Source organism: Arvicola amphibius, chromosome 3, assembly GCF_903992535.2.
Source record: "Arvicola amphibius chromosome 3, mArvAmp1.2, whole genome shotgun sequence".
NCBI lineage: Eukaryota > Metazoa > Chordata > Mammalia > Rodentia > Cricetidae > Arvicola > Arvicola amphibius.
In genome coordinates this window covers 104,469,370-104,613,033 of record NC_052049.1, presented here as the reverse complement: position 1 = coordinate 104,613,033, position 143,664 = coordinate 104,469,370, and the positions used below count along the sequence as shown (strand labels likewise).

The window sequence follows — 143,664 nt, the reverse complement described above, 5'->3', positions numbered from 1 at the left end:
TTGAATACTTCTGGTAAGGAACTAGTTGTTACTAGATTTTCATTGCCCGACGTATTTATGGACTATATCCTTTATGGAGTCTGTCCATTAGTCAACGGTGAGTCCTGAAGCATAAAAACAGAAGTTCCTGTTCTCATGGAGCTTACAGTTCACAAGGGCAAGATGAGAAGGTAGGGGCAGGAGTTGAGGAAACATCCTAATGGGGCCACATACACCAACAGGAAGAAGCCGGTGCTGAATGGCGATGCTGGAAGAAGCTGAGCTTAGTGGAGTGGGGGTCTGGGGTATAAAGGCTGTAGGGAGGTGGGATCTGGAACAGGATATGGAGGGGGAATAGCAAGAGAAGCTATTGGGAGTTGAAGGTCATGCGCCAGCTCTCGTCTGTGGCGAGATAAAGCGAAAGCAGAGCACAATGTAGCAAGGTAGAAAGGGGGGAGGTGGGAAAACAGAAGGGACTGTCCACCAGCCCTGGAACTTGCCGGTGTCATTCTAATCAAGAATCCATCTCTTCATTTCCAGAGTGAGCAGGTCCAGGTCTACCTTGCAAGGCTGTTGTGGGGGTTATGTGAGGAAAGATTGACATAGCTAGATCTGTCCAGAACTGCTGGCTCTCCAATTATCTTGGGTACAAAGTTGGGGTCTTCTAAGAATGAGGAATGAGACAGGATGAGGGGGAGAAGGAAAAGTCTGGGTGAGAAACCAGAGCTCTGTCTTGCTACAAGTGAGGAAGCAGTCAGAGCTTTCAGTTTTGAGCAGAGAGTGAAGTTTACTCAGATCCATCAGGAAGATTGACAAGACAGCAAAGGAAGATCAGGACCATGGGATGCCAATATTTACTCACGAGATCACAGTAGTTAATTCTAGGGCTTAAAACCAGTGTTGGGACAATCATGATGTCGCCAACATGCAAAGGATATGTCCACTTGAGATGAAAGTCCTTGGGAGAGTGGTTAGCCCTAGAAACATGGGTGTGAGAGTCATGTGCTCACATGAGTCAGGATGTGTGTGTAAATGTAGGTGAAAGTGTGAGTGTGTGCACATGTACTTGTGTGTAGACATGTCTATATGTGTCTCCTTGTACACAGCTCTCAGCACCAAGGAGTGCACTGAGGACTCAGGTGTGTCCCTTGGTCGACACAGTGGTCTGAGGATAGGACACACACAGTGGGAAAGAGGCTTGTAAGGAAGCTTAGGGAGTGGGGTCACGTGGAAGAAGGAAGCAGATCCTAGCATCAACTGTGGCGATGAGCTCAGTGAAGTTAGAGACAAAGTCACTTCACTGAATTTGCCAAGAAGGTGACCTTCAAAGAACTGTCTGAACCTGAGTCGCCATGAATTGCCCCCTTCCTGAAGGTTGTCCCAACCCCTTCTTTGTCTTTCATTCAATGCTCAACATTGAACTCTGGGCCTCACAAATGCCTGCTGCTGACCCAGCTGCTGAGTCACACCCTAGCCCAGCCCTCTCTTGTCCTCTGTGTATTGGCGCTTGGCTTCTGCCAGGTTATTCCCTCATAGATGGTTTTTCTGTGCATTTTCCTCATTATATGTGTAGTTCTTCCTGTCTGATATGTTTAAAAGCTCTCTGAGAATGTTCTTTTGTTCTCTCCACCCCCACACCAGGCAGCGCATGGAAGGCAGCCTTTGCCATTCGGTAAAGGGCAAATCAATGCTTCCAGCCACTCAGGTCTGTGAAGGGAGGACTGGGGGGACAGTCAGAGGTGGAGTACACCCACTGGGGTTACCCCGGCTCTTTTTCTTCTCCTACTCCCCAACCACGTCTTCAGAAAGCTCATCAGATGTGACACGCCCCCACTCTCCTGCCCACCCTGATAGCTCCACTTCCTGCTGTCCCCTGCCTGGATTACGGCTGTAGCCTCCTAACCTCTCACCCCACTTTTCCCTTCCCTTTCAGTCTGTGCTACACCCAGCTGCCAGAGTCTCCATTTAAAGTGACAGCCAGTCAGGTCATGTCACTCCACTGCTGAAAAGCCCTCAAGAGGATTTCCTGCAGAGCAAACATTCGGAGCCTCCCCCACGACTCACAGGCCCTTAGATGATCCAGATTCCTGCCTAGTCCACTGCTTCTCCAGTGCTTGCTCGAGCTGTTGGGGCCTCCATGCTGTGTCCTCCCCTCCCCCACCCTGCGCCTAAGACATGCTTCCTCTGGGGACACACATAGGTCACTTGAGTCTCTGTTTAATTGTCATTTAACCAGACAGCTTCTATGACTGCATGTATAGAGAAGCAGATTGTACCCCCTGCTCCTGCCCTTAACACTGTAACCCACCTTCTTGGCTCTTCTCTGCCTTTGCCCGTTTATGATCTGCCTCCCCCGGTTTGAAGTCTGTCCTGTGAAACCAGGGAGTTCATTTAATTTGCTACTTTGAACATGGTGCCTAGAACAGTGCCTAGCAATTAGTAGGTAATTAATAAGCCTCAGGTAAATGAAAGAGAGGGGGAACCAACACAGGGGTGTTTATTGCGTGCTAAGTATCGCCTTAAGCATTTTCACTAATATTGTTACCCTTCTCCCCAATCCTTGGAGCACAGTTGTCCATGAGTATCCATGGGGGATGGATTCCAGGACTTCCCTCCGGTACCAAAGTCAACAGATGCTCAAGTCTCTTAAGAAAAATGTGACAGCATTTGCATATAAACTACACACATCCTCCAGTGTACCTTAAATCATCTCCAGGTTTCTTACCAAACCTAACGCAATGTAAATGCCATGTAAGGAGTTATTCTGCAGTACTGTTTAGGGACTAAGGACAAGAGAAAGTGTGTGCGTGTTCAGTACAGACACAACCTGACAACCATTAGGCTGTGTAGCCCCGACACCTGGCACAGGTCAGCAACAAACTACCATTTCCATCCCTCAGTAATTGCATCTGCGAATGCAAACCAGCGAAGTGCCAGGCCAACTGGGCTGTGCTTCCTCCATACAGGAGGAGGAAACAGAGTTACAGGTCAGTCTAAACAGAGAGCTTAGGATGGAGGCAGACATCCGGAGGCAAGCAAATCGACTTCAGTTTGAGCTCATTCATTCAAAGGTGGACTATTTATTGGGCACCTAGTATCTCCTGCCAGCTGCTAGTTTCTGGAGATCTAAATTTGGATGGAGAACAAGTCCTCCTCTCCATGTAGTGGGGGCAGCTCCAGTTAGGTGAGAATTTTTAGCCGAGTGAGTGGCACTGTAACAAATGCAGGAGTCCTGAGAAGGGACTGGGGATGCACAGTCGGGGTGGAGTGCTTGCCTACCGTTCACAGGGTACTGGGACCCACGCCCAGTGCTGGTGTGGGGCTGAGTCCGAGCAGGCTCTTGAACTGAAGGAACTCACTCTGTGTATTAAAAACCAAGTTGTTGCTGGGCGGTGGTGGCGCACACCTTTAAAACCAGCACTCAGGAAGCAGAGGCGGGCTTCTGGGTCTCTGTGAGTTCTAGGGCTGCCTGGTCTACAGAGCTAGTTTCAGGACAGCTGAAATTGTTACTCAGAGAAATCCTGCCTTGAAAAACAAAAAAGCAAGTTGTTCCTGGTAGGGAAAAGCTAAGCTCTTGAGCTTGGCGTATGGGACTCGTCCAGCCTTGGCAGCCTCATTCTGTGCTATCCTTCAAGTTAAACTCATTGTTTCCTGCTGTGTGGTGCTATTACTGCCTTTACAAATGCTGTTTCCTCTGTCTAGAACACTCTCCTCTCACCCCATGCTATTTTTATCTGTTGAGGCCCAGCCCAGTCCTTTCTTCATCCTGGCTGAACCTTGTGCCTGTCCTTGGGCCCCATGTTTCCCTCCTCATAGGTCTGCTCATTGTCACCTTCTGTGACTCCTGATCCACGGCAACCCCCTCCAAAGGACAACAGCCTTAATCACCTTTGTTCTTGCTGGTATGTGACACCATAGGACCTGCCACATGGATATGAGAGACATGATCGTTGGATGGAACTGTGCTAGGGGAGAGGGCTTTGGAGGTTTAGGAGGTCACAGGTATAGTGAAGGCAGATGAGGGACAGTAAGTCAAAAGAGTCCAGAGTGAGTGGCTGCAGGGTACCCCTCAGAAACTGGCATTAAGGGAACAGATGGAAGAATACCTTGGTGCTGGAGATACCAGCGGAGACAGATGTTGGACTGCAGGCATCTGGAGAAGCAAGCATGCATCCTGCTGAGAGACAAGCCTGTCAGCGAGCTTGTCTCCTGGGCTGGAGGCTGCTTGTGCACCTCGGGAGCATCACATTTGGCCACGGAGCTGAGGATGTGGTACCCCTTCCCTCCCTACGTACCTGGAGTTCACTGAGTGGGAGGCTCAAGCTGCAAGGAGGCCGAGCTGTGCTGTCACAGCTGGAGGGGTTGACTTGGCTCGGAGCTTGATGGAATACAGTTGTTTCTTCCCCAGTGCCCTCAGTTCCTACAAGTGGGGAGCCTGGGTCAGGGACAGACAGGTCTCCGTGTCCTATGTTCTGAGCAGTGGGAAGAACGGCATGTATCAAATAATTTTAATTAGCGCGAAAGAATGATGGATGGATGAATAAGTGAAAGCAGAGATTGGGACCTGTTATCGGAGTGAAATAATAATTGAGCGGATGGGTGAATGAAAGTTGAGCTTTAGGGCTGTTAGAAGCTCCAACTTTTGGTCTCAGATTACAATTCTTGACCTTGGACACATTCTCAGGGTTTTTTCAACCCATGTGGGTTGCCTGTAGGTTACTTAGTCTTTTTCTGTCCCTTTCTCAGACCTGGTCTGACCAGCTATCACTATCTTATCAGAGTGCAAGCAAGTGCTGCTAACACGTGTGGGGGCACACTCAGTCACAACTACAGTCAGACCGTGCCACTGGTTTTGTGTTGTTTTTGTTTTTGTTCTTGCCTTCTTTGGTGTAAGATGTGTGAGCTAGTTTAGGTGAGTCCCTCAGCTCTCTCCCTGTAAAACAGAGATGATCAGGGCCCCTGGGAGAGCTTCCAGCAGAATGAAGGTGGGCTTGCCTAGGAATCAGGATAAGGAAGCTTGGGTCCTGCTAGCCTTACCTACTCAGGACCTTGGGCATGCTGTGCCACATCTCTGGGCCTCAACCTAGTTATCAGTTAAACGGAGTTAATAATACTGGTCATGCTGGCTTCAAAGGGCTACTGTGGATCTTTTGATTGGAAATGTGCATTTTTACAAATGCCACTGGTAAAATGCTGGTTACTGTCCTGACTGGCCTCCTTAACCCCATCTTGGAATGGGAGGATCTTCCTGTATGGACCTTCTGTTTCCTGGTCTCAGGGTCTGACCCTGAAGAGAGCAAGGGGCTCCTAAAAGCTGTGGCATACACCCAGAAGGTCTCTTTTGTTCTCTCCTCTGGTTTCTGAATTGTCTTCTTAGTGCTGAGCTGGCGATGAGCTGGCTGCAGGCCCAGGAGGCAGATGACTCTCTCCACAGAGGGTTGACACTCCACCAAGCCCTAGGCTCAGGGTTAAGGGTATTCTCCCACTCCTTGCCTTGCTCTCTCTTTAGGAAGGCACAGGATGCCAACTGGCAGCTGGTTCTGAGCTGTGGAGTCACCAGCCGTATATTGTTGAGATAGAGAGGGGATAGGAACGGAAAGGAGACCAGAGAGAGTGGCTCACACCCCAAGTATGGAATGGCATCTTTGGAGGCAACCAAGCTGGATTAGTGTAAGGCAGGAGATTCTTCTTTGCCCAGTCTGCTTTATGCTTCCTTTGGACACTTCCCATTAGAATAATAATAAGCTGTGGGTTTGGCTTAGTAGTAGAGTTTTTGGCTAACACATATAAGGCCCGGGTTTCATTCCCTACATGGCATAATTAATTAATAGCAACAGCTAGTATCTTTTTAAAAAAAGATTTATAACATTCATCTACTGGGGTGGGGTGGGAGGTGTAATAGTGCACATGTGGAGGTCAGAGGTCATCTTATGGATATCAGTTCTCTCCTTCTACAACATTTCCTGGGATTGGCAGCAAGTGCCTTTATGTACTGAACCATATCTCTGGCCCAGCAGCTAGAATATTTTAATGCCATGCACTTGTTACCATGCTAAACACATTCTTGTATTATTCCATTTACTATTATATAGCATTATCAGTACTTCCATTTTATATGAAGCCAAGGAAGCACAGATAGGCTGAGCAACTTACCACAGTTTCTCCAACTAGCATTAGAGCCGATATTTAAACCTAAACTCACACTCTTACCAGTACGAAAGGAAAGGGAGAGAAGATACATTACTGAACAGAGCCTCCAGGTGTTCAATGTGTTCCAGGGTGCCTGGAATGCAGGTTAATGAGTGCACGCATAAGTCTGGGGAGGGAAACGGCTGCTGAGGAAGGGAGAGGGATTTGAAAATGCCGACAGGAGCCAGATTTTGTTTGCCCCAGTAACTTCCCCACACCCAAACAGAAAGAGCTCTGCACTTTGTCTCTGTAGGATCCCTGAAAGCTGAGCTCCCCGGACTCTCAGAAAGCTTCCTGGGCCTGAACACAATGCCTGACATATCCCAGACATTTAATATTTGTTCAGGACTCAAAGACGATTAGACAAATAGGTAAATTTCTCAGCTAGGTGTTGGAAGAAGGGGTTAGAAGAGCTAGCAAGATTGCAGTGTGGCTCGGGGCAAGTCTTGGTCTTTGTCCCCAGCTTCCACTTCTAGGAAACAAAGGTGCTGGTAATACATGCTTATGTCAGCCCCAGGGCTGAAATGTGTTGTCCCAAGCTGAGAGTCTGAGCTGGAAGGCAGCAGCTTCGTAACCTCCAGGGCCCTGGCTGACGCTAAGCTCAGGAAGTGCTGTTTGCAACTCAGATCAGAGGTTCTGATCTGCTGCTGCTGCTGCTGCTGGAGCCTCTGTGGGAGAACAGAGCAGCGCATACAGAAGGGCAGAGAGATAGTCTCGGGTGTGCAACACCCTGCAGCCCGTGGACCTGGGGGCAAAGAATACCAGGCTGCCCTTTGCTTTGCCTAGATCAAACTTAGGATCCAAACTCTCACCCTGCAAATGGGAATAGACTTCTGCATGCAGAAAAGATATGGCATCTCACTTCCCACAGCTGGCAGCATCAAGTCGATATTTTTCCGTGGTGCAGACAGAGTAAAGAGAGTGTAAAGTGTTGAATTGTTTGGCATTATCAAGGATTTCAGCTCCCCAGGACTCCTGCATAAAGAGATGGAAATTTTAGCTGCCAGAGCCAAGAAACACACAGAAGTATATGAATTTATTACATATTATCTTTCCCTCTTCCAAACAGCCTTGGAAATGTCAAAAGATCATCTATTGTCTCATCGTTGATAAGAAAACAGTTTGGGTTTGGTGGACTCAGGATTTGGGCACGAGGCAGACAGTGAGAGGCCATTTGGAAAGATAGTGGTTGCCTAGGACAACCTTCAGGAAGTCCAGCCATCTCACCAGTCCTCATTTGATGGGTGTTGATTTCTTGAAGCCAGGAAAGGATGCACTGCCCTCTGAGTCAACATTTACTAAGTATCTACTGTGCTCAAGCTCTGTGCGCAAAGAGGGCAGACCACACTGCAAGGAGCTTGGAACCTGACGCTGCTTATCTGATGACGATCTAAGAGCGTTCTCGGCAACTTGGACATGGCTCTTTTGCCTGCCAGGAGAGTCCAGAGCAGGGGGTGGCTGTGCTGCCTGGGGGACATCCAGGGAGCACTCACAGAGAAAATGACATCAGAGCTGGACCTTGAAGTAGACACTACACTGGCAAGGAGGGGAACAAAAGCATTGCAGGCAAGAAAAGCACAGCAAGGATGACATAACTGGAAAAAACTCATTTGGTCTCCAGACCTAGAAGTTTGAGGCTTGAGAGATGCAGAGGACTGGTCACTTCTGGCCATGAGCTATCCCTACCCGTCACCACCCGCTAAGTAATGAGGTCATGTCTAATCAGAGACCTGCTGGCAGCACCCTCTGTTGTCATAGAGGTATGGGGCTCCACCTATGGTATCTACGGACCACAGATGCCCACCCCTTTCCATCAACAGCATGGCTAAGCTTGTACCTTAACTAAATGTGCAAGCCTCCAGGGGAAAATTAAATTTCTGGCTTGTTCTCCACTGCCCTTCTTGGCTGGAGGGAGCCTGGGTTAGGGAAGTGTTGACCATTCTGTATTCCAGTTGGGGGGCGGGGCATGAAGTCAAGGAGATTGTGGCAGGCCACAGGAGTGTTACTGTCTCCGGCTCCACTGCATTATCAGAGCCGTCTTCTCAGTTATCTCCAGCACCCAATGAGGAAGTAGACACTGGCCCTGCTGCCCAGCTTCTCTGGCCAGAAACTATCTCAAAGGGCCTTTCTAAGTCCCCTGCTCCATGCCCTCCTGGGAAGTCAGAAAACACAGGGAATCTCTGAGATGTGAGAGTTTTGTAGAGTCCATGGGTACAGCTGCAATCTGAACCCCCACACAGTAAACATTCCAATTCTGTCTGTCCTTCCTGACCCCTACCTCCAGAGGGAGAAGGAGGAGGGGACCCTGTTTCAGATCATCTGGTTTAAAGGGAGCCAGCCATTTCCCTAGCAGTTCTGCCTGCCGAGAACCAGGTGAGAAGCTTCCAGTTACACAGACAGTCTCCAGCAACCGCCAGAATCTTAACCCCCGCTGGTTAGGAGATACTCCAATCCCTGGAAAGAAATACAACTTAATTTCTTACTTTTGAGCTTACTCTGCTTTTCAGTCTCAGAGCCTTTTCCGTTTATGTTTCTCAGGCTCCTCTGGTCACCCCAAGGATGCTGTAGAGAAAGATTTTCAGTGCCCTTGTTTTTACGGTGGGTGGATAGGCTGCGTGGTATGCCTGGGGTTACACAGCTAATTGGTGGCAAAGTTGACACCATGGTCCAGACTCAGAACTTCTGATCATTGCCCAGATCCCCCTGCTGCAGCTCTAGGCAGCCTCCAGGCTAGAAAAGGATACAGCTGGAGGGGTGCATCCTCCCCTGTCTGAAGCCTGAACTGCTGTGGCTGTGTGAGTGGTGAGCTCCGAGGGTACTGCCTCAACTTCTTTCCCCATGAATCACGGCCTTCAGAAATCTTCCCAACTCCACATGGCCTGGCCCCATAACACCATCATATGTATCATCCCTTTTTGTCAAAATTGCCTCTTCAATATTTCTCTTCTGTGGAAGAAATTTGCACAGAAATAGAGAGCAAAGCTGTGTCTACATCATTGAACTGGTGATGGAATTAGCAGGTGCTTGGAAAATGATTCAGAAAACCCTCTCTAGGCTAGGACGCTGTTGCACCTGGGAGGCTGAGGCAGGTCCTGTCGCAAGCAGAAAACAGGGCCTTGTTGCACAAGCCTGAAGATCTTAGTTCAATCCCTGGGACCCTCATGAAGGTGTAAGGAGAACACTGACCCCACAAATATAACATTCTCTGGACCCCTGCGATAATAAACACATTTATTAAAATAAATAAAGATGGCCAAGCATGATGGTGTACATCTCTAGTCCCAGCATTCAAGAGGTAGAGGCAGGCATTCGAGGGGAGACTGGTCCTCACAGGGAGTTACAAGACAACCAAGACTACACATAGAGCTCTGGTCTCAACTCCCTGTAAAAGTGTGTGTGTGTGTGTGTGTGTGTGTGTGTGTGTAAGACACCCCTCATATCACTGAAAAATACATCATTTGTAGGAAAGACATTCTATTTAATGTATTTATCTGGTACCTTCTCATCCCACTGCAAGACTGTCTCCTCCTCTATCTCTCTCGTCCTTCCTTTCCCTCCCATAGATACAAGTGACTCACACGGATAGAGTCACTGGGGCACAGTACAGGTGAACCCCAAGGGTCTTCTTTGAGAATACAGGATGCTGCAGAAATCTAGAGGGGCCCTCTATGGTGAGGTGAGGGCTTCAGGTGTGGTGGCCTTAAAATAGGTCTCCTTGGGTAGAGACCAAGGAGCAGTGATGCCCTAGACAGCAGACTTCCTTCCCAGGGCTCCGTCTCGCTCCATTCTGGCCTTGAAGGCTTTCCAGTCTCCTTCGCTGGATATCCCCTGACTTACGGGAAGCTGGGTGTTATCTTAAGGTCTGTAATCGGCCTGCCTGCTTTTCCAGCTGGAGCTGTTCATTTAGAACAATTAACATGCAGTTTAGAGCTAGGATGGAACATATGGCAGGGGGTCCCCAGAAGCCAGCACGTGGCAGCCCAGAAGGAGGGGAGCAGCCTGGGAGGCTCAGGAGGGGGTATTTGAGAAGGCGGGCTGTAAGCCCGCTGTCTGGCCCAGGTATACCAAAATTTTATACTGAAAGGGTGGAAATGAGGGATGGAGCAAACTCCATATGCATCCCAGGTTCTGAATGCATTAAATGCCCCCCAAAGTCAACATTTCATGTTAGGAAGCTTGGAAAGTTCTTAATAATCTTATATGATATTCATCCCCCAGAAAGCTTCAGGGCAAATACTTGGGAGTTACCCAGGGTGAGCATAGGGGAAATAGAGGTGCTTATTCATCGTGTGTGTGTGTGTGTGTGTGTGTGTGTGTGTGAGTGAGTGTGTGTGTGTGTGTGTGTGTGTGTGTATGCATATATATCATTGCTATGTGCTGTCCTGGGTGTTAGCAGTCTGTGAAGGGAGCAGTTAAGATCCTTGCCTTCATTGGGCTTTCATTTCAAAGTGGGACATCACTCAATCAGCACAATACATAAACTGCTGAGGGTGTTGGAGGGTATGTTAGCCTTCAGAGAGCTAAGGATCTGGCAGTGGTGGTGCACGCCTTTAATCTCAGTACCCCAGAGGCAGAGGCAGGCAGATCTCTGTGAGTTCAAGGCCAGCCTGGTCTACAAGAGCTAGTTCCAGGACAAGCTCCAACCCTACAGAGAAAACTTGTCTTGAAAAAAAAAGGAAGAAAGAAAAGAAAAGAAAAAAGGAGTTTAAGGATCTGAAAAACTTGAAACAAATACTTCTGTAATTCAGCTTGCTTTATTAATTTATATTTATTGATCTAATTTTAGAATTTGCATGTACACAGAGGTGAGGTGAAGCTCAAGTGCAGACGCATTTCCTTGGGTGTGGTGTGTGTACATTTGCATGCACTCAGGTGTGTGCACATGTGTGTATGTATGCACCTGTATGTAAGTGCTTGGGTGTAGAGGCCAGATGTCCATGCCAGGTGTCCTCTGTCGCTCTCTACACTGCTTTTTGAGACGGGGTCTCCCACTGACACTGGAACTCCTCTTTCCCAGTTGCTGGGGTAATAGGGATGGACCACCACACCTGGTTTTTTAAGCGAGTGCTGGGGATCCAAACTCGGGTCCTCATGCCTGCTCCTTTTAGATTCGCCATTTCTTCATGTTTTCATGTGCACCTACACATGCACCCTGAAAGGAATAGCATCTACAGCGTGCAAGCGTTTTCATCACGGCCGGCTACATGCCAGGTATGGACTTTTCCACTTCTAGTACCAATCGGGTGCTCCCAATGGTTCAGATTTTAGAGAACTTTTAATATTTGATTTTCGAATAGGGAATACTCACACTGTACCTGGCAGTATATAATTTATATTCAACGATGTGAAGACTCGGATTTTGAGAAAGCATGGTCAGGTTTTCTAAGCGAAGAAGTGGCAGAGTCTTGACCTTAAGCCTCTGGCCACACTCGCCTCGCCTCGAAGATGGACAGGATGCCTCCCCAAACGAGGTGTTTGCTTAGGTTTGCACATGTCCACAGGTGTGCCCTCAGAAGGAGCCAGCCTCTGCCAGCTGTGTGCTCTTTACCCCTCAGAGACCTCAGACCTCTCAGTAGCCTCTCCTCTTGCCCCAGCTCAGAGGTCATCATGATTTTGTAGTGGCCAGCTCTTTGAGCACCTACTGGGTCCTTGGGGGAGGAACTGCTGATCAGCACTGCCACCCAGCTCTAGCCCACCTGTAATGTGCTCAAAGGACTGGCTGTACGCAGGTGTCACGCCAAGTCTGGGATTACACAGCATCCCGACTTGGAAGACAAATGGCAATAACATCACTGACGGTGGCTGCGAAGGCGGAAGGAGTGTGGTGGGGGGAAGACAAGCTGATCGAAGCACTGTGATGATGAGACTTAAATTGGAGCCCAGGGCAGGTGAAGAACAGAGCTGTAAATCCAGTCTCCTGAAAGAATATTCTGGAGGTAGGAGATCCAAGCTCACTTAAAATATGTCGGAGATGAGAACCAAAGATTGTTAGTTTTGAGAAAGGGTATAAAATGCTAAACATGGTCTTTATTGGTCCTTTTTAAAGCCAGGTGTAAAATACAGCCATTCTCAAGATTGTGTTTTTTCTTTTCTTTTTTTTAATGGCAGAAATTAAAATCTCCTTAAGCCATTAGCCGTCACTTCCCAAGGTGAGCCCCTAAACCAGCTCGGCCAGAGACCCCCTCCTCTCACTCAGAGGTGTGGCAGCCACCCCACCAAGCTTCTTGCGCTCCTTTCCACCCCCCTCGGCATACACTGGCACCAAATGCCCAGCCAGCGGCAGGTGGCTGAAAGGCTGAGTTTTATGGGTCTGCCCGGCAGACCCTGTCTCCCATCGGTTGCCAATTTGGCTGGTTGCTCCCTACTCACAAATACCTAACTCTAAAGATATTCACACACATGTGCCCCTACCGTAGCCCTGCCAGGGCGGGCCTGGCCCTGGGGGAGCAGAAGTCGGAGAAGCAGCCTTCGGGCTCTCCAAGGCTACTGCTTTCAGTCTCCCAGGACTGACTGCCTTTCCCAAGCTGGCCTTTCTTCTCCGTTTCATGCTTTCTTTCTTTTTTTTCCTTCTTTCCATCAAAGGCTGGTGCTACCCGAGAAAAAGTTCATAAAAATGTTATGTCCACCATAAAACCCCTAATGTGGCATTCTGCATGATCCATGCATTAACATTAACATTTCCCAGACAGTTATTGTGAGATAATGGGCCCGGCTATAATTCAGCAGTAACGTTCCTTCGAGCAAATGTTATGGAGGAATAAATGACTTGCGGAGTGTGCCTCTGTGATGGGGGCAGGGGAGAGGAGAGCAGTTTGGAAATGCAGACTCTGGACCTTAGAGACCCCCGGGATGGCTAACGGAGGGGCCTGGGGCTCCTTCTACATCTGATCATAGGCTTTCCTGCACCTCTGATTCCATATTGCACAAATGTATCTTTGTTCATAGCTGCCTTGGGAGAGCGTGCTGAGGGAAAGGATTTAAGGGCTCCAGATTATAGGTCTGACAGGGTTACGAGGGGTTTTGGGTTGGTTGTTTTTTCCGTTGTTGTTGTTGTTGTTCTTTTTTGTTGCTGTTTTTCCCCACCAGTACCCCGCCTGTGTACCTAGCACACATTCCACTAATCCTTGCTACAGTACAATCACTTTGTACATTATCATTAGCTTCAGAATATCTTTTATTTTTGGTAGTTTCATACATGTATACAATGCAACTCTATCATATCCACTTCCTCCTCTCTTCCCCCAAGACACCTACCAACATGTCCCCTCCTTTATTTTTTTTAAAGTCTTTGCTTCTTTGTTGTTTTGTTTTAACCCACTGAGTCCAGTTATTGCTGCCTGCTGGAAATGTTAACGGGTCTTGTTGGCTTGATCTTGTGCAGGTAGCCAGAGCCACAGTGAGCGAGTGCAATGGCTGTGTGTGTTCAGAAGCGGCATTTCACCACGCACCTCACCATTCTCCCCTTCCCACCTGCAAAGTTCCCTCAGCCTTGGGGACAGGTGGGGTTGATAGAGACGCCCCATTTACAGCTAAGTGCTCAACGGTCACTTATTCTTAGCATTTGGACTGTTGAAGAGTTTCTATGTTAACTGTTGCCCTGTGCTAGTCTCTGGCCAAGGCTGAGAGCAGCATAATTTAGGAGTATAAAAGTCAATATTTAGGAGCAGTTTGACAACTTGTCTTTTTAGTATGACAGTAGCACATACTTCCCCACCACCATGCCAAGGTCTATAACCTCCCAAGCTACGAGTTTTTGACCGTGTGTACAGTACCAGGCATGAATTCTTTCCTGTTAAACAGGCCTCAAATCCCACCAGAAAGCAGTTGGTTACCTCTCTAACCTTCCTGCCACTATTGCACCAGTGGGCACATCTCGCCTGGCAGATTACAATAGCAATAGTTCACTGCTACGTAGTGCTATTGATGACTTTTCTCCCCTAGAAGCCTGCACAACTCTTCCTATACTATGAAGGCTAGCCAGCAGCAGGAAATTTTCGGGTCAGTTCCAACTTGGTTTCTCTATATCTTATAATCGAATGTATTGTGTCTACAGCAGTAGGGTTTTACTTCCTGGTTCTGGTGAGCAACCAAGAGCAATGGTAATAGCCTGTGTTATTTTGGGTGATGTGGGGGCCTTCTTGAGCAATAACTCAAAGAGAGGTATTCCACACCTATCCTGAAATTTTCATTTAATAGCCTGTGTCTTCTAGGAAGCATGATACCTGTGTTCAAGGTTTTTGTTGTTGTTGTTGTTGTTTTGTTTTGGAATAAACAGAGGTCGTTTATTCATATATTCTTAGCTTTGGTAACATATACTCACTCCTTCCTCTCCCTTATCTCCCCATACAAATCCGCATTTAAACCTTTGACCCCAACTATTTTTCCCCTTCTACTTTCAATTTACATGGGTTCTACCATCCCCTCACCCATTAAGGAGGCTTCTTTCACTTCCTGTCTCATAAGCCCTGTTTGGCTTCCTAGTCTCTACAGACACCCCAAATTAAACATACAAAGGCAGTGGTGACATAGGCCTTTAATCCTAGCACTTGGGAGGAAGGGGCAGGTGGATCTCTGTGAGTGCAATGCCAGCCTAGTCCACAGAGTGAGTTTCAGGACAGCCAGGGCTTCACAGAGAAACCCTGTCTTGAAAAACAAAAACTAAAAAACAAAGCAAAAAATCCCAACCATACAATATTATTAATTTATTATTTTTATTATTATATTATATATTATTTTTATGCCCAAGTTCCCTAAGGTTACTACACTGTCCTCTCTAAGAACAATATACATATCTTAGCCTTTTTGATGACCCAGCACAAAAACAATATTCAAAAAATGTTGGTTAGAAGTAAGGAAGGATGAATAAATGGATAGATGGAGAATAATGGAAAGACAGCACAGAAAAGTTCAGACTAGCTGGTTAAGGGGTGCTCACCATAATCTCAGGACTTGGGAGTTGGAGGCAGGAGGATAAGAAGTTCAAGGCCATCTTCAGCTACATAGTCAGTTCAAGGCCAGCTATACCATATGAGCTCTGCCTCCAAAAACCAAAACACACCAGCCATGCTCCAGAAATGAGAGCAGAATGTATAGGAAGAGATACCCTTTCAACAACCCCTATTGACAGAAATCATAAAACGATGACCCTGAGCGGACGTTAGAGAAATTCTCTGGTATTCATTTTACTTTCTACCAAGAAAAGGCAAAGAAGTGTCGAGTGTAGCCACAGCTAGAACTCTGGTACAGCCAGCTCACTATGGCTATGGGCCAGGGGTTGCGGGGGGTGAGAAACACCCAAAAAGGCAACAATGGGGATGTCACATTTGAGACCAGGAGCAGTGTGGGCAAAAACACAGAAATGACTAGAAACGGAATCCACACAGCCACCAATTATCTCTGTGGGTGTCCAGCATATGGCTCCGAGAAGCCATTTGGCATGGGCAAGTTTTCCTTATGTGTCCCGTTACCTCTTCCTGTTGCAACTTTTTTGTGGATTCGTGGCTGGGCCATGAGGGTCAGTTGTGTGGCTTGTGTCTGAACTGGACACAGAAAGATTAAGAGGGAGCCATATTCCTCCAGGAATGTGGGGGTGGGGTGTCTCTGTGCAAAGCAAGAGGGAAAATGTTGGCTCCCTTCCAAATGCCACATGTCATGGCCACTACAATCTCTCCCAAGAGCCTTCCCCAGAATGTAGGATGAGATTTATGATACCGGTGAAGGGAATGGTGACCTCTGCAATATATTCACAGGGCTCTGGGGAGGCTGTGCTCCAATCAGAAACATCTTGCTCAGTCAGGGGTCTCGTAATGTCCTAGAGCTCGAAGGGGCCTTGTAGGTCAACTGCTTTAACCTGTCACACCGGAGGTGCCTGCAACAGGCAGCTTCCATTTTTTTTTTTCCTAATGACTCCTGGCAAAGGCAGATCTCCCATCCCAGGACACTGGGTTCTCATTGGTGGAAGTCCCTCACAAAAAGGCAGCATTTTTCTCTCTGTTACTTCCACCTTCTGTCCTAGACCTAATCTCTGGGCAGCATAGTGGATGCCCAACTGTCTTCTGCACAAGAGTTCTTCAAATATGTATTGAAACTAACAGGCTTGCGCCTCCTCGGGGTTCTTTGTCCTGTAGTATATTCTTTCTTCCAGCATCCAGACTTCCTCCACAGATGGGCTGTGTCCCATCCAGGCTCTTCTTGTGAAGTGAGCGTGTTGCTCCATGAAGCTAGAGGAATGAGGACCTACGTTAGGAGGAAGATGCTATGGTGTGCTGTTCTGTTGTGTAGCAGGGGGACTGTAATAGCATCAGGCACTGTGTACTTCAGAAAGCTAGAAGAAGGGATTTGGGATGTTTTTACCAGAAACCAAATGGTAGATATTTTGAAGAAATAGGTGTTTAATCTGATTTCATACAAAGTATACCTGTATTGAAACTTCATATTGTCCCCCATTGATATGTGCATTTTGTGTTATTATGAATGAGTTAGAAACCAATTTAAATTTAAGTATTCAATTCTGGACAGTTGCAAACAGAATCATGCTCCTTCCATGGATCTGAACAGTGGTCTTCTTCATGCCATGATGCTTCCTTTTTCTTTTCTTTTGCTTTTGGTAGGCACACCCCAGCCAGCTGCTACCTGTTGAGTTTTCAGCCAGGCTTCATTTTTCTCCATTGTCAAATGCTTTAGCCAGGCTTCATTTTTCTACTTTAGCTCCAGCCTGCACACGTTGTGTTTTATTCTGACAGCATAAATATATATCCATCTCTGTCCAACATCACCCCTTGCTTTCTGTCTGTCATGACTGCCTCATAAGCTCTTTCTCAGTTACTTTCTTAAACATATCAACTAGCCCTTTTGATGCTTGGGTGCTTAGTGTGCCTTCGACAATGCTACAGATCGGTGCTTCATAGTACACAGCTGGCTGTTCAGTGTGAAAAATCTCCCTTCAGACTGGTCTAGGCTTCAGTACTGAGCATGCGGAGAGGGAGTCACTCTGCTGGCTAACAGTTTACCTGCCCATCCTCCCATCCAACTTTCCTGGTCCGTGCATCCAGAAAGATATGCAATACTGATGTATTTCTTGCTGAAGTCAAGATGTCCCTAGGCCTTTTCTTTTCATCTTGAGTGTGCTTGTGTGTGTATCCATGTTTGTATGTATGAGTGCAGGCAAGCATACACCACAGCATCCATGTGGAAGACAGCAGACAACCTTGGCTGTTGATCCTTGCCTTCCACTTTAAGAAAAGGCCTCTTGTTCACTACTGCATATACCAGCTTTTGAGCTCCGAGGGAGTCTCCTATCTCCACTTTCCATTTGCTGCAGAAGTGATGGGCTTACAGACACGGGAGAGCTGCTGCACCCATCTCTATGTGGGCCCTGGGGAGCTGAACTGCAGCGTGTATGCCCGTGCGTTAATACTTGACTCACCGTCCATCTCCACAGCCCACCTCTCAGTTTCTGTATCTGCCAATGTAGAAAACCTCCCCACCGTGTGTGTGTGTGAGAGAGAGAGAGAGAAAGAGACAGAGACAGAGACAGAGGGAGAGGGAGAGAGATACAGAGAGAGGGAGAGAAAGAGAGAGACAGAGAGAGACATAGAGAGAGACAGAGAGAGAGGGAGAGAGAGACAGAGAGAGACAGAGAGAGAGACAGAGAGAGACAGAGAGTAAAATAATTTAGTCTGACATCATTTTCCAACGAAGCCATTCTGATCATTGGTTGTCCCTTTTTTCATAAGCAATTCATCCAATATAGAGTTTGTTAGTAATTAATACCAAACTCTGCTTGGTGACTCCCGGAATCTAATGTGTGTTGTGAAAACAGAGACTTATCTCTGTTTCCAACATGATTCCTTTCATCAGTTCACAGCCAAAGTGGCCCTCCAGGTCCAGCCCTCAGTTCTCCCTTCACTAAGGTGTAGCTGCTGCTGTCTTCGGCCTTGAGTTTATTTCAAGCTGTGAAGTGTAGTTTGCCCTCCTCTCGCCTGTCTTCAACTTGAACTCTTTCAAGATCATCCTTCTGGTTTGATGATTTTTGTCCTTGGAAAAGGCAAATGCAAGAGAGAGAATTAAAGCATGCATTTTCTTCCTGCTAGCTGGTAGCCTCCCGTGTTTGCCCTGGCGAAGGCAGCCTTAAGCTCTTGTGTTTCTTTTCATTTTGCTTCAAGCATTGCTCTCTACTGGAGAGAGAAGTGAGGGGGATGAGTGTTCAAAGATGTCTTCAGGCTCCAGTCCATTCTGGTCTTTTGACAGTCCTAACTGCAGTATGGTCCTGCTACTCTTCAGTGTTGCCTGACATTTATAAGAACCCTGTTGAATCTTTAGCATGACAGTTTTTAAATCACCTTACAGCTCAGATTTGAAGACGGGGGTTGAGACAAAGGTGTGATGTCCCTACATTTTACATTCAACACTAAGAAGACAAAAGCTGAGCCTTGTGCTCTTTACCATCCTCCATTGAGACACAGTTAGCAATGAAATTCCACCCACTAATATTTTTTGATCAGCTCTTATGCCCAAGGCATGATACTACATACGGTGAGTGACACAGACGTGAACCAGATTTGTCCCTGCCTTAGGAGGGGGCAGACATACAAACTGCTATAGCCCTAGGTAGAATGAGACAGATAGAATCTTAGAATATATAACTGCTGTGAGAAACTAAAACCAAAACGAGGCCGTGTGTGCCCCAGATATTCAGTGGTGATTCAAGAGGGAGACAGGTACATTTGAGTTGTGGTGAAAGTCTTGGACCAAAATCAGCATCGGAGATATATACTTATAGAGGAGAAAAGGTTAAAACAAAAGCCAGTGTTGGGGGATATCAGATAGTTATATAGTCAGACTGTACAGTGAACTCGGAGGGAGAACAGAACTCTAGCCACTATTCCAAGTTTCCTGCTCTACTCAGAGTTCCACTGAAACCTTGGGCACAGCATATCTTCAGATAAATCTCCCAGTCCCTTCTCTAACCCTCTTCTTCTGTAATCCTTTAAAACAAGCTGTTTTGAACAGCTGGTTGCAGTGGTGCACACCTGTGAGCCCAGCACTCAGGGGGCTGACATAGGAGGATGGAGAAGACAAGACCAGCCTGGGCTACATAGCAAATCTCTGCCACAAAACATTAAACAACGTCAGAAAATTCACCCGAACTCTTTTGCATTTTTTTCTTTCCCCACTGTGCCCCACTGTCCCCCTTTGAAGTATGGTCTTGGTAGCCTTGACTACTCTTTTTGCCTCGGGTGCCCAGGTGTGGACCAGCATGCTTAATTTTCTTGGTGAAGATTTTGGCACCTCTGTCCTTCAGTAGACTGAGCTTAGCATCAGAAGAGCTGGGTCTGAACTGAAAATCAAGCATTTGGGGTTGGGTGGGTTACTCATACCCACAAAATGGGCAGCTGAGCCTGACTTCCTTGAGCACGCAGGAGAGCGGTGCAGGCCAGATGCAAATGTGTGAAAGGCATTGTAAAGAGTAAGACCAAGTAGCATGACCTGGTCCCAAGGCCCACACGCCACACCTTCCGTTGAAGCAACCTTTGCTGTGGCCAGCATATGGCTGTTCTCTTGTGTGAAGAACCTGGTGGGGATGTAGATTTGTAAGGGATGAAGCAAAGCCAAGGGAGAGGCCAGTTTGGGGGTCACAGACCCAAGCCTGCTCTAGCAGGCTATAGCAGGTTGTTTTGAAATATCTGTGAAGCTATCAGAGCTCATGCTGAGCAGCACAGCCGGGTTCTGAGGGAAGTCTCCCTGCTGTGCCTCAGGAGAGCAGGCTGTGAGGTAAATCAGGAATGCTCCTCAGCACCTCCCTGCAAGCCAAGCCATGGTGAGAAAGGGAGGGTGTGTGGGGTGAGGGAGGGTTGAGCAGAAGATGATTATATATACCTGTACACCCCACCACCACCTCCATCTTGTGCCATACACACTGGAGGTATAGAAAGCACAAGAACCAGCCAAGTACCTCAAAGGGCATGGTGGGAAGGGGAGACACACATGCCTGTCATTGCTAGACAGTAGGGCAAGCAGAATCACCCAGGAGCCTGGGACCATGGGAGAGTGAAGTCCTGAGGTAAGAGGGCTCCAACACAGTTCCCCAGGGAGCGTCACCTGACCTGAGTACTGTAGGTAGTGGTCTAGGGAAATTAGGCCAGAAGGGGCCTTGCAGGAAGAGGGGACAGCAGACACAGGAGCATGGAGGCCGGAGAGACTGTCTTGAGCTCCGAGAAGGCCAGGAGCAGATGGTAGTGAGGAGGTTTGAAAGAGGCTTCAGAGGGGGTTGAACCCCATAGGCTTTGAGGGACATATCCAGTGGTATGGGAAGTAGAGGGTTTAACATACATTTGGGAAGAATTGTCAGATTGCCTTCAGAGTAGGAGGAGACAAAGGAAGGAGAGGAAGAGGGTTCGGTTTATTCTCGGGAGCCTACAAGGCCGATGGCTTCATTCTTGCAAAGGGAAGATCAGGTAGAAACAAAAGCAGCTGGAACATGCAAGATGACAGTAGTGGACCTGGAGGTGTGGTCCATTCGATTCGGTAAGAGATCCAGGTGGCATCCGGCCCATTGGGGTTCCCACCTGAAGCTCACTGTCCTAGGTCAACTGAGTAGGAAGTACCTGGAGGCAGATACGAGTCTTACTTATTGTCCCCTGGAGACATGTTCCCATTTTACAGACCTGATGTAGAGAGCGAGTGAGCACATCACAGTCTTGTGGGTTGAACTTCCTGTCCTGTCCTTCCTGTCTTCATGGGCTTGGTTAACGATGCCGCGGGGTGGTGGGGCAGTCTCACAGGAAGAGTGAGTGAGCCCAAGGAGCAGACATTTTTCAAATCCTGGCCATGCACTTTACCAGCGTGTGACACGGAGCACACAGCAGCCTGGCTCTCTAACTCTATGCTAATAGAAGGGCTGCTGGCCACCTACGCATTTAAATAAAACGGAAAATTGGATTAAAATCCAAAGTCTTGGTGACAGCACAGTCACATACATTGGTGAGCACAGGTCCAATGTTCCCATCATTGCAGACAGTCCTGTCGCACAACACTCTGTGCAGTTGTAGACATAGCCGACCCTCAGGGAAGAGTGGGACCACTGAGAGCCACACGGGTGAGGCACTGGGCATAGTGGCTGGCACACGGAAACCTTCCGCAGATGCTTGCTGTCATCGCTCTGAATGAATGTGAAGCAATAGCCGAGTCCGCAGAACCGGCATGGCAGCGTGGTGCTGAGTCCCCTAGAAAACTCAGGGCCAAAAGGAGCCTGAGAGGGTGACAATGAGACTGGGCCCGACCTTGGGGAGAACCGATAAAGGACCTCAGCGTGTACTCTTAGAATTTGGTATTGGTGTGATGGCAGGTAGGTCCTCAGGAGCATGCGGAGGGGGACATCTTGGGGACTTTCAGGACACCTGCAGGAAAAGGCGCTCACTTTGATGGCATTTGCTTGTGATGCCACAAAAGCCGGTTAGGCGCTGAGTCTGGGTCCAGGCTGCAACAGATAGTCTGGGAACTGGAGTAGGTGGGAGCTAGGAAGCTCTAGCTTAGCACTCCATTGATCAAAATGTGGGCAACTCTATGACCCGGCCGTTTCCTGTCTTCTCCACTTGCCCTTACTGCCCTGTGTTGGGGATGAGCAGAATTCGCCCATGACCTGGAGTCAGCAGGAAGTGACCATGGTCATTTAGAGGACCTGATGGCAACAGCCCAAGGATGGCCTAAGTGCCCACCGTTGGTAACTGAGGACGTGGAGCTCTGGCCCTGGGGGTTCTGTCAATGGTTCCCCCTTCTCAGGAACCGTCGCTGAAGCCGCCTTCTCTATTACCCTACCCTACCTATCTAATGCCTGACAACTCACCTGGGCTAGGGGGGCAGAGATGTTTTCCAACGAGGAATATCTCGATCACAACTTCACAGACAGCTTTAGCTGGGCACTGATGTATTTATCCCTGAGTGGGTTCCTTTGGCCTTCCCCAAGGAAACACAGAACATTCCCTTGGAGAAGGAAGGAGCTGGGGGGAACTGGGAGTAGCAGGCTAGGACTTGGTGCGTGGAGGGAGGGCTGACACTGCTCCCCAGGAGGGTCCTGGAGAGTCATGTCCCTCTGCTCATCCAAATGTATCCCTTGACCAGGTCATTTCCAAGGACCTTTCCAGTTTGGGGTTCTGTCTTGTGCGTGCGTGAGTGCACACGTGTGCGTGTGTGCGTGCATGTGTGTGTGTGTGTGTGTGTGTTGGGGACTGCAGTTTTCAGCTGAAACCTGCTCAGAGACAACACGGAGGCCATCACGTAATAGTAGCCCTTCCACACAGCAGCCCTCCCCTCCCCGTTGTCTGCCTGTCCTCCTCCCTAGCAGGATGGATGGAGGCAGTGTGGAGAAGCCCGAATAACTAATCAGAGTCCTCATTAACCCCCTGCTGGGATGCTCAAACATTCACTTTGCTGTTTGTGAAGCAGAAAAAAATCCTCTCCCTGCATTAAAATTGATGCATTATTAATCCCTGTGCTCCTGACCTGGTGGGCTGCTTCATCATCCTGCGGGGGGCGGGAAGCCTGAAGTACCTGCCCAGGGCGCTGGATTCCCTGTTGTGTGTTGGCCAGAAGCAGAAAGGCCTTCTTGTGGTACATGGGCTCAACACCAGTCAGGTGAGAGCCGTTTTGTTTTTATCCTTGCTGGAACCTGGCGAGGCCTTTCTGCTCAATTTTAAGAGCACAGCTGCCCTGGTGTTGTGCTGAGGTAATGCAAGTCTAGGTGAGCACAAAGGCTACAGATGTGTCTCCAGACCTGAGAGGGTGAGTTAACCGGCTCCCCACTTCCTATGAGCCTGCCAAGGAGCCAGCTGCATCTCAGTCCCCATGTGGGCTGAGCTTAGAAGGCTTAGTGTTGGTCCCAAGAACTGGCGTTTTCTGCACAGCTGGCGCAGCTGTGCCCTGTGGCTTCCTGGTGCTACACCTTATCCAGAGCTTACAGCTACTCTGGGATCTACGCCTTAGGAAGGCATCCTCACGTTAGATACCCTTTTGAGCAAGATCAGGAATCTGTAGTCTTTCTCAAATACAAAAAACCGGATGCCTAGAGATGTAGAAAGTCAACCACATGGAAGGCACAGTCTCAAGGAGCTGGCTTTGAAGTGGGAGCAAGATGAGGGGATGTAAAAGAATACCCTACTCCAGCAAGGAGCCAGGGACAGAAGTGACAGAGGGAGCAGGGAAGAAAAATGTTTTGTTTTTTGTTGTAACAGAATACTACGGGTTGGATAGCGTGTGTGTGTGTTGTATATGGTATATGTGGTGTGTGTATGTGTGAGTGTGGTTTGTGGTACATGTGTGCTGTGCTATATGATGTGTGATGTGGGTGTGTGTGGTGTATGTATGATGTGTAGTGTGTGTGTATGGCATGTAGAAAGTGTATGTACGTGTGAGTGTGGTTTGTGATGCATGTGTGGTGTATGTATGGTGTGTGATGTGTGTGTGGTGTGTGTATAATGTGTGATATGTGTGTGTGGTGTTGTGTATGATGTGTATGTAGTGTGTGTGTGTGTGTGTGTGTGTGTGTGTGTTCCGTCACAATTCTGGAGGATGAGAAGTCCCAGAGCAAGGGCCTTCTTGAGATCATCTTCATGTAACAGAAGTGCAAGAGACCATGTCCCTGTCAGGAAGACATCAGCCAAACTCACTCATTTTATCAGGAACCAATTCCAGTAACAAACAAACAAAGCGTCCACGAAACCATTGTGAGAGCAGAGCCCTGGTGACCTCAGGACCTCTTACACGTGCCACCTCTTAATTCTGACACAGTAGCAGCTGGGTTTCACAGGAATTTTAGAGGGGAACAGTCAAATCAGGGCAGAAAAGAAGGGAAAGGAGAGGCAAGGAAGTGGCCCATGAGCAGAGGATTCCTCTCTGGATCCTCAGTGAGCCGTCCATGCTGATGAAGGCTGACGAGAGGAAACGAGAGCGTCTATGCACGACCTGTCCCAGCCGGTCAGTACTGGCTCACCCTTTTCATTGGGTGTCTTTTGTCTTCACCTGGGTCTGTCTTGTTTGGTTGCTTTAAGCTGTGAACTAACAGGCAATGAACTAAGCTTTTAAAAATAACTGTGTAAGAAGGAAGAAGAGAAAAGTAGGAGAAGGGGATGAAGAGAAACAAGTAGGCATCTTTACCTCTTATTTTGTCAATCTGGGAAAAGGTCAGAGGTAGCCACTCCACCCTTTGCCTTTTGTTGGAGCCTATTTTGTCAATTATTTTTTTTCCTTAAGACAGATCAGCTGGTTGTATAGCTGGGGGGGGTGGCTTTGAACTTCTGATCCTTCTGCCTCCTTCTCCCAAGTGCTGGGATTTCGGATGTGTGCCAGCAAGCATGGATTATACAGTGCCAGGGATTGAATCCAGGTCTCCATGCATGCTGGGCAGGAACTCTACCAAATGAACTACATTCCAGCCCCTAGCATTCTTAATGTTTGTAGGTTGCTGAGGATTCTGGGTGTAGGAAAAAAAAATCCTGGGTCTCAGCCCATACGGATTTTCAACCTAATGAGGAAAACAGGCCTCACACAACTGGGTGTGTAATTACAAACTTAAGCAAGTGTTCCAACTCAACTAGGAAACACGACATAGGGGAAGAATCTTATGTGGTCCGAGAGGTCAGCTAGAGCTTCCTGAAGAAAATGGGTCTTAGTCTATGATCTGAAAACAAAGGAGATAAAAAGGGAGCGCCTGCCAGCAAGATGCGAGAGCTTGTGCAAAGGCCCTGTGGTGGGAAGAAGCACATCCCGTTAGAAGGGCCAAAGACCATGGTACCCAGAGTGCAGAGACTGAGCTAGGTGAGGCTGGAGGGACAGGCGGGGCCAGACCTCATTGATCGTCGATGGGCATCATGGGAATGTGGGAGCTGATGTTCAGAGGGATGGGTACCAGTGGTGTATTCGAGACCTGCAAAGGATGGGGATAGAGCAGAATGAGATTTGCACTTCAAAAAGATGTCACTAGCTGCTGGGTGGGTGGAGAACAGATGGGGGAGTGCCAAGAATGTTAAATGGGTCATCTGTCCCTTGCTGTCTCCCTATCTCCTATTTTAGTGAGCAGAAGCCTATAGAATGTGCTGGAGCTTTATGAAGGGAGATGCATATCTAAATTCTCATCACCCAGCATTCAGCCTCAGCTCAGAGCTCACAAAAATAAACGCGAATCCTTGAATTGGCTCTTTCCTAACATAGTGAGCAGCCGGTCAAGCTCTTCTGGCTGCCGTGGCTGTCGTCAACCCAGCACTTTGGTGCCTATGGGGACCCTGTAGAGCAGGAGATGATGTGCTGCATCCTCCATGAGGCCAGATGTCAGGAGGGCAAGCTGCTGAGAGAAGGATTAAGCAGGGCTGGGAGGAAGCCGATGGGGGGTTGCAGGGGAGCCAGGCATTACCCAGGGGGCCTAGAAACATGGTGGTCTGTGGTTCTGGGCAAGTGGGCACAGCCACACGAATACCAGCATAGGATGGCACCAGCTGTAAACTGAGCCACAGAGTCAGTGGCTCCTCCATCTGCTCATATCCCAGCTTGTTCCTGTCCAAGAAGGTGTCGTGTCTAGCTTTGGGCCAGCACCGTTCTTTCTTTTAACTCAACAAGTATTCACTGATAAATTTTCATACAAGGAAACTCTAAGGGTCAAAAATTCCCTGTATAGCCAGGCGGTGGTGGTGCACGCCTTTAATCCCAGCGCTCGGGAGGCAGAGGCAGGCGGATCTCTGTGAGTTCGAGGCCAGCCTGGTCTACAAGAGCTAGTTCCAGGAGAGGCTCTAAAAAAGCTGCAGAGAAACCCTGTCTCGAAAAACCAAAAAAAAAAAAAAAATTCCCTGTATAAAGCCAATTGGGTAGAACATATCTGCAATCCAATCCCAGTATTCAAGAGACTAAAGCAGGAAAACTACAGGCCTGATGCCAGGTTGGGCTACAAAAAGAAACCCTATCTCAGAAGAAAAAGATAGACAAACCTACCCACTCCCCTTACCCTAAGAATGCTGCCCCTTGTAGAAGCTAGCTTAGCTAGGTGACCAGTTTTCCCCTCAAAGGCAGAAGGGCCCATGTGACCTGCTTTGCCTGGAATGTTCTCAGAAGAAACCTGTGTGATTATAATCATGCTCTCTTTCATTCTGAAAATTATTCCAGTGTGACAGATGAATTATGTGGTCACTCCAACAATGTGCATGGCTTTAAAGAGATGCAAGATTTTTTGGGGGGCGGGAACTCAGGAGACATCACAGAACATTTGAATGTTACTTATAATTATAGAATGGGAAGCTACAAGAGCATTGGAAGAGCGGGTCCAGCCTGGGTATAAACACAGGCTTGCTGGGATCAGGGAGCAGAGGCTATATAGGACACATTTGAGCCACAACCTAGGCCACAATCAGTTGACCTTCCCTGCAAAGGTTTAGACAGTAATCTATTCTAGGATATTGTACAGCTACTGGGTTCAGCTATGCCATAGAGTAGGAAGCAGCCATAGATAACAGTCAACAAACGGGTGTGGCCAGATTCTAATACAACTATATTCACAGAAAGAAGCAGTCTCTGTTCGTCCATCTTAGCCTTGGTGGCTTTTAATGAGAATACGCATTTCCCAGTTTTAGAGGACTGTAAGTCCCAGATAAAGTGACAGCAGATTCAGTAAGGGTTCATGCTGTGTAGGTGATGCTTATGTTGTGGAAGACCTAGGAAGCACCTGTTAAGCTTGCATATATATGGGCATGGTCCCATCCAGGAGGATGGAGCCCTTGTGACTGTTTCTACAAGTCCCTACCCCTTCATGTCACCATAATGGGATGAAGTCTCTTTTTCTTTCCTTTTTTTTTAGTTTTGTTTTGTTTTAAGACAGGGTTTCTCTGTGTAGCTCTGGCTGTCCTTGAACTCACTCTGTACAACAGGCTGGCCTTAAACTCCGAGATCTTCCTGTCTTTGCCTCCCAAGTGCTGGAATGAAAGGTGTGTGCCACCACCACCCAGGTGGGATGAGGTTCCAACATGAACTGTTCAAGTCACATTCAGGTCATGGCAGTGTAACCTGCCAGCTTTCCCCCTGGGCACATGAAGGAGAGTCATAATAAGCTTGGAAAGTTAGGCAGGAGCAGGGTTATAAAAGGTTTCAAACACGTGTGTCCAATATTATCTTATTTTTTAATAAGGGCATGAGAACGGATCATCACCTGAAGCCCTAGAATTTGATCTTGGTGTTCAGAGAACACTGAAGGGAAGCAGGGAGCTGCAGTGGAGGAAACAGGATGGGGTTTGGGGACTGAGCTCTCCCTTGGGAACACATAGGGCTGCTACTTTTCGTCCTTCAGGAACGCTCCTTTCATTCCAAATTTCCCTCCTGTTCCCTAGCCTCTAAGGGTGCAAACACCCTCTCTTCTTGCTCTTCGGTGGGTGCTGAATGCAGGACTATAGGCAACACCAGCTTTCTACCCCTCCCTTACGCTCCCCAAGCCTTCTAGAGTGTGTGGTTCTCTTCCTGCCGAACACTCCAGCAGACCAACATGAGATTTCCTTCACACTGAAGAAAGCTCGACTTCCCAAGGTTTCCAGAGACGGAAGAATGTCTAGATCCTCCGGGTCACGTCTTGAGGTCCTCCCCTAGGACAGTATCCTCTGTCTTGCTAGCAGGATTCCCTCTCCCTGTGTTGCCTTCCCATTTGTGCCTATGGCCCCTCTTCTTCCTCCCAAAGCTTTCTTTTGCATGTGTTCACATTAAATGAAGTCATGGGGAGAGGTCTGTCTAGACTCAGACACAAAGTTTAAGGGGACCCCTAAAATTCAGTCATCAAATGAAGTAATATTTAATGCAATTGTTTCAAAATGAAAAATAAAAAGGAAAAAAGAAAAATTTATGACACAAATACATGGTAAGCAAACTATAGTAAATTAAAACAATTCTGTTGACAGATAAGTATATATATATATTCATAGGGCACAATACAGTATTTTGATAAATGTATACATGAACTAGGGACCATGCTACAGGTTTTTCCTTTAGCTTCAGTGAGAGTAGACAAGGTGTGGCCACTGTGCTGGCCTTACTGCTTTCCTCCAGTCTTGGTTCCTCCTCTTGAACGTTGTGCCTGAGATGAGCACCTCACTTACCTGCACTTAGCCCACAACCTGAGGAGATGCCAGAGGGACAGCAGATGCGGACAGAGAAGGAGTGTGTTCAACTCTGCACCGATAGCATGAGGAACTTCCCTTCCTTATCCCAGCAGGGGAGGTTCCCCTTGTCCGTCCTTTCCTCCTCAGATGCCTCGTTGCAGGGCCTGTTTCCCTATAGATAGATACCTTCTTGTATCCTTTGAGTTTTATATCCCTTGGGCTCTCAGACTCTGGCCTATTTTATGATTTTAAAGTTCCTGGAGGAACTTAATTTTTCTGCCTTTTATTTTGCCTTTTCAAAAACTAGTGTTTGTTAATGTTTGGTTTTTGGAGGTGCTGGTGATCAAAGTCAGGGCCTTACACATCCTAGGTAAGCATTCTACTTCCCAAGCCCTTCCTAGTATATAGTTATACAAAATAAGAATCTTAGCCAGTCTGGGTCACTGGGCCAGAACTATAATCTCAGTTCCTATGGGGGGCTGAAGTATGGGAATTATAATTCCAGGGTCCGCCCAGTGCCTGGGCTTGTTCAAAGTCAGCCTGGGAAACTTAGTAAAACCAGGTCTGTCTGTCTGTCTATCTATCTATCTATCTATCTATCTATCTATCTATCTATCTATCTATCCATCTATCCTCTCTCTCTTCTTTTTTCTTGAAACATGGTCTTACTGTGTAGCCCTGAATGTCCTGGAATAAACTCTATAAACAAGGCTAGCCTCAAACTCAAAAGTTCCTCCTGCCTCTGCCTCCCAAATGCTGAGATTTAAAGGCATGCACCACCCCTCTAAGCTAGCCCTCAACATTTAAAAGAAGCAAAAAAAAAGTTGGGTGTGGTGGTGCAAGCCTTTGATCCCAGCACTCAGAGTTGGAGGCAGGCAGATCTCTGTGAGTTCGAGGCCAGCCTAGTCTACAAAGTGAGTTCCAGGACAACTAGGATTGTTAAGAGAAAACCTATCTGAAAAAAAAAAACAATAAATAAATGAATAAAATATAGTAAGAGAAGCAAAAAGACAGCTGTGGATATGGTCCAGTGGCCAGTGGTTTGCCATAGCATACGTGAGGCTCTGGATTCAGTCCCAGTTCTAAAAAAACAACAGACAAGGTTTCATCATGACATTTACATATATGCAGATAACGCATTTTCATCATATTAGCTGTACTTGATACTTTTCTGTTGCCATGACAAAACACTGTGACCAAGGTAATTTGTAGAAGAGTATATTGTGTTCACAGTTCCAGAGGGATGAGAGTCCATCGCAGATGGAAGGCACGGCAGCAGGAACAGGAAGCTAAGAGCTTATGTCTTTAACCACACGGACGAAACAGAAAAAGAAAAAACGGAAGTAGAGGAGCTTGGCCTTTCCTCTCAAAGCCTACCCCAGTGGTGCACTTCCTCCAGCCAGGCTGCTGCACCTAAATCTTTCCCCAAAAACACTGTCAACCAAAGACCAAGAATTCCAATGCCTGACTGTGAGGAACATTTCTCTTTGAAATCACCACGCCCAGCCACCGCTTGTCTGCCTCCCCCTCCCATGTCAGCTCAGTGAAGAGCTGTTGACTCCTGATACTTTACCCTCTGTCTTTTACCTTCATGCCATTGTCATCACCTGACACGGTATTTTATTTATAAAGCTCCTCTGTTGTCTCGTGATTGTCATCTCTGCTCCCACCTCTCTCCCAGCCAGTGCAAGCCTCGTAAATGCCGGGCTTTTTATCACTTCTGGTCACGATCCTGAGCAGTTCCTCACACAAAGCAGATGTTCAACTAACACCTGTTGAGTGACTGAATCTTAGTTTAGTTCCCCCCTTTCTTTCATCCTGCCCCCCTCCAATAGCCAAAGGGGAGTTCGATGTTTTCCTAAAGGAAGGACCTTCTTTGCCCAGGTCCCCCAGGTCTCTATCCTAAGCCACACACAATTCAATCATTATTCAACCAATCTGACCTGGACAATTAAAAAAAATTGGCCAGGCAAGTGCTGGTGCACGTGTTTAATCCTAGCACTTGGGAGGCAGAGACAGGCATGTCTCTGAGAGTTTGAGGCCAGCTTGGTCTACAGAATGAGTTTCAGGACAGCCAGAGCTGCACTGAAAACCCTGTCTCAAGAAAAAGACAGGGGAGGGGGGTGTATTAGTTCAAACTCTAGGGCTTTCCCAGCTTTGAGTTATTACAGTTTTAAACAGGGGTGACTCCATGGAAGTTGAATCAATGCTGATTCTTTCTGTGACAGAAACCAAGACACATAATCTCAGTTTTGACTTCTCTGTCTGTTTACTGGGGGTGTTGATTGTAGCACTATAGCCTTCCAGCTATTGTGCAACTTACACAGAAAGCCAGCAGACATGACTGGACATGCTTTGGGTTGCATAAACGCTCTAGCAGATTCAGAAGGATAAAGAGTGACATCAAGGCCCCTGATACAGACCGTGCTGGAAGTGATCATCAGTTCTAACCTTATTGACATAAGGACAAACCGAGGCCCAGAACAGTGTCGTACAATACATGCTAATCCCTGTGCAGTTTCTGGCCTCTTTGAGTTTCCATGTGTTCGTTCTATAAGAACGAGCATCCTGGGCTCTCCTTGAGCCTACATCACAATTCTCCATGATGAGAAAAGAGTTCCTGGTTCTCGGGACCTTGCCAGTTCAGCCCTATGGGAGCAGCTTGTGGAGGAAGGTGTCTTAAGTGTATCCCTTCTCCATCCCCTCTGTTGCTGAGTAGCATCTGGAGCAGAGTTATGGACATTTCGTTTCCCTTTATTTTTATCCTTCCTCTGCTCGCCTCAGAGAAGGTTACGGTGGAGGCCTGAGTGAGGCGCGGGTATAAATCTCCCAGAGCGGAGCTGTGCCTTGGGCAGCAGGTCATCTGGTTGGCACCATCTCCTGTGAAGTGTGATCACACGGGAGGGAGCAGGGCCCTGACTCAGGCAGGGCCCTGAGAGATTAATCTCTTCGATGACATGCTTCTGGTGCGTTCCTTAATGACTGAGATTTTCCTGTATGGGAAAATTGCAGTTTTCCCCAAAGGATATAGAAGGGGGGAAGTCAGGACCACGCACTGTGTAGCAAGTTTGTATATGTGCACGAGTCGGGGCTGCAGATCCCCTGACTTGGAATGCTTTGACTTTTTATTGTTTGTGACTATGACCATGAGCATGAACCAGAATCTGTGCATTTATGTGTTGGGGGGGCAGGTAGAGAGGGAGGGAGGGAGGGAGGGAGGGAGGAGAGAGAAATTGACTCGTGTGTGTGTGTGTGTGTATGTTTGTGTGTGTGCTCACGCGCGTTCGTGTGTGCGTTGTCCTTACCATTGTCATTGTGACTACGTGGAGATCAATGTGTGTTTCTTTAAAAATATGTATTTCTTTCTTTCTGCATAAATTACTCCATGTAAAGGCCATCCGGAGATCAGTTCCTGGCATCCCTTCTCAATAAAGCAATATTATCAGAGCTTGGTCCCAAAACTAGTCCCAGGAGAAGCTTTTCCTACATCCTTTGTCAAACGAAATGTCACTGACTCACCAAATGATGAGAAAAAAAATTATTCTTATTTATTTCCCAGGTGAGGTAGAAAAGCAACTCTGCTTCTCGACATCTGACCCATGGCTAGTTGGACAAGTGGGCAGAGGGGCATGTGTGTAGGTAGACAGAAAGACAGGTAAATAGGTGGACAGGTGGGCAGGGGGCAGGTGAATAGGGGGCAGGTGGGCAGGGGGCAGGTGGGCAGGTGGGTAAGTGGGCAGAAAGACAGGTGAACAAGTAGACAGGTGGTCAGGGAGGGGGCAGGTGGATAGAGGGACAGGTGGGCAGGGGGCAGGTGGGCAGGTGGCAGGTAGGCAGAGGTGGGCAGATGGTTAGATGGGCAGGTGAGCCGAGGCCTGGGCACTGAGGAGCTATGCACCATAACCTTGGGCCCTGCTCTTTCATTTCTCCCCTTACCTAGCCTTATGACTTCAGGAATGTCGCTTGAGTTTCCTAACCTCAGCTTCCCTTTTAACATGGGACCAGTATCATCCATTTCACAGGGTGGTACGAGGATTAACGACTAAATTGATAATATCGCTCCTTGTGAAGGAGATCAGCAATGTAGTATGTTAATATGGCAGATATTTGTTAAATACCTGACATACACAAAATACATATTGAGATCTCAGGAGACACATGGGGTTGAGATTCTTCTGAGGATTAGCTAATCCAGTGGTTGCTAGAAACGCAGACATCTTATCCTCAGAGCATCCCAAACTGGTGCGGTAAGAGCTAAAGACCAGTTCACAGGAGATGCTAGGGCTAGAGCCATCCTTGTAGTGTGGAGCACGGTGTGTACAGGGCAGGAGCAGAGCTGGACCAGGAGGTTCCTGCCAGCTAAATTATAGCAGTGGAGAGGTGGAGGAAAGGCAGAGCTGACTCCAGCTGGGTCAGAACAAGGACAGCTTAATGTTGTCAAGATGTACTTACCTTTCCCTGTTTCTGGAGAAGACTGTTTCAGTACCTAAGCGGAGTCGTCCATCAACCTAAGGGGTGAGGAAGCAAGGTTCAAGGCTGAAGGTCTGACAACTGGAAGAAGACTTTGGCAGGGAGGCTGGGGTGAAGGGAGCTGGACATAGGCAGGGCTTTGCAGATTTTCAGTGTTGAGGTCTTCTGCTAATAGTCCAAGTTTTCCCCCAAGAAATAAAACCTTGTGGGGCAATTTTTTTAAGATTTATTTATTTATTATATATACAACATTCTGCCTCAATGTATGCCCACACGCCAGAGGAGGGCGCCAGATCTCAGTACAGATGGTTGTAAGCCACCATGTGGTTGCTGGGAATGGAACTCAGGACCGCTGGAGGAGCAGCCAGTGCTCTTAACCTCTAAGCCATCTCTCCAGCCTTGTGGGGCAAATATAAGGGTATCTTTAAAGCTGGGGTTAGAGAGGATGGTCTTGTTCTGCTGAAAAGGATACTTTCCTTTCCATGATAGGTTCTGTCTCCAGTCCTTCCCACAGCTCATTTCTCTGTCTGACCAAACTCTGGCCAAATCTCTTGACTGTTCTTGGCATTCCTATTCATTTGTCCATTTCCTAACTTCATAAACACACACCAAGTGGGACGTAAGGCTAGAGATGCAATGTGGAAATCTTAAATCCTTGTTCTCCGGATGCTCAGTGCTTCACTGAAGGACATGTGTAGGAACATATGAAAGTAATTCAATGAGACAGCCTGTAGTGCGTGGCTAAGAACTTCAGACTTTTATCCTCTAAGTATGATCCTAATTATTGGGAGAGCAGAGGGGAGGGAGTGATTCACCCTAGGTGGGGAAGGGTAGCCTGAAAGAAAACTTTGGAGAGCTGAATCTTAAATAAATAAATAAATAAATAAATAAATAAATAAATAAATAAAACCATGGTTTGAAATCTCTTACATCCATTTTTCATGTATATTAATTCTTTAGATTCTTCTGTGTGATGCTGGAGATCCAAACCAAAGCCTTGCCTATGCTCTCAAATTACTGAGCAATATACCCCTCTGTGTTCACACATTTGTATGCATAAACATTGTTACTGATCCCTCAAGAGTAAACAAACTAACCAAAACCAAAACCTCTAGGCTTATCCTTTACTGCCTTCTTGTATCTATTCTGAAGGAAGAATTCCAAGTCTCAAGATTAAGGTTGAGAAGCATTAGGGAGATGTCTTATCGGGTGAAGGAGCCCACTGACAAGCCAGAGGATCTGAGTTTGATCCCCAGTACTCACATGATAGGAGAAAATTGACACAAAATTTCTGAGCTCCATACCAGGATGCATGCACGTCCACACACACGGATGATTAATAAAATGTAGTATAAAATTCTTAAGTATTGCAAGTTTGAGAGGAGTTTTTAAACCAAAGAGAAGGGTGACTAGCAATAATGAAAAACAATTCTATGGCCGTAGTGATAGATAGCTAAGCAAGTGCTTGCTTGCTTGCTTGCTTGCTTGCTTGCTTGCTTAGTCTCTTTTGTATTTTTAAGGCAGTTTTGGTTTTTGAAAGGCAGTGTGACAAAACTCAAAAAGGACTGGGCTGGAGCCAAAAGATACAGCGAAAGTCTGCCTTTATGAACTGCATATGGCCTCACTTCCTAGGCAACTTCAAGAGTTTCCAAGCCGTCCAATAAAACACCACAGAAGTACCATTTTATGTTGGTGATCCCTTCCAGTATACTCCTGTTATTATTTGTTAAGACTTTTCTTCAATCTCATTTATAACATGAATAGTTACAGCATAAAACAGCAACCGAGTATGAAAACACACATATAAGTGAGTTACAGGGACAAGTTGAGAAAGTTACCCAGTCGGGTGCAAGGAGTTTGGATTGGCGAATAATTTACACAAATTTAGACTATTTCATGAGCGATACATTTCTGCAGTTTAATGCTCCTTTTCCTACTTCCGTTAAATATGTTGACTCTAAAAATGTGCAATTAGAACAGGAAAACCATTTCAAGGATTGAGATTCAGAAGCCTAAATCAGAGAACAGCAATGGTAACAACAAAACCCAGTAGTTTTAGGTTATGTCATTTCTATAACAAAATAAAAATCCCCCGTGTGGTCAATATAACTCTACTACAGGTCACAGTAACCAATTACAAACATAAAGAGCTGACTCTTGAAGGATGGGTAGATTCATACTGAACGATGTCTAAGCATATCATTATTGTTACTACTATGAAGGACAAGGACAAGTCACTGTTTATTAAAGCCCTGCTCCTCGTCACTGCAGAGCTGCTGACTCCCCGCTAAATGCACCGTGTGTGCGATATAATACGATAGCATCCTCAGAGATACCCATGAGCTAGGAACTAATGATGTTCCAGTTTCTCGGAGTAGGGAACTGTTACTGCGCAGCGTATTCAGGTTACATTGGGAGGAATAGTGATGCCTGGCATCAAACCCATGTTTGACCAACACCACTTCTCTATGCTAGTTTTCTCACACTCAGGGAGTGCAGGAAGCTTGTGAACACATCTTCAGTTAAAAGCAATTGATTTAGGGACACAGTGAAGCATAGAGAATTGCAATGCCTTTGGCAATTAATACTGATAACTAAGTAGGCAAACTCTTGACTGAACTGCTTCGGCGAGGGCATTGATCTGAGTTAATATTTTCTAGTAACGTCTTCTCTCCGCGTGACAAGAAAGATAGTTTGCATGACCAACACAGGCTCGGTTCTAACCTAGGCGTGCACGGAGGAGTACAAGAAATAAAGACCCAGGTTGATGATACCACCAAGGAGATTTCGTTTCACTTAAAGAGCTGAAGTTCAGAAAATACAGAAAGCCTAAGGGCCCGTCATGGACGGGGGTCTAAGGGGCAGATCTTCATCTGTGGAGGGATAAGACTGGAGGTAACCTTAGGGTTTGGTAGGAACTGGAGGCAGAAAGAAAGAAGTGCCGGGCTCTCTAGCAGGGAACAGGATGCACAGGCTAGTGTGAACTAGATATTGGGTGTTGAACAGGGGCAGCCTTTCTCAGCTGGGGCAAAGGTTCAAGTTCAGAAGTACCAGGGATTAGATCAGAGGACAAGGTTCAAGCCGATAATGAAGGACAAGAGGGAAAGCTTAGGAAATCTAGACTTGCGTCTTCTGGGCCTTGGAAAGCTTCTGGGGTTGGCACAGAAGAGACATGGTGAACCAAGGCTGACGATGCCTCACAGACTCTCAAGGAGCGCCTCTGCTCCTCAGCATTACAGTCAGGTCCCTGGAGGCCGGAGTCCTTGCTCTTGCTGCATTCTAAGCCTTCCTTAGGGTGACAGTTTAGCTCAACGGATGATCAGGAATCCTTAGAGATGGGATGGTATTTTCAATCTCAGCTTCTTGTCTGTAGAAGGCGAAGAGGCCAACAATAGGACTGATGGTGAAACTACTTTCAGACTAGGGAAAGACCACCATATCTGTGGGTGACCGGAACTGGCGGCCATACTTCCTTAGCTTGCACACCCTGACACGGAAGGAAGGATGTCCCCCATTGGGAAATTGCAGCAGGCATGTGGTAGGCAAACTATGTTGTCACAGTCGTACTTAACTGAAGTAGTGGCCATCAGCTGGGCTCTGGATTGAGTGCAGTGTCTCTCTAGGCATTAAGTACTAGGACAGATCTAGGACAGATACCAGGGTGGAGGAATGTCCCCAAGTGGAAGGGATAGGCCTTCTCTTTGGGTCCCTGACCAGAGATTCCAGCCGCTGTCCTGCTCTCTGCAAAAACACTCTCTGCAAGCACAAGTTGGCAAAATAGATAAAGGCATTCCCTGGGGAGCTGCCCTCCCTGGCAGAGATGAACTTGGGCCGTAAGGCGTGGTCTGATAGAACTAAGAAGCTGCAAGCTTTACTCTGGTGTTTTGGGCAGTAGTAAGGACGAAAAGGGCTTTATCTTCAAGTCAACGCTCTGGTCCTTTCTTGTCTCCCAAACTTTTGAATTTTCCTATCCAGTCCCACAGCTTCAGCCCAGGATCAGGCAGTATTGACCCAGGCTGCCCGTGAAAGGAGGAGACTTTGCATGGTGAAGAATGGGATGGTGGGGGCGTTGGCCCGGGTGAAAAAGGAGCAGGCTGAGGGCTGAGGTAGCTGAGTTAGGATGGTTGACAACCACACATCTGCAGCCTCTTTTCTCCCTTCTGCCCTCTTTCTGTCTTTCATCTTCCTCGGAGCTCTGTGACATGTGAGCTGCCCTCCTTATGCTCAGAGGAATCACTGCCAGTGACAGAAAGGAGATTATAGGCTATATTTCTGCCTCCGAGCTTCCTGTGGGCGGTAGGGAAACAAGCGGAGCTCGCTGCTTGTCAGTTCTGGGAAAGGAGAAATCTATGTATATTGTAGCCCTGAAGCTGTGTCCCACGCAGGGGCATGCCAGTGTCACCTCTGATCATCCTCCCTCTCGCTAATGTGCATTTTATTAATCCCAGAGCGGGAGGCAGGTAGGCTTCTCTTGACTAACGCTGGTCTGAATCCTATCTGAGGAATCCCAGCGTCACCTCAGGGCAGGTGAAAGAGCAGCTAGAGCAGAAGTCAGAAGCCTGTGACTGCAGCAGGACCTCAGGAGGATGTTCTTCCCAACCCACTGACACACACGCTCTCTAGGGTCACAAGGAGCTTGATGAGAGACAGAAGCCGGAGGCCATGGGAAATAGACACGGTTTCTTACCTTGCTTAGCTCTGAACCTAGGCCTGCCCCTGACCTCATCTCTATGTGCCTGACAGAGGAGAGGATGGTAAAACAGCAGCCAGAAGCAGCGCCCAACACACATGGCAGTACTTCCCACCCAGCCATGGTTCCCACTTGAATATGAAATCTACAGGACAGGAAGAGAGAAAGGAAGGAAGTTGGGGCAGGGGGAAGGAAGAAGAAGGTTGGAAGGGAGAGGAAAGGAGAGGGGTTGGGGATTGATTGACTCATCTTTGGGCTCAGGCCCAGGATCCTGGTAGAGTCTTAATACACAGGCTGAATTGAAGAGATTTGTAGCTTCACAGGAGAAGGAGGAGGTATCACCAACAATAGCTCACAGGGGTTCTCCCATCTGCCACATGGGTTCAGAGACGTGGAGCACAAAGGGGGAGGATAACTTTGAAAGGGCTCTAGGAACAGCCCCTTAGGCACGTCCACATCTCTCTTCCCCTCCCAGGAAAGCAACACTGAGTGCGCACTGCCAACTGCAAGCGTTCGCTTTGCCCGGGTAAGACACACAAAAATGAAGAGGGCAGGCTAGGGAAATGAGATGTATGAAACCTCTGCTGCTAGGAGAAAAGGCGCAAACATACCTGGGTTTGGCTTTCCTAAGCCCCATTAGCCACACTTATAAAATGGGAACAACTATTTGGCAATGTAAAAGATGTTTCTCATACTCCACTGGTAGGGAATGAGCGTGACCCTCCTGTGGGACTCTGTGAAAGGTCTTTAAAAGGAAGGCAGCCTTGCACTTGGCAATTCCACATGAAATCACCCTAGAAAAGTGAGCAGGAGTGGGGTAAAAGTCAGCTGGTGAGAATGGTCATTATTTGCTGATGGTAGGAAAACCGGAAATAATCTAAACAACATAAAATAAAACTTTAGATGGATAACTATAGCACATTCATAAACTATAATGTCATATAACTATTAAAATGAATTCTACCAGGCGGCAGTTGTGCATGCCTTTAATCTCAGCTCTTGGAAGGCAGAGGCAGGTGGATCTCTATGAGTTCAAGGCCAACCTGGTCTACAAAGCAAGTTCCAGGACAGACAGAGCTACACAGAGAAACTCTGTCTTTAAAAACTAATAATGATGATGATGATAAAGAAATTCCCCTTACATGAAAGTTGTACTGTATTGTCAAATACTAAATTTTGTGTTAAGATGGTACTATTTTAGCTGGGCGGTGGTGGCGCACGCCTTTAATCCCAGCACTCGGGAGGCAGAGGCAGGCGGGAGTTCGAGACCAGCCTGGTCTACAAGAGCTAGTTCCAGGACAGGCTCCAAAGCTACAGAGAAACCCTGTCTCGAAAAACCAAAAAAAAAAAAAAAAAAAAAAATGGTACTATTTTAAGAAACAAGCATTTTGTTTCAAATATAAAATGTTGGCGATCATATTATATCATTACAACTAACAACTTCACTTCTCTTATTTATCTAGTTTCTATAATAAGTAAATGTGTTTTGTAAAGGTGATAAAAATTTTAATAATGAAATAGAGTATTTTCTATGAATGTACTTTGAAGACTGAAAACCTGTAAGATGTGGTTTCTGGCTCTGAGGTTTGCAGTTTGGAAAGAGATGACAGCAGGTAAGCTGACAGTAGCATGAGACAGAATACGGCAAGAGCTCGCAGAGAATGACAAGCAGCATGTTACTTAGAAACACAGAGGAAGAAAAATTACTTTTCGCTGCGAGGCAGCCACCAGAGTGTTTGAGATGAACATTAAAGAACGGCTAGTGTCCTATCAGGTAGAAATATAGAATGGGAGTGTTGAGGGAACTGAGACACTGTGGGCCAGGTGTGGCAAAGGAGAGTGGTTCTGATTGGGTAGAGAGTAGTGGACCCCTGGGTATAGACAGGAGGATACACCTAGACAGAGAGGGTCCCAAAGCAGGCACCCAGAAAGCTTTGCTTGGTCTAATGTAGTCACTAGCGTGCTTCCGAGTGCCTCCGATAGCAAGATACCCCTGGGCATCCTGGTGGCGGAGCAGCTATAAGCCCATGAAAGTCCATGACTTCCTTCTCTTACTGTTTGTAGATAAGTCCATTTGTATGGATGCACTGAGGGTTGATGGCATAGACCAGGCAGGAGCATGACAAGTGTGACCAAGGAGGATGGCCTGCCTAGGTTGTGCCACAGGGGATGTAAAGGAGGAAAGATGGCTCTTATCTCTGATTACGAAGTGATAAGAAGAGATAGTGTTGGGGAGTAAAAATCACATGGATCTCGGAGAAGAGGAGTCAGACATGCCTCCCAGGTTTGCAGCCTCTGTGTCCAGAGCCCTGGGACTCATTACAGAGTTCACGGACAAGGTTACATGGAGGAGGAGGATGAAGGGAATGAGACAGGAGTAATTTGGCACTAACAGTGCCCCATCCTCCACTGGTGCTGATTTCTCTGGCCTCTGAGTAGCTCTCCCAGGGGCCAGAGAGACTTGCAAATGTGTCTCAGTGTTCTTCATCTCCTCTTGGGAGGAGTGAGGGGCATGAAGAAGGCAGGGAGGTTGTATTAACCCAGAGGGCGTTTGTTAGTGGAAACGCACCGGCTACCTGTTTACTCTAGGAACATCTCTCAAGCTCACCCTATCCCAGTACACCTTATTCTCTCTTGCCACTGGGAATTCTGACCTCCCCGAGGATCATGGATGTTGTCTGTCTGCTACCCTCACCTCCCCAGCAATGTGTTGTACGCACACACACGCACACACGCACACACACACACACACACACACACACACACACACACACACATGCACACACCAGGCAGGAAAGCCTTGTTGTTCAGGCCGATGTCTAGTTTCTGTTTCTCTGCTGCAACCCCAGCCTGGGCTGCTTTTCTCGGCCCCTGTTGTCATGCCTCTTGTTAATTACATTCTTTGCTGAGGTGCAAATGTGTTTTCACTAAGCTGGTGTTAACTAGGAAGGGGCTGCTGATGTTATAGATGCATTTGCCGCAAGGACAGGGCTACAGCTCTTGGACAGAGGAACTTCCTGTTGCTGCCCTGGAAATACAGCTTAGAGTAGCCCTGCTTCATGCTGGCTCCTAACAGAGCCTCCTTGGAGTCAACTCATCCTCAGGAGAAAGTGGTGCGGTGGAGAGGAATTTATCTGGCGAGACCTAATGGCAAGGCTGACCACCCAGATTCTGCCTCAGACATCGTGGTTCATTTCAAATATTAGGAAAATTAATTCACTCGACCCTAAAAGTAACCTAGTCTATTCCTCTCTTGTCTTTTCCTCTCTATTTTCCTGTTTTCCTCAAGGCCCTCCCATCTTCAGACTGCTAGGCTAAGCCTGAAAGTCAGCACCTGGACCTAAAGCTCAGCATCATACCCAAAGAGCATGCTGCTCTGCTTCCTCCTGAGTTCCCATTTTACAAGGTGTCAGCTTGTCCCAGGGTCCAAATTCACTCCTAGAGACCTTTCTGCTGATGGACGGGAAGCTGTAGTCAACCTGAGGTCAGGAAACCAGACAGGCAGCAACAGGGCAAGTCCAACTGTGACAGAGTTTGGGGCCTACAAAGATGCGGGCAAGGCTCAGCAGCCATGCTGAAGAGAGAGAGTTGAATGGCAACAGTTACAGTTGGATCGTGCATAGCAGAAATAGAATCCATTCTTTCTATAATAAGATGCTGGGGACTGCAGACCCTCAGACCCTAAATTTTCTGCAACCCCATGCCTGCCGAAGTAAATAACTTGTTTTCCTGTACTTGCAGCTGCTCTGGGCATGAGACCCTCACGAGTTCCTGATGGCAGGGGAGTGGTTTCTGGTGGGCTTGCAGCTGAAAAATCTCGAGAGCTAGGGCGTGGACATTAGTCGAGGAGAGCCTATAGAAGCTGCCCTGGAGCACAATTAAAGGGGCATTCTTGTTTCAAGGATGACTCCCCCCCCTCTCTCTGTGTGTGTGTGTATATGTGTGTGTGTGTGTGTGTGTGTGTGTGTGTGAGTGTGTTTCAATCGCCAACCCCTTGCCCAACTCGATAACCGGCCCGTAGTGTACGGGCCAAACGGTATAAGACATGTCCTGGGGAGGAGGAACTGGGTGAGAGAGCCCATTCCTCTGTGTGGATGCTCCTCCTGAAACCCACTGTCCCTTCCTTCTGCAGGTGCTCTCTCCGTGGCTGACAAGAAGTATTTCTGGCCCAGCTGGAAGTGAGAAGAAAGGGTAAACCTCCTGAAGACCTTCCCAGAGGCAGTGGGATCACCCAACAGTAAGACATGCTTTTCTACCCTTTGACGTGTGCTGAAGCTCCCACCCCAACACACACACACACACACACACACACACACACACACTGTCCTTCCCCAAAAACCCCCTCTAGCACCAATTGGCTGCCTAACAGCTATTTAGCAAAGACAGCCTCTGACATCAAGCACTGCCTACATCTTTCATGTCTCTCTGCCACCTCCCTAGCCAGGCCTCTTGTGAGCTCTCTGCTGCTCTTCATTTTCCATGTGGTACGGGTGAATGGCTGTGGCACACACCTGTGGTGATGACTGTGTTTGCACAGTGCCGGAGCAAGTATCTCCCAGAGATGTTGGTGACAAAGGCCCGTCCCCTAGTCAGAGACCCTTACCCTGTGAAGCAGGTGAGGACTCACACATGTGTACCCCAAAGGACTTGATGAATAAATGGGAAGGAAACTGCACCCCAGGGGGTCTATGATGGGTTTGGAGAAGTAGTTCCTTGGACTGGATTAAGTACTTTGAATAGAAACTCGCGGTCAAGCCTCCTAACAGGTGTGGGTGCGGGTTTTATGGTTGTGGTTTAGTTTTTTGTTTTTTGTTTTTTTTTAACTCCCTTCAGATCCCGCAGACTTATGTAGCAGTGTGGTTAGCGATTTAGAAGTCCATTACCCAAAACCACCCCTTTTCTCTTCCTTTATGCCATGACTGGGATTAGGTCTGTTATGGTGAGATCCAGTCCCGACTCCCAAGGACCCTGTCTGGGATTTTATGTTTTCATGATGTCTTAGGGCCCCTGTAAACCTCACTGTCCTCCAGCCTTCCTTCTGAGTAATTATTGCATTGCGTGTTGCTCAGAAAAAAACTGTTTCTCTTATAAAGAAGGAGGAAGTTGGTGACACACGCAAGTGAATGTGGCTGTCCCAGTTTCCCAAGCAGGTGCTTAGTGGTCACAGGCATTCATAGATGCTTCTGTCTGAGAATAAAAGAGCAGGTAGCCATGACTGTCTCACTTCCTGTCCAGACGCACTGTGGTGCAGGTGTAGTGATGAGGGTCAACATGCTCTACCATGAGCAGACATCCACGGGGGTCAAGACAGAACTACATTTTGTGGGGGGCAACTCCCCTGAAGTCGTGGTTGACAATCTGATTCCATTTGGAGCCTGAGCTCACAATGATGGTACATGTAGTTCAATGTCCATAGAGGCTGGGAGAAGACCTCAAGTAATATGGAGGGCACATAAAAGATAAAAAGTCTGAAGCAGCCTTGTAGATGGGGTGAGCTAGTGTGAACGTGTTGCCTCTTAAAGCCTTGTGCCATCTTATAGCTGCTAGTTTATGGGGAGAGAGTTCAGCTGACAGACAGCTCCTATGTGGCTGTGTCTTTCTTGAGAATAGGGTGGCTTCTACCAAGAAGATGGGAGTCAATTAAAATAGGAACCCAACCTCTCACCCTAGACTCCCTGACACACTGACTCACCACTGAATTGTCTCTCCAAGCGAGCGGCAGGGTGGTATGTCCTGGAACCTAAGCACAGTTGACACTATTGCTTGGATGGGTGCTATTGGCAAGGACGATTTTTGTAGCTAATGCTGGAAGTGTGGCAATCAGAGAAGCCGCCAGCTGTCTCACTTAAATTCTTAGCTCTCGTTCTCTTTTTTTAAAATCGTTTTGCTTACATAATCCACCCCCTTTTTATTTTCTAATTCTCTCCTTGCAAAGCTGGCAGCAGAGGGGAAGGGCTGGGGTGGATGGGGTAGCAATTACACATCAGTTTGGGGAGCATTTACATTTTGCAATTACAATTTAAAAATAAGTCTCGTTAATGATCTCCACGTGTAAACGACAAACCTTAACTGACATACATATTCTCCTGGGTCTGCCTGCCTGCCTCCCTGCCCCCCCCCCGAAGCTCAGTGGAGGCAGAAGTTCCCAGGGAGACACAGAAGGGGCTATGGAGGCTAGCTCAAATCTAAAAGACAGTTAGGACCATTAATGTGTGTCTGAGGTTTGTTAGAGGACAAAGGTGGATAATCAAAGCTAAGGATAATCAAACCAAGGGCTCCGGTGTCTGTTCCTGCTTGTACTCATGCTGGGTGTTTGCTCATTCCTCTGAGGTTCAGAGACTCATGGCCAGTCTCTATGTCCTTAGGAGGTGCACCATCACTGTTCAGAACTGGGGGAAAAGGAGACCATTTCCCCAAACAGCAGGTGTTTTCCCAGGTGGAAACTTTCAAAGTCCTGTTGGGTAAACACGAGTTCTAGCCCATTCCCGTGGTCCAGTAGAAGAACCCAGGCAGTGCTACACTATGCAAAAGAGCTGATTCCCTGTTCAGACTCGAGAAGGGAGCAGCGCACATTGTCTCCTCAGTGGGGAAGGACATGTCAGCATGTGTTGATGGGAGTCCTTTGATTCCGCATAAACTTACATTTGAACTTGACCCAGCAAAGGCTCAGTTCCTAGCTGGGCTATTTGTTGGGCAAGCTCTAGAACTGGGGTCTTTTTATCATCACTGCCCCTTGTTCCCCTCTCTGCTCTTCCCCAGTCCTTCCTTTGCTCCCTTCCTTTCTCTTTTTCTTTCATTTTTTTTCCAAGAGAGGGTTTTAGTTCTGTAACCCAAGCTAGCCTCCATCTCCTTCCTTAGTCTCCCAAATGCTGGGGCTACCTACTACAAACACAGCTCATCATTGTCTATGTAACTAGAACAGAAATCTGTCATAGGGCTTTCATGGTAGTGACCTCACACAGTTCTGGTGCCTAGGAAATGCTCAGAAAATGTCACCTCTTGTCAAAGACCCTCTCTAGCAGTTCCAAGGTACCTTCTTTCTATACTGAATCTGTTTTTTTTTTTTTTTTTTTTTTTCCGATCGTGAATACTAAGCAAGGGGGCTCTGGCCTGATTTCTCCAGGCTTTTCCACGGTCCAGCCACCTTCCTACTGGGCACTCCCAAATGCTTCTCCTCTTCTGAAAGTTTTCTACGAGCTTAGCATCAAAGTCCTAGTCTAGGTTTCCACTGTTGGCTAGATGCTTTGCCTCCTTATGTGCAGTTCTCTTTCCTGGGTACTTCTTGGGCTGGTGGTCTTTCCTCTGCATCATCTGTCTCTGGGCCCCATGTAAGTCTAGAATCTGTGAAGAAGAGCATGAGCCAGAGGCCCTCTAAGAAGTCGTTCCTTGGCTCCCCTCCACCAAATCTCTGCGTAGATGCTATTAGTCTTCCAGGCAGCTCCACTTAGGTCAGTCTGAGCTAACACTTGCAATCAAGGGCTCACAGTTTCTACAAGTCATGGTCACACACACCTACAATTCCAGCACTGGGGAGACCAAGGAAGGAGGATTGCCAGCCTGAAAACATCCAGAGCTACATAGTAAGACCCTGTCTCAAAATGATAGCAATAACAACAACAACAACAACAATAATAATAATAATCCTATATCTGATAGGATTTTTAGTGTATAGTATTATATAATATTTATAATACATACTATATATTTATATAGATTTAAATCTTAACTATGTAAAACAGACAAAATAATATATAGTAGTATATATAATGCAATATACACAATCCCATATGATACAATATATACCATTTACTATATAATATATTATATTCTGTTATATCATATAATATATAGTATTATCTATCATATATGTTACTAGTATATACATTAGAATCCTAAGTTCATGTCTCTTTTCTCTTTCATCTTTTTTTATATTTTCCCTTTTATTTTTGTGATTTTTGAGGCAGTTTCTTGCTGTAGCTCCTGGCTGGCCTGGAAATCATTATTGTAGATCAGGCTGGTCTACAATAATTTTCCTCCCTCTGCTTCCTAAATAATATCTCAAGCAGGCATAATCCACAGTGCTTGGCCTTTCTCTTTCATCTTGATGGCATTTCTTCTTCACTATAATTTTATTTCTAATTTTGCAATGAAACTATATACTCTATATTATGATTCTATACACTATTATGGTACATAAAATGTAATACTTTTAAAATGTCTTAGATTCATTTATTTTATATTTTATATGTATGATTGTTTTGTTTGCATGTACGCATGAGTGCCATATGCATGTCTGGTGCTCTCAGGACATTGGATTCCCTGGAAATAGTGTTAAGGATGGTTGTAAGCTATCCCTTATGTGCTGGGAACTGAATCCAGGTCCTCTACAAGAACGGCAAATGCTCTTAACCACTGACCGAGCCATCTTTCTAGCTCCAAATATAATGCTTTAAATACTATGTGTAATCATTTTTATTATAGGATATATGCAAAATACATAGATATATAAATAAAATTTACCTGAGCATGGCAGTACATGCTTATAATCCCAGCCCTCAGGAGGCTAAGGAGAGGTCAAGCCTGTGCTACATAATGTGACCAGACCCTGCTTCAAAAATGAAAATGTAGTGGTGCACACATTTAATACCAGCACTCAGGAGGCCGAAGCAGACAGATCTCTGAGTTCCAGGCCAGCCTGGTCTACAGAGTGAGTTCCAGGACAGCCTGGGCTGCACAGAGAAAGCCTGTCTCAAAAAACTAAAAAGAAAAAAAAAAAGGAGAAAGGAAATGCTGTATTTAACAGTATAATATCTAGCACTATATGTAAAATATTAGATAGCATTTCATACAGTGTGTATATAGTATGGGGTAGTATATTATCTACATTCTTTACCTTGAGACTTAGAAGATTTGCATTCTGTTGCGTAAGTGTAGTTATCTCTAGATTCTGACTGGAGCTTGTTTAGAGGACTGAGCTATGCTGGGCAGCAGTGGTCCACACCTTCAATCCCAACACTCGGGGAGACAGCTGAATCTGAGTTCAAGGCCAGCCTGATCTACAGAGCAAGTTCCAGGACAGCCAGGGCTACACAGAGAAACCCTGTCTTGGAAACAAAACAGAACAAAAAAACAAAATAAAACAAAAAGGACTGAACTTTATTGGAAGGCATTGAACTTGGAAATGTCACTCGGCCACATAATCTGCGTGTGTGTTTTGACTGCAGGAAAGAGACAGATCCCCAGGGTCAGGAGCACAGTGGTGTAATGACCCCCTCCCCGTCCCTCTGGATTTCTCCCTTCAGCAGTCATGCTTAGTTGCTCCTTCTTGTGCAAACACTATCATCTTCCCTGCACTTCCTTATATGTTGTAATGTGCAGGATTGTTGGTTTTGCTGGAATATCACCTCTAGATAGGCTTTTTTTTTTTTTTTTGTATTGCTGAATGGGAATTAAGGTGAGTTCTCACTGACTTCATCTATACCGTTGGCTGACAGTTTGGCTGAGCTCATAATCTTCCTCTCAGGCTTTTCACACTGGGCAGATGCTCTGCCACTGAGAAGCACCCTCAGTTCTGTACCTTAGGTCTTCATGATGCTGCTCTAGCTTATTCTCTCCCTGGGAATATCCATGGGCATTGTGGGCGCCATTCTTTTTCTTTAATATATATTATGTGCATTGGTGTTTGCCAGGAGTGTCAGGTGCCCTGGAAATGGAGCTACAGACAGTTGAGAGCTGTGATGTGGGTGCCAAGAAGAGAACCTGGATGCTCTGGAAGAGTAGTCAGTGCTCTTAACTGCTGAGCCATCTTTCCAGCCCTCTCTTTGGGTGTTCAGAACTGGTATAGTTTGGGACCTAAAGCTTGCTTTGCTTTTGTCGTGTTCTTTTCCCCAGTCCTTGGGATCCTCTTGACCCTGAAGTTACATGCTTGGCTTCAGCTCAGGGAAATCTTCATGTATTATTTCTTTGCCCTTCATTTCCTCCCTTCCCCACCCCACCCTACCCCCACTCCCCGCCCCATAGTCTCTGTCTTCTCCATAGAACACACCCATTGCTCACACATTGCCAGGAGCCTAGTGGTTGGTTACTGAGTCTGCTATTTGGGAACTGAATTCTACTGACCATCCTATAGCCAACTTGCTGCTTGACCTGAACAAATTTCTCTGAGAAATCAGAGCTCCTGGTTTGTTCATGACCTAACTCACTCCCTCTGACTAGTAACCCTAAAACCTTGAGTCCCCACTGCTCCTGAGCCAGGGTAGATGTGGTTTCTTGTCTGTGAAGGAAAAGCTGGGGTACAAATCAGGACAGCATGGCAGCCATCCCCCGGTTGCGAATCATTGCTAGGAGTCCTCTATCTCCCCAGTATCTACTGTCCTTGACCCTCCCAGTCCCTCTGCCATGGGCTTCCTTACCTCTTCCTCTCTCTCTGCTTATCCTGCCTACTCCCCTGTACTGTCTGGTTTTGTGTGTCAACTTGACATAAGCTAGAATCATCAGAGAGGAAGGAGCCTCAGCTGAGGAAATGCCTCCAGGAGATTCAACCCATGGTGGGTGGTACCACACCTGGGTTGGTGGTCCTGGGTTCTTTAAGAAAGTAGGTTGAGTAAGCCATGATGAACAAGCCAGTAAGCAGCATCCTTCATGGCCTCTGCCTCCAGGTTCCAGCCCTGCTTGAGCTCCTGTCCTGAATTCCTTGAGTGATGAAGAGTGATACGAAATTGTAAGCCAAATAAACCCTTTCCTCCCCAACTTGCTTTCCATTTATGGTGTTTTTTCACAGCAATAGAAACCCTAACTAGGACACCCCACCACCCCCTGGTTTTTTAAGCCGACACACATGCATACAGCTCTTGTTTAAGAAATAATCCTGGTTCAAATCTCCCACTGGGATCATTTTCTCCCTTGTACAAATCCCAGAACAAGGACTTTGAAGGTTGGCCTTCTGAGCGCCCCAGAGTCTCCGCTGCTCTGACCACATACAACTAGGTACCTCAGGAGAAGAGAGCACGGAGGGGCCTGCAGAGAGCTGCATCCATCCATCCCTGCTTTGGCAATCGTTGCCCTTGAGGGATGTCATCTTAAATGGCGATCCCATTTACATTTTTTCCACCCTGATGGCCTTCCTCATACAGCTCACTTTCCCTACCTACCTAGGTCACCCTACTCTGGACAAAATGAGTCAGGATGCTTACTTTCCTTTACCTTCGGCAGCTCCCAGGAGGTTGGTGTCTGTTGTAAGTCAGAGCCTCTTAATTGGTCCTTGAGGACCAGCGGGCAAAATTATCTTCTCCACTCTTTCCTCCACCCACTGGTCCTTGCCCTGACATGGGGGAGGCTTATCTTCTAGGAGAAAGAAGGGGGAAGAGAGGCACAATTTTTAACTTGCTGAAGGCAGAGCCCGTTCTTTTCCATCGACATCATAACGATAGGAAACTAGTCGTCATCGCAAAGGCTCCATGTGAGTTACGCTCCTCAGACAAGTCGCTAGTGTTCCGAGAGTCTGCTGCCAATATGAAACACGTCTCCGGGTCTGACACAGCTGGACAGGCAGAGCATGACGAAAGGTTTCCCTGGGAGAAGCCAGAGGCCTGCAGACTCCTTCCTAAGGCTCGGATAAAAAGGAAGGGGATGGCAGGAGGAAGCCAGGAGCCAGTGGGAGGCAAAGCACAGCCCAGTGATCTGCCCTTATGTCTAACAACTGCCTGCTTTAGAGGCTATGAGGAAATACACTATTGCTGACCTCCGACGATGTCTCTCTCAGCCGCCCATCCAGCTTACTACCCAGAGTCTCTCTGAGCTGAGAAAGAAGGAGAAAGCACAGGAGAAAGGCACAGCAGAGGGGCCTTTTGTGGAGAGGCACGGCTAGAACTTAGGCAGATATGGCCAGAAAGGGTCACTTTCTAATTACAGAGTGCCCTGGCTTAAAATACCTAATATCACTGAACGCTGGAAAGAAAGAGACAAGAGTCTCTGCCTTTGGATCATTTACAATAGGGACTCTTCTCAGTCACTGCGGATGGTCCTGGAAAGCCTTGGTGGGGTGGCAAAGAAGGTCACATCGAGACAGAGTAAAGGCTAACAGGATTCCCCTACCCCACTCTACCTAAGCCCCAACAAAGCCCTTGGGTTCATATTGACGTTGAGTCACCAATAGGACCTGGGTCAGTGTGAGTCAGAGTTGTGGCCTCCGATGGTAGCATGTACAGTCAGGAACAGGCAGCCTGCGGCTTGAGCCTGCAGGATGTGTTTTCAGAGTTCCTCCTAGACCGGGAAATACAGCATCAGGTTCCCAACTATGCCTTGCCTCTGAGATGAGACGCAGTCTTCAGCCAGACGCTCATTATCTCATGTTCATTCTTTGATTTTCTTCTTTCCCTTCCTAATTGAGCGCACAGTCCAGTCAGGGCAGGAGACTCCGGATCTGCTGCTTCCAGCACGCTAAATGCCTTCCATCCTTGTCTCGGGGTTTATCATGTTACAAGACCTCCCCACTCCCCATTCTTATCTCTGGTATCAGCACTTTCTTTTTTCATCTCTTACTCATTCATTTTTTTTATAAAAATAACAAGAGCAGAATGCAATCAAATATTTGCATACATTTGGACCAGCCCTGCTTGCTACCAGGATAACTGCACCAGCAGGAAGGAGCAGCAGGGAAGAGGCAGCCCACTGTGGGAAGGGAAGGGAAGCACATGCATTAGCTATCAACCAAAGGCAACATGCTACACACAGAAGACACCAGCGTTCTCCACATCATGTGATTTTTTTAGAAGTCTGGACCGCGTGAACATCAAAAGGCAGCCTCAGTAGAGGGCCAAATTCAAGATGGCAGCTTGTTCTCATAAGTGCTTTGCCTTCTCAATGCTGGTCTCCTTTTCTTTCCTCCTTCCCTGTTTTTCTGAAACATTCATACTGAAGGTCAGGGCACAATAAAAGGTGGTCGCTATTCATGATGAGGGAAGGCGCCCACAAACTCATTCTCGCTGGGGACACTATGGCAGCTGGACCTAAAGGGTCCCAGGTGTGTTTGTTTTACACTGTAACAATAAGCCAAAGAAATGGATCTGTAGCCATCCAGGTGTATGCATGAGGAAGGGACCTGTGAACTCACGTCATGTACACTTTCATCCCACAAAAAAATACCTAGCAAGTGGCAGCCATAGCCATGAGCTTATCTCTGCTGGGGGAGCAAAGACGTCACTAGGCAAGAAAGGACATGTGGTAGAGAAGGGGAATTTTTGATGACTTGGAATCATACAAAGCCACCTGTCCTGCTGTGGTGTCCCAGGTCTGACTGTTGATGTCGGCCTGGGGCAGAACAGAAAGGAAGGAAGCCTTCATGGCCAAATGGTGTTTGGAGCAAATTTTTGATGAAGGGATTGACACAGTTGTGAAATACAGAATACTGTCCTAACTGACAAGAAACACAGCAAAAGGTACAGAGGACACATCTTACAGGGACAGAGGACATGTTGGCCAGAAGGAGTATGAGTCTGGAGCCCAGGAAGAGGCTCACTTCCCCTCATATCAGAGCTGGCATCCTCCTCCCTCTGTGGGCTGTTTCTTGGGACATCAGTTACGTAGAGTCAAGGCACATGCCCCCATTCTAGCATCAGTGAGGACCCTGGATGCCCCCCGAACCAGAGTAGGGCTAACAGCAGGACAGCTGATGATGATAATTAGAGCCCAGCCCAGAGATCAGTTGTTTCCAAAAAGTTGCTTCTCGATCATTTTGGTTTGGGTTTTGGTTCTTTTCCTGGAGGTAAATTTAAAGACTTGGGGCCAGGATCATTCAGTCAGAAAACACAGGTTAGTGCTTCTCAGAGAGGAAAAGGCCTGGCAGACTCTCTGAAAAGGCTCTGGCTCCATGGTAATCTGAGATTCACCGAGTAATGGACATAAGAGGCTTTGAAGTTCTCTGCTCTATGGTCCAGCCCTTCCCTGCTTTCCTCTTCCTTAAGTTGGTGGACCGCCCTCAGCCCTCAGACTAGTCTACAGAGGCAGGCAGGGCATCAGGGAGGTAGCCGCCTGGCTTCTATCATCCTGGATCCTCAACATCTGAGCTGTTTGTCTCTGTTGAGTTGGGAGCCTCAGGGGCCAGGCCTGCCTGTGTTGTTTTCTCAGCTCTGTTCCCAAAGCTGCTGTCAGCTCTCCACAAATAATAATAAACCTGGGAATCAAGTGTGTCGAGAGGGACTTTGTCTTCTGAGTCCCTGGGTTCATCTTTAGACTTGTTTCTCTCCATGTGTGCAGACAGAGAGAACACGTGGTGGGATCTCAGGGGGCCAGGCTTGGGTCTCCCTGATGCCCTGGCAATCTACGGTCGCCAACACCCCGTGGAAGAGCTGAAGGGCTCTCCTCTGTCACTAATCACTAGAGCTGCAAAGGAGAAGACACATGGTTGCATCCAAAGCCTCAAACCCTCTCCTTCGTGTGTTCCTCTCTTTCTCCCACCCATGTTTGGGTAGACTCACTCACAGAAGGCTGGAAATAAAAAGGGAGGAGGGTGACGGAGTGTGATAGGGCATGACTATGATCCCAGCAGCTCAAGAGAGAAGCCCTCATTCTGAAGAGGGGAGGTGCTGAGGGCCCTGATGAGGCACTGTGATCCTCAATAGTTTCCAGGGAGCCTTCAGCATAGACCTGTTTTAAAACAAATCAGAAAGTTCACAATTCTATCTTTAGGTAAGGGGGTTGGTTGCCTTAGGGGTGGGCAGGGATCTGGCCTCCTTGCTTCCATTTCTGAGTACAAGAGAAGAGTGTTTGGGACGGGGGAAATTTATGTAAGTTGAATACTGTTGACAAAAACAAGACCCAGCTTCAGGGAGTGTAAAGTTTGAGAGGTTAACGACACCCCACGGGGCAGAGTGGCACCCCTATTCAGCAGCCTAACCCATCAGAAGTGCGGGAACCACCTTCTGCTTCCCAGCAGCAGGGAGAACAAACCTCCCTCCCGGGACAGCGCTGAGAGCACCATGTTGCTGCCTCCTTAAAGCCAACATGCCCCCCGCCCCACCCCTTTCTGGTATTGTGCTGTCATTTTATTTTGTTTAAAGGAACCAAAGGGAGAGAAATTGCCAAGTTGTAAAGTGCTTAAAGAAGAGATGAGATTCTTCATCAAAATGCTAAAGCTGGAGGGGGAGAGTAATGTGCAAACTCTTGCCTGCTATTTATGGGATTGATTCTCAGATCAAGAAGAGGCAAGCAGTTGGATGAAAGGAATTATTCTTAAGCTCCTCGGTAGGAGGATCTAATGGACAATTGCTGCTATCAGGGGGAATTAAATTGCTGTTTCAGTTTGTAAAATATATCAGCGGCTTTTTGAAGCTAGTGAAGGTGTGACAGCTAGGCAGGGAGGCAGGAGACAGAGGCTCTGCCACTCCACTGAGCTGGTACCAAGTGGGAGCAGCTGAGGAAGGGGGCTCTGGCCCATGGTCTGTGTTTTCACGCCAAGCTGAAGAATGACTGAACTGGAGGAACAGCTGGAGAGAGCTGGGAGCCAGCGAACTCTGAGCCCTGATAAGATGGGACCTCTGAGTTACGACCATGTCCCCCTAGTGACGGAGTATGACAGTAGACCCTTCTGTGGGAAACGTGGCCAGACTGGAATCCAAGGAAAAAGATTTTGTTCACTGAAGTGAGGAGGTGCTGAGGGCGATGATGAGGGCCTATGGTTTTCAGTAATTCTCAGTGCTCCCAGCAAAGGCTGGGGCCCAACCTAAAACCATGATTAATCAAATTGTTTGCCTTACAGAATCAAGAGATATAGAGTGGAAAAATAATGCTCCAGAACTGGCTTCTAGAGCAAACTGGTGCTCATCTCTAGGCTGGATCGTAAAGGGCTGCTCAGAAAAGACTCATTAGTCCATTTACATGGTGACATATTATTATCCCAGACAAGGGCGAGCAACAAAGTGGGCAGTGGGGTGGAGAAAGCTGACCTGTGAAGGGCCTTGGAAGTAGGACGGTTCCTCGGGGTGAGGAGCCAAAAGGACATCTGCGTTACTTACTTGCTCCATGAGGCACTCAGGGTTGATGGAGGAGAGAAGGAAAGGGATTTTCACATCTCTTAAGGAATCTGCTGCGACCCCATTCTGTTCCCTGGAGACCAGCGTCATGATACTAGGGCGTGACCTGGCACCACCTTCTGTGCAGGAAATCCTAGAAAGGTAGTGAAGGAATTTTAGCATGATAAGCGATAGGTGGCCAGAGGGCTCGGTGGGTCTTGCTGTTATCGCTGCTTCCTACTCAAGTCTGTAGATCCACTTTAAATGTCCCAAGGAGGAGCCAGAGGGGCATTAGAGAAGTGGGCCTTCTGGCTGTGTTGTTTGGCAAGAACCTGGGCTCTGGGCCAGTTCCAGTGTGTGTCCTGGGATTAGGGTAACTGTAGAGCAAACCAGCCTTAGGACACAGAGACATGAAAGGACCAGACCTGAGAGCAAACCCTAACCCACACATCTTTCTCTTAGTGATATGGACACAGGTCCTGTGCCTGGCTTCCAAGAGCCACTCTGGGCTTGACCTGACTAAACAAAGGACTGCCGCTTGCCACAATATCCTGAAATCAGAGGGAACAGGAAGTAGTATCTGCTAGTCTCTGGCTTTCGCATCTCCAGACTTCAGGTCGGGAGTCTTCCTCCCAGCCTTAGCAGTGCTCTCATGAGTCATCTTGTGCAGTGGATTCTGCAGGGTTTGATGTGTTTGATGAGCTGTGATAACTCACGGGTCCAGGTCCTGGGGTACCTGTGTTTTCCAAGGATCCTCCAGCTCCCATCATAAAGACCCTGCATGTCTCCCTCCTTTGAAAACATTTCAATCAGGAAAACTGCTCAGATGTAAAGACCCTGTTCACATGTTAGAACTTTGTAACCATTGGTTACACTCCATCCTCCTTCACCTCCCCCACTGGTCACAGACTGGCCCCTGTCCTGCTCTCTGTGCTAACTCCAGACATCCATCCCAGGGACCACAGTGTTCCTGTGGACACTCAGCTTCCAGCGTGTGGTTTCTAGCCTTTACCGAGTTTTACAGAGACCTAGGGAGAGTGGTGTGTGTGTGTGTGTGTGTGTGTGTGTGTGTGTGTGTGTATGTGTGTATGTGTGTGCACTCATCTACACGCCTGCGTTTCTTTCGATAAATCCACAGAGTCACATGAAATCAGTGACAGGTTGACACCGTTATTTCAAGATTCATCGCTCTGAGTTGCCAGCAGAGAAGACCTAGCCAATTCCTTCCCACCAACAACACTTTTTTTCCAGGCATAATTTATAGCACTGGGGTGAATTTGTTTCCAAAAGATGAATATCACACTATCAGCAACAGCTGCCTCTCATTTTTATTTGTTTTTAAATTTGACTCAAAGTCCAATTCTCTATACACATCCAAAACTATAAATCCTGAGAAGACTGATTACTTGATTTAGTAAACAGGTTATATTATATAATGCAATAAAGAGGGGGCCCTACAACGCCACCTACAGGTGGTTTCTGGGAAGGGAACTGGACTGGAGTCTGTCACAGGGGGCAAACCTTGTTGCTGAAGGAAAAGAAAGGTTGAGGCGGCTGCCCCTGAGGGAGAAGCTAAAGCCAGCCAGGTTACTAATGCAGCCTGTCGGCCCCTCCTACTGAGTCCACAGTGTTATTCCAGCCTCCTGCAAATCTGTCTAGACGTCAGAACCGCTGGTCTGGGCAGCTGTACAGAGAGGGGAAGACTTTGGGGATGCAGGTGGAGAAATAACCTAGGCGTCTATGGGCTAGGATGTGGGAGGGGTCTGGTTTTGCTGGCCTCAGGACCCTCCCCCCACCTCCACTTGCAAGTGAACTGGGGGAGGAAGGGGAATGGGGAACTGACACTCTGACACTTGGAAAGAAGCTACAATGCAATTGTTACCATTCAAATCAGTATACACACACACACACACACACACACACACACACACACATATGGGGGGAGGGGCTAATTGTGGTCCATGATTATGCAGATCCTGGGGGCTTCTTTTATTCTACAATCCAAAAGGAAAAGTGCTTGTACAAGAAAGCAAACCGGTTGTGGAGTTTAGACTTGTGGACCCTAAACACAGACCGGAGCCTGGGATTTAAGAATGACCTTGTAAATCTTAGTCAGCTGATTTTGCAGATTGGGAAATTGAGACTCAGTCTTGGAGTGAGACCTTCATAGTTTCTGCTTGTACTGAGGAAGGAAACCCATGGAAAGACAGAGGGAGGGAGGGAGGGAGGAAAGGAGGGAGGGAGGAAAAGACAGAGGGGGAGAAAAGAGAAGGAGGAAGAGGGAGGGAGGGAGGAGGAGAAAGCAGGTTTCCTAGAGCGTGGTCTGAGAGCTCTCTTATGTGCTTATTGGAGGGTGGGCAGAATCCCCAGGACCACTCCAACACTTCAGACAGAAGGATGGTGAGTCCAAGGCTAGCCTGAGCTACCTAAGGGAGACCCTTATTCCAAAAATAAAATATAAAATAAGGTAAATAAAGCAAGACCAGAGGGGGAGGAGGAGGGGACGTCACGATGAAAGCAGAATCATCAGGGTCAGAGGATGGATGTGCCCCTCCCCCTCGTTCTTATGCCAACCACCTGCCCTGTCTCCAGGCTGAAGCAGAGGAGCGTGACAGGGAGGGGCCAGAGCAAATCTGGTCTTTCCTTCCTTCTCCTGCCTCAGCACCGGATGTAAGGATACAATTTAGTCCCCGCTAGGGTCAGGGGCCAGGAACAAATGCTGTCAGGCCAGCTGGCCAGACAGTTCCCAATTAGACTTTGTTTCTCATCCTTAAGGCCTTGAGCCCCCAACCCCTACACCCCTGCCCAATTACTGCCCAGCAGTATTAACCCCTTGGTGCCCTGGGCTGTTAATGGAATGTTAATTGGTCTAATGGGTTTCATGTCAACAAGTCCTAATGAGCTCCTTCTAACGAGCTTGGCAAATTTTTTTTTTTCTAAGCCTGTGTTTGTCAACACTCTGGAGTTTGTGCTCCAGTCTGAGGGCGTTGTGGCGCTGACTCTGGGGTGCTAGAGCCATGAAGGCAGGGAGAGGGGCATCCCTAAGCTGCACATTCCCGTGTCCCAAAGTGGAGAATCTTCTGTACCCACCTTTGTGGCCCTGGTCCCCCACTACCTCACTCGACTCCTGGGCCTGCAAAATGGCACTTTTGGCTCCTTTTGGTGACAATATCAGCGACACAAATCGCCTCCTGCTGGATACCTTTTGAAGTTGAATGCTGCACGGGATTCCCCGCCCTGCAGTTAGTGACCTCATAGTAAAGGTTTCAACATTAAAGAGAAAATTCTCAAGCAGAGCCTACAGAGCAAGGAATTCTCCAGGGTAACTGTCCCTCAGAGCCCTCCAATTACCGCCTTGGCTGTAGTCCCTTGAATGCCCTGGTGTGGTGTCTGGTGACAGAAAGGAGAGGGCCTCTGGACAGGGCCAGCAACCCCAAAGAACCGCTGAATAAAACCGTGGAGCCCTGGAGCCCTGGAGCCCTGAACCGTGAACTGGGTCCTCTTTCTGCTGCCAAAGAAACTGCATAGGGCAGGTTTCCCCAAAGGTCCAAGACCCCAGCTCCTGCTGAAGGACCCCACTACCACTTCCAGACCCTGACGGGATGAGTTGGATCCCCACATTCCTCTCCAGGATGGGGTCTATGCCCTTTCAAGGAGGATCAAGCAGGATGGGGGTGCGTGTGTGGGTGGAGGGATTAAGGGTACAGCAAGTCTCCTGCGATAAGCATGAGGGGCCTCAAGACAGCTGAGCTCCGGAGGGTCAAGTTTCCAGAAGCTTCTGTACTTGTTCGAGCTGAGAGTAACTTAAGCCTCTTTTGAAAAGGCCTCCAATTCTCTTGCAGGAGAAATCCTTAGAGGGCAGTGGGCAGTGGCTTAGGGGCTTATGGTGACTCCAGAGAAGGGGAGGAGCCAGAGCCATCAAGGCTCCCTGCTGCCCAGCTTGGCAGATTGAGAACTAAAAAAATGTCTCCGCCTTGTGGATGGTTGATTCTAGAAGCAGAGCACTCGGAGCTATCCTTCCTCGCCCTGCAGCAGACATTATCGAGGGATATTTCTCTTAACTGACCCTGCTTCCACTATGGGATCGGGAACAAAAGAATAGGGATTTGTGACTTTTCTGTTTAACCAAAATTCTCCTGTTTGAGTTTTTGATTTTTTTTTTTTTTTAGTTTTGGGGAGTTTTTTTTTTTTTTTTTTTTGCCTTGACTTCACTATGAGTTTCTTACTTACGGAATGAAGTTGCCAATAGACTCAAACCCAATATTAAAAGAAACAGTTGCCCCAACAGGATGAGAAAAACCTTCCTAGATTTTGCTCCGGGAGTGTCTCTGTCCTGTGCGCCCTCTTCCGGAGACTTCTGGTATTGCAACCCTGCCGCCTTTCCCCCCCCCCCCCACCCCTTGGTAATTGAACATCTAAGACTGGTGCTTTGTGTGTGTATTGGGGGTGGGGGGTCCTGGCTCATTCCCATCCTATTCAACACCCCAAATTCTAAACCCATCAAAGTTGCTTTATCTGACAGAGTTCTTATCATCTCCCAAGATCTCTATTTCCTTATTCTCCGAGGTTTCAAAAGAGCTCATATACTCGTTTTATTATCAAGTCTTTGGGGGGAATGGAAGGGGTGAGGAAACAGGGTCTCACTATGTAGCCCTAGGGACCTGGAAACTCAGTATATAGACAAGGCTGCCCTCAAAACTTGCTGTGACTTTCTGCCTTGCTTCCCAAGTGCTAGGTTTACTGATGTGTGCCACCACACCCAGCTCTCATCAAGGGTCTTCACTTGGAAGGCCTTTCTAGTGTCTCAGGAAATTTGCCTCTGGCCCAGGGATGTAGGTCAGCGGTGGAGTATAGACGTAGAGCAACATCCATCCTGGGATCCATCTCACACACTGCAGAGGGGGAGGCGGGGGAGGAAATAATCTGCCTCCTCCTTTTCCTTCTGCAATTCTCTCCAGTCTGCCCTTGCTCCCTGAAGCTGACAACAACCGACACAAAGCCTGGCCAGGAAGACAAACCTGGATATTGTCCTGGCAGAGGAAACAGGCTCTCCCCCTCGCCCTCTCCTAGGTGCCTGTACAAAGGCTAGACCATTTTGTTGAGACAGATGCAAGGCAAGCCCAGTGGCCTGTCTTCTGAGGCAGGTCACCGAGAAGTGTGCGTAGGCCTCTGAAGCCAAGATGCTCGCTCAGCCTAGGAGAAGCTGTTGCTCCCTGCCTTGCCAGCCCCACCCCCACATTACTTTCTTCTTTCCTGCCAAATTATCACCTCCCTCCACCAACCGTACCCCCTGGAGAGAAGATCTGGTCACCTTCATCCATCCTGCCCACTCCCGAGCGCAGTTCCCTGCACAGAGTCGATATGTGATAGGCATCTGTTGAATGAAACATGAACCCCCACTGCTTTGCGTGTGCAGTTGAGGTCAAGGCATGCCTGGTACTTTGGAGACTCGGCTCAGGCCAGGGTAGTTCTTTCTTTCCCTTCCTGAAAAGAGCCATAACAGCAACAACCACGTGCACGCGCGTGTACACACACACACAGATACACATGCACACATACTCATATACACACACACACAGATATACAAGCACGCACATACACTATCTCTCTCCAGAGACCCACATCTCTTTTTAATGGCACCTCTAAGATGCCTTTAAGATGCTACAAACTTCAGGTATGTGGACATTTAGGAAGGTTCTGGGAAGGGGGAGACAGATGGAGCCACACACACCGCCCCCCCCCCCAATGCCCTCAGGGAGAGACAGGGAAGTCTGAACACTGGCTCACAAAGACTTCTAACTGACGAGCACCCTCTGCCCAGGAGACAATTTCTACCACCCCATGTTCCTAGGCTTTCCTGCCCCATGCTGGACAGAGCTGTCTCAGCAACCAGTGTGTGAGTGTTTGTCTCTAAATATTTCAGGGCATCCATTGCAGCTCAGCATTTCTCTGGGCATTCTGTTTCCTGGGGTGGCACTGCCAGACTGTCTCGGCTTACAAACCATGGTCTAGCTCAAGGAGAAACTTTGAGGCCCTAAGGGGTCAGTTCATGCACTGTGATGGGGTGGTGTGGGGTGCAGTGAAACAGACCTGTAAAATGTGCGTGCACATGCACACACACCACACACACACACACACACCCCTCATGACCTGCCCCCGCCTATGTAAGAGGCATTCTGGCTCTACATACTGGTAACTATATTGAACCAAAAACTGAAGAAAGTCCTTGTCACAATATGAATCTAAGAAAACCAGGAAGTGATTAATGCTTTCCTGTTCTTCCCACCCACCCCCAAAACCTCCTGGCACATCCCCTCTGGACTGGTCTTCAAGAGGGCAGATGGCCTGTGCCCCTTGCTACCACTAGGGGTTATGATGAGCACACATGGGAGGGCAAGCCTGGGGCTTGGAGACCCCTAGTGTGGAAGCTGGAGGCCTAGGGAAATGCTGATGGAAGGCTCTCCTGAATACCTGGGAAGGGTTGAGCAAGGGGCGCCCTCATCAAAGGGGGAGGGACGAGGTAGACCTGCCACCAGCCAAGCTACCCATTGCATCCCCATTGCCAACCAGGCCTGAGCTGATGCTGAGCAAAGCATCACTGTGGGGTACCGATTGCTTTACATGTCGTTTGAATGTTACTTCTTTTGAGTTGAGTCAAAATAGCACAGCAAACCCCTCTCTACCTAGCCCCCTCCCACAGTTCTGATTTGTTCCCCTGAAGAACCTCCAATCCTTGCATATCCCATCAAATCCAGGTGTTCCAGGTGGAAGAGAAAAAACAAAAACCGTGGAGATCGTTAGTTCCCTGGGCTGCCTGTACCCTGTACTAATGGTGCGGCCCCTTTTCTTCTGCCCGCAGATCCTCCATGTGAATTAATCCCATGATGCAACATGCCTCCCCAGCCCCAGCTCTGACAATGATGGCCACGCAGAATGTCCCTCCCCCACCCTACCAGGACAGCCCCCAGGTGAGTGTGCCAGGGAAGAATGGGGAGGTACAGTAGTCTTGGAAATCCCACGCGAGGGTGGAACTGGGCTATTCCTACCTCAGCTTTAGCCCGTCAGCCCTGGGGAGGCTTCTCTGGAGAGTCTGGTCTGGGGAATACAAATCCTTGAAGAGTCATGGGACTTGACAAAACACCAGGCTCAGACACTGCCTAGGTTAATTCTGTCACCAGGACCGTAGCCTGGAGTCTGTCTGCCACTCTCTCCCTGCAGACATTGAAAAGAACAGCTAAAGCCCTTAGTCCTGCTTAGGGCAAAATTCACACTGGAGATCTCGGGATGCGATGAGCTTGTGAGTGTTGAGGAGACTTCCCATTTATCCCAGGACCAGACCTCCCGTCCCCTGGTCTCTTGAGTCCTTCAGAGCAGTACCTGGGTACCTGCCTGTTAGAAGAATGAATCTCTTGGGGCTCCGCTGGGCTTCTGCCTAGAAAAAGCAGAAATCTTGGTCCATGACTTCAACTCCCCTTCCCCAGGCCTCATCTTCCACCATTAGTTCAGCTCCCTGTTCTTCTGAGACTCCTTCCCTGGCTGCAAAACCTGTGACCTTCAACAGCGGTGTCTTCCCACCACTTTGGTCCCTCTGGGGCTTTTGTTTTGTTTTGTTGTTCCCCTGGAAGCTGCCAGCTTGAGTGGATTGGGCTGTTGCGGTCCCTGAGATGCATCCCATCTTGTCTCTAGACTTTAGGTGTCTCCCGCCGGCCCCTGAGTCTCCAAAAGCCTGAGTTCTGGGGCTGTGCTTTCACAGGAGAGTACCCTTTGGGGGCCTTTACCTGGTGTTCTCATCCTTTTTCTAAGAGCAAATCTGGTCAGTTCATATCAGCTCAATAATTACCTACTGGGTGAGTGGCATGTGAACTGTGCCCACTAGAATGTCCCCTTGGCCTTTAACAAAGGGAGGCCCTCCTGCGCCTTCTCTGCGGGGGCCCCCCCCCCCCCCCCCGTCCTCTGACCTTCTCCATCCCTTGTACACCAGCCAGCATTTCAAACACGATCATCCTCACAGACCACGTGAAAATGAGTACTCAGGTGTGGAGGCAGGGCGGAGGGCTTTGTTCCCATCAGGACCCATGGCTTCCTGATGCCCCAGCTTTCGTGTAAGCCCGGCGCAGCTGTCCTGCACACGATGTCACTCCCAACTTCTGGGAAGTTGCCGGATGGTGTGAGACCGCTTTGCTCTGGCCATTTCTGACTCCTCTCCCCGAAACTATAGAAACCCTCATCACTCAGTGACCTCCTAGCACCTGTTCCTTAGTCTCCAGACTTGCTCTACACCACACCTTCACGTTCCTTCTCCGGAGCTCTTCAACGTTAAGAAATGGGATGAGGATGGAGGCTACGGAAGAAAGGTGAAGGCGGAGATGGAGTGGGTGGAAGGAAGCAGGGAGTCAGGTTTCCAAACAGAGGCTCTGGCAGCTTCTGGTTTGTGGAAGAAATGCTGCTTTCTCTGGTCCTAGGATACTGGCCTTTGGAGTCAGATGGCCCCAGAGGTCGCTTTCCCCGTTCTTCAGGGCCAGGGTGAGCTTGGCCACTAGCATTCCATGCAGCTGGTCCCCTTGCCTTCCTGCCTCTCAGCTTTCAAGAGCTAACTCCAGCTTCTCGGGGGGAAACTCTGCTCTATTTCCCTTGTAATGTCATTATCCTAAAGAACCAGCTGCTCTCTGACACGGTGTCTTCGGGAAAGCCTGGCCTTATAATAGGACCGTGGGTCAGGCACACAGGGGACTCATCTTAAATGGGGGACTCTCAGGAAACTCTTTCATTACCCCTTCAGGTCTAATCTGTGACTTCTGTTCCCTGTGTGACACGACTCTCTGTCACCTCCCTGGAAACCCAGTTTCTTTCACAGGCAAGGAATGGACAGTCTCTGATATGGAGTCCCCAAAATGAGAAAGGGAGCGAGAAGCAGAGCCACTCCTCGGAGACCCATGCAATCGTTTTAATAATGTTCCCGTTGTGCTAAGGGCTAGCAATACTGAGCATAATCTATTCAAATGCACAGGAGACTGTCACTTTGGAAAATTAGGAATCTGCATTAAAAAATTCCCAAGCCCCGGACCTTCTTTATAATAAATTAGAATTTTTTTCCTAGGCAAGTTCTTAACTTGGCAATTTTCATCTTGAAGTTTGGGGAATAAAGTTATTAAAAAGGAGGAAGACTTTTTTTTCCTTTTCCATTTTAGTAGAGCAGCATTAATGGTTACGGCCCCATGCTATTTGGGCATAAGCCAAAGTGGTACGGTGGCTAAGTGGCTCCTAGCTCTCTGGGCTGTTTGAGTTTGTCCGGGGGAAACTCTGTGACTTCTCATAAGGACATCATGCTGTTTATTATACTCTGAAGACTAACTGTATATTTAGAAACTGCAAAAACAACAACCCAGTAGAACCCTTGAAGCAGATACCTTCCTTCGCTTGGCTTTCTGTTGAATTCCGTTGAAGCGACAGCGCCCTCTACTGTGTAACTCCAATACCTCATACTCTGGTTTCTCTTTAGATGGTTCCAGTATATTTTTGTCAAAAAAAAAAAAAAAAAAAAAAAAAAAAAAAAAAAAAAAAAAAAAAAAAAAAAAAAAAAAAAAAAAAAAACTGTAATACCTTAATTCTAATATGCTGTGTCTGTGCCTTTGATCCGGACCCTCATTTTATGCACTGAGGAGATATGGGTAGATTGCTCAAACTCAGAGTTCTGTAAGGATTGGTTAATGAAAATGTTGTCTACAGGGAGGTTGAATATGAAGTAGATGCATGAACCCTCAGTTGAATGCATTGTGTTGATTCCTAGATCACTGTTTCTGTTCTTATGCATCTCTGTCACAGTGGGCCTGGCCGTCACAGTCACTGAGATTTCTACAGCCTCCACTACTATCCAGAATTGCTGCCAACTCTAATGGAGCCCTCAAAGTCATGTCCCTTTATTATATATTTATAAAATACCAGCAAATGTCACTCTGCTCTCTTTTCTAGAATTCTTGTGGTGTCAACCACCCTGTGACTCCTAGTTCTAATAGTATAGAAGGTGTTCATATCCTCTCTTTCCACCTCAGGAATACCTGGAAGTCCTCCTGTTTCTTGTCAGGCAGCATATGCCCGTGCAGCATCTTCTACCATGCCAAGTTCTCTCTTCTGTAGCTCCATCGACAAATCCAGGAAACGGATTTGCTAGTGAGGGCAACAGCTTCTCCACCTTTACAGAGCCCCAGGAAACACAAGATAGCAAGCCCCACCCTACCCTTCCTCAAACACAGACACATGCCTACTGTTCCATGAGTGTTCTTGGTTTACAGGCAAGACACATACTTAAATCATCTGGTCTACTGGGGTAGATATTCGATGTTTAATATTCTCTGTCTGTGCATCTCCAGCAACCCCTGCTGCATGAGCTTTTGACCAGGAAGCTGAAATCTTAATGGATCCTTTTTCAGCTCTGGTGAATGTGGCACTCAGGGGGTAGGGGAGATTAGGAATAAATGGTAGGCAGGTATCTTGGAGTTGACACTGAATGACATGACAAGACTTGCTCTGAGAGGGACTTTGACAGTTTACTCAGGACTGGCTTCCTCGTTCATCAGAGGGCACAAGATGGCAACTCAGAAGGAAGCCCTTTGATAAAAACAGAATTCCACTGCTCTGTCCCCCTGCAGCCCTTGGAGTAAAGAGAACTATGTCAGGAACCAAGGAAACTGCACTCATAGATCCAGGCTCAAAATGATGCTTTCCTCCCTTCCTGCAAGGGAAGGTAAGACGAGCCAGAGGCCAGACTACACAGCATCCTCTCTTGCCCCACTTCCCCGGCTTCCCCTCTCTCTCCTAGCCCTGATGCTCCAAGCAGAACCAGGGGTGCATCAGGCCTGGGGAAGCTGGCTAGGCTTTGATCAGTCATTAGGATCCCCATGCTGGTTTCATTAACAAGGCAGAAGGGGGTGGATGGGGCCCCTGGCTGTGAATGGCCTCCATCCAGGCCATGCAGCTGTGCCGGGCAAGCAGGTTCAGATGTTGTCACACTCCTTTACATCCCTCTCATCTCTTTAAGGCCAGAAGCCCCCTGCCTTGCAGGGTCCTCTGCTCAGCTGCCTGTGAAACACATTCACTTTGCAGCATAGAGTTAATTCATCTGCTTTCAAAGTTCTCCTAAGCCTTTTCTGTAGCTATGATTGACAGTTCCCCCTGCCCCTGGGGGCAACACCCGAGGGACCATATGGGAGACCCATCTTCCGTCGATTTGACTCATCAAAACAGATTCTTCTCTCTCTTTTATTTTGTTGTGGGCCTTTCTTCCCGTTATATTCAGTGACCTTTCTCCCTGCTTGCTTGGGCCACCCATGTCTTTAGACCTGGATTCTTCATTGCAGAGAAAGCAAAAGCAAACTCCAGGTCTAGCTGGGCCCTTTCTGCCCCTGCGTAGGAGATGATGGACTGGCCCCAGCACTAGAAAGCCCGTAATAAACATGCTCAGAACCTAGTTTAGGTTTTGCTGTTGATTAACTTACTACTTCAGTTTCTGCCATTACCAGAAACAGAGATCTTATTGTCTAACTTCCTGTCTCCAAGCAGGACAAGTATCCCAAGCAGCTACCAAAATAGTTAGCAGCCCAAGGATGAAAAGCCTAAAATAAATCAGGGAACAGGTGATTCGAGCCAACAGCAGGGCTGAGGAGTACTGTACATGCTGTGTCCTTTCCTATGCCATCTTTGGAGACTCAGTGTCCCTGGGACCTAGCAGGAGGGGCTGGGTGAGTAAGACACCAGGATTCCTGTTGCTCTTGGAGTTGGTGGTCTGGAGAGTAGGATGTTCACCACAGCAGGCAGCCAAGCATCTTGGGACGACCCTCGCCCTGCTTCTGCTATAGTCCACAAACCCAGGCGAGTAATTTCAGTAATGATCGTGTGCATTCGCTCATCTTCTTTAGCAAACGCTGAGTGCTTCCTGCAGGCCTTGCCAACTGTGTGCTATGCGTTGCAAGTGTAGAATTCTAGTCCCTGTCCCAGTGGGGCCTTGGTTTTTGCAGGGGTAAAGAGGAACTTCTACCCTTCTTGCTTTCAACCTGTGAACGCTGTAGTATGAACCTGGGGTGCGGGTTTCTCAGCGTCTGCTCAACCATGCTGGGGTTTGATTCCTCACTGCGTCTTCTGCACATCTCTGTGGCCCAGATGGGATTGAACTTTAATTACTTTTTTATTAGGAACACAATAGGCATATCAGATATGTTTTTCCAGCTAAGACCACACACACACACACACACACGATAGACACATGCACACAATCAGAGTCTGTTAGGTTCCCCAAAGGTCTATTGGAAATCATTGACTGGCTTGGGAAAATGACAGAAGTGAGCGATCCTGTGGAAATGAGTGGGAAGGAGGGGAGTGGTCACATCCCCCCAAACTGTACAAAGCTGAGACCTGTGAGACAGGGTTTCTATCCCTTTCCCGGCCTCTGTTATAGCTTCCTGTCAGTGATACTCCAGGTACACATTAGAAGGATGGGGGAGGCAGCAGCTAATAAGACTCCCTTTCTAAGCCACTGCCTATAAAGCCCTGTATAATAAGTTCATTAGTCAAGACCCCTCCCCCATTAAGCAGCACCCTATCTCTTCTGTGGACTTGCCTGGATAGCTGGCCCAGGGATCCTGGTGGAGAGGACTCAGGGGTTTTTTTTTTTTGTCCCAGGAACTCCTCCTGCCAGGTGCCGCCTGATTCTGTCAATGCTCCCCCTCCCTAGGGTGGCTGCAGATATTTTGAGGAGCCCTCTGCAGCATCTTGCTTGTCGGGAGCATTTTAACTATCACTCACTCATTCTGTCTGCCATTCAGTCATTTAATATCACAGATGTTGAGAGTGGGTACAGATAGAGACAGGCAGGGGCCAAGGGTACCTGATCCTGCGAGGTGTGGAAGAAAGAATGGATTCTTGGGAAAGGAAGTGAGGATGCTTCCTACAGAGGCAGCCACGGCAATCATCAGCCATTTTCGGGCAGCCCAGAGCCCTGGGGTGTGATGGAAGAGAGCGTGGAGAGGAGTGCTGGTCCCCTTTGCTGGGGTTCAGTGAACAGGCCCCAGCTCGGAGAACTCTGAGTCCATTATTAACCTCTTCGGAGAGTGTCGGCACTGACCAAGCCTGATGCTGCCTCCCACCTGTTCTGCCCAAATGGCTTCAAGTAACGACCCTCTCCCAGGCAGGTCTTTTTTTGGTTTTTCGGTGTGTAGCTCTGACTGTCCTGGAACTCACTCTGTAGACCAGGCTGGTCTTGAACTCACTGAGATCCTGCCACCTCTGTCCCCTGAGTGCTGGGTTTAAAGGCATGCACTGCCACTGCCACCACCAGGCGGGCTCCAGGCAGGTCTTTGGGCAGTCTCTGGGTGCTAGGGAAATGAACCCATGCTGGCTTTTTCCTGCACTAGAGGGAGTGCCAGTTACTGGGTGGAGCTTTTGAAGCCCTTGGTGGGCTGGACCCGCTCAGAATCTGTTGGGCTCCTTTAGGGATGCTCATCCTGACTTTCTCCTGCCAGGTCTAGGGCTCAGAGGAGGTGGGGAAAGGGATGTGTCTTAGCAGTGTCTGTGCTGAGAAGTTACAAGTACGGGTCAATCAAGGTTTGTGGCAAGGAATCTGAAAAAGATGTATGATCAAAGACACACAAGAGCAATACTGTGTGTAGTGAGGAAGAGCAATACTGTGTGTTGTGAGGAAACCCGGGAGGTGTGGGCCTGGAAGGGCATGGCAGAGGGTGGGGCATGGATTCTGAGAAGACATAAAAGAAAGATAAAAGAAGATTGATAAAAGAAAGAATCCACAGCCCTTAGCCAAGGGTAGCTCATAGGTAAAGCACTTGCCTAGCATGCACAAGGCCCTGGGTTCGGTCCCCAGCACTGCAATGAAGCAGTTAGCGAGCGCCCATGCTTTGTCATGCTCCTGTGTGCCCTCCTGGTACAAATGGAGAGTGGTGTTCACTCTGTGCAACTGAGAGAGCACCTGGGACTCAATGGAACTGAGTCCCCTGCACAAGGGGACGGTTGATGACTGGGGGTATTTGTTTCTGTCATTCTGTCATTCCACCTCCCTGGAAGTATTACAGAGTGGGTTCTTTTGGCGGAGGTACACTGATGTCACAGGACCCCAGGGCAAAGAGGAAAAGAGAGGCAGCCAGCTAATAGGGTGCAGGATTTAAGATACAAGAATTATATTAACAGCCATTGCCATGTCGAGGCTTATTAAGTTCCAGCTGCTTCACCAGGCATTATCTCAATTTCGTTCTAACCACCTCTCACCGTAGGTATAAAGGATTCTTCCCATTTTATAAACAGGGATCAGAAAGGTTGAAGAAGTTGCCCAAGTCTCACAGGCAGAAAGAGCCTGTATAAAGGAGATGCCCACCTCAGCACATCCTGCCGAGATCCATTAGCTCCAGATCTTGGCAGGGTGCCCACTGCTCCAATCTGTGTGTGGTCAGAGACTTCCCCGTTATGATCCAAGGCCTTTGGGGTCAGCTAGAAAGGTAGCAGTTGCATTAAGGGAAGTCCTAGCTGCTCCTCACCATTTACTCTTACGTTCCATAGAGTTTGGATGGCCACTGCGTCAGACAGTGGCGCAACAGCAATACACAGGTAAGACCTGGCCTCTGCCCTCACGCATCCTCCAGTCTGACAGGAGAGCCAGACAAGCTGGCAGATAATTGGAACCATGCTACCCGGTCATGCAAGCACAGAGCAGGTGTCCTGCCCACTCCGGGGTGTCTCTGTCAGGACCACAAAGGGACAGCTGCCCTCTCAGCAGGGATGGGGGTAAGGAACATCACTCCCGTTCCTCCGATAATGCATCAGAAGGGAAAGTTACACAGGCAAAGTTGCCCAGCAGTCAGCATCAAGGGTGAGATTCATGGCTTCTTTTGTGTGATGCCCATACCCCTGCTCTCCCCAAAGCACAGCGCCTTTCTAGGGAGACTTTGCTGGGGTTCTCTATTCAAGACTACGGCCTTCCACCTCTGTGATATCAGAGCAGAATTCCCAGTGGGTTCTGGCTGTTGGCAGCAATTCAGAGCTCAGGGTTGAAGCCCCTAGTCATCAGCTTTTTTTCTCTAGCTTAGGGTCCCTGGAGGGTCCATCCTTCTGCAGTCTCCAAGAGAAAAAGCAACACAGCAGTAGGCCACTTTGGGCTAATAAGCCCTCCACACTTCTCTACTTAGGTTCCACCTGTTAGAAGTGCTTTCAGCACAGTCACTGTTGGGGAAATTAACTTGAAATTCTGTGCAAGAAGTCTGCTGGGTGACAGACACCGGCAGTGAGGATCTCCAGGATTTCGTCAGCTGCGTGCATGTCTATTTTCTTGTCTGAAAGTGGACAGGAGAACTGTACAGGATTGCTCTTCAGTGTGAGAGCCCACTGCAACCTTTTATTATTCACCTAGATGCTGACTGGCACTGGCTGGTCCCCCTAAAACTGGAGAAGGGAGGTGCTTAATGGGAAAGGTGTCACACAAGCACTAGAGAAGGCAGCCAGAGTGGCACCTTCTGGCCTCTTTTACATCCATCCAGACATTCCTCTACTCATCCTGGCGTGAAGACAAGACTGTCAGAAGAGTTGGATCTCTTAGTCCCCTAGATATGGTATATCTATTCATGTATTTCATGAGCCTCAACTCTTCCCACTTATAGGAGGGAGAGAGGAGAAATCACTTAAGAACTGGGACAAGGGAGCTGAAGAGGCTACCTTAGCCTCTTAGCTCAGAGGCTAAGAGCACCTGTTGCTCTCCAGAGGAGCTGGGCTGGAGTCAGCGCGCCCACGTGGCAGCTCACAACAGTCTGCAACTGCAGTTACAGAGGATCTGACATCCTCTTCTGGTCTCAGGGGATGCCAGACATGCATGTGGTGCACAAGCATACATATAGACTCATCATCCACACTCATACCAGAAGGAACAAGGAGGAGCGAGGGAGAATGACTGGGACGGGAGTCCCTGAGCTCTGGGATTTGGGCTGTGTTGGTTCCATGTTGGAGACCCAGAGAAGCATGGTAATTTTCACGTCGAAGAAAGGGAAGCAGGCAGGTGCCGGTCTCGGGGTCTTCACCCACAGCTAAGAGAAGAGGCAAGAATCACCATCTTGCCCTTTCCCCTAGACATGATCTTGTAATCTCAATGAGGCCTCACAGCCTGTGGAGCAGGTATTTTTTTCCACATTGGGAAATACAATAACATCAGGAGACTTGTGCCAAAACATGTCACTAAGAACCGGTAGAGGATCATTAACCCCAGGCCTGGTTCAGTCTGCTTCACTTGCCTGAGTCTTTTCTGATCCCTTAGTCTGCTCTAGGGGCATCGCTCAACTCTGCCTTCCTCCTCCTCTACCTTTTTTTTTTGTTTTTGTTTTTCGAGACAGGGTTTCCCTGCAGTTTCTAGAGCCTGTCCTGGATCTAGCTCTTGTAGACCAGGCTGGCCTCGAACTCAGAGATCCGCCTGCCTCTGCCTCCCAAGTGCTGGGATTAAAGGCGTGCGCCACCACTGCCCGACCTCTCCTCCTCTACCTTTAAACGGACAGTGCTGCATGTTTGCATTAGTGCCGTCCGTGCCTCATCCCCAGTGAGCCAGGTAGAATTTCCTTAAAGGAAACGCCAGGGTCTGAAGTGGCTTTGAGACCAGCTGGGAATGTACTGAATGGCCTTGTGGATGGATATGAAGGCTAGTGTCCTCCCATGTCAGACCGAGGAGAGTGGAGGGAAGTCACTTGGGAAGTACCCTGGAATTAGTGGTGTGCTGGTGAATAACTAACAGTAGACTGTTGGGCAGGGGTTGGAGAGGAGGGTTCAGCCCTGATTTGCACCATTCACCAATTTTCTTGCTGAAAGTGCTCCCACTGTGGCCAATTTCAAGGCACCCGGACGTCAACCAGCTTGCAAAATTCCCGAAAACTTCAACCGTCAGTTTTCACAGGCCGTTCCAGCTTCACCCAGTTTCTGCCCCTGCTCCTACTCTTTAGACTTTACTGCCCCTAAAGTGGATTTCAGATTACCCCATACCCCTGTAGAGCCTCTGACCTTGTGAACAGTGACTGGTCCTATTTGAATTCCCGGTCTTTGGCAATGGCTAGCCAAAGAAACCTGTTTGGAAGTAAACATTCATCCTCCAAACCTGAAAGAAATGCAGACTTTGCTGGATTGGCCCCCATGAGACACTTAAATCTGAGCCATCCTCCTTCTCAAACCAGCTCTGGTCTCTCCCACCCTCTAACAATCTCTCGGGAGATCTGCAAATGGCCGATTTTGATTTAATTTTTATTCTGAGCATTCATCTTTATCCCATCCGGGCCTTCTACTACCTTTCCCCAATCGGGCAGAGGAGTACCTCCCTCACGCTTCTCTGCTCCACGGGCTCGTCTTAGTAGAGGCCTCTGGATGCCTTCAAGGACACCAGACAATTTACTTATTGGGCACAGCCGACTGTACCAGTGCCTTGACATTTTCCCCTTGGATGAGCTTTGTGGTTGTGCTTGCTTCAGGGCTAGAGCACATTCTACAACTCTCGTGTTCCGTCATAATCCCCTCATTCAGATATTGAGGGGTGAATCTCACGTCTCCCCCATTTCCCCTGCTTACCAAACCATGCTCTCACATGCAACAGCATGCTTACATGTGTGAAAGCATGCTTACACATGCAGCATCTTTCAGGTAGTCTTCATGCAACAAACCACAGGGTCCCCTCACCACACTGGACAGCTGTCCTCCGAATGTTCCTCCATGTACTTGTTTAATCCGAGGGGAAACAGGATCCTAACCCCCTCACTCTGTGCACTGGGCTTTCATTAGTGTGTCCTCAGATGGCATTACTTCGTGTTGGGATTTGCTCGTTCCTTGTTCACAGACACATTACACCTTGGCTATATTGAGCATCAGCTAATGCATTGATACTAACCCTGTATCCTCTGTTCTGCACATACACTATTGATTATGTTTTATTTTTAGAAATGTTCAATTTAAACTTATTAGATGAAAAATAATCTTATTAGGCTTACCCTAAGACCTTTTGGGTCCAAGTTTCTCATCATTTGCAAATTTGTTGAACATTTCTTTAGACAGCCTTTCCATCGCCAAGAAAGATGTTTAGAAAAAGAAAGAAAGAAAGAAAGAAAAAAGAGAAAAAGAAAAGAAAATATATAACCAAAAGAAAACATGTAGCCTTTGCCTAGAAACTTCCCAGATGCTGACATCCGTCCTTTAATTATCGTTGGTGAGGTATAGTTCACTGTCCAAGCGATTGCCCACCGGGCCACATACAGTGGGAGATGCGTTTCCCGGGAGAATTACACTGTAATTTCCCCATCTGCCAGTTTAATGATCTTGCCGAATTCTCCAAGCTGCCGGCACTGCTCTCGGCAAGCCCAGAGTGTAGCTCAGTACCTAGTGTGTGGCAGGGACTCTGGAAGCACCTGCAGACATGCCCATTAGGAGGGAGCAATGAGAGAACCCGGGCCAGACCAGGGTGACGAGGACCACCGTCTTCACTGCGTATGTGCTCTTTCTGCGGCGGGAAGTCTAGTGCAATATCACCTCACTCTTCGCCCATGTAGCAACTCTTTAAAGACCACCGATCCAAAATGCATACTGATGAGAAAACAGGAGCTTAGCCAATTTAAGGGATTTGTCTCAGGTCAAAGGTTAATAAAGGGACAAGCAACTGTCTACAGGCTTCAAGGCACTATGCGCTCTACCAAGCCACCTCTGCAACCAGTTTGCACGTGTATCTCATAGTGGCAGGGATGTTTCATTTTGACAAAAATGATGCAGTATAGTAAAACACAGATTTTTTTACAGTGTCTCATTTATCCTCTGTTATTCATTAATCCCTTGATTCAACATTTATCTAATACTAGTGATGGAATCCAACTGTTATTAGCCCTCCTTGAGTTTTAAAGAGAGGTGGGGAGGAAACAATCAAATATACATATAGCTTATGGTCATGGTGAGGAACAGACAGGAAGAATAAAGCAAGGGGCCACTGGGCAGAGGGGCCTAGATTTTTCTTTAAAGGGTGGCACCTGAGCAGATATATAAGTGGAAAAAGTGAGATCTGCCAATGTCCTGGGGATATACATATAGCAATTATATGCTGTGTTTACAAAACCCTTTCTCTTCTATAAAGCAGGAACATAAGTCCTATTAGGAATGCCCAAACCGTGATTCTGAATATTCATTCATTTATTCATTGACTCTTTTTCTTGACAAATTTTTTTTTGTCAAACCTCAGTCATTTTTATTTAAATATGATCAGTTGAGTGCAGGTGATGGTGACTAGGGGAATAGAGTCAGAGCCAGGCGTGTGTTCTGTCCAAAAACAATGTGACGAGCGCTATCATGGTGTCAGGGCTCAGTGGATGGAGGAGAACTACAGATGTGTTGACACGTCACCATCTTAGGGGTCTATTTAACTAAGAGAACATGATAGAATTAAATGCGGTTATAATGCTTTCCAAATATTTAGAGATTTGGACCATTTCCTTAAATGAAATTTAGTCAGAAAATTCAATATATTATATTAAAAGGAACTGGTATAGTTAGTGTAGAATTGTCGGCCTTGGGACGCCTTCAAAACCCTGTGATCCACTGTGAAAACCACTCCTCTAAAGTCGTTGCTATGGCCAAGAGCAGATGTCTGTCCACTGCCCATAAATGCTCATCTTCAAGTGGCCATAGAAGCCGCATTTGGAGAGCCATTCAGGTAGCCATCCAAACTCCTGAAAGGTTACCTCTTGGCTTGTATTAAAAGGAATAAATAAAACTGCTCAAATGAAAAAATATTCAGCCTCTTTTTCTTGCTTTTTAAAGTTATCTTATCAAACTCATTGTTATTCAGAAGACTCATAGACAGGAGCTGGAGAGGTAGCTTATCTTCACACTTGACACTCTTGCAAAGGACTTGAGTTCAGTTCCCAGTACCCACATGGTGGCTCGCAATCATCTTTAACTCAGTTTCAGGAGACCCACTGCCATTGTCTGAACTTCAAGAGCACCAGACATGCACGTGGTACACAAACATACATACACTCATACACAAAACCACTCAAACACAAAAGACTCATCAACATAATTTTAATAGTTTATTGCATTGTGGTTTTGGGGGTTTTTTTGTTTGTTTTCACCTCTGGGCAACGATAACAACATTTACAGTAAGAACTAGTTCTCAGGTCAAGATCCAGTAGCTACACCTGTAATCCCAGTATCTGGGAAGTGGAAAACAGGTAGCTTACACATTCAAGATGAGCCTTGGCAGCAGATCAAGTTTTAAAGCAGCCTGGGCTACAAAAGACCCTGTCTCAGTAAAAATAAAATAAATTTATCTGTTTTCAAAGTGTGTTGGGCATCCATTCCCTGGTTACTAAGTTGTTTTCTAGACCATATTCATTTAAATAAATGAGAAGACTGCGTTACTGCCCGCTGTAGCAAATGCATTGCATAGGTGCAGCTCTCTTGCCCACATTCCCCCTCCCAGGCACAGCACAGACCAAGGAAGACCTCTCCTTCCATCTAATATGCCTTCCTCTTTATTCTCTCTGCAGATGACAGCAACTACCCAGCCACCTTCCAAGGCCCAGCCTGTCCACATCTCAGCACCCTCAGCTACCGCCAGCACGCCTGTGCCCAGTGCCCCCATCGATCCCCAGGCCCAGCTGGAGGCTGACAAGCGAGCTGTATACAGGTAGGGGACTCTCCAGCCGGTCTCGGCTGAGAGATGCAGGTCAGGGGTACAGAGGGTAGACTCATCAACAGTGATGGCCAGCAGCGGCTTACCTGAGCATCCCTCAATTCAGAATCCACTTACCCCACATCCAACTGGCCACTGTGGGTTTGCTTTAGCATGCAGGAAGTATCTGTGGGAGATAGGAAAGACTGGACAGTGTCAGCCATGATGATGCCCTTACCATCTCAAGTGGGAAGACGGCCCCTAATGAACATCAGAAACACTCGGTTCAGCTAACCAAACCCTCTCTTTGCCATGTTTCTCATTGCCTTCACTCCAACAAGCTTGTCAGGCATCTGACTGCACCGTCTACAACTTGGCAGTGAACAAACTGTGTGTATGCAAATAGGCAGAGCTTAATAAAACACACAGTCCCTCGGCTGCAGGTCCAGACAGGTTGAATCAGTTGGTCAGTCAACAAGAAGAGGGATCTGAGTTGTCTTTATCAGCATTAAACTTGATGCAGCTGTTCCTCGGACTGATTCGGATCCATGCTGCCTTGCAATAGACGTTGTATGTGACTGGGTCCTGGCCCTTCCCCGGAGTGAGAGCTTGCTGAGAGCAGGCAGCTTGTTCCGAGCAGGTAGCTTGTTCCTCTTATTCTGCTTGTACCCAGGGCAGCATCCTGAATGAGAAGGTGGTGAAGCTCAGGGAAATACCCACTTGCCTTCATGAACTCTAGTTCTAGTGTGTATGGTTGGAGAAGAAGGTGTAGTTATCTAAAAACAGGCCTGAATGAGATTTTCATTGTCATTTGTTCATGAGGATCCCACGGTACAAAGGAAAGATGACCAAGACTGCACTTGGTGTTGAGGTTGGGCTCTGGCTAGCACTCACCTCTGCAAGTTCACATGTTTCCATGCACCAGCAAGTGCAACTTACCCTGGCAGGATACATCACAGCTAATGCAAGTAACACGGGGAATGATGCACCCCAGACAGGCAAACAGGAAGACAAGTGAATAGGAAGATTGATTCCTTTCTTTCCCTACACCCCAAAGACAATGCCTTTATGATAATGGTAGCAATTAGCGATGTTATTATCATTATTGCAGCATTATTTTTAGTTGCTCAGATAAGCTGATTGCCTCTAATGCCAACACCTAGGTCTTGCAGAAAAAGAAAACAGTACCTGGTCCCTTCCTGTGCAATGCACAAGCCAGGCCCACTGCCTGTGGATTCAGAGCTCTGCCCAGAGAATTCTGGAATCCGTTCACAGTAACTGGTGTTGGTAGCTCTCAGGGAGGACAAAGGGGCCTCCCTTAGCGTCCTCTCTCCCTCCCTCCCTCATACTCTCCCACTGAATCATTGCTATTAATATTGCAGGCACTATGCTGGACTCCTGGGAAAGAGGGTGAGGTAGGAAGGTAAACACAAGTGCTTGTCACCCCAGGACCCAATAGATATGCAAATAAGAAGGCACCACTGTGTACTCAGAGCAACTGGGCAGATTTCCTTTGGGAGGCAGTGTTTGTGGCTGGTCTTATTGGCTAAGCAAGAGACTCCACCAGCTGGAGAAAAGCGTAGGCTAGCCCTTTCAGGCTGAACAGAACTTGCTGTTACAGGGTCAGGATCAGCCCCCGGCCAGAACAGCTGCAGGTGGAAAGAGAGATTTCACAGCTGCCTGTCCATGAGCCTGGGTAACTCTTGTGTGCCTTTTTGAGGGTGAGCAGCTTGAGAAGGAAGAGGAAATAAATGACCTCTGAAAGCTACCCAGTGGCCTGATGGCTCAGGTTTACACTCGTAGTACTCTATTTAGATTGCTATTCCAAATGTGGTCCATGGGCCAGCAGCAGCATATGAAGTAAGTGAGAACTGATTAGAGAGGCCATGTCTCAGGGCCCCCCAAACCTTCGGATTCAACATGGTCTTGGGGGATTCATATGCTAGTTAGAGGCTCATCCTGTGCCTTTTTGCAGAACCATATGGAGGGGGTGTGTAGTGAGTGTGGATCATAGAGAGTGTCTCTGATTAAGAGGATCTTTGCAGGCTGGAGAGATGGCTCAGGGGTCAGAGACCCTGGTTGCTTTTCCAGAAGACTCATTGATTCTCAGTACCCACATGGCAGCTCACAAAAGTCTGTAACTCCAGTTCCAGGAGGTCCAGTGCCTTCTTCTGGCTTTGTGGTTCAGGCAAAGCATTCATATACTTAAAATAATAATTTTTTAAAAAAAAAATTAGGTGCTCTTTGGGAGAAACCATCAGAGAGGCTAAGGTGGGGTGCTGAGAAGACAGTGCACACACAAACATAAAGCCCCCACCCCCACCCCACTGGTCTCCCTCCCCTTCTCATTGTTGCCCCTAGGCCACAAACACAATTACCATTGTGCATCCAATCATGCTATCTGCTAGGCATAAAAAGTTTCTGGAAGCTCAGGCTTACTCCTACCTCTCACTGAGCTTCAGGTCCATGAGAAACTCAAGCAGCATATTTAATAAGAGTTAATGAGGCAACCCATGTAAGCACCTGGCACCGTGGTTGGCATAAAGCAAAACTTGTGCTTCACAAGGCCACCACATCCATGGGCTCCAAGTCCTTCCCAAGAGTCCAGGCTCACGCTGCACCCAAGCCAAGCTGCAGGAGAAGTGACCCACTGCTTCTCAAGACCTGTCCACCCACGTGTCCCTTGAAGTAGGCCCAGAGCTTCCTTCAGTTAGCACTTTTCCCTGCTCACCCTTTTTCTTGCCTGGGGCTAACCCAAAAAAAGCCCTGAGCATTTGCCCAAGGTAGGTTGTGGCCATCTGGCCAAGGAAAGGCACGCCTAGGCAAACATGGCCCAATAGGTTGGAGCTAACACCTATTCTATTGCCCAGCTCCCCAGCCCTCCAGCCCTATTGCTGGAGGCCCAGAGCACCAGAGTGGCTCCTGCATTCACACCTCTCCTACCAGTACCAGTAGCCCTCTCGGCAGCCATTGCTCGGATGCCCAGGCTCCTGTAGGGTCTGTAATTTTAATTAGATTTGCCTGCCGGGGCAGTTTGGTTATTCCAAACACATCAAGGAGTCCACATTTTATATCAATAAATATAACAAGACCCTTCCCGTTCAGATTAGTGCTACTTTTTTTGGAAGTCTTCCCTGTGGCCCCTTCTAGGACTATAGATGGAGGAAGATGGGGGAGGCTACCCACCCCCCACCGATACAGCCCCTGCTGACAGGCAGAGGGGCAGTGTGACAAAGGGAAGGGAGCCTGCCAGTGCCCCCAAGGTTTTATTTGTGTATAAGGATGTGTTAATGAAATGTATTGGTTCCCTTCTGATCTGGGGGAGGGGTCGAGCAGAACTTGTCTTTAATTGGATCATACCAGAGCATCATCTGGGCTAATCAGCAAGGCAACCAGGAGCTCCGGCTCAGATTAATGATTTCAGTCTAATCCAAGCAGATCCCATGATTGGATACACATCCCTGGTAATTGTGTTTGTGGCCCAGGAGCAATGATGAGAGGGAATAGGAAGAGGGGAGGCTTGTGGAGTAGGAGGCTTTAGGTTTGGATGGTCCTCGGTTTTCTCGGTCCCCACCGCAACGCTGATGTTTCCTTCTTCCAGAGAAGTTCAAATGTAACTTGGACTGCAGCACCCCACCTGCCGCGCGGCTGAACGGTGGTCAGGTGTCGGGTGCAGTTTGAGACGGAGGGATTAGGAGGCAGAGCAGAGACGGGGCCAAGAGGGTGAGGTTAATCCAGCTTTCACTCCCCCTCCTCCCCTCCAGTCTCCTTCGCTCCCCTTTGAAGTGTGTGGGTTCCCATGGAAACCGCGATGTCCTGGGGAGCAGAAGAGTGGCAGGGAGCTAGGCTGGCCAGGTGCGAGGGTGGGGGAGGAGGGCGACTTTGCCGAGCATGCTCAGCTAAAGTCTGGGCTGCCTCTCCTTTGGTGGGAGAGAACCCTCAGAGCTGTGACCCACGGGCAGCGCTGAAGTTACCTGTGATAAAGACGTGTGGGCCGGGGGCCCGGATAGGAAAAAAAGAGGAAAACGGTTGTGCTTCGCTTCCCCGTGGAAAAGCACTAGAGGGTCAGCTGCAGGATCAGCCGGAGAGGGTGATTCCTCTTCTCTGCCCCGTGTTCCTTTGTGCCATTACAATTACGTTAATTGGATTAACGTCTGGGATTAACATTTCCGTGCCCTCCTCTCGCTAGACTGTTAACTCCATGAGGACAGGGTTGGATCCCTGTCAATCTTGCTCATTGCTCTGTCCCTAACACTTTACACAAACCAGCCTTAGCAATTTAAGCAAAGAGGGTGTTATATACTTGTTGAGGGCACTAATTAAAAAGGTTAGACAGTGCCCCATAAATACACCATGCCCTAGGTTGATGTGCTGGCAAGTGGCTGGGGAGGGGAGGGGAGTCTAGTAGCATTTGCCAATTTCTGTGGTGTAAATGCTCCTTCCATGACCCACTCAAAAGAGCTACTGAAGGGTTGGAAGAGATACCCAGGACTCAGTCTTGCCAGGGTGAAGTACAATCACCAAGGAGCCAGATCACAGATACACAGTCCCTATTTACAAATGGAGGAAGGGAAATAATCCTCCGTGCAGATTCTGTGGAGTAGCCTTCAATGGCCTTGATCCTATCTTGGTTCTGTCCTCTCGGGTCTAACATGAAAATCTTAGTTTGCGGTGTTCTGTCTTTAATGACTTAATGCTTCGAAAAGTGCTGAGGGTGGAGTAAGCACCGTCTAAGTACATAAGTACCATGGTGCTCCAACTGAACCCTGAGGCAGAGAGTTTTCTCCTTTGGGGACTCTACACAATGCTTTTCGGTGCGCTTGAGCGAGCCACCTCTCAGCATCCACCCTTGCCCAACAGCCTTTGCTGGCTTCCCAGTGAGCAAACTCCCTCATGGCAGCTCCAGAAGCCCCGCCTTCAACCATTCTTTTCCTCTCCTCTTTTCTCCTGTCTTAGGATCTTGGCTTTTGCATACAACATACGTGACTCTTCAGATCAGTCCTGGATCCCATGAGCCAATTAGCTGGGAGCTTCCACCCAGGTGTGCCCTACCCCCCGAGATCTCGTGCCAAGTCCAGCTGTCATTCAATAGAGCAAGGTGCATTCCTAAAGCGCTAGGTATATTACGCTCATTCTTCTTGCAGCCAGACTGGGTTCCTCTCAAATCTGCACCTGTCAGAGAAGGGAGGAAACAGGAAAGCGAGCAGCGTTCAGATCACTCCCATGAGGCTATCCTAAAGGTCACTGAATCCCGAGCCTTGATCCTGACAGTCCTTTTAGCTGGAGGTGCAAATTCAGCCTAGCAACCCATGCTAGGCAGGGGAAATAGAATAATGTTCTAGAAATAGATGTGGCGATAACTAACTTTGTCACCTTGGGTGAGTTAATCTCTCCGAGCCTCCATTTTCTCAGCCGGAGAAAAAACACTATTAGCCAGGGTAAAGTTACGTAGCATTCGGTGACACCCAGTGCAGAGAGCTGTGTGTGTTCGGTGGCCTGGAGGGTCTTAAGCACCGGCCCAGCTCTGTGGCTTTGGCCTACTCAGTCTGAAACATTCGGTGATATAGGACAACAGTCTTGGCAGTTGCCTGCTTCACACTCTGGCTCCACCACTGGTCACTAAGTCGTTCTATGTCCCGGCTTCCTTCTCTGTAAATGGGAGCAAAAGTAATACTATCTTTTCGTCAGGGATGCCACAAGGATTAGATTGGCACAGGCCAAGGCTTAGTAAAGAACCTGGGTGGGGGTGGGTGCTGAGGAGAGGCTCGAGAAAAAAGTGCTTGCCGCTCAAGCATGGAGACCAGAGTTTGAATCAAAAACAGAGAGAGACAGAGACAGAGACAGAGTCAGAGACAGACAGAGACAGAGACAGAGGGAAAAGGCAGTGCTTGTTTGTAACTGAGTGATGGGGTTGCTTGGGTAGGTGGATCCTGGGCACTCACTGGCCAGCCTCTTTAGGGTTCAGGGTCAGTGAGAGACCCTGACTCAAAAAATAAGGTGGGGAGGAACAAAAGAGATCTGACATCTCCCTCTGGCTGCCATGGGCAGGTCTACTCCCCCACACTAGTACACAAGCACACCCCACATGCACATATGGCAGATGGGAAGCATTCTCTGTAGGTGACAGCTCTGGAAAATTGAAGCAAGCAGGGTCAGTAGGACTAGGAAGTCAAGGGCAGGGGCTATGAAGACGAGAGGGGGGCTCCTACTCAAGTGATTCTCACAATGCTATTCAATTAAGCATTTATTTAGTGTGCTGTGTGATGTAAAACGTTGTATTGAGTCCTGAAGGCATTACAAAGAAGGAATGAACAGGGAGGAAGGCGAGTAGACGCAGAAAATAGCTGAAGGATCAACTCAGCACCAAAGTAAGGGATCCAAAATGCAGCTGAGTGCCTAGCTTAGGCTAGCCCTGTGCGGGAGAGTCACACTGGTTTTTCCAAGGGAGGCAAATCCTGAGAGAATGCCATCATCGAAGCTGGCCTTCCAGGGGCTGGGTTGGAAGATGCTAGGAAGCCAGTGTCCCTGCAATCAGGCTGGACAAGGGGGCAGGGGTCCTGTTCCCTTCAACAACTTCCTGGCCAGGGCCCTGGGAACTGCCACTTCCTAACGATGCGTTGCTGAGGGAATTTGTCCACCCTGTGACCAAAGAGTGTTTTGGCTACTACTAAGTGACCCCAGGGGTTAACTCTCTGTCCTCCTGGCACTATGCTTGGTCATGCATGGAATGTGTTAGATAAGGTAGCCTGAGAATGGCGTGAGAGAAACGGAGCCATTCCAAGGATGAAGTCTGGACCAGCTCTAGGCCAAGACCTCTGAAGTACTAGGTACACAGGACAGATGTTCCAGGCTGTGTCCTTGGCTGGGCTTTATGGGCTAGAAACTTTAGGGACTGTTCCCTGTTCTCTGAAGCAGCTGGGTTTACTGGCATGGGAAAGAAAATCTCAGCTAGTGGCTGTCATCAGGGGCTCCAGACTTCTGAAGCCATTGTTTAGGAAGTAACACCAGGCTCTAGTTTCTCTGGTTCCAAGGAAAACCCATTCTGTTCCCTCCCTACTGGCTTCTGAAGGTTCTTGGCCCAAGCTTGGCTTCTGCACAGGTTCCTGGCAGGCCAGCGGGCTGTAACTGCCTCGTTCTGGAGCAGTATGCCCAGAAATGGTAAGTCCTGGGCCTCCACTGCTCACAGTCTTCATCTAGATAGAACCGAACTGTCCATAGGCTGTGCCCACACCCCCACCAAGACGTAACTTACCCAGGAATCCAGAAGCCCGAAGAATTATCGTCACAAGGTCATACAGTGTTCGGTACACAGAGACCTCAGTGACCAGTGGCCTCTTTACAAAAGGGAATGGAGCCAGTACTGGGTCTCCCTAGTCGTGCAAATGAAGTGGGGTAGAGTAAGAGCATGCTGGGGCTTCAGGGTGTCTTTCTCCAATGGCTCCTTACCATGGTTCAGCTGACCTAAGCCCTCCTCCTTTAACCAATGACCCTCTGCATTTGCTGCACACTGATCCATTTCACGGTTATGTGAAAAGAACATAGAGCAAAGCCTGGGTCTCCCGACTCTATCATTGGATGAAATCACTGAACCTCTTCTGAAAGGCCATTCTATTCCATAGAGTAGACACCCAACGAGAAAAACGGGGCTCTGTAAATGCTGAAGTGTGTCCCCACACAGAGAAATGTTGTTAGCAGAGGATGTACTTCTGGAAACCTAGCTCATAAAGCAGAGATTTCTTGTCTTGGCAGAAGTCTCGAAGCTTAAGGATCCACAGGACAGCTTGGTTTCTGAACCCAAGATACATAACATTCAAGGGTGGTGGAATAAAAAAAGGAAAGAAGTGATCGAAAATTAGCATCTAGGGGTTAGAGAGATGGTTCAGCGGTTAAGAGCACTGACTGCTCTTCCAGAGGTCCTGAGTTCAATTCCCAGCAAACACAAGGTGGCTGTAATGAGATCTGGTGCTCTCTTCTGGCCTGCAGGCATACAGGCAGAACACTGTATAGATAATAAATAAATATTAAAGGAAAAAAAGAAAATTAGCATCTGAGGCCCAGTGATGTGACTCTGTGGTTAAAGGTGCTCGCTGCCAAACCTGACAACTTGAATTCAATCCTCAGATGCCCACATGGTGGAAGGAGGGAACCAACCCCTGCCAAGCTGTCCTTTGACTGTCTATGCATACCTACCCACATATAAATATATATAAACCACATACAAATAAATGAAATAGACATAAAATAAAAGTAAAAAATTTCCACGTGGGAGAAATGGAAGAGTTTAGCACTTGGGATTTGAATATCCAGGTTTAAGTTTCAAATCACTTACTAGATGAAATTACTCAACCACACAGCATGTGAGTTTGCTAATCAGTAGCATGGGTGCATAAAGGGAACAGGGGTGGATTGCAGTGAGTGTATTTTAAGAGTTCTTTATAACTCAACTAGTGCCACCAAATATATGTGAATATGCATTCAGTCCCTGCCGGTGACCAAGGTAAAAGGGACAGAGCTCCCTTCTCCTCCTCTAACCCAGTCCTCTCCTGCAATGTGACCTGTTTGTGAGCTGCCTGGTTTTCTGGTGACTGGGATAAAAGCTCTGGCTGCCACTCATTAGCTACCTAATTTCGGGGAAAGCCAATTCTTTTCCGTGCCTGTTACCTCTGCTCTTCATGAAAGGGCTGGGCAGAAGTCCTATGTAAGGTTTTGTGTTTAGATTTTTTGCTCTTGTAGATAGACTAGACTTAACAACCACATTGTTGAGATTTCATATTGGTTTTGTTTTTGATGTGCCAGCCCCTCCCCGTGTGTGTGTGTGTGTGTGTGTGTGTGTGTGTGTGCGCGCGTGTGCGCAGGAATTTGGCCTGCCTGGGTTCCACACTCACTGTCCACCCACCTGGGGGAAGAGAGCTGGGCTGCAGCCCAGGAACCCTAACAGATGCAGCTCCGAATTAGTAACAAGAAGCAGTCCTCTCCAAGGCAACCCAGGCGAACATACCGCCCACTGGGCAGGACTAAAAATAATCCTGCGTGCTTTCAACGTCACACCTGAAGTAAAAATACATCCAACCAGGGGCTTCTGGCTTGTTCTCCCCCACCCTGCTCTGTTCTCTCCATCTGGTGCTTTTGAAGTTGGAGGTGGGGGAATAGAGGCTGAACATACACCTTTTTTCACACCCCACCCTAAGACCTTCCACCCCTCCCCACTCACATACCCCAGCAGAAGCAGGTCCTGTTGCAGCAGCCGCGTCCACAAGCTGTCAGATGGCTAAATCTGACTCAAGCTTGCCCGGTAACAACAGACTCTAAGCCAGAAAGAACGTCATGCTCCTGTCTCAGAAATCTATCTATGTAGTTACTGCTTGCCTCATTTGAGTCTTCCCATTCACCAGTGGTCAGAGCCGTATTGATCCCCTGCTAGTTCCACTCTCTGTTTCTACACTCATTGGGAATTTAGGAAGTTATTGGGTCACAGGCAGCAGTCACTCACCTCGTGGGAAGGAAAACGGGTCCACGTGCAGCAACCGTGGTTAGTAAAAGTCAACGTCATAGGGAAATAAGGAATTCTTACTGGTGGTACTTTTTTGATTAAAGGAAAACAAAGTTTTGGCTGGACCTGGTGGCTCATGACTTTAAGCCCAGCACTCAGGAGACTGAGATGAGAAGATTGTTGGAGTTCGAGGCCAGCCTGAGCTCCATTACAAATGCAAAATCAGCCTGGGGTTCATACCCAAACCCTGTGTCAATGACTCCAAAGCAACATAGAGCGCAGGAGATAGCACTGCCAAGAAGTTATTGTGACTGCCGTCAGAGAGAAATCAGAAAACAGTGTCCCTGACACATGATGTGCTGATAAGAACACATCAGAAAATTAGAACAAACTCCTAGATGTTAAAAGCATGATGTTGGGCTGGCGAGATGGTTCAGCAGGGTAAAGAGCTTGAGTTCAGTTATTCAACTTTCCATAAGAAAGCTGGGAGTAGCAATGTATGACTGTAACACCAGCACTGGGTTGGGATGGAGTGACAGGCTGGTCTCTCGGGGCTTGCTGGCCAGTCAACCTAGCTGGATGATGAGGAGTAAGCTCAGCTCAACACATTGTGTCTCAAAGACTTAAGTGAAGATGGACAGGGGAAATGGACCTCTGTCCTCCATGTGTTCATTCAAAAGAGAGAGGAAGAAACAAAGGAAGGAAAAGGAGGGAGGGAGGGAGGAAGGGAGGGAGGGAAGTTGGCTTTGCATTCTGAAAATGGCACGCCATCTCTCCCCCCTCTCTTTCTGAGCCTCTATTGAAATTAGCACATGGGCTCATTATCCAAGCAAATGAGTCATCAGACGAGGAAAAATAAATGGATTGAAGTGGATGGTATCATTGTTGCTTTGCAAAGGGAGTCCACACACCTCCAAAGGGGATAAATGAGTATTAACCGCTAGCTGCTAGCTTACTCAGTGCCAAAGACTATCAGTCTTCATTTAATTATGCATGGGAGGGATTATCCCTGTTAAATAAAAGGGGAAACTGAGGCTCAGAGACATTCTGTAACGCACCCAAGTGTCATGTTCCTGTTTGTCTCCGAAGTCTGTATTTGTTCCAAATTCCCCTTTTTCGTACTCTGAACCATGAGTGAAGTCACGAGAGAAACCCGAGAGTTTTCTGCGGTGACTATGAGAGACCTGGACAGCCTGGTTGTTAGAGCGATCCATGGTGTCTTCACAGAAGAGATGGTGTGTGGAGTTGGGTTCTGCCAACCAGTAGAAGGAATGCAGAGGCAGGAAGCTCTGGTACAAGAAGTCACAGGGGCCCAGTGCAGAGTCAGAGCCTGGAGCAGTGTCTTCTGGGATATTGTCTCTGTGACCCCTGTGTTCTCTGGCCTGGGATACTAGCAGTAAAGCATCACAATGCCAGCCCCTGGGTTGAGTTTCTGGGAAGGAAGAAAGGAAGGCCTTTGGCAGCCATGCGTGGCAATAAGGGTAAGCGGTAGCTCTTGCCAGCCCCACCCTTAGTGTCCCACCCCAGCTGGCCCTCTGGCCAACAGATTAGTGTCTTCTGGAGCAGGCTGACTCTGTCTGTGACTTTGGTCCTTCCAGATTATTTCCACCCAGAAATATCTATCACGTATCATCCTTTCCACCCTCTGGTCATCATCCTGTCCCATCTGGGAAGGGCTGTCCCTAACTCTTCCCTTTGGAAGGAACCTGGGGCTCTAGGAGGATTGGGCAGTGAGCCTGGGCTCCCTCTGTCCATACCTCAGCAGGATGAGTCTGGTTGGAAGGGATGTGGGGTGGTACTGAGGGAGTCTGGAGGCTCCCAGGGTGGCCACGGGGGCCAGCAGGAGGTGGACAACCCAGTCAGGTGGCCACATACTTGGCTGGACCCATAATTGAGGTCTGTAGCCTGGACAAGGTCACATGAAAAGAAGGGACAGAGGCTTGACAGGATTTATCTTCCAGAAAGAGCAAGGATGGTGCCTGGGAGCATCCCTGAGCTCCTCCAATCTGCAGTGGCTTTTTCTGACTGTGTGTCTATTCTGACATTCTTGTTCTTCATTTTTGACTCCCAGCCTCTCCCAAGCTGTTTGCATCGTTTTCCACCCTGTTTCTCCGTTTCTGTTCTTCACTAAGTAGGGGGGGAAATGTTTTACATTAAAAACAAAAGAAGCAGCACCGTCAAATTGCCTGAGGAGGAAGAAAGGGAAACGGGAAAGGACCCAGCTATCTTTTCTTGAGTCCTTTTCATAAAGAAACATGTGCTGCAGCCACAGAGGGGAACTCAGTCAGATTAGAGTGTAGACGAGTGCCAGGAAAGCTGTGGTCTCCGTCCCGGTCTTCACAAACTTTCAGGAAACTTTTCAGCCTGGATCTTTGCTAAGAACCTGTCTCAAAGTGGGAGGAAGCGTGAAAGGGGCTTTGGGGCTTTGTGGATTCTCACCAGCTCTCGGAAGCCTCAGCGAGGTAGGGTAAGCAACTTCTGACCCTGAAAAAAAAGCCTCTTGGTCTTGGCAGAGGGACTATCGAGATCCAGGGGTCTCCACCTTTCCTCGCTGAGAGGAGTGGTGGGAACTCCTGCCTAGGGCTTCAGCCAGCACACCAGCCCTGTCTGATCTATCTGCTTTCCCTGGGGAGAGCAGTCCCACCCACCTAGCCCCCCACTGGGCGCTCTTGACCAGCGTAGTTGGGTGGTGTAGAAAACAGGAAGGCAGACGTGTCAGAAGTAATTAAACCAAACGATGACTTAAACCCCTGTAGAAATCAACACATCCGGTTTAATCACCTTCTTAAGCTCGCACAAGGCTGCAATCCTATGGAGAGGGCTTCTTTATTTCTTTGGATCGTTAACAGGAACTGCATACCTTGGGCTTGATTTTAGTTCGGATGCTCCTGGGGAGAGGTGATGAGGGCGGGGGTGGGGCCGGGGGCACGGAACAGAGAAAAGAAATAATAAAATGTTATTTGAGATCATCCCTTCTTCCCCTCTCCCAGGGACCGGCCTCGTCTCTCCCACCCTCCTGCCTCTGTCCATGCTCCCAGCACCCAGGCGGAGGCACAGTGCTGAATGTGCTAAATTAGGCCATTAGAGAAATTCATTTCTCTTTATTAGTCTGTGTCAAATCCTTTTTATTAGTGGCTGGAAACGACCTCTCTTCTGCAGTAAAATGTCATGCCGGTTCACTCCTTTTATTTGTTCTGCACTGACGAGGCTCAAACTCTCACTGAATTAGTACAGTGAGATTTATTTCCTCCAAATTTTGAACGGCTTAAGAGAGATTGGGGTGGAGGGGGCGGTCAGGAGGGAGGTGGCCTGTGGGGAGCCGAGTTGGGAAGGGGTGGGGAGGGAGAAGGTGAGCTCCTGTGGAGGTCAAATGTCCTCTGCTGTTTGGAAATAGAGTCTAATGACCATCTCTCATAACTTGTTTGTCTGCCGGGCCCTGGGGACTAAGTCCCCCACCCTCGTGCTTCAAGCTTCTGAAGGGTGTTGGTCCAGGGGCGCACGGACCTGGTCAGCAGGAGGGAGAGCTCCTTAAAACCTGTGTTTTTGAGCTGGGTGTGCAGCTCAGTAGTTAATCACTCATCTGCTTTGCACGAGACTCTAAGTTTGATTGCCAGCACCAAAACACAAACATTCCAGCTGGACAAACTGACGTGTTAGGAGCCAAGGTCGTGTATGTACATAAGGAAATTTTTCCCCTTATTCCATCCCCAGGGCCGTTTTCATCCCTGGTTGCTTAGATGTCAGCTCCTTTCCATATTAAAGTTGTCCTCTAAGCCTGAAGCAGAAGCTGCTGGGGAGACTCCTCAATGGGGCCCAATGGGGGCTGTGACTTCTTATCCACTTATGTGAGGATCAGGAAGAATAGCTTAGGAGATACAGTACAAAGCTTAGGCAGGCACATGATGGACAAATGCAGAAGGGACAGGGGGCTCATCTGTAACTGCCCTGGGGACAGCCCAAAGCCATGACTGCAGGCCTAACACCCATCAGGGTCACTGGTTGCTTGGACTGGTCCTGGAGGTAATGTCTAGCTATCCCCATGCAAGTAGGGGACTAGTTCACTGAGTGATCTAAGAGAGCACTCCATTAGTCTGGCATGGCTCCTGAGGATGGGCTCCTGTGTTAATGGGATGAGACAGTCACAGAAGCCTGGTGGGATAAGAGAAGGGAGGTTTGGGGTGCTGACAGTGCTGTTCAGCTCCCCTAGCTCAGGTCAGGAGCGGGAGGCCAAGACAATCCCATGGACCTTAACCAACATAGAAAGCATAGAAAATACCCCAAAATGTGGCCCAGCAAGATGGCTCAATGAGTTAAGGCATTTACTGACAAGCCTGGCGACCTGAGTTCAAGCCCCAGGGTTCCACATAGTAGATGGAGAGTCAGCTCCTACAAGTTGTCCTCTGACCTCCACGTGTGCAGCGTGGTACCTTCACACCCCAAATGAAAGAACGAGCAAGTGAATGAACAAACGAACAAACAAATAAATAAATGTAATGAAAGAAAGAAAGAAAATACTATCAAATGAAACAAAAAGTCCCACATGTGTCTCCCACAACCATTCTAGGGAGACTGACACCTGCAAGTGGAAGGTTTGTAGTGCAGATCCACACAGCGGCTCTGCAAAAGAGGAGGATGTAGTTACTCATTATGTTTGACATCACTGCCTTCTGCCCCAGCCCCACCCCTGCAAGCCTGGCTCTATGGCCCTGTGGCTCTGGCCTGGGCCTACTAAGCATCTCATAGCCTGACACCTACTGCTGTGTTAGCTCTGTGGTTTCCTCTCCTCTCTGCCCCCATCACACATCACCCACCTGAGAGTTCCTTGCCTTCCTTCTCCCTGCTGAAAACACCTCTCCCTCAGCTCTTCGCATGGTTGCCCCTCATCATTCCAGGCTTAACTTAAATGTCACTTCCTCAGAGAGGCCCTCCCTGACCATTCTAAAGAAAGCTGCTTGCTCCGCTCCGCAGGAGCAGACGAAACCTGTGCTCATAGCTGGCACACTGAATCCTGGCAGGCCCCACCCGCCCAACCCACATGCCACTTATACTATGTACACAGAAAACACAACTCTGCACATGCATTACATACAGGTAAGGCATATACACTTATGACATACAAAGTCAGGCCCCCAGTTGCATGTACACAACCCTTTGTGCATATGTACTGCATAAACGCAAAATCCCATGCACACACAGTGAAACATGCATGCTGACATAGGACAAACACTTGCTCTACAGAGAGCCTGCACTCAACTCCCAGTCCACACACGTGCATACACACACACACACACGCACGCACGCACGCACACACGCACACACACTCTCTATTTGGCAGCTGCCCACCCTCCCTCTAGCCAGTGAGGAAGGAATGTGCAGTGACCGCATAGCTGCTGTGGGTTGGGGCATGGGCTGCACCCCCACCACCTGGCACGATGCTTCGGATTATTAGTTCCTGGTAATTTAGTGCCCTTGTACAGAGTCGATTTGTGCCTTTCATTCCTAATTGATCTAGTGGCTGTTTAAATGGCAGCAGGCATCTGTTGAGAGTAGGAAGGTTCATAAGGCGCAATAATTCATAACACCGTCTGGAATTTGCCTTTCATGGCCCTCAGCTAAACCACTGCAGGGCTCTGCTTAAATTACAGCCACTGAGGCTTTCTTTGGTATTCCACTCAGGGCCAAGAGAATCTTGCATTAAACTGGGATCAGGTTAGATTAGACTATAATATGCTGCAGTATTGGAGGCTGCAAATGAAGACTTATACTGGAGTTTAACCCCTTCACCTCATGTTCTCTTTGTCTTCAGCCGGGGAGCTAAATTCACCCCATTGTTTTTCCCTGTCAGCTCCTTGCTGGGTGTGTTAGAGATCCTGGCAATTCTGGGATGCACGAGAGCGAACCTTAAATATTGGCCCTCTTTCTTGCATGCTCCAAGCCCAGTATACAGCCTGGGGGCCCAGTAGTTTATACACCAGCTTCTCTAAACACGGATCAGCTGGTCATCTGAAGTGGGAATAGATCTTCCTTTATCCTCCCACCCCTCCTCACTTAAGTGGAGAGACCGAGGCTGGGCAAGTATGATTTTTATGAGGCTAAGCACTCCTGTCTGAGATTCTGGGGTGGAACAGACATCAGGGCTTCCCTCCACGCACTCAGTGATATTGAACATACTGTGCTGGCTAGAGGCTCGGTCCTGCTCCCAGTGTCTGTTCTCCTCAGGACTTATACTATGTTCCCCAATATGGTTGTCATTAGCCACATGTGACCATTTAAATTTGAATTAATTAAAATTCAATAAAATTAAAGATTCATCATCTTAGTTGCACTGGCCGTATTTCAAGTGCTCATTGGCCTCAAGTGGCTAGTGGTTCCTGTGTTAGATGGTGCAAACTGAAGAACATTTGCTTCACTGCAGGAAGTTCTGTAGGAAAATGCTAGCCGGGCTACCCCTGTGGCAGAGGACCAGCAGGCAGATCCAGCACAGGTTCCTCTTCTTCCTCTCCCATGAAACAGTGCTGCATAGAAAATAAAGAAGCAGATGTTGTGGTCTCAGGAGCCTGAGGAGAAAGATCCAAGATGTGCAGATGCTTTCTTAGAACAGGGGAAGGGATTGGGCTCTCTCCATGCCAGAGGCAACAGCCTAGGCACACGTGGGCGTATGTGCTGCAGAAATAAGTGTGATGTGTGGTTATGTCTGCAAATAAGCGTGCAAACATACAACATCTGTGTTCAGCAAATGTCTGTGAGGATTCATATACTTCTGCCACACTTTGGATATTCAGGAGTGAATGGATAGGTTTGATCCCTGGTTACAGTCTAGGTAAGTAGGCAAATGAAACAAAAACTCAGAGATTTGGGAGAGAGATATGGAGACAGTGGGTAGTCAAGGAAGCTTCTAGGGGGTCGTGATCTCTCTACACTAAGACACACAGACCCATCTGATTAAACATTTATGCTCATATAAACTTACCTTAGAAACACACACGCACACACAATTTATTCATTGATTCAGTCTTGAGCAATTTATTAAGTGCCTTCTATGAGTATACATGGCAAGATTCTTGGATACAGCAATCCTTTACACAGAGACTGTCCTGGAGAAAAACACAGAATGATACAAATAGCCATTTAATTACAGCCGTGTTAAGGATTTGGTGATGGAAGTGCAGGGAGATTTTACAAAAGCAACTGGGATATTTGACAAAACTGAGTCTGCCAACAGACATGGGCATATGTGGATGAGTTTGGGGGCTCATATATTTCACCCTGTGTATACTTGCAAACACACAACTGTTTATACACATCTGTTGCCCTCAGCTGGCTTCGGACTCTGTGTGTGTGCATTTGTGTGTGTGTGTGTGTGTGCATGTGTGTGTGTGTTTCTATAATGGACATATGCAAGATGAAGTACTTAACCCAAATGGTGCTATGAATCTTTGCTTGCATGCCACTTAGTGCTAATATCCACACCCAAGAACTCTCTAGATAGTTCCCACATTTCCTTCCTGGAATCATGCTGAGTCTGAAATGGACACCAATATCTTTGAAGAGTTATAACCTCTCCATGCAGTTTATCTGACCAAAGGGGAAAGGTAGGAGCCCTCAGAGGCCCCAGGAGTGGGTTCTCCATGCCAGAAAACAAAATGTTGCCACCCTGGCAGACCCTGGGGACTGGGGACATCCTCAAAGAGTTGGACCCTGGGAAAAGAAGTGATAGAACTGCTGGAAAGGTGGGGGGGCTAGCAGCAGCCTGGTCTCTCTGTGCACAGGTGTGAGCTCTTAATGTCCCCACAGGCACCCTCTTTTCCCGCTTCTGACGCTGCTGTTTGAGAAATGTGAACAGGCCACCCAGGGCTCTGAGTGCATCACCTCCGCCAGCTTTGACGTGGACATCGAGAACTTTGTCCACCAGCAGGAGCAGGAACATAAACCCTTCTTCAGCGATGACCCGGAACTGGACAATCTGGTAAAGACCCTCTACCTTACATTCTGGCTGAAGTCTTCCAGTCCTCTGATCCCATCCCAAATCTCCTAAAAGTGCTCCTTTCATTCACTAATCCAACAGAAAGTTGTGAGTGCCCATTGTGGAATCCACACTGTGCACACTATTTCATGGTTGAGAATCAGATCAAAGCATTTTTAATGAAGATTCTAGCAGCAGACTCTGCTGCCTAAGCTTTCTCTGCCTCTAACATGGTGCCAGCATCTGACCCCTGCTGCCTTACGGTTCAAGCAAATGGAAAGTGGGGGACTGACAGCTAGAATGCCAAAGGTAGTTATTCTGAGTCTGCATGGATAACTGGCGGCTGTGGCAAAGAAGGCAGACGTGTGAAGGAAGGTAAGAGGCATATTTGAGCTTGTCCACACAGGGAAAGACCTGGTCTTACTGGACACAGTAGACCATGCTCCAAATAGTTTGCCACTCAGATAATCACGTCATCCTGTAAAATACAAGTTCCTGGGCTGCACTAGGGAACTGTGATTCTGCTGATACAACGGAATCCTGTGACTCTACATTTTGTATTTCCAAGGCAATTGCCATCATTAGCATCCATGGCTCCTGGGTTGGTTGGAATCTCAAGTTCTCTTCTAGCCTGGGAGTTTAATGGAAGAAGTGGGCTGGAGAGCCAGTGTGCTGTCCATCATGGAGTGTGCTGAGAACCAGTGTGCTGTCTATCATGCCAAGTGGTTCCTGGAAGTAATAACCTCAGGACCTGATGTTTTGGTTTTTTGTTTTCCTTGTTTGGTTAGTTGGTTTGGATTTTTCATGACAGGGTTTCTCTGTGTCAGAGCCCTGTTCTGAAACTCCCTTTGCAGACCAGGCTGGCCTTAAACTCAAAGGGCTCCGGCTATCTCTGCCTCCCGAGTGCTGGAATTACAGATGTGAGCCACCACGGCCTCACAGGACCTGAGTTTTTGATGTTTGTGAACTGTCCAGATTATCACAGTGAATTTGGAAACTCTGCAAATCTGTTCTCCAACACATGCATGCATGCATGCAGGCACGCACGCACACACTGATTGGTGATAGTGCTAACTTCTTCTACCCAGAGTTCAGCTATTATCCACTCCCCGAAAAAGAACAGAATCCGGGAAGCTAAAGTGGCTACAAAAAAGAAAGTAGAAGTACACGTTTATCTCCCGGGCACACGTATGCATAAGTACACTTGTGGACACATACACCCACATTTAGTACATATACAGATCGGATGAATGACTTCGGTATTATTTGGGAGCATGAATTATTCACACCACTGCTTCTTTCTGTGTTCGGAACCTGAGATAGCTGCCACCAGGAGACCCCTGCCTGGCTTGGGATTTTGTGGTGCTATGATGATTTAAGAATGGGGGCTGATCTTGGACATGGGAGAAGTACTTACTGATTGCCGGGAATATTAGTGGAGGCATTGAGAATCCCAAATCTACCCCTGCTCATCCCTGGCCCTCCCTCTCCCCTAATGGGCGGTGAACCCTGGCTACAGCCTCTTAGAGTCAAGGAAAGCTTCCACTGTGCTGATCCTCCAGCTGGACTGTGTGGGCAAGGCTGGCTCAGCCCTGCCCTGCTCCTCAGCTAGTCAGAATCAGAAGATTCTGCAGTTTGGAAAGGAATTCTTCAGAATGCGGCTTTAGGCTGCTCTGGAGTCTAGAGACAACTCTTTCTCAAAGTCAGGGTAGACTTGGGACTGGGCCCACTACACATGTGTGCACACACATATGTAATGAGCCTAGCATCATCATTGTCTGTATGATCTTGGTGACTGAAACTCAGTTTCCTCATCTCTACAGCTAACTGCCCCTAGCTCACATGACTGTAATAAATTAATTGATGGCTCATAGACTTGGCCTTTAAAAGGGCTTTGCATCTGAAAATTAATCTCACTGTGATAGTGTTTCAGATCCTCAACCTTTCTGTATCCTGGCTGTCAAAGACACGGTATGGTCTGGATCCTGAAACTTCTGGTGTAGGGTAGGGTGAAATCCAGCAGTGCCCTTTGCCACTGGTTCCTAGCCCAGTGTCAAAAGGAAGAGACGCAGAGGCCAAGCACAGGAGCCATCATTAGGACAAGAATCATGTCTCCAGCACAGCCGAGATGCACATAATTAGAAATTAGAAAAAGGTCAGATTCCGTTATTACCAGCTCAATCAGCTGCCGAGTGCCACAGCCAGTTAATTTGGCATCTGTATTTTTTACAACCCCGCACACGTAGCCCAACGGACTGTAACTCTTTCTCCGGACAGATATACTGCGCAGCCGAGCAGGGACATAAAATGAGGGACCCCAAGCAAATGAGCTGAGATAATTGAGAGATTTATTTTTTATATATGTGTGTGTGAGGGCAGCTTTCCTTTGCCCTTGAATATTGACTTTCATAGATAGGATTGTCAGGAGGGCACTTGGATCCCCAAAATCTTTGCCCCTCAGAAGGTTCTCTCCCAACACCCTCCTCCAGCCTCTCCCTGACCCTTCCCTGCTTTCTCCACCTCTTGGACAGACCCTAACTGTTCTTCCTTCCCTTCCCGGAGCTGTTCGCCTGTCTCACCCACCCCTGCTCCTCACAGTCTCCCAGAGCCGCTTTTCCAGACAAATCTCCATGGAAACAGCTGAGTCAGCTCTCCCAGAGCTGCCCCAAATATCTGAGAGGATCCCAGTCACAGATTTCTGAGGGAGGGAATCCTGTAAGGTTGTCGCTCCACAGCGCCTCTACTGGGAGTAAAACGTAATTACATGAAATCTGGTTTTTGGGTTTTTTTTTGTTTTTTTTTTTTTTTTTCTACAAGGCGATCCTCAGGTCTACGGAGGAGAGCCCTGGCCTTAGAGCCCTGTGTCTGTACTCCTCCCACAGGCACTCCGCCTCTCCCTGGTGACAGTAAAGCCCTTGCTCGCAAATAAGAGAATGACACCAATAATATCTCTCCCTGGAGCCCCCACTAGGACCTTCCCTTCGTCTTTCCACTCCCAGGTGGTTAATCCGAAATACCCGTGAGTCCTCTGGGATCTACTACAATTCCTACACCAGGTTTCTGTCTTACCTGGCCTCCAGATCCGACCCACTCCTTGGGCCCAGCAGCCTCTGACTGGCACTTGGTAAAGTTTGTAAAATTTGCAAGTTCCCCAAACCACTTTGAAAGGTAAAAGCTTTTTGTTTTATAAAACCTGATTTACGGGCCCCCGGTGCAAGGCCAAGGTTTTATATATTATGCAAGATTTCAAACTAAGGCTGTAAAACGTACGGTTTCAGTTTCATGCATGGAATTTTTTTATGTGTAAATTTTTTAACATTTATGGGGCACGTTTTAATGAGGCTCTGGTGTGGCTCCAGGGACAGATTATGGCTGCCTGACCGCAAAACCAGTTCCAAAATGGGGCCTCCCAGGCCCCTGGGCCCACTCTGAAGAGGCAGGCCTGGAGGCCGGAATCTAGGAGTGAGGAGACTCGTGAAGGAGCCAGCCCAGAGCTGTGGGCCCACAGAGACCTCATCCAAACCTGATCTGAAAGTCACTCACCTCAGCCTTCAGTCCAGGCTCTCTGCCTAGAAGGGACCTGCAAACCTCACAGCCACCAGGGAGAGGAAAGGAAATAAGAATATCAACCATGATAATAATTAACATCTATAGAGCACTTACAGGTACCAGGTGCTATCCTAAACTATTTGCATCTATTATCTTATATAATCTCCGTTCCAAATCTGCAAAGCTTAATATTAATATTAACAATATTATGCCCATTTGCTGGAGGCAGTTGGTTCAATCCTCAGAACACTCTTTTCTCTCTTTCTCTCCCCCCCCGCTCTCTCTCTCTCTCTCTCTCTCTCTCTCTCTCTCTCTCTCGTGTGTGTGTGTGTGTGTGTGTGTGTTGTGTGTGTGAGAGAGGGGGGGGAGAGAGAGGAGAGAGAGAGAGGGAGGGAGAGAGAGAGAGAGAGAGAGAGAGAGAGAGAGAGAGAGAGAGAGAGAGACTTTCTCGCTGGTACGGCATGGAGCTCACTTATTTTCCCTCACTGGATATCCAAGAAGTCCCAGGGAGACGCCTCTCTCCGGCCTCCCAGCACTGGGAATACGTGTGCATGTGTGCACAGGCCACCACGTCTGTCATTTCTATGTGAGTGCTGGGACTCGAACTCAAGTCCTCACACTTGTACAGCGAGTACTTCACATCTCCCCAGTCTCATCGTCCTCGTTTTAGGAAGTGAAATAACACACAGGATCATGCAGCTATGGGCAAAATAGAAAGAGAACTGAGCCATGAAATGCAGCTCCACTCTCAACTATTACACACACGCACAGAGGGAGTGCTAATGTCTTCTGACATTTCTAGAAGAGTCAGGTCTTCCTTTAGTTGTTTCTTGTTTGTGTTTGTTTTGTTGTTATTTTCCAAGTCACATCTCATTCCGTTCTCAGGAAAACATAGTCATTCTATTTGTTTTGTGGTGTTGGAGGTCAAATGCAGGACCTTGCGTGTGCTTGGCAAGCACTCTGCCACCAAGTTCCACCCTGAGACCAGAGAATCGCTATTATTTTATTATTTTATTATTTATTTATTTATTTATTATTTATTATTTTATAGCTGAGGAAACTATAGTACAGAGATTAAGCATTGTTCAAGGCCTCCAGGGGGAAGACAGAAACCTCTCCGTCCCCAAAACTACCTCCTTGATGTGTCCCCACTTTGTTCTTTAGATTCTCACACGAGCCTGGCAGAGAGCAGCTATTATCCCCATTCAGGGGAGAGAGAAACGCAGGACCCAGAGTCCTGTAGCCACGAAGTTCCATAGCTGAGCTTGAAGAAAGTCCCTCTAACTTGAGAAGCCCAGGCTGTGCCCTCCAGCCCCTCAGTGCTTCTCTAAATTCTGATGCCACGCAGGTGAAGATGCCAGTCATGACTCAAATGTGAGTTAACTTGCCATGCATGACAGCTTCCGTAAAATATCCACTTGTCTGAGAGGCCTCCAGCCCTGGCATTCACCTTTCTTCCCTGTTCCCCTTTTCACCCTAGTGACCCTGCACTCCCAACTGGCCAAGCCAAGCTGCCCCAGTCGGGAAAAATTCTTCATTTGAGTTTAGCTCTGTCTGCTCCAGTGACCCATGGGAAATGTCAGCTCACAATTTAGGAATGCAGGCTTATAAACTTCTTCTTCCCTACCTTCCCAATTTGCAGAAGGAGAAAGTGGAAGGAGTTTGCCCCCAAGGCAAGAAAGGGAGCAGGCTATCTCATCTCTGAGCCTCTGTTCCTTTATCTCTAGCAGAGTGATAGATAATCTTGCCTGCATCCCTGGGGTGAAGACACTCAAAATAAGATAATGGAGAGAGAAGCCTTTTGAAAATTGTAAACTGCTGTGTATACAAATGTTTTGAGAGACAAGGAGTTACTCTCATAAAATGAAGAGGCCAAGACCTACAAGAGAGGCAGCTATTTAGAAAATAACTTGAAGCTATGTGTGGTGGTTGAGGGGCATCAGGACAAAGACTAGACATTATTAAACACCTATGATACATGCCAGTAACATTTGCAAACATAATCTTATTCAAAGTTCGAACAATGCTCAAATGTAGATATTATTATTAACCTAAGTTGCATAGATAAAGTTTAAGTCACTTCTCCAAAATGCCCAGGTAACAAATAATAAATTCAGGACATCACAGTGTGTAACTTTATAGAAAAGAGGTTGTCCTGTCTTGGGTACTTTCCTGAGCCTGTGGGACGCATGAAAATGCCAGGATACTACAAAAGAGAGTAGCATCTTGATTTGCTGTTTTGGGGGGGGTCATCTTTAGAGGAGGCAGAATTCTTATTTTGGAACAGAAAGAGGAGATAGAAGCTGACAGAATAAAACCTGGGAATTAGAATGAAGGACACATCCATCATGCATAATGGTAGTATTAAATTAAGTGGCATTCCAGCTGGAGAGATGACTCAGCAGTTAAGAGCGCCCACTGCTCTTCTAGAGGACTAGAGTTCAGCCCCAGCACCTCCGTTATGCAGCTCACAGCCATCTGTAGTTCGGGCTGCTGGGGACCCAGCATCCTCTTTTGGTCTCTGGGGGCACCTGCACTCACTTGTCCAACTCCTTACACTGACACACACGTGTACAAATAGTCAAAAATAAGCAAAATCTTTTTAAAAAATAAATTAAGGGGCATTGTTAATGTGCTGAAGGATTTAGAGTAGTTGCCAGGCGGTGGTGGTGCACACCTTTAATCTCTATGAGTTCAAGGCCAGTCTGGTCTATGAAGCAAGTTCCAAGAGAGCCAGAATTGTTACACAGAGAAACCCTGTCTCGAAACTCCCCACCACCCTCAAAAAAGATAGTTTAATAAATCAGCCTTTTATTCTTAGAGGCAAAACAGCAAGAGTTAGAGATATAGGATGACAAATACTTTATTCACTGCAAATATAGAAGGAACCCAGAGATTATTCCTCCATTAGTCCAATATAGGGTAGCCGTAGGAAAGCTAACGGACGATGAGAAATTATTCAAAGAAGGTTTTTTTAATTTTGTTTTGTCATTTGACATGTGTTTGGGCCCTTGGGAAGTAGAGGTAGGAGGACCAGAAGTTCAAGATCATCCTTGGCTACATAGAGAGTTCCAGATCACTTTAGGCTACATGAGAAAACAAAAGGGGGAAAAAATGTAACTGGTTACTTGCGATTTACCACGTACGTTCACATTTTACCCACTAGCCCTGAATGAATCTTCTGAATTAGGGATGTCCCTTACCTCTAGTCTACAAATGAGGAGACTGAGGCTCAGTGTAAACCTTGACCCTGTCCACTGGCACTAAAAGAGCAAGCCGTGAGCCTGGACTCACATGCAGTTTGCAGGGCTCTGAACGCCACAGGCCGTCTGCCTTGCGTGCAGTCCCCACCCTCATGCACCGTACCGCACGTCTGTCTCTCTAATATTGTACATATTCATTGCCTCAGAGAACCATTATGATTTACTCTGCCTTCTTAAATTTTTAAACCAATTCTATTAGCGCATAAAAGAGTAATCCTTCATCTGTGCTTTACCAGACCCCAGGATGTGACTGCTTTGGGGCCCCTGCACACCAGAACTAGTTAAAACACACTGTGCATGTGCTACGTTTGAGCTAAGCATTTGGGGTATTTAGATACATTTTTGCTTTTTACTCTGTTTAACTTATCTGTAGTTTTTCCATTTTTGTATAATAAATACATATTGGTTATGTACTTAAATGTTCTGGGGGGTGTGATGCTTGTATACATTTATACAAACATGTATACATGTGTGCATAGGACTATTTTAAAATAAAATGTTGATTTTTAGATGCAGACTATCACTGGGCCCAGCTGTGATAGATCATCTGCTTAGCGTGTGAGAGGCCCTGGTTCTATACTCTGCACTCCCTCCTCCAAAAATTAAGCAGAATAGGATAGTCTTGCTAATGAGAAGGGAAAAAAAATGAAAAGGAAAGAGAAAAGGAAGGAAGGATGGGAAGGGAGAGGGAAGAAAGGAAAGAGAAAAAAGAATAATATGAGAACTAGGTTTGTCTCAACATAGTTGAGCAGTTTATTCAAGCCAGATGACTTGCCAAATGCAGTGATAAAATTAAATGAAGGTTATGTTGTTGGAGGCACTAGATGTCCTCGGTTCTACAGAAGGCTGAGCAAGCCCTTTACAGTAAGGCAAAAGAGATTTGAGTCCTGTGTAAGGAAGAACTTCCTAATCAGCACATTGAAAGAACATAGAGACCATCCAAAACAATAAGGTCGGCTCCCAGTGGTAGGGATGGCCTAGAAGAGAGGCTGCAACCACAGGTCTGGTGTGTTTGCACAGTCCCCTCACCTTGCAGGCCCCCACTTACCCGCGAACCACATTCCCTTTATACTACCATCATTTTTAACATACCTGACTCCGGAGAGACCATAGAAGCTATTTGATCTCAGGGGCAAGGCCATAGGGCTTCATATTGCCTACAAGTTGTGTCCACTGGGACGAAAAGCTGTCTGTGGACTTCATTTTCTTCAGCAATAAAAAGTGGGTGGGCAATAAGAGTACTTGCCTGCAGAGGATGTTGCTAGAATAAATAAGACAGAGCAAAGATTGGACTTAGCCCAGTGGCAGACATACAGTAAGACATGTTTCAGTGTTGCCAGTCCGTCCTCAGTGCACCACTCACTGGGCTGGTTATCCTAATAGGCACAAGACGAGACCTTCCAGGCTGAAGCCAAACAGAAAACGTTAGATGAGAACACGTCTTTCTCAAGTTCCCTTTGGTCCAAACTACTTATCTGAGCATCATCACTCCCCTCTATAACTTGATGTGCTCCTTGTGTGTCAATCTCAGCCTCATGGAGTTGGCATCTGTAGGATGAGACCTTGTAACAGAGCCCTGTGTAAAGCTTCCGTTTGTGATCCTTAATTTCAATTTGGTACTTCAGAAAACCTGAATTAGTTGAGCTCAGAGCTCAGTCCTTGCTCATCACAGTCAAAGTTCTCTGGGAGACAGTTTCTTCTTTGTGTTTCTAAACCTGACCTGGCAATCAAGCTCAAGCTTGTGGCAAGTGCTACTTTGCCAACTATTTACCAACCTCAGCCCCCTTGTTCCATGTTTGTATTGTCTGAGCTGGTCCCCAGGCATCGTTACGCTGCCAAAAACTAGGAGGTTGGCATTAGAATCACCCATATGTTATCCATATCAACATAAGCAGATAAGGAAAGGCAGTAACCCCATCTACATGTTTTTTTTTATTTTTATATAATTATAAATTTGCAGGCACTTGTAAGCATTAGTATGAGAGGTCCTGATTCCCTTCTTGCTTAATCAAGCACAGCCACCAACCATATTCAGTTTTTTGTCAATTTTACACACACTCACTTGTATGTGCGTACATTTCTTCCAGGTTCTATGTGAATTTGTTATGTTTAGATTCATGTAGGCTTATTTAGTCAAGGTACAGAATGGTTCTTCCCTCTTCCCTTCACTCTAGCCCACCAATGACTAGTCTGTTTTGTCTCCTGGTTTTGTCATGTCCTGCAAATGTCACTGCGCTATTAGCATATATCCCTTTAAGACTGGTTTTTCTCTCATAGCATAATTCCCCATGATACATCCAAGCTGTTGAGTGTATTAATAGTTAATTCCTTTTATTGCCAAGTTGTAGTCTGTGACGTGGGTGCACCATGCCATCCATTCCTCTGTAGTCTGTGATGTGGATGCACCACGTCATCCATTCCTCTGTAGTCTGTGACGTGGATGCACCACGTCATCCATTCCTCTGTAGTCTGTGACGTGGGTGCACCACGTCATCCATTCCTCTGTAGTCTGTGACGTGGATGCACCACATCATCCATTCCTCTGTAGTCTGTGACGTGGGTGCACCACGTCATCCATTCCTCTGTAGTCTGTGACATGGGTGCACCATGCCATCCATTCATCTGTTTCTAGTTTGAGGCCACTTGATTTATTGATATAAAGCTGTCTTGAACAGCTGTTCATTATGTGTGTGTGTGTGTGCTCGCGCACGCGCGTGAGAGAGAGAGAGAGAGAGAGAGAGAGAGAGAGAGAGAGAGAGAGAGAGAGAGAGAGAGAGAAAGAGAGAGAATGTACATTTTTATTTCTTTGGAATAAATGCCCACAAGCTGCTGGGTCATATAATAAGTACACGCTTAGTTTGGATGTTTTGTTTTGCTTTATTTTGTTTGTTTGCTTTTGGTTTTGTTTTTGAGGCAGGTTCTCACTATGTAGCCCTGGATAATCTAAAACTCACTAGATAACCCAGGCTGGCCTTGAACTGCCTGCTTCTGCCTCTCAACTGGGATTAAAGACATTCATAACATGAAGCAAACATGCTTCATTTTGCAAGGAATTGCTCCTCTGTTTGCAGTCACTCTTTGCAGTGACTACGTGGCCTCACATTCCCACCATCAATGCACAAGTGAGCCGCGGTCCAGTTTTTCGCATGTCATCGGTTTCTAGCTGTAACTATGCATATGTGTGCAGAGATGCTTCACTAAGGTTGCAATTGCCATTTCCCTAATGGCTAATGACATTGAACATCTTTCCGTGTGCTTATTTGCCATCTGTATATCCTCTTCAGCAGAACATCTGATCATGCCTTTTGCCCTTGTTCTAATTGGGTTGCTTGTTATTTTGCCATTTAGTATTAAGAGTTCTTTGCCTGTTCTAGGTGCAGGCCCTTTGTCGGACATGCGCTCTGTAGATGTCCTCTCCCAGTCCAAAGTCTTTCCATCTTCTTCACGGGGTTCTGTTGTTGTTGATAATGATTTTTTGTTTTTGTTTTTTTTTTTTTTGTTTTTGTTTGTTTTTAGACAGGGTTTCTCTATGTAGCCCTGGCTATTACAGAACTCCCTATGTAAATCGGGCTAGTCTTGAACTCAAAGAGATCTTCTTGCCTTTGCCTCCAAAGTCCTAGGATTAAAGGTTTATACTACCATGCCTGGCAGGTTCTTTCTAAGAACAAACATTTTTAATTTTAGCAAGCACGTAATCTTCCATTTCTAGATTATGGTTTTGGTATCAAGTCTAAGACTTCTTTGCCAAACCCTACATACTAAGACTTTCTATTTTCTTTCTTTTTTGTTTTGTTTTTCAAGACAGGGTTTCTCTGTGTAGCCCTGGCTGTCCTGGAACTCGTTCTGTAGAACAGATTGGCCTTGAATTCAGTGATCTACTTGCCTTTGTCTCTGAGTGCTGAGATTAGGTATGGGTCACAACACCTGACTCCATTTTCTTTTTTCTAAAAATGCTTGTTTTTTGTGTTTTTTGGGGGTGAGAGGTCTTATATTTAGGTCCATGCTTTATTTGAATTAATCTCTGTATTAGATGTGGAGTTTAAATTAAGGTTCAGGGGTTTTTTTCTGCTCGTTTATGGATGTCTGGTTATCCTAACGCCGTTTGAATAAGCCCCTGTTGGGAAGCAATTTGAGTTTATTTGTCAAGATCCATAGCAATGTATGTAGATTTTTCTCCTATCACTCTTAGGAATTCACACTGAGGAAATAATGCAGAAATGGAAGACAAAGCTACATACTTAGAAAATAATCTTTGGTGTATGTGTGTGTGTGTGTGTGTGTGTGTGTGTGTGTGTGTGTGTGTGTGTGTGTGTGTGTGTGTGTGTAGATCAAACCAAAGGCCTAATGAATGCTTAGGCAAGTAAGTGTTCTACAATTGAGTTAGAGCTACTTTGTCCTCTAGCCTCGTTGTGTAACTTTTTTCTAAATAAAACTGAAAATTTGAATGTACTATAAGTACCCAGCAACAGAGACCTAGTTAAATAAAGCACACATATGGACTCATATGTGACAATTGAAAATAATTCTCATCCATTCAATATTTATTCTATGTAAATAAGATAACGTTGTGAGCCAATTAGATGTCATCCCTGCCTTCTCTCTGCTCACAGTCCAAAAGAGAGATAGAGAAAACAATTCGGGAACTTAGAAAAGCATATTTGATGAGCTAAGGGAAAACCAGAAAGCAAAATTGTATGTGTTAAGTTTATTGGAGATTGGCTAAAATATATACATGTCGGCCAGCAAGCTGACCCACCTGCTGTCAAACCTGACAACCTCAAGCTCGATCTTGGGGACACACATAATGGAAGAAGAGACCTGACTCCCACTGTTGTCTTCTGACCTCCACATGAGCACCATAGCAGATATGCACACACATAAATAAATAAAGTTTAAAATAAATTAGGGGAAAACGGAAACTTTTCCTTTAGGGTAATTGGATAAAGACAATTACCCTAAAATAAAATAAAGACATTATTTTGGTCCTGTGTTTTCCATACCTTCCATGTATTTTCTTTTTATGATGATTAGAGCAACAAGCTGAGTTTGGTGGTACATGCCTGTAATCCTTGTGCTTGGGAGGTAGATGCAGGAGGATTATGAGTTCAAGGTCATCCTTAGCTATATAATGACTTAGAGACTAGCCTGGGCTACATGAAACCCTGTCTAAAAAAAATTGATGAAATAAAATAAATGAAACAAACCCTAACAGAAACAATAATGACAACAAAGGAAAAAACTTCAAATGCAAGGTAGATTCTAGCCATAATAGGATCATGGATGTCCATTTGAAGAGGCCCTTGTGCAGTAACCAAAGGGGCATGGAAAGTAGACAGTTGGTACCCAGCGCCCAGCTAAGTCATGCTGGATTATCCGGTCCATCAGCAGATATCATCAGAGTAAGACAGCCCATATTACATGAAGCTCACAGAATATAAACTTAAGAATAGACAATGTCTGACCTCTAGGGCATTTCCAAGAAACTCTGACCTCTGTCTTTCTTGGTTTTGCTTAATACTTCAAGCTGTATAGAGTTACCATGGTCCTCTCCCATGATCTCTCAGCAAACATGTGAGGTTGTTGGAGAGGGTATAACATTCCCCTTTAGTAGACACTAAGTGGGGGGCATAGAGAGTTTCAGCAAGTTGTCCAAGATTACATAGACAATCTACGGCAAACCTGGGGCTTGAACCTGGACTTCTATTGCTAAGGTCAACACTGTTCTCAGAAGATCACAATTGCCCCAGAACATCTGTGATAGCAGTGGGCTACAAGCGAGTAATAGTCAACAATAGCTCATGTGGAGAGTTTAAACCATGTGGGTGGAAAACAGGAGCCCCAGCAACAACAGGCACCAATCCTCTGCCAAGGTTGGGGCTGGGGGCTTGAGGGAGGGGGATGTGATGCAGACACCTCGGCTTACAACTCCTCCTCCTCTCCCCAGATGGTGAAGGCAATCCAGGTCCTGAGGATCCACCTGCTAGAGTTGGAGAAAGTCAATGAACTCTGCAAAGACTTTTGCAACCGTTACATCACCTGCCTCAAAACCAAGATGCACAGCGATAACCTGCTCAGGAATGACCTCGGGGGCCCCTACTCCCCCAACCAGCCCTCCATAAACCTTCACTCACAGGTAACACACAGGGATGGGCCTTAGCTCCTCGGATTCCAGTGACCTGGGCAAAGCAATTTGAATCATAAGACCCTTTTACAGGGAGGCCCTCTTTCTCCCTCCATCTGACAGCACTGGCCCTTATTTTGTACTTGACTGTGACAGGGTCTTAGAATGTAGCCTAGGCTGATCTCAAACTCTTGATCCTGCTACCTTAGCCGCCATACCTAGCCAGGATAGGTTTTTTGCTTTTTTTTTAAGTTTTGTTTTTTAACATAGACTCCTACCTGCCAGGGTCTGAGCATGCCCTAAATGACCATATCTAAAAAAAAAAAAAAAAAAAAGAACAGTATCCAAAGAAATTCCTGACTCCCTACTCCAGGATTTACCAAGAAGTGGGCAGGTCCTAGTCCGTAAAGGAGAAAAGATAGTTGCCTAACTGACACCTGAGGATGTAGGTAGACCTCCTGGCAAACATTCTCCTCTGGAGGGCATGAAGTGGCTCTTGGCACTCCTGGAAGAAGCTATCAGGGAAACTGATTCTTCCCCCAAATTCTGTGCACCTAGCTGATAAGAAATTCCGCAGGACTGCTTCTCGCTCATCCTCTGTTTACTCTCCCTGGTACCTCTGCCCTCCTAAGATGCAAAGCCGCTGTAGAAGACACTTTAGCCAACCCCCTTCTAAGATTCCCCCTGCTACCTTCCTCTGAGGAGCTGGTGCCTGTTCTACACTACAGGGAAGAGTGAACACTTCTGCCTAGGACAGAATGTGTTCTCCAGGTCTACAATCAGAAAGCTACCTGACTCTTCCTGTATACTCTTGCTGGCATCTCCCTAGACTGTAGACTCACAATGTAGTTTCCCTCTCTTCAAGTTCCTGAAGTCCAGAAAGCACACACACAGACACAGGTGCCCCTGGGAGGCTCACGGTGGCCCTCCTCCTCAGACAGGGACTGGGATGCAGGTTAACGTTCTAAGGGTGAGTAACGGAAGCTAACATGAAAGCCACCTAAGAGGCTGTGCCATTTTCATTTTAGGTATTAGAACTCAGGTTTACAGGGACAAGGGGAGGGACACACTTTGTACATTGTGACCCCCGCCCCACACCTCCACAAGTACACTCAGTATTGCATCATGTTTACCCCCACTGCAATATGTCTGGGACTTGATACTAAGAACGACAAAGGACATGGGGCAAGCAGTTTATTTCCTCCTTGTATTGCTTAAAATCGCCAAATCACTTTATTACAGATCTAAAAACAGCAGCCTTGGCTTCTGCTTGCTAATATTCTCTTGAAATAGACTCATTCCTTCAGAGTCTTATTGTACTTTCCCTTATGATCGAAATTAGCAAGAAACTTGCATAAAAGAGGACAATAATTGCTCAACGAGCATCTCGTTTGTAATTTATTAGTTTCTATTATTGTGGGTTACCATGGCGACGCTGCGCAGCCCCGGTGACGGGAGAGATGTAAGATAGGAGCTGAGGAGGCTGCGAGGCCTCACCAAATGGAGATGCACATTTTTATCAGTAATTTTCATGAAAATAATAAGTGAGGAGTTAATGAGATGGAAAGCCATCCTGTGGCTATTGTGAATTTTTTTTAAGTGTTGATCTAATTAGAATGCATCGGTCAGAAAAAGTAATGAGGATTTAGTGCCTCACAGAGATGTGAGGATCATATCAGAAAATTAGCACAAGCCTTTGGAAATAATCAGGTCCTTGGAGAGGCCCTGGATTTCCCCTCCTGGGTCCTCCGGCTCTACCTTGAGCGCTGGAGTTGGGGGTGTACCAAGGTAGCGGGATGGAGAGGCCAGGAAGGAGGGGCTGGAGGCTCAGCAGCCACAGTGGCCCCTCAGGGTTGGAGGTCTGTCTGAGGCTGACAAGCTAGCCTGGAGAAAGCAGGCATTTACAGGGAAGTGGAGTTTGTCAGGAAGGAACATGGACTCTGGATGATCCAGGTGTTAGAACCACTAACTGCAAAAGCCAGATCTCTGGGGCGTGCCCAGGCTCGGTGTCTCTGAGCTTGAGTGAGACTAGCCATGGGATAGCCTTTCCAGAAAGGCCTCTGATCCCAGAGAAAGAAAAACCCAGGCAGCTGGGTGAAACAAAGACACCCAAAGACAGAGGGGGGGGGGGGAAGATACGTAGCTATTCCTAGTTGGTGTAACTCAAATTAGTCCCCTCACTTCCTCTGATTGCCACCGCCTCCTTCCCACCTGTCTTCCTTGGCCATCCGGCCATCCTGCTCCACACCTATGCTCCGCTTACATTGCTGCTGCTGGATTTCTCATCCCAAGGCCTGTGTGGTCTACAGAGCCCGGTTGCCACCAGGGTTTTCTCATCTGCCTGTCTGACGTTCAAGACCTCATGGGTCTAGCCTCAGTTTTCATGCCTGAGCCACACTGCTCTAGGTACCATAACCATTTCTCCGTGCCTACCTGATGAGGGGACGTCTTCCATCCTAAATCCCTCTTCTCTACAAGGCTGAACCAGCCTTTTCCCAGAGCCCGTGGCCAGGTTGCTCTCCTGTGGAGATCTCACCCACCCCCTCTATGACAGCCCTTTCCTTCTCGCACCTGAGAGCCTATCGTTAATGCTGCAAATGCCACATGTGATGCTAGATGAGAAGCCGCGCCTCTCACTTCCTCTCCTAGAAAGCACATGTCGTTCGCCTTGACACAGCATTTTATATATCTGAAATCACCAGATCACTTTATGACAGACCTAAAAACAGCTACCCGTGCTTTCTGCTTGCTAATATTCTCTTGAAATAGATTTGTTCCCTCAATATTGTTGCCTTATGATGCCAGCTGTGGCCATGATGTCTTCTGTGTGTTCAGGGGCCAATAGGCATTGGTTGAAAGAAGTAACGCAGTGGGGTGCGCGAAGGGAGAAGGAGGACGAGGACGAAGAAAAAAACTAAAAAAAGGGGAGGAAAGACAAACAGAGGTTAGCATCATTCAGGAGGGAGGCAGGGAGAGGCCAAAGTTTGTCAGGAAGGAGAAGTGAAGGAAATGAGGCAGAGAGACACTGACACAGGCAAAGGCAGGAAACATGAGGCCAAGGTTGAAAGACAGCAGGAAGAGGAATGGCGGCCATAGCAAGATGAAGAGCACGAACAAAATAAGGAAATGAATTGCTGGGAAGCAGGAATTTGGAAGAGGGCTAGGCGGTGGTGGCACACGCCTTTAATCCCAGCAATCAGGAGGCAGAGGCAGCAGATCTCTGTGAGTTCAATGCCAGGCTGGTCTACAAGAGCTAGTTCCAGGACAGTCTTCAAAGCTACAGAGAAACCCTGTCTTGAAAAACCAAAAAAGAAAAAAGGAAAAGCACTTGGGAGAGGGGAGAAGAGGTAGGAGCAAGCATAACCCTGAGGTGCTGGGCTTAAACAGCCTACTAAGGAACCCCCTCTTAGCTTAGGGACTCCCCAGCAGCCTATGGAGGATGCTGACGGCCCATCTCTCCCTCATAAGTGTGGGCTTCTCTCTGACACGCAGCAAGCTCTGCTTTTCCAAAGTTGTCAGGGGGCTAAAGGCGGTGTGCTCCAGTCCCCTCTGCCAAGGCTTGGGACTGCTGTCGCATGCTGAGCTTCCTGAGGATGTGACCTGTGACTTTTCAGGCTAGGTGGAGGTGAGGGGAGATGGTCCAGCTTGGAGGAATTAGATGAACTTGAGCTTGCACACAGTCTGGGCACAAGGGATGAAGGTGAATAGGGTTTGCTGTGCGTCGTCCTCCAATCAGGCTCTGTCATTGTCTCCCAGGGTGGATGGGGTCTTGCAAGAGCTCATTTAAGAAAGAGACCCGTGTCTTCCTGAGGACGAGGACCAGAGTCAATGTAAGAGGCAGATCTTAGGAACCAGCTTGGGAGAAGAAACCGAGAGGTTGGGAAGTGTGTGAGTGCGCACGTGCGCCCGTGTGTGTGTGTGTGTGTGTGTGTGTGTGTGTGTGTGTGTGTGTGTGTGTGTGAGAGAGAGTATGTGTGTGAGTGTGTGTGAGTGTGTGTGAGAGAGAGTGTGTGTGTGTGAGAGAGTGTGTGTGTGAGAGAGAATGTGTGTGTGTGTGTGTGAGAGAGAGAGTGTGAGTGTGTGTGAGTGTGTGTGAGTGAGAGTGTGTGTGAGTGTGTGTGTGAGTGTGTGTGTGAGTGTGTGTGAGTGTGAGTGTGTGTGAGTGTGTGTGAGTGTGAGTGTGTGTGAGTGTGTGTGTGTGTGTGAGTGTGTGTGAGTGTGTGTGTGTGTGAATATGCTCATTCGTCATGCTCCAGCATTAATCCCTCCAGCCTGAAATAGCTGCCCCAAGTGCCAGCCTGACCTGAGGAGGGGTGTTGCCCCTCCGGAACACGATCCTCCAGCTCAACATCCCAGCTGCCTGCCAGCTTTGTCGCAAACTGCTGGCTCATGGTTTTCCCTGAGAGCTGATTACAATGCCTTGTGTGGCAAAGTTGGAGACATTTTTGTGTTCCAATTGACAGTCCCATTCCCAGATGGCATGTTGTGCCTTTCACTCACCCTGTGGGGTCTGGCCTATTCCCAGCTTGGTCTTTCTTTTCTATTTGTTCCTTTTCTCCAGGTGAGTGAGACAAAGGTCGGGATGGGGGATACTGATTCCACCACACAGAGGTGGGAAACAGTTTCAAGGGTTTTAACTAGCTCGGTACACTCAACTGTTTCCCCCTCCCCAGAAAGCTATGCTGTCCTGCTCCAAAGTAACATCCCAGGCCTCCTGCAGGGGCAGCTTCCCCACTACGAGTAGACTCGTCTCTGGGTCCTCCTGTCCTTAGAGAATACTAACTAAACCATCATACCAGAGAGAACAACTCTCGCCTCACTCGGGGCTAATTTAATCTGAAGGTCATCCTTCTCTGTCTTTGGAGAAGTAGAGTCAGCTCTAGTATAGGCACACCTGGCATGGTTCTCATGCAGTTTCCAGTCGTTTGGGGATGCTTACTGTGTGCACTGCATTAGGTCCTATGAGAGCCCAGGTGACTATGTGTGCACTGCATTAGGTCCTGTGAGAGCCCGGGTGACTATTTTAGGGGGGTTTCTAATTCCAGGGGGCGTGAGCTAGGAGTCTAAAATGAATTCTGTCGGACGTAGAATACTCAGGGCCTGGAGTGCTGGGAAAGACAGGAAAGGAACAGCTGAAGAGAAGGGAGGGGGCGAATGAAGGGGTCCTGGACTGAGCACACCACATGTGGCTTCAGATCACTCATCTCCCCCACCACCTCCCAGGAGAGCCAGCCCTGAGACCCAGCCAGCACAAGACTCATGGCTAGGTCCAGTTCCGCCCTGAAATAGGATGGACACATCTCAGGATGAGGATTTTTGCTCAGCGTGGTGGGAAACGCTGCAGATTGACTGGTCAGACTTCTTGGGCGGGGGTGGGGCAGCCTTTCAGGCAGGCTTGGGAGCCTACTGGCATCGCTAAAGGTAAGTGTGCCTAGGATGGGAAGAAGTCTGAGGAGCTGCCAGCCTATTAGACTCCCTGGAGAGAAGGGGACAGAGAGTCATTCATTCACCTATCGTATGTTCATTCAAGCACTCATGGAACCTGCTGAGTCCTGAGGACATAAAAATGGATATGACGGTCTCTGACCTTGAAATGGAAGTGATGGAATATCATGAAACTAAATTTATGAGGGGGATATTTAAAATGTTTATTCTTTACATTTTTTAAAAAATTGTATGTGTATGAGTGCTTTGCCTACATGTGTGTCTGTGTATCATGTATACAGTACTCACAGAGGCCAGAAGAGGTTGTTAGATCTCCTGGAACTGGAGCCATAGGCAGTTGAACCCCAGTTCTCTGGAAGGGCACCAGTGCTCTTAACCTCTAAGCCATCTTTCCAGGCCAGAGTGCAATATATTTCTATGTTGACTACTGTAGCCAACTGCTAAATATTTTAAAGAAAATGGGCATATAAGCAATAGGGCCAGAGCTAGAGACACATTGCAAGGCAAGTTAATTGAGCTTTTATGGCTGCAACATAAACTGATGAGAAAGGAGCCTCTGCAGCATTGACTGAGCTCTCCCTGTCTCAAACATAAAAAGTACTAGGTACCATATGTATAATATTTTACTTACCCCCACAAGACTTCAGATGGGCATTATTTTGACATTATTCTCTCTCTCTCTCTCTCTCTCTCTCTCTCTCTCTCTCTCTCTCTCTCTCTCTCTCTTCGAGACAGGATTTCTCTGTGTAACAGTTCTGACTGTCCTAGAACTTGCTCTGTAGACCAGGTTGGCCTGGAACTCACAGAGATCCTCCTGCCTCTGCCTTTCGAGTGCTGGGGTTAAAGGTGTGCACCACTAGTGCATGACTCAATATTTTCTTCTTTTTGCATCCAAGGAAAAAGAAAATAAGAGAAGGACACTGGCTGAGCACCGCACACTAAGTAATGGTCATGTGTGTGATTACTACTGAGCCTATGTTCGTCTTATAATTTGGTGACATCTTGCTACACACATGGGAGTGACCCTAGCTCAGGGATGCAGACTAGAAGTGGTGTAACGGGTTACTTCGGAGCATGAATTTGGATTTGATAATTGACTGAAAGAGGAGAGAAGAGGAGGAAGTGAGCACAGCCCTGAGGTGCTGGGTTTAGCAGCCTACAAAGGAACCAGCTCTTAGCTCTGACATTTCTGGGCAGCCTATGGAGGATGCCAATGGCCCATCTCTCCCTCATAAGAGTGGGCCTCTCTCTGACACGCAGCAAGCTCTGCTTTTCCAAAGTTGTCAGGGGCTGAAGGTGGTGTGCTCCAGTCACCTCTGCCAAAGCCCTGGGACTTGTGTCGCACGCTGAGCATCCTAGGATATGTCATGTGACTTTTCAGGCCAGGTGGGGACAAAGAGAGGTGGTCCACCCCAGGGGATCACCTTAGATAGGAAGCCAACACCCCAGACTGAGGAGACAAGAAGAGAGTTTATGCTGCTTGAGTTTTCTAGAGCCTTAGAGCTGTGGCCTCTATTCCCCACAGGGTGAGTGAAACCCGAGAGCTCTGCTCCTTTCGGGAAGGAACGTTCCTTAAGAGCGGCAGCTGCAGCTTGTCCCTGCAGGCCTGGGCTGCCTTTCCCCGAGGCCAAAGCCCCCAGCTGGGATGGAACAGGACAGGATTAGGTGCTTTGTTTATATGTGCTTAGCTTCCTTGCCTTTGCAAGCCTAGCTCTTCTTAAGCTAAGATGGGACTCTGGCCCTGATAGAACAGAGGAACTGTGCCAGAAAGGGTGTCTGGGGACAGAGGCAACCTCCTCACACACCTAGACCCATACAGACCAGTTGGGCCACAGATCTAACAAGCACCTAGCACACACTCAGCACTGTGCTGGGCAGTGTCAAAGTGAGAGCCAGCCTCCTTTCCCTCAGAAAGATATCCCCATGCTAGAGCAACAAGACATTGCGCAAGAGAGAACTTTTCCGTGTTCCCTGTGTAAGGTGATAGGAAACCATGAGGACTCAGGGGCTCTGTCCATGGCCATGTCTAGCAAGATGGGACACTGAAATACACACACCCCATCCTCCTCTCAGGGCAGGTCAGTAAGTCATGGACCTACCCTTCTGGGAGGGGTTGGTAAACTGGTCTGAGGATGTGGATCCACAGAGACCCCTAGTGGCCAGGGCAAGGATGGCAGATTGCTGGGCCCTAATCCTTCCGCTGAAATCCTAAAGACCATCACTGGTTTTTCCTTAATCCTCAATTGCGAGGGATTTTGCAAGGTCATCCAGTGTATCTCCCTATTTCAGGGGCATCCTAGTAAGATATAAATTCCAAATCGAGAGAAATGTTTCCATCATTTCTATCCTTCATACTTTATTTTTTAGCCCATCATGCTTTGTTTTGGTTTGGCTTGGTTTTTCCCCAGAAATTTCTTCTATGGGTGGAAAATAACTTTCTGGGCATCTTGGACCCTTTCCCTATTGAGAGCGAAGTGAGAAGGCTCAGGAGAGGTCAACTCTCCCCACGTGCAGTCAGATTGCCTATCCAGGTTTGTAGCCACAGTCAGTTTTTGTGTGCGCCATGACCCCTCATACACTCACTCACCAGAGCCCTTCTTGTAAAGTCCCTCCTCTGAAGAAGTCACCTTTTTGCTCCACAAATGAGACTCTGGGTAAAATGACCACTGACGTCTGTAAGGATGAGCAATAAGCACAGGGGTGACGCTGCAGGTGGCAGCAAGTTCTCCGCTTTTCTAAACTTGCTGCTCCCCACTTTCTCAGCCACATCTGAGGGACTCATTGCCTCTGCCTCTCAAATAAACAGCGTATGGGGGTGGGTGGGGGATGGAGAATGGGGAGCTTCTAATAATACTACCTGTGGAGTCCAGGCTTCCAGTGGCTCTCCAGAGAGACACAGCAGAGTTCTTGGAATGGACAGGCAATTTGAGCAGAGATGCGAGACTGGATGCAGGAGAGGCCGCTAACACTGCAGCCACAGTGCTTCTCAGCTCACTGTGATTCCACACAGCAGCATCCACCTGGGGACACAGCAGATAAGCCTCTGAGGAAGCTGTTGAGGAGATGACAATACCATGTATTTAGTCAATAGATTCTTCCCCAGGGCTTCTGCTGCTGCCACGTGGCTTTTTCAGAAAAGACTGAGGCTGTTTCTAGAGTTAGAGCTGCCTTGTCACCGTTACACAGAGCTAGAGACGAGTGTGCAGTCTGGAATCCCAGCAAGTGGAGTCTGAGACCGGGGCTATGCTTAGGTTTCTGAGGCTTAGCACCAAAGTCCAGGGATGCATTGGACGAGGCCAACAGATGCATATGGAAAGATTTATGCTATCCTGTCTGGGTGTGCAATCTCAGCTCAACTCCTGCTATGTAAAGAACACCAAGACTCTAGGACTCTCAGGGCGGGATTTAACCCCTGCTCTCCCATTCAAGTGACCTCAGTCGTATGAAGTAGGAAATAAATCATTAGATGCCTAAAAGTGCCAGGCAGTGTGATTGTAGACGAGCCTGTGGATCTAACTCCTCTCTGTGTGAGCCTCCATCCTACACTCAAGGGGACTTACAGCTATTTGAGTGAGGGAAGCCCCTTCCATTCTGTGGACATTAATCCTTTCAAGGAAAATGGGACAATGCTGTTAGCCCTGTAAGGTGTTGGCGAGATTAACATGAAATCAAGTGGTAATGAACACCCTTTGGTTTTCATGTGTATGGTAAATTGGTACTCTTCAGATCCATCTGATGCTGGAGGCCACCTGAGCAGAGTTTTGAAATACACAGATTGCTGAGGGTCTGATTCGGTGGCCCTGAGAATTCATGTCTTTGAAAACAGTTCAGTGTGGGTTGGAGGGGTGGCTCAGTGGTTAAGAGCATGCACTGCTCTTGCAGAGGGCCTGAGTTCAGTTCTCAGCACCTTCATTAGGTGACTCACAACTCCCATAACTCCAGCAGCAGGGAGCCAATGGCCTCTCCTGGATTCTGAGGGCACCTGTATTCACATGGGCACATATCTGCACACCCACACATTATTCAAAATAATATATATACATATGCATGTACATATACATATACATATATATATATATATACACATGTATGTATTGTTTGTATGTATCTGTGTGTAAAGCAGCTCCTGTTTGTAGATGTAGCGGATGGACACCAACTTCAGGGAGTGAGGACTTTGCTTTCTCTTTCTTGCCCCAGCTAAGATGTGGCCACCCTTGGCCCTGCCTACATGTTCTACCCTGAAGTTTTTCCATTCCACCTCTTTGCTGGTATACCTTGGCTCCCTCTCAGTACCTCACAGCCAAACAAGAGTAGGGTGGAGAAGAGTAGGGGAAAAAACGATTCGAGTCAGAACAAAAGTTACCTTTAGTTCCCCAAACCGAGTAAGTGTGCATGGAGGCTCTCCAAGCCACAGGAAGAAAAGCAGCCAGAGTTTGAGTAAGCAGGCGAGGTGTCCAGGTAGGGCTCACCCTTCTGTCTTTGGCTAGAAAACAGTGTGTGTAGTTGAATCCCAAAAGGCACATCTTATATTTACGTTACGTTTCCTTGTGTTTTCCTAACCTTGCTGGATACTTTGGGGTGGTGAAGAGAGTCTAGGACAAGTCTTGATATTTAAAACCTTCATGTAGCTCTACCCGAAGAGGAGTGCCACGCGACATGCTTTATTCCAAATGAAGATTGTTGAGTAGTTACTTCCCGTGACTTTAGGTATAATGACATTGGGGCTCCCCCACTCTGTGAAATCTACCTTTTAGTTTGTTCCTGCTTCAACCATCTTTAGTACCGGTTCCATTCAGTGGGAAGGGTTCTATGGGAAATTGGCACCAGGAGATCTCAAGCCTCAAGACTGAAAACTTGTGAACCAACTCTGTAAGGAAGTAAGGGGTATCCAAGAGGGGCGTGATGTGGTTCCCAAGATGACCGTCTTCTACATGCTTCTGGACTTGGGTTGTTTTTATCTTCCATGGGTAGGATTCAAGAAGCTCCTTGAAGCCCAAAGTAGTTATTCAATATTTGTGACTGGGGTGAGGGTAAGGAAGACTGAGTTCTAGTCCCGTGGCTGGCAATCAGTTGTGTGACCTAAGTAAGCCACCAGGCCCTCTGAAGAACTTTATTTTCTTGTGTCACTCAAGAAGTTGGTATGGGCAATGACTTTGAGCAGCTTTTATGCTTCTGTGTGCTAAGCTCGGTTTAAACTCTGTGTGACTAGACAGATCAAGAGCTGACTCTCACTGGTGGGAAGCTCTCACCCAGCTCTCCGGAGGGGAAGCCAAGGCAAGAACTGCCCTCTCCCTTGCCCAAGGTCACCAAAGCCAAGAACTAAGAATAGAATAGAATCCTCTTTCCTTACCCTCTCAGAGAAGCAGCCCCAGAGGCCCCATGGGGCAGTGGGTGGGATGGAGGACTGGGCCCCAGACCCTGGTCCTGCTTCTCTGGAAATGCTACTCCCCCAACTCTGGGCTGGGATGGTCCTGGAGGGTAAAAGGGATAATTTGAGAGGAGACACAGAGGGAGCTATCTTCACCAGGCAGAATCAAGCCAAACTCAAATCATTGCCGGCTCCTACTTCCCTCCCTCGTGACTTACAGGATGCCGCAGTGGAAGGGACAGTGTTGTGACTGTGCTCTGTGCCTCTGACATCTTCCTTTTGTTTGCAACCACTAGTAGGTAGTCATTGGCTAGACCTTTCTTCTAATCATGGTGCTTCCTCAATCCAGATTCCAAACTGCTCCTGAAGGCCAAAGGCCCAAACTTCTTAAAGTCCTAAAATAAAAGTTAAGAAGCTCACCCTGTGTTTACTCCATTTTCTTGACTACTTACCTGTCTCCAATTCTTTATTAATCATGCCTTCTGATCCCAGCTTTGAGCTTTGGAATGTGGGCCTTACTGGTCACTGGGTCCATTAACTAAGTCAAGCCCTGTATTCTGATGAGAATCTGAGGCTGGGAAGAGCTCAGAGAGCCAGGCTCAGCTCCCAAGCTCCTCTCCTCTGTACCTTATTGCCCTCTTTCTCTCCCTCTCCAAACCTAAACACATCCATCTCTCACACATTCCCTTCCTCTTTCACACCTCCTTCAGCCACCCAGCCACCATGCCCAGGTACCCAGAAAGCAGGGGTGGGGGGCACTGCTTCATCCAGGAGGCCTTCTTCCTCTGGTGTCAGGAGACCTTCCACATCAAATCCAAAGACTTCCTTACTGACCGCTAGAAGGGAATGATGAGGGGAACAAGACACCAAGAAAAACTTACTTCTTAGCTGCCTTGGCTACTGCAAAAATAAATCGGTTAACAATCTGGGCCAAGGGGATTCTAATGCGATGCCATTAGAAGACAGGGTATACGGTGACACAAGGTGGCTTTACTATTCTTAAACAAACATCTTAGCATCATAATATAGGCACTAAGGATGTCCAAAAGCAAATCACTGGAGAGATGGGGGTGTGGTTTAGGTGGTAGAGCACTTGCCCAGCACATGCACGAAAGTCAGCACTGCAAAGGGTGAGTGAACAGACGAACACATCATTGGAGGCTGTTTTTGTGTTGGAGGTAGGTGAAGAACGGAGATGCTGGAAGAGGGGAGGGCCAGGGTGAACATCTGGGCAGCTGAGCCTGCAGCTGAGTAAGTGCTGAGCAGGTGAATGGAGGGTTTCTTTATATATATAATTTATTTTATTTTATTTGCATTGGTCTTTTGCTTGTATGGATGTCTGTGTGAGGGTGTCAGATCTTGGAGTTACAGACAGTTATGAACTTCCATGTGGGTGCCGGGGATTGAACCCCGGGCCCTCTGGAAAAGCAGTCAATGCTCTTAATGACTTGAGTCATCTCTCCAGCCATGAATGGAGGGTTTCTGCAAGTCAGAATCTCTTGGAGAGTTTTTAAAATGTCAAGCCTGGAACACACCCCGACCAATTAAAGAAGGGACTCTAAGCTTGGGACCCATAGCTCATAACTGCAGATTCCAAAATGTAGGTGCAGTGAGGTTCACAGATTAGGGGATCATTCGGGCCCCAGGTTGCCACTGGAAGGAAATGTAAGTGTAGGGCTATTATGAGTCTTTGGTTTATTTATTTTAAGATGTCCTGAGACCTGCCTTCTGGTTTGTGCCTAGAAGTAACAGGAGTTGTGGGGTGGGGGTGGAGGCTGGGGCTGTAGCTTCTAAGTTTTTAGGGACATTGTCACCAAACCACCCCTCCCTTACTGCCAGGACCTCCTGCAGAATTCCCCCAATTCCATGTCTGGAGTCTCCAATAACCCCCAGGGGATTGTGGTCCCAGCCTCAGCACTCCAGCAGGGCAACATCGCCATGACAACGGTCAACTCACAAGTCGTGTCAGGTTGGTGCAGGGTTCTGGGAATTGTGGGAAGCATCCTGGGAGAAGAAAGGGTGCCCTTGGGGAATTCCGGGAGTAGGGAATGTCCTCTGCTGAGGGAGGGACTTCCACTCAGTTTCCTGAACAAAATGTTCTGCGTGCGGTGACCACAAAGTCTTAATTAAGATGGGTTGGAGCAAATTTAAGTCAAAATCTTATGATTCGCCCCTAACACGCACATTCAAGACTGAGTAAGGTTCCCTTCCCCTAAATGCTTCCCACCAAGGCTCTGCTTTTCCCTCTGGACACCTTCTCTCACCTCACCCACTCCTCTCCTACAATGGGAACAGTCATCCATCCTGGCACTGTCCCTAAGAGTCTTCACCTGTGGGTGCCAAGCAACTGGGGACCCTGCTCGCCTTCTCTTTTCCCACCTCCATATCAGGGGACCCCAAAACTGGTTGTCTCCTCAGGTGGAGCCTTATATCAACCGGTTACCATGGTAACCTCCCAAGGTCAGGTGGTCACCCAAGCAATCCCCCAGGGAGCCATCCAGATCCAGAATTCACAGGTGAGTGTGCGTGTGGGTGTGTGTACTTGCGCATAAGCAGTGGGAAGGCTAGCTGTGATTGTTTACTGTCTGCTGGGCACTGTGGCAAGTGACTCACTTAATCCTCACCTTTAAGAGGCTGCTTCCTGGATAGGAGGCTGGATCTAGGCAAGGTTTTATCAGCTCCAGGGCTTTTGCTGCCTCCAGAGTTGGATCAAAGGACTCTGTATTTCCTGTGCTTGGTCTCCAGCTCCCACGACTCTGTACCTCAGTGATACAGAGTTCAGATCTATAGAAAGATCTAGTCAGGTGCCTGTGATCTGACATTAACGCTATGATCTTGTGTAGTCTCCTAACCTCTCTGGGCCTCAGTTCTTATCAATAAAGAAGGATTAGTACCAACTGCAGCCAGCCCAGCCCGCCTACATGACCATGATGAGGATTAACTGTGGTGAGGGACAGGAAAGTGCTTTGCAAACTGTAAAGAATCACAGAAATGTTAATTACTATTGGATGGCAAATTCTCATCTTCAGTACTCTCTCTGCATGACCCTTTTCTGCTGTTTCCTCTCCCATCCCCCTTTCCCCTCCTCCAACACCCCTGCTCCCCTCACCCCAAGCCTCATCTCCATTCTCTGAGGGGGTGGTACGGGGTGAGATGAAAGGTGACCTCCCCAGGGCCCCAAGAATAACTTGGGAAAAGGGGGTTGACAGTGAGAGTGTGCCATTACTATGGCGACAGGTCCCTAGCCACTGGCCTCACAGGCTGCTGATGCTGATTTTTTTTTCTTCACGTGCCCTGAAGGTTAACCTTGACCTCACCTCCCTCCTGGACAATGAGGATAAGAAGTCCAAGAACAAACGAGGAGTCTTGCCCAAGCATGCCACCAATATAATGCGTTCTTGGCTCTTCCAGCATCTCATGGTGAGTGTGTGTGCGTGCGTGTGTGTGTGTGTGTATGTATGTATGTGTATGTGCATGTGTGTGCTTTGCTTGGGGCATGCAGTCACAGCAGGGAGTGATTGCACAGGTAACACACTGTGCATGCGGAGACTACGGTCTCAGAAAAAGGCTTTGCTAGATCATCAGGTACAGGGAAGATTCAAGGAGGCTTAAATGGGACCTAGAGTCCAAGGACTGAATACTTGTTGCTGCTATTGGCTAAGAATTGCAGGAGGGTAAAAATGAGGTGGGGGGTCACTGGACTTCCCAAATCAGAATTCATAACTTCAGGGCTAAATGGAAGAAGTCGGGGCAACTCTATCAAAATGAGTACACTCAGTAGCCATCCTCTGCAGACCATGGCTGAGCCATACAGGCAGAATCATCAGAGCAGCATGGTTGGGCCGGAGAGGTGGCTCAGCAGTTGAGAGCACTGGCTGTTCTTCCAGAGGTCCTGAATTCAGTTCCCAACAACCACATGGTGGCTCACAACCATCTGTACTGAGATCTGGTGCCCTCTTCTGCCCTGCAGGCATACATGCAGACAGAACACTATATATAATGAAATAAATGGAGAGAGAGAGAGAGAGAGAGAGAGAGAGAGAGAGCGCAGAATGGTCAGCTGTGCACACAGAGACAAACTTGTCACTGCTTAGCTCCATCAAAGACATGAAGAAGCCTGGTGACCAGACACAATAGAGGGAGGACAGGCTTAAAGGCAGGTCCACTGGGGTATGGACTGTTTTTCCCAGTTGCTGGGTGATAATTCCAGTGGCATTTATTCCTTAGAGTGGTGAAAGCTGGAAGAGAGGACAAACATACAGAGCTATGTTCAGCCCTTAACAAACTAGGCATGGTAGTGGTACCCATCCTGGTACTTGGTAGGCTGAGGCAGAAAGAGCGTGAGTTCAAGGCTGGCCCAGGGCTGTATAGCAAGACCCTGCCTAAAAACAACAACAACAACAAAAATTCTTCCCTTTTGATCCTTCTCCTGCAATGAGCAAAGAACAAAGTTGTATACGTTTGCTATGGTTGGCTTCATTTTTGAGACAGGGTCTTACTATGAGGCCCAGACTAGCCTCAAACTCATCATCCTTCTGCTAGTCTCCCAAAGACTGAGCTTGGGACAAGGTTTTTAAGGCTGAGTACCAATATCGTGAAATCTGGAGGTGAGTAGCTGATGTGTCTGTCATTTTGATCTAAAGTACCTACTGATTTTTGCCATCCTCTGACGCTGAGAGTAAACCTCCTATAGTGTTTGCTGTAGATGGGTGTATCTGCCTATATATATCTCTCTAGCCGTGCCAAGTCTCCCAAGAAGAGGGACCATGCGTCATCTGTGACCCTTAAATCCTTGATTCACAATGTGTGGACCTTTGGGGGACTTACTGGATCTTTTAAAAGTTATTCCATGATTAACTGTTTGTTTGTTCTACAAAGTTTTGTCTACTTTTTAAAAGTGTGTGCATGTGCTCTGAGCCGTGGTGGCGCATGCCTCTGTGGGAGGCAGACACAGGTGGATCTCTATGAGTTCGAGACCAGCCTGATCAGGACAGGCACCAAAGCTACAGAGAAACCCTATCTCGAAAAACCAAAAACAAACAACAAAAAAGTGTATATGTGTGTGCGTGCGTGTGTGTGTGTGTGTGTGTGAGAGAGAGGGGGGGGAGGGAGAGACAGACAGACAGACAGACAGACAGACAGACAGAAAAACAGAGAAATGTATTGGTTGCATGGGGGTGGGGTGCACTTTCTAGTGCATGCATATAGCGACCAGAGGTAAATGTCAATCGCCTTCCTCTATCACGATCCACCTTAATTTTTGAGACACAGTCTCTCACAGGACAGGAGTTCTCTGTTTTCCCTGAACTAGCTAGGGAAATCCTGAGGGTCCCCATATCTCCAACCCCACAGTGTTGGGGTTATAAACTAGGTGTGGTAGTACACACCTTTAATTTCGGTGCTCAAGTGGCAGAGGCCTGCAGAGTTCGTGAATTCAAAGCCAGCCTGGTCTACACCCTACTTTTCCGTGGGTGACGGGGATCCAGATTCGGGTCCTCATACATTTCACCCATAATCCGTCTCCCCAGCCCCTCTTCTTTATTCTTAGTGTACCAAGCCACATGGTGGATTGCAAGAAGGATGAGGGTCAAGATTCCTTCCAAACAGCTGAGCTCTGAATTACATGTGATATTGTCATTGTTGCTCTGAAAAAGAACCCCAGGACCACAGCGCTGGGGAAATCTCACTTGTGGTTCCCCATACTGGGCGATACTGGCTGCCCAGCGTTAGGAGAGAGGAGATGTGAAGGACGCACATATATGTAGGCACTGTAAATGTCCTGTCTCCAGCTTTGTGACCACTGGCATATGGGTCAGTTAATTTGAAAGGATAGCTTAAAAAGAAACCGCCATCCTAAAGACACGCTTTATGTTAATTTAGAAGATATACATGTATTCATTTGCTAATCTCCCAGTAGAGAGCCAACATCCTTTTCTGACTAAACTTCATCATTTTACTTGCATAAACCTTTCTTATAATAAAACATCTTCAAATCCCAACTTCACGTCAAGTGGAGTAAGAACATTGACTCTGGGGCTCAGATCTGGCTACAGGATCTCTCTAGATCTCTCTAGATCTTTATTCCAGACTCATGTGTCCCACCCAACCTGAGGTAGTCAGCATTTTAAAGCAAATCTGCGTTTTAAGTTTTCCAAAGCTGTCTACCTAGTTTTCTCAGCAGTAATGACCCTTTCTTTCCACACTACATTTCATTCGTTATGTCACGGAAGCACAGTGGCGTGTGTAGCTGGCGCGCACCTGCCTGGACACACGTGTGGCGGACTTTCTAAGCAGTATATTGGCTGGCGAAGCTGCCACAGAGCGCTCTGCTCATCTCCAGCCTGGGTCAGAAGCCAGCGGACGGTTTGCAGGAGATAGGCAGAGCATTCCATAACCTTGGCTGCGTGGTGATTCTAAGCACTTCTATAAACACTAGTTTTTCCTGTTGCCATTCCATCAGGCAGACGCTGTATTTTCCTCTTGTTGTTTGTGCTGTGCTGTGCCGTGGGCAGCTACAGAGATGACAGAAAGCACCTGGGGTGGGAGGTTAACTCCCAGAGCCTTCTTAGCTGCAAGGCTGGAATGAAATGGGGGGGACACTGTCATCCTTAGCTTCTGGCTTTCAGTCCCTGAAGAGTGTGGTGACATTCTCTTGCTATTTTGTTTTGGCCAAAAGAGGCTAAACTCCAGCTGGAAGCAATAGATCCACAGCCACACAGGTCAAGCAGGAAGCCCTGGAAGAGGGTTCTTCCTACGGAGGAAGAAAAGTCATTGTTCCTCCACCTCAGCTGTAATGCCACACCTGCTCCTCCCAATATCTGACACCCTGACCTGCCAGCAGTCCTATCCATCTCCATCCCTGAACCTGATGACCTGTGTGCCAGGAGGTCTTGGAGAAGAGCCCAAGCCTCAGCAGGACCCACCGTTCCCCACAGCAGCCAGCCCAAGCTCGGCGCTATAGCATATAAGTCTCATTTAGCCCACACAAGCACCCCAGGAGGCAGGTCCTACTGTCCTCTATGGCCAGTGACAGAACTAAGAACTGGAGAAGACTCACGTTCCACAAGATCACACAGATAAGAAGGCCAAGTGAAAGTGAACGCCCAACAGTGGGGCCCACGGTCTCACTCAGCTCTACTGCCTTCACGCTGACCTCAGGGAGCGGATATACAACATTCACACCAGTGTCTAGGCAAAGCAAAGCCGAGCCCCTATCCTCTCAGCCAGAGACCTGTCAGGGGAGAGTGTGGGGCTTTATGCGCCCAAGCTAGGGTTTCAGAAGGCACAGATAGGCTGCCTCACACCTGCCCTTCCCCGTCCATCCCATTTGTTTTCTCAGGCTGGTGTGACTTGGCAGCCAGGGCCAGCTGTGCGCCACTCACAACCACCTCCTCCCAGTCACACAGAGCTCAGGGCCTTGCTCCAGGTCCTCTTATGATCCCTGCTGTGGTTAAAAAAAGTAAATCAATCAATCAGAGGACAAAAGGGGCACCAGGGGTTTCCTCTGTATAACTTTTGGAATGTTAGCATCAGACACCATAAAATTTACCTTCAAAATATGTAATTCCAGAGTACATGTGTGCAGCTCATTGGTAGTGTGCCTGTCTAGCAAGGCAGATCCCTGGCATGGAATACAGGAATATAGCAGGAGTCACAGCACATGCACGGAAGCCCAGCAACTGAAAACTAGAGGCGGGAAGATTAGAAGTTTTAGGTCAAAGCAAGTTTAAAAACGATGTCATGGGTTTCAGTATAGCTACACTCTTGCACAATCATGATACCTACCTAATTCCAGATATTTTTCATACTCCGAAAGAAATCCCACAGCCATTAGCCAATACCCCCAGCCTCTCACAACCTGGGCTCTATTGCGTATCTCTATGGATCGGCTTTAACAGAAATCTCACTCAAGTAAATCATAAGATGGCTTTTGTGACAGAGTTCTTTTAATTATCATGAGGCTGGAGGCATAGCTCAGTGGTGGAGTGCTTGCCTAATTAGCGTCATGTTGTCCGGGTCCATCCTTGAAGCAAGCACTGTCGTTCTGCCTTGGGCTGATGGCACTCCACCGTGTGTCTAGATCACACTGTGTTTATTTATATTCCTTTATCAGCTGAGGGACACTTGGGCTGTTTCCATGTTGGACGCCGAGGAAACCTGTTCTGAATGTCCATGGATACAGAAGGATTTCTGACAGCCCATTCCCCAGCTATCTTACCAGCATCCCTAGTGCCTTGCATGCTAGGCTCCAGGGCTGGGGGAAACTGGCTACATCTCCAGGTGGAGCTCATGCCCTGTGCAGGGCTCCTGGCCAAAGTGGGCAGTGGGGGTGAAAGTCAGCCAGTTGCCTGGGCATCTTGGTGGCTCTGTCAACCACCCCACCAATGCTCTTTGCATCCCTGCCACCTCCCTGTACAGAGCACTGTGTTAAGACTTGAAGGAATGATGTAGATGGGCTCTTGTCACCAGCTCTCTGGCAGGACTCACTTGTCCCCAGATCTAGATACGTCAATGTGTTCTACAGAGAGACTGCAGTCTTTTGAGTAGGACACAGAGGACCTGGAGGGAGATTATTATTATTATTATTATTATTATTATTATTATTATTGATTTTTATGGAGCTCTACATTTTTCTCTGCTCCCCTCCCTGCCCCTTCCCTCCCCCTTCAACCCTCCTACAAGGTTCCCATGCTCCCAATTTACTCAGGAGATCTTGTCTTTTTCTACTTCCCACGTAGATTAGATCTATGTAAGTCTCTCTTAGTCTTCATTGTTGTCTAAGTTCTCTGGGATTGTGGCTTGTAGACTGGCTTTCTTTGCTTTATGTTTAAAAACCACCTATGAGTGAGTACATGTGATAATTGTCTTTCTGTGTCTGGGTTACCTCACTCAAAATGATGTTTTTTAGCTCCATCAATTTTCCTGCAAAATTCAAGCTGTTGTTATTTTTTTCTGCTGTGTAGCACTCCATTGTGGAAATGTACCACATTTTCCTTATCCATCCTTTTGTCGAAAGGCATTTAGGTTGTTTCCAGGTTCTGGCTATGTCAAACAAAGCTGCTAGGAATATAGTTGAGCACATGTCCTTGAGGCACGATTGAGCATCCTATGGGTATATACCCAAAAGTGGTATTACTGGGTCTTGAAAAAGGTTGTTTCCTAATTTTCTGAGAAATCACCACACTGACATGCAAAGGGGTTGTACCAGCTTGCATTCCCACCAGCAATGCAGAAGTGTTCCCTTTCCCCCACAACCTCTCCAGCATAAGTTGCCTTCTGTGTTTTTGATCTTGGCCATTCTTACTGGTATGAGGTATGAGATGGAATCTCAGAGTTGTTTTGATTTGCATTTCTCTGTGGACTAAGGATGTCTGGGGGAGTTTTTTTTTTCTTTTACTAAGTTTATTTCCTCTGATGAAACAAAAAAAGGGAATACAACATCCAGTTTGCGTGACTCCTGGTGAGGCTAGAACACAACAGTGTGCCATGTGCCAGTGGACACGGGCCCAGCTACTGCTCGAAATGTTTCCAGTGTCACCCAGGAAGTCTTTTTTAATATTTATTTATTTATTTATTATGTTTACAATATTTTGTCTGTGTGTATGCCTGAAGGCCAGAAGAGGGAGCCAGACCTCATTACAGATGGTTGTGAGCCACCATGTGGTTGCTGGGAATTGAACTCAGGACCTTTGGAAGAGCAGGCAATGCTCTTAACCACTGAGCCATCTCTCCAGCCCCCCCAGGAAGTCTTATGACTTGTCTTAGAAAATTTCGACAGAAATTTAAGAGAATTATCAATCTCTGAAAAATCAAGAACATGACATAAGGACCTGATCCATCTTGTCTTCTGCTACTTTTTCTTCTTGCTTTTATTGTCTGTGGTTCTGATGGTCGAATGTCCATTTTAAATCCTACTATGGGAAGCGGGTGCTTGTGGAAAGGCCATAAGGTCATTAGCCGTGCACAGCTTGGCGTGAAGTAGTTCCAAGCTGGCTTGTCTACTCTACTCACACCCAGCTAAGATTAGTTGCAGGTGAACAACGTCCACCTCATTGGAGAACACTTCAAGACAGTGTCTTGAGAGTCAACCACCTCATTGGAGAACACTTCAAGACAGTGTCTTGAGAGTAAACCCAGGATGCAGTGCCAGAGGAGAAGCTAGGCCTAGAATTTCTACTATGGCATGAGATTGTTTACTCACACCCACTATTCATTGTACCAAAAGAGAAGCTGCCTTCTGACTCCCTAGGGTGGGTGACAGAGTGTCGGAGAGTCCAGGACACTCCACAGGAGACTGGTGGCTTTCAGAAATGCCCTCCAAAAATGTCATGAGAGATATACAGTCTCACAGTACCCCTAGGACACCTGTGAAAGTTAGGAGAAAACACACATGTGCACAAGACCTAGCAGTCCTTGAGGATGCAGGAAAGGAAGCCCTTTGGGGAAAAGGAGCATGGTATGGTACACCACAGGGCATGGGCTCCTGCTGGCTGCCAGCAGACTAAAGGAGGATGGCACACCTGCACGAAGGCCTAGGCTCCAGCTGGTGGCCAGCAGACCAGAGGAGCATGGCACACCTGCAGAAGGGCGTGGGCTCCTGCTGGCAGCCAGCAGACCAGAGGAGCATTTACACCTGCAGAAGGGTGTGGGTTCCTGCTGGCAGCCAGCAGACCACCTGTAGCCTTTTCCGAACTGGAGCATGTGTGCCCAGCCACAGATTTCTCTTTCCCTCTCTGACCTCTTTTTAACAAACACACACAGAATGTGACAGCCACTGTCCTAAATCCCTGGCCTGTTCTGTCAACTCATGTCATCCCTGTAGCCACCTTGAGGCTAGAAGGATGATTTCCCAACTTTGCAGATGAGGAAAATTGGCCAAGGTCTGAAGCTACTGAGAGGCAGGTTCAGGATCCAAACCATGTAGAAATCATGTTATTTATAGAGTCACCCCTGTGACCCCTCTAGAGAAGTAGGGTATCTTCTTCCTCCTCTTCCTCCTCCTCTTCCTCCTCCTCTTCCTCCTCCTCCTCTTCTTCTTCTCCTCCTCCTCCTCCTCCTCCTCCTTCTCCTCCTTCTCCTCCTCCTCCTCCTCCTCCTCCTCCTCCTCTTCCTCTTCCTCCTCCTCCTTCTCCTCCTTCTTCTCCTCCTTCTCCTCCTCCTCCTTCTTTTTCTTTTTCTTCTTGGTCTTTTGAGACAGGATTGCAGCCCCAGATGACCTGGAACTCGCTCTGTAGACCAGATTGGCATTAAACTCACAGAGATCCACCCGCCTCTGCCTTTTGAGTGCTGGGATTAAAGGTGTGTGCCACCACTGCCCAGCAGAGGTGGGGTATCTTGACAGATTCTTAAGTATCCCCTCTTGACTCCCCCACAAATACTCTACAGTCAATCAAGGAGCAGCAGTAGGGTGACTTGGGGGGGTCATCTAATTCCTGGGGGTCTGAATCAGTGAGTCACTATCTATTCTCCTTCTGTGGCCACACATAGCCCAAACCTCCACATGAATTCATTCAACAAGTATACGCCAAACACAGTGGGCCAGGCCATCTCTGTGCAGATGGGAAGAAGAGAAAGGGAAATGTATGGTTCCTTTTCTAAAAAAAAAAAAAAAAAAAAAAAAAAAAAAAAAAAAAAAAGCAAAACAAAAAACAAAAACAAAAAACAAAAAACGGACAACTGTTCTCTTTGGGGTGGTAGATAACAAGCTAACCCTATAGTGGGAGGGACCTAAGGAAGCACTGAAGCTGGAAGAAGGAGACTACGTGGGTTTAAGGTGAGCAGGAGCAGGGATGGAAGCAAATTACAAAGAACCAGTCTTATTGCAGTGTGATGAATGTGCTGAAATAGAAGCTACCGGGAGAAAGAACAGCTTAGAGGCTCAAAACAGGAGGTGGGACCCTTCCTCAGTAGAAAACTGTACAGCAACAAAAGCACAAGGAACTCAAAAGTGTAGACGAACAAATGATTTCATTAATATGATGACCAAAACCCAGACAAAATGTTACACATGACCATAATCCCAGAACTCAGGAGATGGAGGCAGGAGGATCAGAAGTACAAGGTCATCCTTGGTTATGAGTTCAAGACCAACATGAGCTATATAAGATCCTGTCTCAATAAAAAAAAAAAAAAAAAACAGAAAAAAATATGCAAAACTGAGTCATGTCGCAGGATAGAACACATACAGAGATCTAAAGAAAAAGAAGTAATTGTCATAAAAATTTTACCTTTGGGAGGGCAGTTGAAAGGGAGCAGAAAGGAGCTCAGGTGGGAGCAGACTCCTGTCTTTTGGACTGAGGGCGAATGAGTATGTGAACACTTGCTGGGATACTTAGTTCTCTGGCCTCTCTTTGTGTCTTTAAGTGGGGAGGAGCAAAAATAAGAGTGGGCATTCTAAACAGAGGCAAGTGTGGCAGGAAGAAGTCCATCACTAACTGTGCTTACCTCCGTCATGCTAGGCCTGCCTGCCTGCCTGCCTGCCTGCCTGCCTGCCTGCCTGCCTGCCTGCCTGCCTGCCTGCCTGCCTGTCTGCCTGCCTGCCTGCCTGCTTGCTTGCTCGCTCACTCGCTTGCTTCCTTGCTTGCTTTGTCCAATCTGACATCTCTGAAATCAGGGAGCATTTGTCACCAGTGGCATGTTAGATATGATACCACACAGTCATTTCAAAACTCTGGCCCTATTAGCTGCCTCCCTTTGGGTCACAGGCCCTCCTAACCAGTGCCATGCCCATAGTATGAAGGCCCCAAAGCAAGCCCCTGCTGTATGGTTGTTGAGATTGGGGGGGTTGGGGGTGGGGTGGAGAAAGGTTTGGTAGGCGTCTGAGCAGGGTAGGGGAAAGGGGAGCCCAAGCTCTCCAATGAGTCTAAGGTCCAGTCTAGTGTCAGCACGGGCTCCACTGATACCCACTGGTTGATGTTCCCCGCATAATGGGTCCCTTTGTGACGCAGGCAACCACGCAGTGAGATGCACATGAGCTAAGAAGGTGGAAGGATCATACCAGAGTGGGTTTGAACAAAAGAAGTTGTCAGAGATGACAAAAATCAGTACTGGACTAGTTTCTTCTGACCAGAGCTCATCCTTCAAAGTAAAAGCTACTTACTTCAGTGTCCTTTGAGCCCCAGGAGATAAGAGCTGTGGAGGTTTGAAGGGAGGAGTCAGGAAGAGCTGCAGAGGAGTTTTTAGGGTAGGTTGCAGAGGGAGTTCCTGACAGCAATGGAGCAAAAGAAAAACAAGAAAACATCCGTTTAATGCACATACTTCAAGTCCCTAGTCTTTAGTGTCCAACTGGAGAAGTCTGGGAGGCCTCTATACATCTGTCAGGGTCACACGCTTGTTCTGCCAGTCCATTTCGTCATTCTGAAGTCCAGTAAATGGGTTCCTTTTCTACTCCCATGATAACCAGAGAAAGCTAAGAATGAAAGACACAAGTCAGGCAGCCAAGGCCAAACAGTCCTCAGATGGTGAGGCAAGACTCTGTCCTCTCTTCAATGGTTCTTCACCATCAAGCAGCCTTGCCCAGTTGTGGAAGTCTTCAGGTTGATATTGAGAAAGTTCTGGAATTTTCTAGTCGGTGCTATACATTTTCCAAGGAAGGCTCATGCACTTGGAGGGTGTTCCAGCTCCAGCTTGGACCCTTCCTTTCCGCCTCCAGGGGCATCCGTCCCCCCAACTGGTGGTCATAGGGCTGCTCCCATGGCATAGCGCATACCTCCTAAGATCTCCTTCCACTCCCTCTCTTGTCCTTGGCCTCAAGCCTTTCCAGTTGTGCTAAAAGTAGCACTGACTCAATCGTGGCCTGATCAGGAGCCAGGACTATTTTGATTCTGTCCTCAGGAATCATGTGGTCTGAGGCATGTACAAGCTGGGCTGTTCCTCTGGTCCTCAGCTGCGGTGCCAGGAATGTTCTGGCCCACACACCTGTTCCCAAAGCTGGGCTAAGTGTTTCTACTTAGCCACAGCCTCCACCCCATGCCTCCTGAGGTACTGCTCTGAGGAGAGGTGGTGGGACCAGGTAGTGGAAGTAGTAAGGGATCTAATATCTAATAATCAGCAAGTTAGGCAATACTCATTCTTTGAGCTGTTAGATACAAGTCTGTCCATCTGTATTTGAGGTATCCCAGCCTTGAGTACCAGCAGTCTCTTTCTTAGAGATGGAAAGTACCATCCTTCCATGCTAGGGTAGGGACTTCCCTCTCAGGCACCTTAACAGGAGAAAGCGGAAGAGATGCTGCATGGCTAAGAGCTAAGTCATGGTGTAAGGCTCCTGCCTGGAAGGCCTATCTCTCTACTGGAGTAGCTCAGCTATTCCTCAAAGCCAAGTTGAGGCCCCATCTCCCTAGACAGCCTCCCAACCAAACCAAGCCACCTCTGTCCTATGATCCAAAGGGACCTTGGTACAGGCTACCTTCAAAAGAGGACCCACACACATACCCTTCACGTCAGCTGTGAACCCCCAACTTCAGATGTCTCTGACTTCTAGAATTCTGGAAGCAGCCGACATCCAGCCTGTGTAAGCTGGTGACTTAGCTCAGCTCAAGAACCAACCTGATCCACATGTCCTTCCTGTGTCTGCTGACGTGTATAGTCATACACCATCACTGAACGCGAACACGGTTGCCATGACTGGTGGGAGCATTGTGGAGATGACATCTCATGATCCAGGGTTCCTGCCCAAGAGCAGCCCGCGGCTTCCTGGAGGACACTCATGTCCCTGAGTGAGGAGAGCAATGCACTTACTCAGAGGCCTTGGTGACTGCCTAGGCCTCAGAGAACTGGAAAAGGCCTCCCTGAGGATTTGACCTGTGACATTCAGAAGTGCCCGCAGTGGGATGACTGTAGAACAGTAACGCAGAATGTAGAGACTGAAACACTGTCCTATTTTTTTTTTTTTTTTTTGTGGTCAACTCACATACCTGCAGGTTCAATATAATGCAGATTGAACAAAGTGTGGACTGAAAATATTTGAAAAAAAACTACAATAAGCACATACAGATTCTTTTTCTTAACATTACTTCCCTAACTAATATGGCATATTTCCGTATGATTGTCTGTAATTATTGTGAGTAACTCAGAACCCAGGAGAATCTGGCCACCATGGATTCCCTTTCTCTGTGCTTCCAGAGTGCTCAGGGCCCAGCTCTGTTAGAATGTATGGGCTGTATGTAAATACTGTGCCATGTTATGGAACGAGACTGGGACATCTGCAGATTTTGGTGTCTATGAGAGTCTCAGAACCAATCCTTCATAGATAACAAGGGAAGACTTGGTTCATAGACCTACCAGCCATGGACAGGGAGGCTGCCCGGCACCTTCTTGTGAACCCTGTGAAGAAGGAAGGGAGCATCACCAGTGTCCCAGAGGCCCTACCTGTCCAGGGCCTGATATCTTCTCCTTCTGTTCCCTCCCAGTTAGCATGAAATTGGCCCTGGTAATGTTGGCGTGTGTTCCTTCTTGTTAGACTCTTAATATTGTATGAATCACAGGGTCAGATACGCTGGTGTGGTGGTCAGGGTCAGAGGTGTGAAGTAAAGCAACACACGATCCCGATCGCTTCAGTCAGGGGACATGGAGGCCAACTGAAGAGGCTGCTTTCCTTCCCCACTGCTAAAGACAACACTCCCAAGGCTGCGACACTCCAATTCCTCCAATTCCTCCCTCTGTGAGCTTTAAACATCTTGCCCACACCACCCCATCCTTGCAGTACGAACTCTTTACAAGTATTTAATCATTACATAACTTAATAATGTCTTGTTAAGTGCCATGCCTGAGGTCTCACAGCTAGTCGCAATAGAGCAGGCTTGTGAGGCCCAATCTCTGGGACTTTCGAAAGTCCCGGCATTTCTATTCTATAGGCAACACAAGCAGAAAGAAGGATCCTGGTCTGAGAATCCTGGATGACTTGGCCCTCTACCCTGGAGACCGCCATGTCTCCCCTGCTTCCAGGAGAATCTTTAGTCCCTTTGATTCTCATGATGCCTACTGGATGTCAGACACGTGTGCCAAAGCCCCAGAAAGCCCTAGAAACACATTAACTCCGTTGTCGGCCTCAGCACACATTGGCCTCAAGACCTGCTTCCCTTGGCTTTCCCTTTCTTTTGTTTCTGTTTCTTTATTAGAATTATTTTTTCCCTGAGTATCTCCTGTAGACAAGGCTGATCACCCCTCCCCCCAGCTTTTTCCTTTGAAGTGTTGGGACTATAAACATGACGTACCACATCCAATCAAATTTTTCCTTTCTCTAATGCCACTCCCCTTAGCCATCTTCCCAGAGTTCCCGCTGATTTCCTTCCTGTAAGACTCCATAGCACACAGTACCCAAACCACAGCATCTCCAACTTTCCTTTGTTTTCCTCTGTCAGTGGTCAATTGTGATGGCAATGGGCACGCATTCTAAAGAGCATATTATACCCTCATGAAGTGTGGTTGAAGGAGAGTAAACACATAATCAAGGCTGGGCCGAAGCATGCAACATGCGTGTACAGGATACACCTGTACCACTCAGCCCTCCACAAGGGCATACAGAGCCACAGTCTGCACAGCTGGGTCAGTACTTCCATCTGAGTAACAGGAGGCAGTTTTCTCATCGGATCGGCCTCGTGGTTGGTTTGATGAAATGAAGTTAAATGTGTGGAAACATTTGAAAGGGTTAAAAGGTTCGGTGTCAACAGTGTACCATTATATTTATCCTGTCTTTCCAATTGTCTAGTGTAAATCTTGACAGGCAGTAGATATAAATATCAATTAACTTAGATTGCATTGATTCATCCCCGTCCCCCTCCCCCACTTACTACCTTCTGTGGCTTTGGAGGCCATTGTTGATCCTAGCATTGGAGATCCTAGCCACCTTCCTGAGGGATCAAGTGAGAAGCAGAGGAAAGTGTCCTGCAATCAATAGTGAACGGACTCTAAAAACTACCCTGGTCTCCATTATGAGAATGAGCTGGAAAGTCGAAGGCACTTGGGAGCCTCTGTGTACACGCTAGGCCCATCGCCCTCAAGAACAAGCATTGCCTTTCCCCAGTTTGGGCTCCCAAGCCCTGGGTTGTGTCCAAGTCCTGATGAACTCCGGGCCAACCTGGCCCCCGCATGGCTACATGGCTACAGCTCATCGGCCCTTCTTTCATTTCAGCACCCCTACCCCACAGAAGACGAGAAGAGGCAGATTGCAGCCCAGACAAACCTCACCCTCCTGCAAGTCAACAACTGGTGAGTTGGCACCACCTGCCCACAGGCTCTCAAATCCAGGGGCACACGCTTGGCAAGGGAATGAGGATCAGGGAGAGCAGGTAAAATGCCCACACCTACCTCAGCCTCGGCTCCACTGCGAGGCCAGTCCTCTTCCCGTGTGGGCTAGAGATGGGGAACCTGACTCAGCCAGTCCTGGGCTGCACAGCAGCTTCTCAGCGCCCCCTGCTGGGAGATTGGGTCAAACACATCCCTAGAAACGAACACTGCCAGAGAATCTGGGCTCACTAGCCCAGTGCAGACAGACCAGAGGGTCTTGCTTGCATCAGGTAGCAAAGGTACAGCAGCTGTGGCTATCTGGTCTACCCAACTTCTTATGTGCTGAAACCAAAGCATTTTACAAAGTAAGTGGGAAGGAGGAGGGAGAGATGCCTTCCTGAGCCCACAGGAATGTCAGTGTCCTTGTCTGTTCTGGCCAGGCCAGATAGATGGGTGGATGGATGGATGGATGGATGGATGGATGGATGGATGGATGGATGGATGGATGGTACCAGACCCTAAAGCTGGGCCACTGTCATAAGCCCAAGTCAGAATTTGGTGACTGTGACCACAGCTCTTCCTTTTTCTGTTCAAATCTGGTGGATTTTGACAACTCCTCATGCATTCTTCCCACACTGCCTGTGGTCAGCAAGCCCCAGGTAATTCACAAACTCCTGAGCCACAGAGGGCTGGTACCCCAAGCCTGGTACATCTGTCCACTGACACCATGGGGCAGCTTAGCCTTCACACACACCCCAACACCACCCATGTGATCCAGATGGTGACTGAGCAGATCTTCACCGTTCCCCCCGGGTAGGTTCATCAACGCTCGGAGGCGCATCCTGCAGCCCATGCTTGACGCCAGCAACCCAGATCCTGCTCCCAAAGCCAAGAAAATCAAGTCTCAGCACCGGCCCACCCAAAGATTCTGGCCCAATTCCATTGCTGCCGGGGTCCTGCAGCAGCAGGGTGGCACCCCAGGGACGAACCCTGATGGTAAGATCAGGACTCGCCATAGGCTGGGACTGGTGGGGCTCCTGGAAAGCAAAGATTCAAGGAATGAATGTTTCCTCACCCAACCAGGGTCCCTGTCATTGCGCCTTCACATGAAAAGCTTGCCTCTGACATGAAAAGCTTGCCTCTGCTTTTTATAAATCTTACTATAAGAAGGGACGTTGTGTGCACATTTTTGTTTTTGCTATTACATGTTGTTTGTGTTTTGTTTTGCTTGAGACAGAATCTCATGTAGCCTGGCCTCAAACATACTTTATAGCCAAGGCTATCCCTGTATTTCTGATCTCCTGCCTTTGCCTTCTTAGTGCTATGATGACTAGTACAAGTACGAGCCAAAAGAACTCCGAAACTCTTGTGTAAATTTTTAACAAAGCTAAAGCAAGCTCACGAAGGAGTGGAAGATGACGGTCCTTAGCATCAGTGACTGCGCATCAGGACCCTGTCCTCGGTCCTTAGCATCAGTGGCTGCGCATCAGGACCCTGTCCTCGGTCCTTAGCATCAGTGGCTGCACATCAGGACCCTGTCCTCGGTCCTCATACTCCCGGGTTGCTCAGTGCAGTCAGCATCGGCTTAGCTCTCCAAGGCCACGGCATCTATAAATACCAAGGCGGGCATCTGGCTTGTGAACAGAGGCCAAGAGAAGCTTTGTTCTTCCAGATTCTCCATCACACCCTTCATCACAAACATGTTCTTCAAATTGTTGGTTTTCTGGTGAACAATGAATAATTTAATCAGTGAGACATCTCTGAGGTTGGCACGTGAAGGCCACTGTGTGGGCAGTAGGGTGGAGACACCCATGTGTATGCATATCTTCACGCATATGGCTGTACCCCGGTTTCTGTGTGGTGGGTGACCATCTGTCGAGGTAGAAGAGGAGTAAATAGAGGTGGTGCTGGGCAAGTTTTCAGAAAATACCAGCTCGGTCAGTACTGACACCATCCCTTGAATCCATGACTTAGCTATCTGAGACTTAGTTTCCTCCTCATCCGAGTGGGGATCGGGGATCCTGCTTCACAGAGTAGTTAGGAACTAAAATAAATAAATAAAACTCAAAGTGCTCCCTATACTTACATAGAGAATACTGAGTATGTATTAGCCTGGGGTATTACTGCATGGGATGGTGCAAGAGAAGCCGAAGAAGGGAGGGGTGGGCATCTCCATGCCGTAGAACGGTCTCACTCAGTGTTTGGTGCTCTTACACACAAGATGCCCACCATCCTACGAGCCAGCCCATTCACCCTGTCCATCACTAAAGTTGCTGGACCCGACCAACAGCCCTTGTGTATCCTAACCTTTGTCCTCTCCCGTGCAGGTTCCATCAACTTGGACAATCTTCAGTCCCTGTCCTCCGATAATGCCACCATGGCCATGCAGCAGGCCATGATGGCTGCACACGACGACTCATTGGATGGAACCGAAGAAGAAGATGAAGATGATATGGAAGAGGAAGAAGAGGAGGAGGAGGAGTTAGAGGAGGAGGCAGATGAGCTGCAGACAACGAATGTCAGCGACCTGGGCTTGGAACACAGTGACTCCCTGGAGTAGTCAGGCAGCCCAGGTGGCACTGGTCACCGAGCAGGAAAGGAGTGTCATCAGGAGGGTTCAGGGTGGGAGGGAGGGGATATGGGCAGGCAGCATCAAGAAAGTTGGGCCCTAGCTTCCCCGAATCATAGCTTGAAGAAGTGCAGAGGCAACATCCTGCTCCTTCCCGACCACCACGCTTCCGTGAACACCTACTTCCAGACCCTCGGGACTGCAGGGCACTCCGTTGCCGGGGGCCAGTCAGCCTGTGCAGGAAGGCATAGTGAGATCTGGACTCACCCAATACCCGAACACAGGTGGCACCCATGGCTCCACACGGAGAAGGACTTGGGTTGTTTACAAGCTCTGCCCTGTGAGGTGGACAGGTGCTGTTTGCTGAGTGGACATTTGCCAAGGGGCAGACTTGGAGGGAAAGGTGAGAGATGGGGGTCTAACATTCCCCCCAGGAGAATCTAAGCTCTCTTGAAAGACATTCAAGGATGGTCCATATGCATAACTGGTGGCCAGAGGAGGAGGGCCTGAGGCAACACCATATCACAAGGCTCCAGCCTGCCCTACCAGGACCCTGTCTCTTAGCACAGCAGCCATGGACTTAGGAGAGGGGGATGGAAGCTGAAAGAGACTCCTTCCTCTTGGAAATGCGTTGTCAGTGGGTCCAACCAGAAGAGCATAAGAGCGGCTCTCCATCTGGGTCAGCTCTAGGACCAAGCAGGCAGCAGAACCTGGATCGGGAGCCATATTAAGATGACTTTGGGGACCACATCTGTCCCGAGGTGATCACATCACATCTCCTGTAATGATAGGACCTTGACATTTTACCCTAGATGCTCCAATCCTCAGATGGAGTTCTTCAGATAGCCCAGACCCTCTGTGAACCTTTAGAGGAGGTGCTCGGGGGTTCATCCCACTCCACAGGTCCCCATGGTATCCCTCTGCTCCCAGGCTGGTACTACCAGCCTCTAGCCTCCTTCTCCATTCCATCCTCCAGAGAAGGCAGAAGACACATCGGAAAGAAGTTTTATCCCAGTGGGAAGCCAGGGTCTGAAGAGGTGCTGCTGCTCTTGCCTTCAGTACCCAACGTGGCAGGAGGATGGTGGACAAACTGATCTTCACACACCGTTGGGCTCGGCGCTGAAGGAACTGGGGGCTCCTGGGAGGAGGCTACCTACCGTCCACCCTCACACACACCCTCCAAGCCCAACTCAGAGGGCCCACGATTGGCACCCGCTCCTCCTGTCCCCTCCTATTCTATGGCTGTGAATGGCAGGACTGATCACGTGTGTGTTTTCCATTGGGTTTAATGTGGTGGATGTGCAGTTTCATTTGTAAGTGTGCATTAGCCATCTCCTTCAGTGGTAGGATGTGAGTGGCTATCTGGCTCAACCGGAGGGGACCCTTGGGACCTTCCGGGCCTCCCATCTTCTACCTGGTTGGGTAGAGCAAAAGGATAGTCACTTTTCTGAGGTCTCCCGGAAATGAATGTATTTCTCCCCCAAAAGAGCTGATATTTAATGTTTTACTAGGGATTTTTGAGAAACAAATAACCTTATTTATAATCTGGGTGATCCAATCATTTTTTTATTCCCTTTTGATGCCATACCTAGAGGAAAGGCAAGCTTTTTTGGCGTGAGACTTTTGCAACACGCAGTGGATAAAACGTGTTTCCTCTTCTGGTTCATTTTTCTTGTTAAAAAAAGAAAAATACATCCACACATAGCTTCCTCCACTCAGCACCGTGACAAGCACCCTAATCAGCACGGACATGTGTGCGTATGTGCACATGGATACACATGCCTACATCTCTTCCTCCCAGCCCCTTCCACCTGCCTAATGTTATGCAACCTCCTTCCAATGTATCCACCAAACCAGTACTGAATGTGGCCGCGAAGTTTTCAGTAAATCTTATCACCTACCGATATGCTGGTGCACAGTTCTCTCTTTCCTTAGAGGTCCCATATGCCTTCAGTGGGACCCGGACCAGACAGCATCTGGAGGCCCAGAATCCACCCCGTTGAACTGACCTCCATCAGAAATGGACAAAGTAGGGGGCTTTCAGGGTGACTTCTGGTAGCTGTCTGGAGAGGAAGATGGTCCAGCTTGACACTCTTTAAGTCAGAGCATGGAGCGGACAGTGGAAGCTCTGCACTGCCCTCTCCTGACAGTTCTCTGCACTGCAGTGGAGACCTGACTGCAGCTCTCTTCCCGTGTAGACTTTTTTATTTCTCACTGTTGCCCTGAAGCCATGGGTCCACACATCACTCTCATATGCCCACCTTCCTTTGATCATAGGTGGAAAGTCCTGGAACGTGGAAAGAGATGCAGCCCGAGCAGCAGCTTTAACCCTCGTACTATGCCCAGCTCAGGGTCTGCCCCAGACTCATCTCTGCATTCCCTGCAGCCAGGCCAAGGATGCAGAAGGAGTCAGAAAAGTCGGAAGATTCACAAAAAGATAAAAAAAAAACCCATTACAACATCACCTCCCAGAACTGGAAAGATGGAGATCCAGGCATGGTAGATCACATAAATTGTCCTAACCCTCCAGAGATGGAGGCAGGAGAACCGAAGTTCAAGGCCATCCTTGGCTACATAATCAGTTAGCGGACAGCTTGGAATACGTGAGACTTGCCTCAAAAAATAAAACATAAGTAAAAAGAGAGAATTGGAGACTTCACTGTCATTTCAAGAAGAGGTTTCAAGGAATGAACACACACACACACACACACACACACGTTCAAAGGAACTGGAAAGGAGGCTCAACAGTTAAGAACACTTGCTGCTCTTGTAGGGAGGACCCACATTCAGTTCCCAGCACCCACCTCAGACAGCTCACAACTTCCTGTAAGGATACCTGCCAGTCAGGATACCTTTCTCTGACCTCTGCAGGTACCAGGCAGGAACACTGTGCACATAACACACATGTGGGCACTCACACATACAAATAAAATAAGAAATTATATATATATATATATATGAAAAATATATATATAAAAAAAATTTCATGACCAAATTAGTCGAATACTCTTAGCTAAAATAAATACCAGCCAAATCAACCCAATGTTCTTAGCTAAATATGTCGTATATTTTGTGCAATGCACATTATAGTCAGGGCTCCGAAAAGTCCTGCAGGAAAAGAAGCCTATTTAACTGTTTAGCTCTTCCTTAGATTCACTTGATCTGTCTCTGCTTCTTCCAAGGCATATGTATTAAGGATTCTGCAAAACACATAGCAGAAAATATGTCCCAAAGAAATTAGACTAATGTGGTTTTCTGCTCAAGGTTTTCCATCCCGGGGTGCCATCTTCTCACCCATGCTGACAACTGGAAGTGGGTTTGTGGTGTGGGTGGTTATGTTCTCAGGAGGCAGCAAGTGCATTGTCTGCATGATTCAGATGCTACCCAACCCAAAGAGATGTCCTCTGTGGTAATGACAGGGAGGGGCACGGGGTGGGGGGGTAGGTGGATTTCCTTAGTCTAAAATGAAACTCTGATAGTAGAGCCCAAGAAACCGGTCAGTCTAGCTCCTGTCCCTCACTGCCAGTCCATCAGAAAGGCCCTTTCAGGCTTGCAAGTCCTGCTGGAGACTTAAACATTCTTGACACAGACGCCCCTCTAACTGATTTACCTAGGACGGCAGTGAATGGCAGCCTGCAACTGGCTCGGTCTTAATCCCAAGGAGCTCACTGTTGTTTCAGTACACAGCTGTTAAACTGCCACTGTCCTGGGCTCTGTTCCACATGCCAAGGATCCAGCAGCCATGGCCATGGAGCCCTTTCGGGGAGTTCACATTCTAAAAGACTGGGGTAGAGCCACAGTCTAATGCTCTGGGACACTGATCTCTCTAACTTTATTGCTCAGGGTTGTCAGCAAGAGCTGCTGGGGTCAAGTGGGACTTTGTGATAACATCCTATTTACAGACATGTTTTCCTCAGAGCGGTTGCTTTTTAAGATTTTCACACCAACATTTAGAAGTTGGAAGACTCTACATTGAAACAAATGAGATTCCTGGTCTCTCTTGAAAGTCAGGCAATCAGGCAATTTGGGATCTACATCCTGCATGACCACGGGGCATCTGAAGAACCGCTACCCCGAGATTCACTAAGTCCTGACATCCCCCACTCCTGGGGTAGCCCAACACTGAGGCTGAGGTCAGCTGAGGTTACGCTAGGACCGTCCTTATGTAGTTAATTACGTATTTTTCCTTTTATTTTCTAATATCTTAGTGGGTTCAAGTGTTTTGTTTTGGGTGTTTCAGTTTGGTTTGGTTTGATTTGGTAGTATTGGGGTTTGAACCTAGGGCCTTGAAAATGCTCGGTAAATGTCCTACCATTGAGCTACATCCCAATTCTCTCTCTCCCTCCCTCCCTCCCTCCCTCTCTCTCTCCCTCTCGCTCTCTCTCTCTCTCTCTCTCTCTCTCTCTCTCTCTCTCTCTCTCTCTCTCTTTCTCTCTCTCTCTCTCTCTCTCTTTCTCTCTCTCTCTCTCTCTCGTGTGTGTGTGTGTGTGTGTGTGTGTGTGTGTTTAATTTTTGTTGTTCTTAGTCTCACTAAGGTGCCCAGGATGATTTTGAACTTGCTCTATAGGACATATAGGCCTTGAATTTGTGATCTTTTTGCCTGATCCTTCCAAGTAGCTAGAATCACAAGCCTATCCTACCAGGCCCAATATGATTTATTTTATTGGGGGGGTGTCTTTCTGTATAGCACAAGCTGGCCCCAAACTCACTTAGCAGTGAGGGCAACCTTGTGCCCTTCATCCTCCTATCGTAAACTCGAGTCCTGGGATTATAGCTGTGCATCACTGTGCAGAGTTGGTAAGTTTATGATGGGTGTTTATAAGAAGGGAAGTTTTTCTCTAAACCCCTTTCTCCATCAAGCAAGGGAAAGGAAGATTGTCCAACAGGACTCTGCCTTGGAAACAAAATATTAGAGAAAATCTTTCTGTGGAAACACAGAGAGTCTCATCGTTTCTTGCCCTTTGTACCTATCTCATACCCAGATACCTTTGTTTATGTGTCCCACCTGCCTGCCTGGCCTTGAGAGGTAATCATGAGCTTTGAGGGGACAAAAACTACCTCAGGAACATTGCTCAGAGACAACAGACTTCAGGGGCCCTTTCAGCTCAGTGTGTAAAGGAACTTGCCACCAAGCCTGTGTAAGTTTGATCCTGGGGCTCACATGGAAGAAAGTGAGAACTGAGACTTTCAAGTCGTTCTCTGACCTCCACATGCATGCTATGGCATGTGTGCCCCCCCCAATAAAATATATTCTTTAAAAACATAGGTAGGCATATGTTTCTGTAATCCAAGCATCTAAGGCATAAAGGCAGGAGGATGGAAGAGTTTGAGACCAGTTTGGGCTACATAAAAAGACTCCACTTAGCAAGAACAAGAGAGAAGAGGGAAAGGAGGAAAAGGGAGGAGAGACCAGGAGTCTCCTCTTCTTTCAAGTTCCTTCTACACAGTTCCCTTCTTACCTTTTTTCCATACATACTCCAACTTCAAAGCCATTTATCCATTTCCTAAGCTTTCATAGGTGCTTACTACGTACAGCATCAACCTGGGGTCAAAGGTTAATTCAGTTTTGCAGGGCATCACAGGCCAGGGGATAAGAACCAAGGCCAGCAGATAGTGCTGACTGCATCATGCTGTGTGCTTCTTGACATCTTACTTCTAGCCCACAAATAAGGCAGGTTATATTACACCACTTCCAAGAATGTCTTCTACTTTTATATTTCTCAGCCTCTCTCTGGGCCGATCTCATTTAGCCCCTTTGCAAATTAAACGCATCTCATTAAATTGAACCCATTTAGGACAATGCCCTTCAGGTGTGTGCATCTTCGTACATCTTTCATTTTAAGACAAGTGTTTGATTTATTTTCATCTCATTAAACTCTTTAAAATTATGTGCATCTCATTACACTCAGCACACCGAGATGACTTATTTCAGGTGTAGACATTACACCCAGTATTAGCAGGCAAGAATATGATTTTTTGTTTCATTACAAGCCTTACAATTTATGTACATCTCATTACAATCAGCCATTTAACACAATTCCCTTCAGTTGTATGGATCTCATTATACCTTTTCATTTACTGATTTTTTTTCCAGGTTATTTATTCAGAGAACTCACTTCAGGTGTGTACGAAGCTCCTCTTCACCTGTGATTCATGTGGCTTTCTGGTGGTTGTTCACATCGCTGCATTGTAAAATGTTTATTCTATCAAACTTCTTGTGGGCCGGATATGCCATCTTGTGGGCCTCTTGCGGTAGCACCGACAGGGAGAATGCTGGCTCGATACTCATGAAACGGTAGTGCTGGAGGTACAACTCAACACTTCTCGCTCCTCCGGAAGAAGCTGCCCAGATACCCACTTCAATTAGGGAATTAGATGAGTACCACCACCTAGCTCCTAACACCCAACATACTTCATGCTCCATCCATCTGTCCATCTGTCCATCCATCCATCCATTTGTCCAATTACTGGGAACAGAACCTGGGCTCTGTCTCTAGGCAGGTACTCTACCACTGAGCTACACCCCAAACCCATGCTCTCCTTTAGTCTGGATGGAGTGTGTATCCACACCGTGACTCCTGTTGGAAGGAAGGAGGTCAAATAGCTTTACCCTCTTATGATGGAATTTCCCCAGCTCCCTCCAGACCTAGTGGCTTCTGTTATCTTTTCTACAATCCTATCCCAGGGATCCTCAGCTGGAGTGCACCTTAGAATTGCTGAGCAGGAGTTTTGGAGTTGCTAATCAAAACATGTCAGAGTCTGGACCAGTAGGTCCATTTTCAACAGCACCTCAGAGATTCTCGACTTCTGAACTTGATTCACAAAAGTCCCTTCAGGGCAGTCACTCAGTCACTCAGAGCTGAGAATGCTACACATCCTCAGCATTGTCCCTGCAAGCTTGTGTTTGCAACTCAGCAAGAGTCTATGTTCAGAATGAATAAACAAAATCCCAGACAGGAGACCTGTGGGTCAGTGAACCCTCTCACCCATAGCATATAGAAATCTCGGAGTCCGCACACTAAGCATTCTCTCTCCTCCCCCTCACACTGCCCATTGCCTTCCAGGGCCCAAAACGCCAATTCATACACAGAGCCAGCTCATCCTTCCCTTCTCCACCCCAGATGGGAGAGCTTAGGCATGAGGAGTAAGCATGCAGGAGCAGAGATGCTGCCTTGCTCTGGGGCTCATGCACTTGCTGCAGGAGTTTCCCTGCAGGAGTTTCCCTGCAGGAAGTCTGTGCTGCTTCTGGGTGTCTTGGAGTCACCCTCAGGTTCCAGTTGTTTCACCCAGCGCTAACACTGGGTCCTGACTCAGCCTCCCTGAGTGTCTCTGGGCAGCGTTGTCTGTTTCCTCTTCCGTCACTCCACCCGACGCCTTGCCAGTGAAAATAGAACCTATTCTGCAAACTCAGAATAACTCTGACTTGACACCCCTCTCTTCCACCACTTCTTGGAGTGAACTTGATGAAGAACCAGAATGCACCTGCCCCCTGCCTGCTGTTTCGTCCCTTCTTCCCCAACCCTGGGGGCTCAGGAGTTCTACAATCAGTCCCAGTCCACCCCTCCTCCCCCACCTCTGTCACCAAGCAGGATTTAATATGGATAGACTTGGGCACCATCAATCAAATCCATAATCCTAGCACTTGGAAGGCCAAGGCAGGAGGATCACTAAGAGACTGAGGCTAAACCAGGTGATTGTGGTCCATGCCTTTAATCCCAGCACTCTGGAGACAGAGGCAGGTGAATGAGTTTGTGGCCAACCTGTCTGCAGAGCTAGTTCTAGGACAGTTAGGATTACACAGAAAAGCCTGTCTGTGTGGGGAATGAGAGAGAGAGAGAGAGAGAGAGAGAGAGAGAGAGAGAGAGAGAGAGAGAGAGAGAGAGAGAGAGATTGAGATTATCTGAGCTACATAGTGAGACACTGTACAAAAACATAAAATAAGACAAACAACAGCCACAAGGCTAGGTCCTGTCAGGCTGATTTAGGGGAATAGGGTGCATCTGTCTTCTCTTGTTTTTGTTTTCAGGACTTCTCTGTCTCTTAGATTAAAAAAATAATGACCATCTCCAAAGCTAGAGAGGCCACATGGTCCAGCTCTTTCACCACGTTCCTCAAAATTTACTAGTAAAAGCCACTTACAAAGTACTTAGTGTTCATTTAAAACATTAAAGATTCTTCAAAACAGAACTGAAATTTTTACTAGAAATATTACTATCAGTAGTCTCACTTTTAAAATATAGAAGTTAAGGCTTAAATAAATTAAGTAATATATATATATATATATATATATATATATATATATATGTTATTTTGGAGGCAGCCTTAGCTCATGCCTGTAATGCCAGCACTTAGGAGGCAGAGGCAGAAGGATCAGTGATTGAATGCCACCCTTGGTTGCATAGAAAGTCTGAGGTTAGCCTGGACTATATGAGACCATGTCTCAAAAAACTGATAACAGACTTTATCTCCCTTTCCACCCCTGCTCTCTTTCTTCCTTCTTCCCCAATTCCCTTTATCTCAATAAAACCCCGACTTAAGGTCTAAAAAAAACT

The 143,664-nt window shown here is 47.7% G+C and overlaps 1 protein-coding gene across 4 annotated transcripts; it reads left to right on the top strand.

The window, feature by feature from the left end:
* The first annotated feature begins 60,334 nt into the window (after positions 1-60,334).
* Pknox2 (PBX/knotted 1 homeobox 2) lies at positions 60,335-135,103 on the top strand. 4 transcript variants are annotated; one of them, XM_038323375.1, is made up of 10 exons: positions 60,335-60,421; positions 73,997-74,136; positions 91,406-91,577; positions 104,331-104,519; positions 117,172-117,289; positions 117,739-117,836; positions 118,621-118,740; positions 132,449-132,525; positions 133,361-133,539; positions 134,871-135,103. In XM_038323375.1, the coding sequence occupies exons 1-10, from the start codon at positions 60,335-60,337 to the stop codon at positions 135,101-135,103; spliced, it is 1,413 nt and encodes a 470-aa protein (XP_038179303.1). The 4 variants fall into 4 exon arrangements, with proteins under 4 accessions (XP_038179303.1, XP_038179302.1, XP_038179304.1 ...); XM_038323374.1 differs by having other exon boundaries at positions 117,160-117,289; XM_038323376.1 differs by lacking the exons at positions 117,172-117,289; positions 117,739-117,836.
* The last annotated feature ends 8,561 nt before the right edge of the window (positions 135,104-143,664 follow it).

Bases quoted from the DNA above. Each gene is read 5' to 3' on its own strand.
- Pknox2 (XM_038323374.1), top strand. From the start codon at position 60,335: ATGATGCAACATGCCTCCCCAGCCCCAGCTCTGACAATGATGGCCACG. The intron at 60,422-73,996 runs GTGAGTGTGCCA...TTCTCTCTGCAG, and splicing joins CCTACCAGGACAGCCCCCAG to ATGACAGCAACTACCCAGCC. The intron at 133,540-134,870 runs GTAAGATCAGGA...TCTCCCGTGCAG, and splicing joins CCCAGGGACGAACCCTGATG to GTTCCATCAACTTGGACAAT.